This window comes from Zingiber officinale, chromosome 5A (genome assembly GCF_018446385.1).
Source record: "Zingiber officinale cultivar Zhangliang chromosome 5A, Zo_v1.1, whole genome shotgun sequence".
In the NCBI taxonomy this organism is placed as follows: domain Eukaryota; kingdom Viridiplantae; phylum Streptophyta; class Magnoliopsida; order Zingiberales; family Zingiberaceae; genus Zingiber; species Zingiber officinale.
This window is the reverse complement of record NC_055994.1, coordinates 123,301,640-123,445,818: the sequence shown is the minus strand read 5'-3', so window position 1 is coordinate 123,445,818 and position 144,179 is coordinate 123,301,640. Positions and strand designations below refer to the sequence as shown.

The window sequence follows — 144,179 nt, the reverse complement described above, 5'->3', positions numbered from 1 at the left end:
GTATGGATTGTTTTACTTGTGGATGACTTTTATTTGGATTTGCTTTTACTACATGCCTACCTAGATGGCAGAAGAGGTAAGTTGGTTTTATTGTCGGATTTGAGCTTTACGAGTGTAGTGGAGTAGGATATCGATTTTGAGCATTATGAGTGTAGTTGAGTAGGGTTGTTTTCGAGTCATCGTACTACTGTTCAGTTTGATTATTATTAAACTGCGTGGTTGTGTCAGCCAGAGGCTGAAATTTATATAAACTGCGTGGTTGTCTGTGTTGTTGTCTATTTATTATTGTTATTATTCCAGCCGCATGTGGCTGAGGTATATGGTGATTGTAGAAACTTTCAGATTGTTCGCCGTATAGGGGAGATGCTGTCGAAATTTCTTCGGACAGGGACTCCTCTGGGGCGTGACAATTTAGTGGTATCAGAGCTTAAGTTTTATGATCTTTGTTTTTGTATTTTAGATATTTGGGATAACCTGATACCAATTGATATGGTATCCGAGCGCCAAAGTTTGGCGATACTTATTTGATTTCTGTGTGTTGGATTTTCGAGATTTATCTGATACCAAGTTATTGGTATCAGAGCAGGGTGTGATACCTGCTTTTAGTATTCTAGATATATTATGCTAGCCCTAGTTTGCGAGTCAAACTGGGTAGTTATTTTGGTTGCACGGGTTTTCCATTATGTATATGTTATGGATTTCCGTTTCGGATTTATATGGATTTCCGGTGATTTTCATGTTCAGAATTTTGAGGTCAGAAGTTGGAGACTGAACAGCGATGGAACATCTCCAGACGACATATAGGTATGATGTTTAATTTTATAGTTAGTGACATGTATTAGTATTCTTTATTTAGTACCTGTCTGGTTGTTGTAACACATATTACATGTGATGGGTTAACCATTGAGCTTGGTTGACCTTAATAGAGATCAAGGATTATAGTCTCTGGTGATTTTTTTCATATCATACCATCAGTAGTTTTAGCTTCTGTTACTACTAGTAGGAGATGGAGGCACGTACCAGCCTCTGCTATTGTTAGCTGGGTAATGGATGATACCTATATATTCCTGTTGACTTAGCCAGTAGAGTTTTTATACTCAAATCTTTTGGATATTAGGGTACCCGATACGATGAAAATTGGTTATTGGAGAGTTATCATGTTTGATCATTGTTGAGAATGGTTTGAGGTTGAGGGATATTGTGAGATCGGATATTGTGATGTGTTGATTTCTAATGATTTATGAGAATAAATGTTATGTGGTTGTTTGATGATCTATTAGTAGTTAACTATTTTGATGATCTATTATTTGGGTTGTCGTTGATGGTGACATAGTGAGTGTCATGTATGATATTCACAGGTTTGATGATTATTGTTGGTGATTAGATTATAAATCGGGTGCTAGAGAGTTTACGGTTGAGTGTGCCTATGAGATTTTAATAAATCTGGTCAGTTAACAGGATGATAAAATTGATATTTGCTTCCTCTGATATTGGACTATGTGGATACATAATGATTTGATGTTTTGAATGCTAACTTGCTCTCATGGGGAGTAGAGATATATACATACGATATTATGTGGGTTGGCAATTTCTAGTTTGAGTTGATGTAATTAGTGTTGAATTGGCCCATGGACTGATTTAGTTATTTGACAATTTATTTGGGGGTCAAGTTGTTACTTGCTCTGGTGTTTATAAAGATGGATCCCTTCGGATAGTTCTGTATGGATTATGGATCAATGAACTGGTAGGATTTTTGTTGTGCTGCCTTTGGTTGTCATAGTTGATTTTTTTTTTTTTTGGGTCTGCTGAGTGGATACGTTGACCGTTGTGTTTGTTTATACAAGAAATTCATTTTTCTTCTCAAATATATATAATCTTATTAAAATTTCCATGAAGCAAAATGACTCTAAACAGTGTATGAGTCGGGGAAACTGAGCAGTATTCTAAAGATGTACTAAACCTATGTTTAGTATAAGATGGTTTCGAATTTGCATGGATTTCTTTCAAGTATTACAATTATAATGGATACATGTATGGAACATGATATCCAGTTGATTATGATTGGATTGGTTTGTGAATCCTGGCAAAATTTTTGATCATATAACTCCATATGAATGATTAGTAATGGTTTCAGATATTGAGGATATAAATTTTATTGAAGTGTTAAATGTAACCAATTTTTCATCAATGTCAAGGCTGGATGAAAATGGTTGAGTATTGTGTCGGATTTGGATAACATAGAAGGTAAAATAGGGAATGTCAGGTTGATTGGATTAAGTATGTTGATTTTCACATATCTATGAGGTGTGTACATATGATTATTATGTGTTGTAGGAGTTCTTGATAGACAGTTTAAATTGCACGTAGTGGGTGTATACTTGTCCAGTTATGATTGTTGTGGGTTTCTAATAGATTATACCCGAGTGGTTAGGCATACATGTCTGACTGTTTATTGGAGGTATTTCGTCGATTAAATCTATGTTGTGAAATGTGCACATGTGTTTGAGTGTTTTATTGGAGGTATCTTATCAATTTAATCTGAGTTGTGAAATGTGCAGATGTGTTCGGTGTAATATTCGAGGTATCTTGTGGATTATGTTGTTCTATGTGTACACTCGTGTCTATTATAATTTGTTGGAAGTATCACACTGATTTATACCTGTGATATGAGTGTGTTGGGTGTGTACTAATTAGAGGATCATGTTGATCATACCCTAGTTGTGTTGCATGTGAGTCAGGTGCATTATTGGTAGTCTTATGATGATTCTACCTATGTTGAGTGTTTATCATTATGTCTTTGGTTGTACACCTTGTCAACTACTTCTTCTACTAGTGACTGACCCACTATGACGTGGAGAGAGTTGACAAGGGATTTGGTATTCTTACTAGGTTGTTATAGCCTTGGCTGCCCACAATAATATGGGGTAGAGTGATCTCGTGCAGTCTCTAGTTGGATAGTCAGGTGTCTTGGTCACTTGTGGGATGTTTGTGGTGGAGCGTTGCTCCCACCTATTGTGGATTGCTTGTAGCGGAGTATTGCCCCTATGTATATATATTGTAGATACATATTACGGATTTGGTTGTGGTGGAGCGTTGCTCCCATATATTGAGGATTTCTTGTAGTAGAGCGTTGCTCCCACATATGTGGTATGTTCTGTGATGGAGCGTTGCTCTCACATTGGTGGATTTATTCTTTGGTGATTTATATTATTGGTGATTGGATTTCAGATTTATCGTCAGAAATCTTATGGTTAGGAATGTCTTTAGTACGGACATTGTGAGTTCTTGATTTTACCATTAGAGCTTGCGAAGTTTTAGATGTTTTCAGGGACTCGATGATTTCTGGTATTTCTAGGATGTTTGGATCGGTTTCCATTGTCTTTGTTGATGATGTTGCGGTCTATTTCGGATCTGGTCTATTTCGGATCTGGGGTGAATCACGTATACATCTTTGCATAGTTCTAGAGATATTTCGACGAGAACATCTATATATGTGAAGATCAGTAGTGCGTATTTGGATTGTCTTATGTGAGATATTTGGGACACACGGTCACCAATAGGAGTATACCGTGGTTTCACAGGAGATAGAGGTTGTTATCGTTGGGAGCAGCCGAAATCAGTGTAGGAGATCCGTAGTCCTTGAGACTGGCAGGATATTACAGACCTTTCGTCGAGGGTTTCACCAGCATAGCTATGTCACTGACACGCCTGACTAGGAAAGGCGTGAAGTTCACGTGGTCCGAGGATTGCGAGACCAGCTTTTAAGAGCTGAAGCGGAGATTTGTGTCTACTCCGATTTTGGTTTTACCTACTGGAGAGGATTAGAGCAGTAGCTTACCTGCTGGCACTACCACCGTCCTTGGCAAGCGTGCACTATATATTCCACGTATCTATGCTGAGGAGATACGTACCCGACCCGACGCATGTGCTGACAGATATCTTAGTTCCAGTTCAGCCTGACGTCACTTATGAGGAGATTTCGATACGAATTCTGGACCGGAAAGAGCGTCAGTTGCGAAACAAGACTATCCGGCTGGTTAAAGTCGAATGGCAGCATCATTCGGACGAGGAGGCTACTTGGGAGCTCGAGGATACTATCCGAGCTCGATACCCCCATCTTCCCACTTGAGGTATATAAGTTATGGTTCCGTTCAGCATTTATACTGTTTATCTGTTGTTAGTATTTGCTGATGGTAGATAACGAAATTTGGGGACCATATTTTTATAAGTGGGGGAGAATGTAAAATACCGAAAAAATGGAGAATAATAATATGGAAATTTTCCGAAAATTTTGGAAATTTTTCGGAGCTCGTATGGACGAGTTTATGGGGATAAAAATGGGGCCCGGGAAATCCTGTTTAGGCTACCCCACTGAACGAGGAAAAGTTTTATTTCTTTTCCTCTTTCCTTTTTCTTATTTTTCTTTCCCTCGCCGAACCCCTCACCCGACGGTTTCCATTTCTTCTCCTATTTCTTCCCCGATTCTTCACTATGTCGTTCCTTCACGACACCAGCGACGCCAACTCCACAGCCCTAGTGCCGGCCACTGCGCGTCCTAGCCATCTTCCCTGCGGTGTGCTCAAGGTCTTCTCTGCCTCTCCCTACTTAAGTCGAGATCGTGGCAACGAGAGGAGGTCAAGCTTGCCGGCGTCGCCCATCTCCGGTTCCCTCACCTGGAGAGTAAAACTGCGCTGATTTTTCCTCTGCCCTAGCCCTAGTTTCCACTGTCGCCAGTTGTCGGCCGAAGTTCATCCCCTTCCTCGCCTCATCTCGAGCATTTTTCTGTGATTTGCCTCTCGCACTGCTGCCTCCTCCACACCACCGACGGTGCCGACACCACAATCACTCTGCCCTAGTGCCGGTAGACGGTCGCCCCTCTGCTGCGATTTGGCAGCATTCCAGCCGAGCCCTAGTTCCTGATCTGGGGTTTCCAAGGGTGTTCGGTTGCTCCGGCTGCACTTGGGGTCTCCTTCGGGCAGATGTGAATCTGGATTGGGGGTGAAGCTTGCAAGGTATTGGATTTACAGGATTTGACTTCATGATATGTACTGGACTTGTAAACTATATGATGGATATTTGACCTATACAATAGGATTTGGGAATTATAGTGTTGGATTTGGAGGTTAGCGGCTCCACCTAGCTCCGGGCATCATTCTGGCAGCAACTTCTCCGGCTGTGAATCAACAGAGGAGGGCAAATTAGGTAAGTTTTAGAAGTGATTTCGATTGTACAATGGAGTTGGTTTGTTATTTGATGATGGTGTTATGTTTGGTGGTGGAAAATAATTTCTAAATATAAGTGTGGATTGGAGGAAATGGTTGTGTTAATTTGAGGTGCTAGATTTACTGAGAAACAGATTTAATAAAGGGATAAATCAGATTTAATTGATGATTAATTGTGTTGGTTTATAGGAGGAATTTATCCTTGCTGTAGTTACACATAAAATGGAAATTTGGAATAGTTATGGTTTCTGGTAAATATGGATTTTGGGTTTAGCTATTTTATTTACAAATAAAATTTGGTGAAACCGTACGATTTATTACAGGAGGTTGATTTAGTCCGAATTGTTGGCATTTGGAAAGTTTTTGATAGATAATGTTGCTGCTGGATTGTGGTAGTAAATAAACTTCATGGTTGCTTCATTGATCCTCTTTTATCAGGGCAGTGCGGAAGTTTCCAACAGGAGTAATGGTGTTCCTCTGAGGATTCCCAGCAGCTACGATCCCTAGCTGTGGATAAGCAGTGGCTGTGAATTGAGATAAGGTGTAGAGAAAGTAATTTCTTTTGTTACAGCATAAACCTAATTGGAGCTATGAAAAAGATAAGAAATGAATAATACATAAACTTAGTTAAGTTTAAGTTGGTTATATATATATGGATTAGGTTTGGAATTTGTCTACTGGTGGGATTAGCGTTTTACCCTATTTTAGGGTTAGAGGTTTTATTTAGCTATTTATGAGAATTGTAGCTAAATAAAATATATCTATATGTTTGATACAGGATTTTGACGCGAGACACATATCTTGACTACCAGTTTGGACATTTCTTATCGGAGGCGAGTACTTTTGACTTTATGTCTTTGATATGCATAGTAGTGAATTTAATAAATAGCTATAATTATGTTTATTATTTTGTTTCGGTTAGTCACTACTCGCTACCTGTTACATGCTTGGTTGATTGTTTGTTTTGCATCTCATGTTATTGCTTACCTGATTATACATGATTAGGGGTAGTGATATAACCATACTTCATGTTCAGGACCTAGGTGTGATACCTTATCTGATCTGTGTACCCTTGATATGATTTATTGACTATGGTGCACATCATATATGTATATAGATTGGTTCAGTATATTACCATGCTTAGTGTCATGCACCATTCGCATGATTGCATGCTGTGTGATAGATTGCTCCATTATTGTCGAGCACATCGCCAGTTTCATCACTGTTCGGTGCTCCGTTGTTGACGCTCATGGGTAGCGTGACGCAGCGTGGTAGCACGTTAGTTTGCTCGTTCGGTGCTCCGTTGGTCTGCTCATGGGTAGTGTGATTACAGCGTGGTAGCACGTCGAGACACCTCCCCATCATCGTGTACCGGGAGATGAGAGCATTGCGCTCCCCCATTTATGATTTGGGGTAGGAGTATGTGTGTACTCCGACAGCATCCCGTCCACTCGGTCACTCATCAGGAATAGTGATGCAGAGTGCACGGTTGTCACAACCCTACCCACTCGGTCCCACCATTAGTTGTGAGATAGCTGACTAGCGTTAGGGATGACCATGACTGCATTGGCATCATACACATTGATGCATTTATTTCTTGTTATTGTGTTTGCTGCATTTAATTGCTGCATATTGGTTGGATGCCCATGCTTGACATGCATACAGGATTTCTATACCTCTCAGACTGTTTATCCTTGTACCAGGTCCTAGTTAGTACAGTATTCTCCTGTTCATTTCAGATTGCATTTACCTTTATTACGTCAGGAGACTGTACGCATGATTAGTGCTATATGTTACTTCCTTACTATATATATCAGTTGTTACCCGCTAAGCGTTGGACTCACCCCCGCCTCCGTTATTATTTTCAGGTTGATGTTGTCAGGAGAGAGTTCCAGTTGCTAGTCCCCTGTAGACCACGAGGGCTTATTGATCTTTTGTTTTTTTTTTCTTCTTTACTAGACTATGTTTTGAACTTGTTATGTTTTGGATACTTTGGATCTTGTATGGATTGTTTTACTTGTGGATGACTTTTATTTGGATTTGCTTTTACTACATGCCTACCTAGATGGCAGAAGAGGTAAGTTGGTTTTATCGTCGGATTTGAGTTTTACGAGTGTAGTGGAGTAGGATATCGGTTTTGAGCTTTATGAGTGTAGTTGAGTAAGGTTATTTTCGAGTCATCGTACTACTGTTCAGTTTGATTATTATTAAACTGCGTGGTTGTGTCAGTCAGAGGCTGAAATTTTTATAAATTGCGTGGTTATCTGTGTTGTTGTCTATTTATTATTGTTATTATTCCATCCGCATGTGGCTGAGGTATATGGTGATTGTAGAAAGTTTCAGATTGTCCGCCGTACAAGGGAGATGCTGCCGAAATTTCTTCGGACAGAGACTCCTCCGGGGCGTGACATGTTCTCCTTCCTCGTCTGCTGCTGCCTCCACCGCCGCCACCGTTGCTAGCGTTGGGCAATATCAAAGTCAGTCAAATTTGTGAAAATATTTCTTCACTTGAAAAATGGTCAATCTATATAGTTAGCGTCACATAACACAGGGGCAGTATACAAGTACTACCAATCTACCATTAAGTATAAAAACTGTAATATGAAATCCAAATCAACTGAACAGGTTAAGAATGTTAGAAATACAAGCTTAACCTTTTTTATCCCAATCAAATTAAGCCTATCATCATTGCCAATTGCAAGGATAGCCTCCACAACCATGTTTGCAAAAAACTCCTTCTCACCACCAATTAACTTTGAAGAAAGTGTAGTAGCTGCACATTTAGCCAGCAAGGATTTCTTCTCTTCAAGACTTTTTCCCTCTATGCTTACGACAAGATCTTTAATTTTGTTGATGGCCTAGAAAATATGACATGTGATCTTTTTCCCTCTTTTTATGACATGTGATTTTTAGCAGTTTTTAAAATACATTTTTAGTATGATAGGAAAGGTGATCTTTAATTTTGTTGATGGCCTAGAAATATCTCAAACATTTCTTGTATGAACAATTAGTTTTTCTACACACTGCAGACTATTACAAAGAGCACTGTGATATATAATACAAGTAAATATTCAGCATCTTCATGTTAATCCCTAAAATTTTTACCTACTTTTTCAAAATGCCTTGCAGAAATTTAAGATGATCAAAAGGCCCTTAGAGTTTGAAAATTCTTGAGTCTCTGATCATTTTACACTTCAACCACAAACTACCAAGTCACCATTTTGTTGTTATTTAACAGTTTCATTGGTGAAAGAGTAAAATAACAAGACTTTTCATATCCTAGGCTATTTTGAAAATCCTAGAATTATAGCAAGCATTTTTAAAAAGCAATCAAACCTCGATGGTAAAATGAAATTTCCCTTAACATATATAGGGACTTACTGAATCTTTGAACAACCAGATCATTAGCAATGAACCTATAGGTTTAGTAACCTTGCACAAATATTTCAGAAAGGATTGAATAATGATGTCACAACAGTAATCTTTAATGACAAGAAGATAACAAAAGCATATATATATATATATATATATATATATATAAAGCAGAAAGCTTCTATAACTCACATTTCTTAAATGAACCAGCAAGACAAGTTAGTCTAGATTTTGTATCAGCCTCAGCCAAATGATTTGGTTTATCTTTAGCAATCATCCTAGCATCCCACACGCGTATCATACCATCCGAGGATGCAGAAGCAATCAGATTTGATTCATCAGAAGTCTCGGACTTGCTTCTATTTTTCAAAACAACAAGTCCTTTCACCCGAGTTGAATGTGCATTTTCAAAGCTATATGCGATTTCCCCACTTCTCATATCCCCAGAGCACTGAGACAGCGGTCCTCTCCACTAGTAAACAACACTCCATTCTGATATCATGTGGCATAAGAAAAAACTCATGGGCTATACTAATATGGAACATATCAAAACTTAATCTTAACATGTAAAAGACATTACACCAGTTTCCTCAAATTGAAGAACTATGCGTACTAGAAAATATATTGCAGTGCAAGAACTAATGAATCAACTTTTATATGGGTGTTATACTTATTAGCATCCTATTATCGAAGACCACATAATATGCTAATCTAGAGAACATTCACCAGAGCAATAATACATCAACCAGAAGTTCAACAAGCCTTCTAAGATTCGTCTTGCAACTTAGTAATCCATCAAAATTTCAAATCGCTAGTACTGTCTTGCAATCAGCAAGCTGCAAAATTTGGTTAACAACATCGAAGTACAAGCACATATTTTAAACAAGCCCACTTCCTGTTCAAGTGAAAATTCACTGGTGTGTTCAAAAATAGCTAATAGGGAAATTGAACCAAATTGCAATAATTCTGAACTATCAGTAGGGAAACTGAAAAGAGAAGATTGATATCTGATGTACTAACACTTGCTCTTGTTCGATAAATTTCAAAGGAGATATGCCTAAATATTACTCTAGCAAAGGACATGGAAAAGATTCCCCGACAAATATCCTAAAAAGAGGTGAAAATCTTGATCATTAGTATATCTAACTAAATAGTAGCAAAAGGGCGCCATTAAAGAAACAATAAGGGTATCTCGGCAGGAGCGATTCAAAGTACCCTCTTTTGCCCGTTCAATTTACGGATCATCTTCGCGTTCTCTGAATCATGCACTGTAATCCTTTCCTCTGACACCATGAAGAACCTTCCCCCGTATCCGCAACCATATCTCACGATCGAGGCTGCACGGTCGAGCCGGCACGAGAAGCTCTTTCGGCCTCTCACCAGATTGATCAACGCGAGGAAAGATTCCCTGCCGACCGTGATCGTAGCGCAGCCAGATGGGTGGACAGAGAGATTCATTACGCCATTTCGGTAGACGGGAATGATCTTTAGGTGAAAGAAAGGATCAGTGTTGAAGATGCACACGGTGCCATCGTCGGAGGCGGAGAGGAGGTTGTGGGGTAGGCCGGCAGGGAAGGAGGGAGAGAGGAAAGAGGGCAGCGGTGAGGTTCCTGCAAACTTAGAATTTAGAAATAAAAGGCACGATTTGATCGTCTTCATTGGATCGGTGGAACTTAGTATCACCTTTCCCCCTAGTCGTCTTCATCTTGCCTCCCTCCGCCGCTACTACTCTGAAACCCTAGAAAACAAGACCAACTCGTCACCTCTCCTTTCTCGAAATGCGAAGAAAGGTTCCTCTTCTTATCCAAAGGGAGGAGGTGGAGGAGATACGTCGTGAGTCAATCCTGATCGGGAGAGGAAGAGGCATCAATCTAAGAAGGGGAAGAGGAAGATGAAACTGAGAGAGATGGTTGGACAGCTTGCAGCGAGGAGGACGGCGCGATATAGGTTTAGGTTTGGAGGGAAGAGTGAAGTGTTGCAAATTTTGGCTAAGTATGGGTGGGAAAAATAAATTATTTTATTTTATCATAGACATCGAGTTTTAAAAACCGCTGTTAAAATCAGTGTCTATTAACGAAAAAAAGGCGCGCATAGACATCGGCTTAAAAAACCTATGTCTATGAGCGAAAATCTGCGCTTATAGACACCAATTTTTGGAAAAACCGGTGTAAAATACTCAAAGACATCGGTTTTTGCTTAAAACTGCTATTGTTCCACCGATGTCTATGAGGGTTTTTCTTGTAGTGCACATCGTTAACCGACAAGAGCCAGTGTTTCCTTATATATATGTTGCTGTGTTAATGTTGTTAATACAAAAGCACAGGTGCTCTCTACCCTTCGTTTCTATGGTTATTTCTTAAACGGCGAGGTCCTCTCTATACACCGGAGCTTCTTCTTTCATTTAATCAAATGGTATTGTGAACTTGTATAGTTCACACTCTTTGGCTCTACCCATCAATTATAGAGTAATAGCTCTTTTCACAATAAGAGTTATCTATACAGTAACAACATTTAATTAGGATAGTTAGCTAGGTAGCTGACCCTCTTAGTCCGTTCTTTTAACAATGGGAGCATAATCTTTTTGCTTCTTATGATCTGTGAGCCCGCCTCCCGCCATCCGCGCAATGGGCACTTTGTTGGCGCACTTTGCACTTCGCATTGTCACAAGGAGCTTTAATTTATGCTCCACGTGGTGGTGACGTGACATGCAGGGTGACGAGGCAGTGCCTATGTGGCACGTGACTGTGTAGAGAACAATGATTGGATTGGGCGAACAGACGGTGACCATCGGATCAAAAATGATGACAGATCTCAAGGAAGGCTTGATCTGAAGCGTCAGATTAAATGTTGTAATTTGACTGCTGAGATCAAGCTGAGCTGAAGAGTTATAACTCTTCAGATCAAGGGACGAGATCATATCAGAATCTGAAGAGTTATATCTCTTCAAATCTGATGATTGAGATTAAAAGTCATCTGGCTGAGATCAAAGGACCTTTAAAGGATTATACTCTTTCAAAATGAATGATCCAGATCAGTCCAAACCAAGGGTTACTTACGTCTTCACCCAATATAAATAGATTCCTATCCTTCTTGGAAATCATTCATTCGAAAATCATTTGCATTCAAACCATTCGCCCATCTCTTGCATAAGAAGAGTCCAAAAAGCCTACATGAAGGTTTGTCGGTCTCGAAATTTGAATTGCTACTATTTCGAGACGTCGTCGTTGTATCTTGGGAACGAATTGCTGCTATCCGTGAGCATCGTAGTGGAGCAATATCGTTTTACGAAGATAGTGTCGAATACTAGCCTCAACGACAACTCAGTTTGCTTCCTCCAGATAGTAATTGTTGGATATTGGGGCCTTAAATGGACCAAAACGATTTTGAGGAAGGAAGCCATCAATTGTTGAAAGTCGTAATTGACTTCAAAATTGAAATCTCCGATTCGCGTAGATAGATTTAGACTATTAATTTGCTCAAAACCGATTAAGGGTGAATGAGAAATTAATGTTTAAAGTCGGCCCAAAATAACATTTATTATTCATTAATAAAGTGCATGGGAGAATAGTCCCACATCGGAAATTCTTGATGTGTATTCTCTACTTATTAATGAAGATGTGTTAATGGAGTTAACACAAAAATAAAAGGACAGGTGCTCCCTTAGCCCAGGGTGAGTAGGTGCTCGCACCTGTGAGCCCACCACGTGCGCACGTGCGCAATGGGCGCTTTGTAGGTGCACTTTTACCAAAAGAAAGAAGTTTCGACAAAAAAATATTCAAGTCGAGATTCAAACCGTGGACCTTGGACCTGAACCGAGCCTTAACCAAATCCAGTTAGCCAACTGATCCAACGATCCTTTCTTATTAATGAAGGAGAAAAATTCCATTTAAGCAGTAGTTGGGAAATAAATTGAAATAAAAAGGGCGCGACGGAAGATTTGAACCTGCAACCCTTAACTTGGTCAAAATGCGGCCAACCAACTCTTCCGCAAATATTTCGTGAAAAGATAAGGTGCGAAATATTCTTAAGCAATTGTTGGTAATAAAAGTAACCCTAGGTTATAAAAAGGAGGTTAAGTGAAGAGAGGAAGGGGAATTTTGCTCGATCCCTCTTCTCCTCTCGCACGCAGCGACGACGTCGGCTTCTCTCGAGCAGAAACGAAGAAGAGGGCTAGGGCTTCACCTCTATCTCATCCTCCCGTGCGCCTTCTCCTCTCGAGCGACAGTGAAGAAGAAGCCCGTGAGCGCCTTGTCAAGGAGGATGCGCGAACACGAAGGGAAGAGGCCGAGATCGTGAGCTCCTCCGAAACCCTAGAGCTGCCTTTCTCCCGTCGGTTGTGAGTCCAAGGAACCGAGGTAAGTCGCTACTCACCTACAGTAGAGTAGTTTCGAATTCGGATTAGAGTTTTCCTTGTGTCTCTTGATTTTTTTTTTGGAGCATGCTGTGAGGTTGATTTCTTGTGAAGCCTGCTGCCGAGAATCTCAAGAAAAGAAATTAATTGGTTAGCTAGCCATATGTTTTGGCTTTTACAGATTTTGGGATTTATGCTGTGAAGTTTTGTTTAGCACGACATTCACTTCTTTTGAAATTTCTGTCGTGAGTTCAGAGGAAGAACAGGAAAGGATTTCGGTTGCCTCATATAAGTTTAAGCTGTGAACAAATTCTATATGGGTTCTGTTTTAAATTCCAGCAAGCCTTGTTGACCTTGTTGTGCAGGTCTAGATCTGTGCTAGAGGGGCACGGGCAGCCTTACTATTAGTTTCAGTTGTGTCTTCTGTTGCTTGGCAGAAGTTAAGTTTTGAACAAGTTTAAATTAGGTTTCTTTTTAGCGTCAACAGGATTGTTAGCTTGGGGTTATGTTTCCTTGCAACATTCATCCAAGCGTACAGATTTTCCTTTAATTGAAGCTTGAGAAGATTTTAGTTTTCATTTAGCTCTTAGAATCATGTGTAGCATTTTGGTTTGAACAGCTTTGTGCCGTCATGTATGTTTTAATGTAGATTTGTAAGCAATCGTTTTAGTTTCTAATGCAAGTTTTGTGCGCAATTATTTTGGTTTATGATGCAGTTTTCATATGCATTTATCTTAGTTAATGCAGATGTGTAAGCACTCATTTGTTTTAATGCAGATTTTTCTTATAAGCTGTAGAATGAATCAGATTTGTTAGGTTCATACTAATTATTGTAGTTTGCTGTAGTTCAAGTTCTCTATGCTAGTTCTAATACCTGTGAGCTATTCTCAAGTTTTACTATGCAAGAGATGAATTCTTCTTCAGTAGCTCATTGACTTTATGCATGAAATTGGTTATAGGAAATGAATGAAGTTCCTTTGTTGCCATGAAACTTAATTCAAATTGTTCAATTTTGAATAGTCGTGTAGTATAGGTTTTAATTCCAACAGATTTTAGATTTAGTTTAAGCTTGTATGATATGCAGACTTTCATAAGTGTTGCTTGCAGATTTTGATAAGTGTTGTATGCAGAACTCCAATCTTAGAACAGATTTTTATTAAGCTTAATATACAGAATTTTATTAGCATAGTAGGCAGATTTTTGGTTTAAGCATTTCAAAGTTTGAATTTGCTTAAACATTTCAGTTTCTTTTTTAGAAGTATTCTTTTAGAAGTATTAACAAGTATAAGAAAGATAAAGAAAAGAAAGAAAAAGGCCAAGGCCTTAAGTAGATCCCAAAGTCAAGACTTTAGGGATTTTGGCACACAAGGTGCTAAAGAAAATGCCGAGGCATTATATAGAAGTATTAAAAGATAACAAGTATTTTACTTTTATCAGTGGCACTGTGTTGGACTCTCTGTCCTTGGGCTGGGCTCTCATAGTCGTCCCTAGGTTTAGATAACCTAGTAGTAACGGCTCGGCCGACGGTCGACGGTCGACGACCATAGGGTCGCCAAATCGGCCGCCGAATGGGTCAGGTCGTTACAAAAGTAAAAGCACAGTTGCCGGGCCCAAGAGAAGTTGATTATTATTTTGAAGTATTATAAGTATAAGTTTTTGAACAAGTAAAACGAGTTTTACATAAACATAAAGTATTAAAGATTAAGTTTGGAACAAATGAAATAAGTTTCATATAGTTCTAAAAATCAGTAAGTTTAGTTCTTTATTCTACCATGTTTATCTAGTGGATGAGTAGTTTTCATGTTTACCTATTAGATGAGTAGTATGATTTGTTAGTTAGAGCCCTAGAGCCAATCATTTGATGATTGTATGGACTCATGTATATCATATTCTTGTATATCAATAAAGGCATTTGTTTGGTTATTATACTTATTTATATTAGTGCCAAATAGACTAAGTATAATAGCGTCCTTGAGTAGAAGGTTCATACCTATATCAATCGATTAGTTGAATCGATAGTGAGATGATATAGGGAACACTACTCTAAATCATTCCTAGTCGAGTATTAACATTCAGGGACAATGTTAATACAATAAGACTAGCATGTAGGTCAGCTCGATGACTTGATCTCACAAGTCATGGATATAGAGATATCAAGCTGACACATGGGTATGCATTAGAGAATGTATACTGAATGACCCGCCATGAGAAAGTATCATGGATCGTTATATGAGTGTCATATACTTTCTCATGTGACTATTAGTATGACTATTAGTCCTTAGACCTGAAGTCACCATGGATCCCTACATAAGGAGTTATGTACTTTGGTTTCGTCAAGCGTCACCCGTAACTGGGTGGACTATAAAGGCGATTACTGGGTATATAACGAATTATGTAGAGGGATGTGAGTGATGTAGATGGGATCTATCCCTCCCATATGACGGGAGCGACATCGGTATTCTTGATAGAGTGAGACCACTAAGTGCATGGCCATGCCCAAATGAGTCAACATTAGATGTTGAGCTCATTTGATCGAGTGAGTCTACTTGGAGTTCAAGATTTAGATTGATTAGAGGATGACACGGTCTATGCCTCATATTGATCAATCTAGATGTCTAGGATAGAAGGACACTTGTCATTATTTTGTGAGTAGTCACAATTGGTAGTCACAAGGTGATGTCGGATCTCGACATTCTTGTAACTTGGGTAGTAATGATGTGTTGCTAGATACCGCTCATTACTTATGCTCCTAAATGGGTTTAGGGCATTGCCAACGTTACAAGAACCTATAGGGTCATACACTTAGGACAATTAGGTGGAGATTAGGTTCATATGATGAACCAAGAGGATTAGATTCATTTGATGAATCAAATTGGATTAAGAGTAATCCTAATTTGGCTAACTTGAGTTCAACTCAAGTTGATTCATGTGTTAAATGAGTCAAATTATATTTTGACTCATTGAATCAATTTAATTTAATGAATTAGATTCATTATATTAAGTTGGCTCGAATCAAATGGTTGGATTAGATCCACCATGGTAGAGATGGAGTCAAGTTTGACTTGACTTGAGAAGGAAGACCAAAGGTCAATTTTGACTTGACCTTTTTGCCACCTCATTGGTGAGTTGGCATTAGGTGGACCAATAATGATGTTCCACATCATCATGGGTGCCACCTCATGGAAGTAACAAAGCCACTCTCTTAATGGTTTCATATTAATTGCAATTAATGCAATTAATGTGATTTTATGGTTTCATATTAATTGCAATTAATGCAATTAATGTGAATTTTGAAATGTGGTCGGCCACTTGGTTTTTGGGTGAAAAAAATTCATTTTTCATTCACTTGTGTGGATCTTCCTCCTTCTCCCTCTCAAGCTCTCCCTCTCCCTCTCCTCCCTTGGCCGAACCACATAGGTGCTAGCACACCTTGGTTTTTGGTCATCTCCATCTAGTGTGTCCGTGTGGATACTTCTAGAGGACCGACGCTTGACGGTCTTGAGATCCGGCATCATTTGGACGAGCGGGAACGCGAAGGGCATCGCATCAAGGGTAAACACTTTTTCCTCATAGATCTAAGTAGTAGATCAGTTTTTGAACTCGTACAAGAAATAGTTTTTCGAATTTTTATACGAATCTTTGCACGGATCTTCGGCTTTGGGTCCTTCGGGGTTTCCGCGACGCGAAAAAGCGGTTTTCGCGGCTCGAAGAACCCAATATGATTAGCTATTAGAATTACATGAGTAGATTCCTTAGCTTTTCTTCGCTATTAGTTTGACATGAGCAGTTATGTTTATGCTTTATTTCTTTTTAGAGCATATAGTTTCTAGTTCTTTTCGTATACATGCACATTCGTGATTTTGTGAGTTAGATAGCGCTTACTAAGTAAATTTTGCTTATAGACTGCACTTCCTCTTACTGCAGATAAAGGAAAAGAAAAGTTATAGCAAGGAAGGCGACAAGGTGACGCGGATGGTGTGTGATGCCAGGACTATGAAAGCCTTGGGACTTAGTTTAAGAATTTATTAAGATTGCCATTTATTAAGAATGTATTAGATGAGTCATTTAGTCTTCCACTGTTAGTTAATTGTATGTTTTTATTTTGTTTCCGCTATTTATTACTTGCATGATTTGATTTCATTAAACTGCGTGGTGATGTTATTCCTTTTGTGTGTTTGATATGTGTTCCAGCCGCCTGTGGCTGTGTATATTATGTTATGTATGTCAGTTTAAGGTCACCGGTATAGGGGAGACTCTGCTGAAATATTTCGGTAGGGTTTCCATGTGATTTTTAATCATACCGGTTAAGTAGAGTTTGTAGTTAAGTAACGGTCATCCTTAGAGAGTAGTAGTAGTAAGAAGGGTGGTCGTTACAGTTGGTATCAGAGCAGTTCCCATTCTCCAGCATCACACATCAGCACCATCCTTGCCGTCTTCAAGTAAGAAAGTATTTAATTTTCTTTTATGCTTTCTTTATTATTTGCAGTATAGAGTATCTGCTTATATGTGCTTAGGAAAGAAGAAACTTCATGTTTTAATTTTCTATGTTTGGATACATATGCTTAGAAAGAATAGAGACAATTTTAGTTTTGTTTCTCTTATCTTCATATATACATAAGTATGTTTAGAAAGGATAGAGAAGATATCAAGTCTTCCAAAGACCACTTATGGGTACGATGCGAGATAAATGATAGAGGACCGAGAAGTTAAGAGACTAAGGAACAAAGAGCATCATTAGTGGGAGTCATTTAGAACCAAAAGCATGAGGAAGTTACCTAGGAGCGTGAGGATAGTATGAGATAGAAATATTCAGAATTATTCTAAGTTCGAGGACGAACCTTTTTATAAGGTAGGGAGGATTGTAACACCCCAAATTTCATGATTTGGAGTCCTAAAAGACCTTATTAAAATCTATAAATGTTTTAGAAAAATTCTAGAGATTTTTAGAAATTTTTAGAGTATTTTTATGTAATTTTTGGAGGTCGTTTGGTATTTTTACCAAAAGAAAGAAGTTTCGACAAAAAAATGTTCAAGTCGAGATTCGAACCGTGGACCTTAGTGGGAGTCATTTAGAACCAAAAGCATGAGGAAGTTACCTAGGAGCGTGAGGATAGTATGAGATAGAAATATTCAGAATTATTCTAAGTTCGAGGACGAACCTTTTTATAAGGTAGGGAGGATTGTAACACCCCAAATTTCATGATTTGGAGTCCTAAAAGACCTTATTAAAATCTATAAATGTTTTAGAAAAATTCTAGAGATTTTTAGAAATTTTTAGAGTATTTTTATGTAATTTTTGGAGGTCGTTTGGTATTTTTACCAAAAGAAAGAAGTTTCGACAAAAAAATGTTCAAGTCGAGATTCGAACCGTGGACCTTAGACCTGAACCGAGCCTTAACCAAATCCAGTTTGCCAACTGATCCAACGATCCTTTCTTATTAATGAAGGAGAAAAATTCCATTTAAGCAGTAGTTGGGAAATAAATTGAAATAAAAAGGGCGCGACGGAAGATTTGAACCTGCAACCCTTAACTTGGTCAAAATGCAGCCAACCAACTCTTCTGCAAATATTTCGTGACAAGATAAGGTGCGAAATATTATTAAGCAATTGTTGGTAATAAAAGTAACCCTAGGTTATAAAAAGGAGGTTAAGTGAAGAGAGGAAGGGGAATTTTGCTCGATCCCTCTTCTCCTCTCGCACGCAGCGACGACGTCGGCTTCTCTCGGGCAGAAACGAAGAAGAGGGCTAGGGCTTCACCTCTATCTCCTCCTCCCGTGCGCCTTCTCCTCTCGAGCGACAGTGAAGAAGAAGCCCGTGAGCGCCTTGTCAAGGAGGACGCGCGGACACGAAGGGAAGAGGCCGAGATCGTGAGCTCCTCCGAAACCCTAGAGCTGCCTTTCTCCCGTCGGTTGTGAGTCCAAGGAACCGAGGTAAGTCACTACTCACCTGCAGTAGAGTAGTTCCGAATTCGGATTAGAGTTTTCCTTGTGTCTCTTGATTTTTTTTTTGGAGCATGCTGTGAGGTTGATTTCTTGTGAAGCCTGCTGCCGAGAATCTCAAGAAAAGAAATTAATTGGTTAGCTAGCCATATGTTTTGGCTTTTACAGATTTTGGGATTTATGCTGTGAAGTTTTGTTTAGCACGACATTCACTTCTTTTGAAATTTCTGCCGTGAGTTAAGAGGAAGAACAGGAAAGGATTTTGGCTGCCTCATATAAGTTTAAGCTGTGAACAAATTCTATATGGGTTCTGTTTTAAATTCCAGCAAGCCTTGTTGACCTTGCTGTGCAGGTCTAGATCTGTGCTAGAGGGGCACGAGCAATCTTACTGTTAGTTTCAGTTGTGTCTTCTATTGCTTGGCAGAAGTTAAGTTTTGAACAAGTTTAAATTAGGTTTCTTTTTAGCGTCAACAGGATTGTTAGCTTGGGGTTATGTTTCCTTGCAACATTCATCCAAGCGTACAGATTTTCCTTTAATTGAAGCTTGAGAAGATTTTAGTTTTCATTTAGCTCTTAGAATCATGTGTAGCATTTTGGTTTGAACAGCTTTGTGCCGTCATGTATGTTTTAATGTAGATTTGTAAGCAATCGTTTTAGTTTCTAATGCAAGTTTTGTGCGCAATTATTTTGGTTTATGATGCAGTTTTCATATGCAGTTATCTTAGTTAACGCAGATGTGTAAGCACTCATTTGTTTTAATGCAGATTTTTCTTATAAGCTGTAGAATGAATCAGATTTGTTAGGTTCATACTAATTATTGTAGTTTGCTGTAGTTCAAGTTCTCTATGCTAGTTCTAATACCTGTGAGCTATTCTCAAGTTTTACTATACAAGAGATGAATTCTTCTTCAGTAGCTCATTGACTTTATGCATGAAATTGGTTATAGGAAATGAATGAAGTTCCTTTGTTGCCATGAAACTTAATTCAAATTGTTCAATTTTGAATAGTCGTGTAGTATAGGTTTTAATTCCAACAGATTTTAGATTTAGTTTAAGCTTGTATGATATGCAGACTTTCATAAGTATTGCTTGCAGATTTTGATAAGTGTTGCATGCAGAACTCCAATCTTAGAACAGATTTTTATTAAGCTTAATATACATAATTTTATTAGCATAGTAGGCAGATTTTTGGTTTAAGCATTTCAAAGTTTGAATTTGCTTAAACATTTCAGTTTCTTTTTTTAGAAGTATTCTTTTAGAAGTATTAACAAGTATAAGAAAGATAAAGAAAAGAAAGAAAAAGGCCAAGGCCTTAAGTAGATCCCAAAGTCAAGGCTTTAGGGATTTTGGCACACAAGGTGCTAAAGAAAATGTCGAGGCATTATATAGAAGTATTAAAAGATAACAAGTATTTTACTTTTATCAGTGGCACTGTGTTGGACTCTCTGTCCTTGGGCTGGACTCTCATAGTCGTCCCTAAGTTTAGATAACCTAGTAGTAACGGCTCGGCCGACGACCATAGGGTCGCCAAATCGGCCGCCGAATGGGTCGGGTCGTTACAAAAGTAAAAGCACAGTTGCCGGGCCCAAGAGAAGTTGATTATTATTTTGAAGTATTATAAGTATAAGTTTTTGAACAAGTAAAACGAGTTTTACATAAACATAAAGTATTAAAGATTAAGTTTGGAACAAATGAAATAAGTTTCATATAGTTCTAAAAATCAATAAGTTTAGTTCTTTATTCTACCATGTTTATCTAGTGGATGAGTAGTTTTCATGTTTACCTATTAGATGAGTAGCATGATTAGCTATTAGAATTACATGAGTAGATTCCTTAGCTTTTCTTCGCTATTAGTTTGACATGAGCAGTTATGTTTATGCTTTATTTCTTTTTAGAGCATATAGTTTCTGGTTCTTTTCGTATTCATGCACATTTGTGATTTTGTGAGTTAGATAGCGCTTACTAAGCAAATTTTGCTTATAGACTGCACTTCCTCTTACTGCAGATAAAGGAAAAGAAAAGTTATTGCAAGGAAGGCGACAAGGTGACGCGGATGGTGTGTGATGCCAGGACTATGAAAGCCTTGGGACTTAGTTTAAGAATTTATTAAGATTGTCATTTATTAAGAATGTATTAGATGAGTCATTTAGTCTTCCGCTGTTAGTTAATTGTATGTTTTTATTTTGTTTCCGCTATTTATTACTTGCATGATTTGATTTCATTAAATTGTGTGGTGATGTTATTCCTTTTGTGTGTTTGATATGTGTTCCAGCCGCCTGTGGCTGTGTATATTATGTTATGTATGTCAGTTTAAGGTCACCGGTATAGGGGAGACTCTGCCGAAATTTTTCGGTAGAGTTTCCATGTGATTTTTAATCATACCGGTTAAGTAGAGTTAGTAGTTAAGTAACGGTCATCCTTAGAAAATAGTAGTAGTAAGAAGGGTGGTCGTTACAGTCGTACCTGACGTGGCAGCACCTATGCGGCATTCTCGTGGGCAAAGGGAGATAACTGGACAGTTGACTTAAGGAATGGATGGCTACCGTTGATCAACGTTGATCAAATAGGTATGATGGATCGCTTGTGATGCGATCTAGAGCGTTGGATCGCAAAGAGTAACGATCTGACGGCTTGGGATGAGACTTGATCTGAAGCATCGAATCAATGGATCCAGATCCGATGGCCGATGACAATAGGCGGGATCTGAGGGTCACAACTCCTCAGATCTGATGGATGAGATTGAAGTGGGCTTGGAGAAGGGTTATAACCCTTCAGAATGGATGATCTAGATCGATCCAGCCCAAAGTACACATCCACTCACCCAAAGGACACTCAACCTCTTCTTTCAGTATAAATAGAACCCTCCAGATGATGGAATATTGACTCAATCCTCTCTTCTCTTCCTCAAGCATTCATCTCATCTTGTACATTCAAGAGTCCAAGAAGTCTACTAGAAGGTTCGCTGGTCTCGGAAGTCGGAGTGCTACAATTCTGAGACGTTCGTCGTCGTTGTATCTTGGGAATGAATTGCAACAATCCGTTAAGCACCGTAGCAGAGCAATATCGTTTACGGAGATAGTGTCGAACACTAGCCTCGACGATCAGTTTGCATACTCCAGAAGCTACCCGGGCTAAACAGTCGTAAACGATATTTCGTGCAAACTGATATGGCTACCAACGACATTCCGACGGCCGTTCCGACCATCATTCCGACCGCCATTCCGACAACCATTCTGCACGGAGAAAAGCTGGAGAAATTCACCGGAACCGACTTCAAAAGATGGCAGCAGAAGATGCTGTTTTATCTAACAACGCTAAACCTTGTACAGTTTTTGCACGAAGACACGCCAGCCGCTACGGAAGGTAGTAAGGCTGCTAGCGATGCGTGGTCTCACGGAGATTTTCTGTACCGTAATTATATACTCAACGCCTTGGACAACACGTTATATAATGTATATTGTTCTCTGGAGACGGCAAAATCTTTGTGGGAATCCCTTGAGAAGAAATACAAGACCGAAATGCTGGATTGAAGAAATTCATCGTCGGTCGGTTTCTGGATTTCAAGATGGTGGACTCAAAAAGCGTCTCATCTCAAGTCCAAGATATACAATTAATACTGCATGATCTGGACGCCGAAGGCATGAAGCTGAACGAGACATTCGCAGTTGCTGCGGTAATTGAGAAGCTCCCTTCGTCATGGAAGGATTTCAAGAATTACCTAAAGCACAAGCAAAAGGAGATAGGGCTGCAAGACCTGATCCTGAGGCTACGAATAGAGGAGGATAATCGAAAGTTATCCGACTCCAGAGGAACCAAGCGGACTATAGACGAAATGTCCAACCTGGTCGAGCCGAACGCTAAAAAGCCGAAGCAGTTCAAAAAGAAGGCTCAAGCAAAGAAGTTCAAAGGCTCCTGCTACAACTGTGGAAAGGCAGGACACCTGTCCAAGGACTACAGACGCCCAAAGAAGCCAACCAAGGGGCCAAAGGATGCTGCGAATCATGTCGCAACCTCTCTTGATGACTTGGATCTCACTGCGGTTGTATTTGAAGCCAACTTGGTGGATACCAACCCGAAGCAGTGGTTCATTGATACTGGAGCAACTCATCATATCTGTTCCGATAAGGCGATGTTCTCCAAAGTATACTTCGATAAATGGCAGGAAGCTCTATATGGGTAATTCCACGACGTCGCCAATTGTTGGACTTAGAAAGATTGTTCTGAAAATGACGTCCGGAAAGGAGCTAACACTCATTGATGTACTCCATGTTCCCGACATCAGTAAGAACCTAGTTTCTGGTGCGGCATTGGTCAAGGCTGGATTTAGGCTAGTGTTCCAGTCAGACAACTTTGTACTTACGAAGAATGGTGTCTTCGTAGGAAAAGGGTACCTAGAAAAGGGTCTATTCAAAATGGTTGTAATGCCTGTACTCCGAAATTTTGATGGTAATAAAATAAATGCTTCCAGCTATGTTGTTGAGTGTTTTAATTTATGGCATGATCGACTCGGACATGTGCATAATAATACTCTCAAACGTCTCGTCAAATTAAATTTATTACCAAACGTCAATGTTGACGAAACACACAAATGTGAAGTGTGCGTGGAAGCGAAAATGACGAAACTACTTTTTCATTCGGTGGAAAGGACAACAACTCCTCTAGAGTTAATACATAGTGATCTATGTGACTTGAAATTTGTGCAAACTAGAGGAGATAAAAAATATTTTATTACTTTTATCGATGACTACACAAAGTTCTGTTATGTCTTTCTTTTAAGAAGTAAAGACGAAGCCCTAGAGGCGTTCAGAACCTATAAAACAGAAGTTGAAAACCAACTTGACAAATGAATTAAAATAATTCGAAGCGATAGAGGTGGAGAATATAATGCACCGTTTGATGAATTTGTACAAAATCTAGCATTATCCATTAAACAACGGCGCCTTACTCACCTCAATCAAACGGTGTTGCCGAACGTAAAAATCGGACACTAAAAGAAATGATGAATGCCTTGTTGATAAATTCAGGCTTACCTCAAAACTTGTGGGGGGAAGCAATATTATCGGCAAATCACATTCTCAATAGAATCCCTCTTAAGAAAAATGATAAAACTCCATATGAACTATGGAAAGGCCGCGAGCCATCGTACAAATACCTGAAAGTGTGGGGGTGCTTGGCAAAGGTCGAAGTACCTAAACCAAAGCAAGTAAAGATCGGACCTAAAACGTTCGATGTGGTATTTGTCGGATATGCCCATAATAGTAGTGCATATCGTTTCCTAGTTCACAAATCAGACATTCCTGATATACATATGGGAACAACCATAGAATCTCGGAATGCGATATTCTTTGAAAACGTATTCCCAAATAAAAAGGGAAACGTTGAAAGTGATAACAACGGAAGTTCAAACAAAAATGACGTTACCGAACTTAGCTGTTATAAGAGGACTATTGATGATCAAAGTGAAGAGTCACGTCGTAGTAAACGGGCTAGAGTTGAGAAATCGTTCGGGCCAGATTTCATGACTTTCATGTCAGAAATGGAACCAAGAACATTAAGTGAAGCTCTCTCTAGGCCCGATGCTCCAATGTGGAAAGAAGCTGTCAATAGTGAAATTGAGTTTATCATGAATAATCATACTTGGGAATTAGTAGACCTTCCTTCTGGTAATAAACCATTAGGTTGTAAGTGGATACTAAAACGTAAGTATAAAGCTGATGGATCAATTGACAAGTATAAGGCCAGACTTGTAGCCAAGGGGTACAAGCAAGAGGAAGACCTTAATTACTTCGATACATACTCACCGGTGACAAGGATTACGTCCATACGAGTGCTAATAGCCATTGCAGCACTGTATGACCTTGAAATACATCAAATGGATGTTAAGACTGCGTTATTAAATGGTGAGTTGGAAGAAGAAATTTATATGGAGCAACCCGAAGGGTTCATGGCTCCTGGAAATGAGAAAAAGGTGTGTCGACTTGTTAAGTCGTTGTACGGACTTAAGCAAGCGCCTAAACAATGGCACGAAAAATTTGACAAAGTAATGCTGTCAAACGAATTCAGAATAAATAAATGTGACAAATGCATTTATGTCAAAAACACACCTGAAGGTTATGTAATTGTCTGTCTATACGTAGACGACATACTAATAATGGGCAGTAATCATGATGTAATCATGACTACAAAGAAAATGTTGACCAGAAATTTTGATATGAAAGATATGGGTCAAGCAGATGTTATATTGGGAATTAAAATTTTTAGGACATCAGAAGGGATAGTTTTAACACAATCCCATTATGTAGAATCTGTATTGAAAAAATTCAATGCGTACGATCTCTCTACAGTGAAAACACCTATGGATCTAAGTCAACACTTAGCGAAAAACCATGGTGAGACCATATCGCAGTTGGAATATTCTGGAATAATAGGCAGTTTGATGTATCTCACAAACTGCACACGTCCGGATATTGCCTGTACGGTCAACAAACTGAGTCGTTTTACGAGTAATCCAAACGACACCCATTGGAAAGCATTGATGCGAGTTCTCAGATATTTGAAATATACTATGAACTATGGATTACATTATGGAAAATATCCCGCTGTGTTGGAAGGATATTGTGATGTTAATTGGATATCAGATACAAAAGACTCCAAATCCACTAGTGGATATATATTCACGATCGGTGGGGGAGCAGTATCTTGGAAATCCACTAAGCAGACTTGCATTGCTCGGTCAACTATGGAATCCGAGTTTATAGCACTAGACAAAGCAGCTGAGGAAGCTGAATGGCTGCGGAATTTCTTGGAAGATATTCCGAGCTGGATGAAACCTGTGCCTGCCGTACTAATCCACTGTGATAGTCAATCGGCGATTGGAAGGGCACAGAGTAATATGTATAATGGGAAGTCACGATATATACGTCGTAGACATAATACCATTAGGCAGTTGATCTCGAATGGAGTGATTGCAATCGACTATGTTAAGTCCAAAGATAATTTGGCAGATCCTCTAACGAAGGGGTTGAGTCGAGATCAAGTATACTGTTCATCAAGAGGAATGGGATTAAAAATCTACAACTGAAAACGACTGTAGCGGTAACCCAACCTTGTTGACTGGAGATCCCAAGATCTTGGTTCAATGGGACAACGAAGTTACAGAAGTTGTGGTCCAGCACATTAGATAGTTTATCTCTATCCCAATCATAGGATGAATTTGTGTTGTCCTACCTCATGTAGTGAGGTTAAGCTTATGCTTTTAGTGACTTCTATACCTGATAAGGTGGAGTATGGTAGGATACTCTTGATAAAAGTGTCACCTATGTGAGTGTGAAGACAGGCCGCTTCAATGAAACACTCATGAATCCAAGATGGTATCCATGGCCGAAACGGAACCAACCATGAGAACCTAAAGTAGGTGAGATAGATCTCTGTGTGGGTGTTATTGTCTAAGTATACACCAACTCTGAGCAGTTCAAGACATCACGTTCACTGCGCAGCCTAGTATACTCGATAGCATTTCACTAAGGAAGGTTCAAAGCCACAAGCTACCTCTCCCGATGCAGTGACTTATCGATTGGACTCTTATAAAGTGTCAGCATGCATACACGCATTGCATTAATTTCCATTCATGTGGGGGATTGTTGGATATTGGGGCCTTAAATGGACCAAAACGATTTTGAGGAAGGAAGCCATCAATTGTTGAAAGTCGTAATTGACTTCAAAATTGAAATCTATGATTCGCGTAGATAGATTTAGACTATTAATTTGCTCAAAACCGATTAAGGGTGAATGAGAAATTAATGTTTAAAGTCGGCCCAAAATAACATTTATTATTCATTAATAAAGTGCATGGGAGAATAGTCCCACATCGGAAATTCTCGATGTGTATTCTCTACTTATTAATGAAGATGTGTTAATGGAGTTAACACAAAAATAAAAGGATAGGTGCTCCTTTAGCCCAGGGCGAGCAGGTGCTCGCACCTGTGAGTCCGCCACCCACCACGTGCGCAATGAGCGCTTTGTAGGCGCACTTTGCACTTCGCATCGTCGCGAGGAGCTTAAATTTCATCGTCGCGAGGAGCATTGAGGAGCTTAAATTTATGCTCCAGGTGACATTGCAGTGCCTACGTGGCACTCGGGTGACGTGTCAGGCTCGTACCTGACGTGGCAGCACTTATGCGGCATCCTCGTGGGCAAAGGGAGATGACTGGACAGTTGACTTAGGGAATGGATGACTACCGTTGATTAACGTTGATCAAATAGGTATGATGGATCGCTTGTGATGTGATATAGAGCGTTGGATCGCAAAGAGTAACGATCTGACGGCTTGGGATGAGACTTGATCTGAAGCATCGAATCAATGGATTCAGATCCGATGGCCGATGACAATAGGCGGGATCTGAGGGTCATAACTCCTCAGATCTGATGGATGAGATTGAAGTGGGCTTGGAGAAGGGTTACAACCCTTCGGATGATCTAGATCGATCCAGCCCAAAGAACACATCTACTCACCCAAGGACACTCAACCTCTTCTTTTAGTATAAATAGAACCCTCCAGATGATGGAATATTGACTCAATCCTCTCTTCTCTTCCTAAGCATTCATCTCATCTTGTGCATTCAAGAGTCCAAGAAGTCTACTAGAAGGTTCGCTGGTCTCGGAAGTCGGAGTGCTACGATTCCGAGACGTTCGTCGTCGTTGTATCTTGGGAACGAATTGCAACAATCCGTTAAGCACCGTAGCAGAGCAATATCGTTTACGGAGATAGTGTCGAACACTAGCATCGACGATCAGTTTGCATACTCCAGAAGCTACCCGGGCTAAACAGTAATCTTCCGAAAGTCTCGACAGTCGACTAAAATTAACTATGTCAAATATCGAAGAATAAATCTAGAGGTTCGAGGACCTCACAGGATCTGCTTAAGGATTGTCTTCAACTCTTGTCCAGTCCGAAGAATTTTTTTATTACTTATTATGAAAAAGTTTTCACTATTTTTTTACATACGGTTCTCTTGTGATTTTTTTTAAAAAAAATTATTTAAGATTGTCTTTAACCTTATGTGTTAGTGCCGCTCAAAAAACCAATATGCATGTCGCTAGAGATGTGTAAGGGTTGTCCGATAGTTGTTTTTACACTATTTTTTTTTTATTCGGACATTTATTTGTGAAATTTGATGAGTTTTTTTATTTTGGAGGAAAAAAAATTGTAAAGTTGTTTATCAATTGTAATAAAAAAAAGCCATCCAATTAAACATCCAAAAAAGCAATAAACTAAGAATTCCAATATAAAGGAGTAGTAAATCAAATAGTAAATAGTAAATGGATTGGTTTGAAAATAAATGAGTTGTTAGTCGTAGAATATTATTTCCGTCAGACTTGAACCTCACAAAAATAACAAAGAAAAATTCATAGAATTTTATCTGTTTTCGTCGAAATAAAAATAAATAGATCTAAGGGCCTTGGTCCGAATTTTTTTTATTCACCTATCACAAACGGACAAGCGGAGTGGACGAGTCATCACCTAGCTATAAACTAAGAATTACTAACTTGTTAAAGTTCAAATTTGATTTACCCATCACTAGTTATAAACTTAGAAATTCCTTTAAAATTCTTGAAGGAGACTCAAGATCAAAATTTTGATTCAATTTATTCGATTTTTTAAATATCAATTATTCTGATTAAATATTTTGAATTTTAAAAATCAATTAAGCTATTTTTTAATTAAATAGTAAAAATAAAAAATATTAAGATTTTTAATTATATATATATACGCAATAGTTTATTTACAAAGAGTATACTAAAAAATGGAATCAAACTTAACTTTAAATATAATTGCAATTTATTAATTATCAAGCTTCCTAACTAGATCGGCTACAATTCAAAATCAATAAGCTAAAACCTAATGCACCAATGACTCATTATGCCTTCGCTTGACAAGCCAACCGTAGAGGAATCGGTGGATCAGAGAATTTCCCATCCACAATTTGTTGAAAGATCCATTTGTTGGCGGCGTCAGTATAGTGAACTCCATCCCAAATGATCCTCTTGGATGGATTCTGGCATGCCTTCCCTACCATTACCTCTTTTCCATTTCTTATCACTGTCGATCCGCATCCGATATTTTTATTGTAGTTGTACTTTCCTCCATGCCCACAACACGCTACAAGTGGCAACTCAAATCCTACAAAAATCATATTTATAAGAATTTAAGATTTAAATTTAGGGTTTAAATGTAATTCTTACATACCATACTGGTGCGCATGGCTTAGAAGCTCGCGCTTGATTGAGTAAATATCCACATAAGTGAAGACGCCGAGCGGGAGATCCTTCCTCAGTCGACTCAAAGTCTGATTTAGCTTTTGATTGAAAAGTTGGGCCACTTCATTGAAGGGGGCCCCACAACCAAAGCGATCCACCTCTGGCGCTTTAAGGGTGAGCCGATCCAAAACATAAGGGAGGCAGCCAAAAGGACCGGTGTTGTGAATCCAAAAGTATCTTCCTCCTTCCCAATAAATGCTCTACAAACACCCAAAATAAAAAAAAATTACAGAAAACAAAATACTCTTCTTAGCGTTAGCATTGATATCTTGAAAACGAACAAGCTACAAAAGATCAAGACAGTAAATCCACCTGAATGGCGAGAACAAACTTGTCTAAGATATCAGGAATAGCCGATTTAACTTCGTTAGTGGTCCAATTGCTGAAGTAACTCTCCGTGAGGTCGTTTTGGCCAATGTCAATCGTGTATAGAGCTTGAGAGAAGTACTCTTCCTTTGGCAGTTGATCCTTGAACAATCCTACACACAAAGTGTAATTTAATATCTGTATTATGAATTCATGTATTAGTCAAATTGATTCTAGATCTACAATGTAAGAGAAGTCATCAATTTCATAAAAAAAAAAAGTTAGTACAATATATGAATTGTTATGTATTAACCAATAAATAAAGAGTTTTTAATATTATTATGTACCTTGCTGGATGAGTTCTTGGGAGCGAGACTTAAATTGGGAGAACTCCCAAGTCTGGACATCCATGGAGATGGGGCTGAAGCCAGATTGGCTCAGTGTGGCATAAGGCTGCCTGATCGTTGACCCGGACGTGGCGAAGTTCGCACCGTGAGAGAAGTTGGTGCCGATAGAGTTGAGGTAGGCGCTGAGGAACGGGAGGCCCAGACTACTCGCTGCAATAATATTATGATTTTGCGAGTGAGTGGAAGACTATCAATTGCCGTAATTGAGATTGAGATAAATGAATGAATGTACCGATGAAATCGATGAGGAGGCGGCCGTCAGAATACCGGCCGACCGGCTTGCCGAAGAAGGACTCGCCATAGGGCGACGGGGTCGCCCCAAAGGCGGCTGACAGCCCGCCAGTGTCAGAATTAGAGTCGCCAAAATTGAAGATGGCCGGGAAGTAGCAGGAATCAGATGAGGCAGCTACGACGAGAAGAGCTTGGGCGAGGAGAAGCCATTGGAGGCCGCAGCTAGAATCCATGGAGAAGAAGGAAAAGAGAAGTGAGATAATTGGAATGGAATTGTTGTGGTATAAATAGAGGAAAGCTTGCAACATGTATATAGAAAAATGTTGATAAGATTGACTTTTTCATAAATTATCTTTGGAATAATTTGATTATTTTTTTCTCTTAATTTTATCTTATGTACATCCGATTGTAAGTTTCTTATCTTTAGTTAGATAATTAAAGATAAAGATAGCTCATTTTTATTAGATAAGATTATTAATAAATTGGTTCGAGTTTTTAATGTTTTCTATTCTTTATTGTTTTCTAAAATATAACTAAAATATGTTTGATATGTTCAGTAGTGAGAAATCAAGGCAACCGACTTATTGGAGAGCTGATTTGAACTTTTATGTTATGGCCAAAGTGATTCTAAAATAAACTTGTTTGGTTTGCAACCCTTAGAATCGTGCAGGTATCAGTAACGATGAGTGAGTTAGATATATATGGAACTAAGAGGTGTTCTTGTGTTGAATTTGATTATGAAGCTAATCATGTGACATCCTCATAAAATAGTTGACAAATCTAGTCAATTATTTAATTAATTAAATATTACTGTACAAGTAATTGTTAGTTATGATTAATTAATATTATTAAATATTTATCATATTGAAGGCTTCTTTTTGTTGTGACCGAGAAGTTATTTACTTGGTTAGGCTCGAGAATGTTTAAGATAGATAGGATATGCACGTAGATCGTAGCAACTTGTTCATTTAAGCTTTAATTGATATAAGTCTTTTATAAAATTCTTAAATCTTCCATAGACAATGTATTAAGTGTTTTAGAAATTATATACAAATTACGAGTAGATGAGCAAGATATATCATAAATTGCCGCATTTTAGAAGAGGACTCATGATTTCTCTAATGGAGTTTAATTGGTTTCAAACTTGTCCTTCAATTTTAAATATTATATACGAATATCGTTTTCTAGTGTATTTAAGATTGTTTAGGGAACATGTCTAAGTGGTTGTCGACGGATCTGCTTAAGGATTGTCTTGAACTCTAGTAGTCCAGTCTAAAGAATTTTTTTATTACTTATTATAAAAAAGTTTTCTCTATTAAATTTAGTACGGTACTTTTGTAATTTTTTAATTTTTTATATTTAATTTACTCATTTCACATCAAAAATCCAATCTACCTCAATTTCTTAGATCGTCCCTAGTGGTTATAGATTTAATTTTATGGGTGCGTTTGGTTTAAGGTTATTTTTAATAATCTTAGTTCTCCATTCAAGGTTATCAACAAAAATCCTATTTGGTTTAGGTAATCGATGATTCCCGAGTAATGTTCCATGTCCGACACGTCAGCAAAAGAGACATACAACTAGGAATCGGAAAACCTCGGAAAATTGAGGGTTTTCTTGATTCCAGGGCTTAACGATTTTTTTTACCCAAAATATCCTTGGATAAAAGAAAAATGTGACAAAAAAGAAAAACGTAAAGAAAAAAATGAAAAATATAAAAAATAAAAAAACTTAAAAAATAAAAAACCATAAAAATAATAAAAAATTATTAAAAAAACTTTAAAAAATAAAAAAATATTTAAAATAGAAAAAACATTAAAAAAAAATATAAAAAATGAGAAAAAAACATAGGAAAAAATAAAAAAATTTAAAAAAATGTTAAAAAACATAAAAATTTAAAAAAGGGAAAAAAATATAAAAACACATTAAAAATTTTTAAAAAACAAAAAAAACCTAAAAAACGAAAAAATGAAAAAATAAAAATAAAAAAGTAAAAAAAACTTTAAAAAATATAAAAAATGAAAAAACATAAAAAAAAATAAAAAATAAAGAAAAACATGAAAATATAGTAAAATATATTAGAGTTTAAATAATAATAATAATAATAATAATAATAATAATAATAATAATATGTATAGTTGATTTTGTAACTGAGGGTAATATAGTAAAATATTAAATTAGGTTATTCATTAAAACTTTTGAACAAATAAATTTTTGTTGCATTAATTATATTGAATCAAATAATATTTGGTAACATTATTTTTCTTGTAATTCTTTGTTGTAATACACGTAATACAAGTGATAGAGATGGGAAAGGATTGTAATTTGACATCTATTTAAATTTGATGAGTTTTTTTTTTATTTTGGAGTAAAAAATTATAAAATGATTTGTCAATTATAATAAAAAGATCATCACCCTATGTTTTTTTTTTTTAAATATCAGATATGGTCTCGAGTCCAATTAATCCAGTGAATAGCCTTTTCTTAATCGTCCATCTGATAAATTTAGAAATGCAACCACTTTTGACATGATATCCTAATTATCCCAATAATTCAAGTACTATCGGTGTAAGTTAATTTGATTGAAATTTCTTTAAAAAGTGCAAAAGAGTGTCAAAGTTAAGCTCTTTAATCATTTTTGAAAGTATTTTGGGAGTTAGTGAAAACTAATTTACATTTATCTAGAACTTGTCTTTATTAGAAATAAGCAAAATTTTAATTCAGCCTAGTAGAATAACCTGACATAATCAGACTAATTCAAAAAATTTGATTCAATTTATTTGATTTTTTTCAATTATTCTGCTTAAATTAGTTATGATTATAAATTTTAAAAATCAATTAAACTATTTTTAATTAAATAATAAAAATAAGAATATTAAGTTTTTTTAATTTTTTTATTAAACCCATTAAATTTTTATTAAAAAACTATAATATTTTTATTTTTTAAAAAATTAGTTAATTTGGTTACCCACTAAATTAATTAATTTTTTATCGATTGTATTTATTTGATTTTAATAGTAAAAATTGATTAGTTGGGTTGAAATTTCAAATTCGTGCTTAGAGTTAATTATCAAAGATTTACCATACAAATAATATTTATTGAGATAATTATGATCTGATGAGGATTATGTATACTTTAAACTATCACAAGATAACAAATATAGATATATGCAATAAGGAATCAAACTTCACTTCTAATAAAAATAAATATAATTAGGAATTTATTAATTATCAAACTTACTAACAACACCGACTAAAATTTAAAATCAATAAGCTAAAACCTAATGCATCAACAATTCATTATGCCTTCACTTTTGAAGCCAACTGTAGAGGAAGCGGTGGACCCGAGAATTTTCTATCAACAATTTGTTGAATATATGCAATAACTTATTTCAAAAAAATGTTTATACTAAAAGGTTACAGTAAAAAAAAAATCAAACTTCACTTCTAATAAAAATAAATATAATTTACAATTTATTAATTATCAAGCTTCCTGACAAGATAGACTAAACTTTAAAATCAATAAGCTAAAACCTAATGCATCAGCGGTTCATTATGTCTTCGCTTTGCAAGCCAACCGTAGAGGAACCGGTGGATCCGAGAATTTTTCATCCATAATTTCTTGAAAGATCCATTTGTTAGCGGCGTCAGTGTAGTGAACTCCATCCCAAATGATCCTCTTCGATGGATTTTGACATGCCTTCCCAATCATTACCTCTTTTCTATTTTTTGTTACTATCGATCCACATCCGATATTTATATTATAATTGTACTTTCCGCCATGCCCACAACAGGCTATGAGTGGCAATTCAAATCCTACAAAAATCATATTTACAAGAGTTTAAGATTTAGAATTTTGGATTTAAATGTAATTCTTACATACCATACTGGTGCACATGGCTTAGGAGCTTGCGCTTGACCGAGTAAATATCTACATAAGTAAAGGCATCGAGCGGAAGATCCTTCCTCAGTCGACTCAAAGTTTGATTTAACTTTGGTTGAAAAGCTAGGCCACATGGTTGAAGGAGGCCCCACAGGCAAAGCGGTCCACTTTCGACTCTTTAAGTGTAAGCCGATCCAAAACATAGGGAGACAGCCAAAAGACCCAGTGTTGTGAATCCAAAAGTACCTTCCTCCCTCCCAGTAAATGCTCTGCAAACACACAAAAACAAATACAGACAAAACAAAATACTCTTCTTAGCATTAGAATTGACATTTTGAAAACGAACGAACTACAAAAGATCGAGAAATTAAATCCACCTGAATGACAAGAATAAACTTGTCCAAGATATCAGGAATGGCCGATTGACTTCGTCAGTGGCCCAGTTTCTGAAATAACCCTCCGTGTGGTCATTTTGGCCGATGTCAATCATGTATAGGGCTTGAGAGAAGTACTATTCCTTCAGTAGTTGATCCTTGAACAATCCTACACGCAAAAGGTAATTTAATATTTGTATTATGAATTTGTATATTAGCCAGTTGATTCTAGATCTGCAATGCAAGAGAAGCATCAATTTCATAAAAAAAAGTTAAGTACAATATATGAATTGTACTATGGAGTTAATGATTAAGTGATTAAGTTTTGTATTAACCAATAAATAAAGAGTTTTTAGTATTGTTGTGTACCTTGCTGGATGAGTGCTTGGGAGTGAGACTTGAACTGGGAGAACTCCCAAGTCTGGGCTGAAGTCGGACTGGCTCAATGTGGCGTAAGGTTGTCTGATCGTGCACCCAGCTGTGGCGTGCAATAATATTATGGCTTTGCGGGTGAGATGGTGGAAGACTATCAATTGCTGTAATTGAGATTGAGATAAATGAATGAACGTACCGATGAAATCGATGAGGAGACGACCGTCGTAGTACCGGCTGACCGGCTTACCAAAGAAGGACTCGCTGTAGGGTGGCGAGGTCGCCCCAAAGGCGGTTGATAACCCACCAGTGCCAGAGTTAGAGTGACCATTTACTATTTCTTGAAGCTCGATCTCCCTCCAGATGAACCATATAGCCAAGAGAAATCATAAACCAGAATAAAAGAGCTTGCCCCACTCATGAGTAAATATTTCATAGTAGCCTCATTAGACCGTACATCTCTCTTGGTATATCCAGACAATAGGTAGGAACATAAACTAAAATATTCTGAAACTACAAAGATAGTTATTAAATCGTTAGCACCATATAAAAACATTCCTCCTAGAGTAGCTGTTAATACGAATAACATAAACTCTATTATAGCCATTTCTATACATTCAATGTACTCTACGGATAGAGGAATACATAGAGTTGGAGGCATCAGCTAAAAGCCATGAAGAAGAGGAAGAGATGTGAGATAATTGAAAAGAGATGTGAGATATTTGAAATAGAATTGTTGTGGTATAAATAGAGGGATATATACCGCGTGTATATACAGGCCCGGCCCAGAGGCCGGGCCATCCTGGGCGATTGCCCAGGGCCCCAGTTTAGGAGGGGCCCACAAGCCAGTGTTTATATATTATATATATTAATTATTTTAAGAATTAGGTTTTGTAAAGTAAAATTGTACCTTTTCTTCCGCCGCCGCACAACTGCACAAGCAGAAAAGCTAAGCCTTGCAATTTCTGCCAAGTGCAGACGCTTTTCATACTGTTGCACCTTTTCTTCCGCCGCCACACAAGCCGCACAACTGCACAAGCAGACAAGCTCGAGCCTCAAGCTTTTGCAATTTCTGTCGAGTGCCGACGCTCTTCCTACTGTTGCACCTTTTCATCCGCCGTCGCACAACTGCACAAGCAGACAAGCTCGAGCCTCAAGCTTTTGCAATTTCTGCCGAGTGCCGACGCACTCTTTTTTCATATTCTCTTTTTTCTCTTAGATTTTTTTACAATTACTTCACTGATTCACTCTCTTTTCATTTTTGTTTGCTCTCCTTTCTAATATTTCTACCAGCAACTCCAACTCGGCGACGGTGTCACAACAAGGCTGCGCCTTTGCCTCTTCTCTACACGGCTACACCAGCATGGCAGCACCTCCTGCACACTGCACCTGAATGTTTTGAACCTCTACGGCCTACGTTGCGGAGGTTCGCGAGTTACGGCGATTGCGGGTTGTCATCTACTCCTTTTTTTTATCCAGGTGCATTTATTCTAGTTAATTTAAATTATAATTTTATTCAGTTTATTTAAATTATACTTTTACAATTATTGTAATTTTATGCATTTATTTTAATTAATTTAAATTATAGTTTTATTTAGTTTATTTAAATTATACTTTTACAATTATTGTAATTTTGTGTATTATAATATGCTGCCTAGAAAATATATTTCTAGAAATGAAAAAAGAAAAAAAATAGAACAATTAAATGAATCAAAAAGAGATGCTCTTAATAAATTTTATATTAAAAGATCAAGTTCTAATGAAAATATAGAAAATTTAAATAGGAATAATATAGATGAACTTAAAGAAATACATGATGTTAACGAGGAGTCTAATGAAATTCATGACGTTAATGATGAGTCTAATGAAATTTATGAAGTTAATGATAAATCTAATAAAATTCATGATGTTAATGAAATAAAAATTAAGGACCTCTTTTGATCATTTCGCCCCGGACCTCCTGATTGTTAGGACCGGGGCTGTGTATATAGATATTGATCATTGACTTTTTGATAATTTTATCTTTGGACTTTGTTTTCTCTTAATTTTATCTTGTGTAAAACATTTATAGTGATTATAATTTTATATAAGAATATATGAAGACTGATGTATTTCATAATATATAAATTTGGAAACATACAAATTATTAAAATTTAAAAGTTATATTCTAGAAAAAAAATATTCTATTTGTTTTTAGAAAAAAAATATGATAAGATAAATCTTTTGCTTGGATGTTTTAAATATTATTATATTCTTTTATTCTTAATATTTTCTTTAAAGAATCGAAGGCATTGATTTAATCTCTGTCCTCCTGGTATTTATTTACTATTTGCATTATTCTTTTATAAGGATAAGCAATCGTTTTAAAATCAAATCGAACCGAGCTTTAGACAAATCAAATTGACCAAGCTTTAGAATCAAAATCTAACAAATCAAATTGACCGAGCTTTATTAAATATTTATCATATTAAAGGCCTCTTTTTGTCGCGACCGAGAAGCTATTTACTCGGTTAGGCATGAGAATGTTTAAGATAAATAGGACATGCATTTTGTTCGAGATCACAACAACTTGTTCGTTTGAGCTTTAATTAATATAAGTCTTTTATAAAATTCTTAAATCTTCCATAAACATAATGTATTAAGTATTTTAGAAATTATATACAAATTACGAGTAGATGAGCAAGTCATATCGTAAATTGTCTGTGTAGGTTAGGTGAATAACAATTTGAGTTCACTACACAAACTCCACTTGAAGCATTTTAAAAGAAGACTCATGATTTCTCGAATGGAGTTTAATTAGTCTCAAACTTGTCCTTCAATTTTAAGTATTCTCCACTAAGAATATCACACCAATTTCTCTATCTAAAATACATAATTTAAGGTAACAAATGTACTTTATTAAATTTAGATATCCAAGGAATAGAATTCATTCCTGTTCTCTCTCTTCTATAATGTTTAAGGAATATAATTCATTCCTTAAATCTAAAAATGTAATTTTATAAATATATAATTTAGAAAATAGATAGAATAATCGATAGAAAGATTTTTACCTTATCTAAAATTTAAAGTAAAATTTTTAAATAAAATATCTGGTATTTATACTCTAAGCCAACATACTATAGTGATTCAAAGTTTAAAAAAATCACATTAATATCTATATAGATAGGTAAGGATCGTTACTATTTTTTTATTCGGACATCTATTTGTGAAATTTGATGAGTTCTTTATTTTGGAAGAAAAAATTAGAAAGTTATTTGTCAATTATAATAAAAAAGACATCACCCTATGTTTTTTTTTTAAAAAAATAAAATCAGATTTATCAATCTTCTATAATGTTTTTTTATTTATTATTAGAATAATTCAAAATTTTTGATTCAATTTATTTTTAATATCAATTATTTTGATTAAATCTGTTCTATGATTTTAAATTTAAAAATCAATTAAACTATTTTTTAATTAAATAATAAAAATAAAAATATTAAGATTTTTCAATTTTTTATTAAACTGATTAAGTTTTTATTAAAAAAACTATAATATTTATTTTTTTAAAAATCAGTTAATTTGATTACCGACTAAATTAATTAATTTTTTTATCGATTTTATTTATTTGATTTTAATAGCAAATATCGATTAGACAATTAAGATCAAGCGAGATTATGTATGCTTTAAACCATCGCAAGATCTATATCTAGATATATACGTGCAATAACTTATTTCTGAATAATGTTTATACTAAAGTTACAGGAATCAAACTTCACTTTTAATAAAAATAAATATAATTGATAATTTATTAATTATCAAGCTCTCTAACAATCGACTAAAATTCAAAATCAATAAGCTAAAACCTAATACTTAAGCAGCTCATTATGCCTTCGCTTTGCAAGCCAACCGTAGAGGAACAGGTGGATCCGAGAATTTTCCATCCATAATTTGTTGAAAGATCCATTTGTTGGCAGCGTCAGTGTAGTGAACTCCGTCCCAAATGATCCTCTTTGATGGATTCTGACATGCCTTTCCAACCATCACCTCTTTTCCATTTTTTGTCACTGTCGATCCGCATCCGATATTTATATTGTAGTTGTACTTTCCTCCTTGCCCACAACATGCTACGAGTGGCAACTCAAATCCTACAAAAATCATATTTATAAGAGTTTAAAATTTAGAATTTATGGTTTAAATGTAATTCTTACATACCATGCTGGTGCGCATGGCTTAAGAGTTCGCGCTTGACCGAGTAAATATCTACATAGGTGAAGACGCCGAGCGGGAGATCCTTCCTCAATTGACTCAAAGTCTGATTTAGCTTTCGGTTGAAGAGCTGGGCCACATGATTGAAGGGAGTCCCACAGCCAAATCGGTCCACCTCTGGCGCTTTAAGGGTGAGCCGGTCCAAAACATAAGGGAGGCAACCAAAAGGCCCAGTGTTGTGGATCCAAAAGTACCTCCCTCCCTCCCAGTAAATACTCTACAAACACCCAAATAAAGACAGACAAAACAAAACACTCCCTAGCATTAGAATTGATATCTTGAAAACAAACTAACTACAAAAGATCGAGAAATTAAATCAACCTGAATGGCAAGAACAAACTTGTCCAAGATATCAGGAATGGCCGATTTGACTTCGTCAGTGGTCCAATTTCTGAAGTAACCCTCCGTGAGATCATTTTGGCCGATGTCGATCGTATATAGAGCTTGAGAGAAGTACTCTTCCTTCGGCAGTTGATCCTTGAACAATCCTACACACAAACAGTAATTTAATATTTGTATTATGATTTCATGTATTAGTGCTAGATCTGCAATGCAAGAGAAGGCATCAATTTCATTAAAAAAAAGGTTAAATACAATATATGGTGGTAAAAGGTAAATACGTTCGCCCCCAGCGCCTCCGCCAACCCGTCCCAGGGTAAACACAGAGGAGGTAAATCATGGACGGCTACTAACCTTTGGAATAATGACTAACACATAAGAGAGGTTAAATACAATATATGAACTATATTATGGAGTTAATGAACAAGTGATTAAGTTATGCATTAACTAATAAATAAAGAGTTTTTAGTATTGTTGTGTACCTTGCTGGATGAGTGCTTGGGAGCGAGACTTGAACTAGGAGAATTCCCAAGTCTGGACGTCCATGGAGATGGGGCTGAAGCCGGACTCGGTTAGTGTGGCATAAGGCTGCCTGATCGTCGACCCGACCATAGCGAAATTCGCACCATGAGAGAAGTTGGTGCCAATAGAGTTGAGATAGGCACTGAGGAACGGGAGACCTAGGCTGCTCGCTGCAATAATATTATGGTTTTGCAGGTGAGATGGTGGAAGACTATCAATTGTCGTAATTTAGATTGATATAAATGAACAAACATACCGACGAAATCGATAAGGAGGCGACCATCACAGTACCGGCCAGCCGGCTCACCAAGAAGGACTCGCCGTGGGGCGGCGGGGTGGCCCCAAAGGCGGCTGACAACCCACCAGTGTCAGAGTTACAGTCACCGAAATTGAAGATGGCTGGGAAGTGGCAAGAATCAGAGGAGGCGGCTACAACGAGAAGGGCTTGGGCGAGGAGGAGCCATTGGAGGCAGCAGTTAGAAGCCATGCAGAAGAGGAAGAGATGTAAGGTAATTGAAAAGAGATGTGAGATAATTGAAATAGAATTGTTGTGGTATAAATAGAGCGATATATACAGCGTGTGTATATAGATAGATGTTGATCAGATTGACTTTTTGATAATTTTATCTTTGGACTTATTATTATTTTTCTCTTAATTTTATCTTGAGTAAATCATTTATAGTGATTATAATTTTATATAAGAATATATGAAGACTGATGTATTTCATAATATATAAATTTGGAAACATACAAATTATTAAAATTAAAAATTATACTGTCAGTATAATAAAAATATTATATTTGTTTTTAGAAAAAAATATGATAAGATAAATCTTTTGCTCGGATGTTTTAAATATTATTATATTCTTTTATTCTTAATATTATTTTTAAAGAATCGAAGGCATTGATTTAATCTCTGTCCCTCTGGTATTTATTTACTATTTGCATTATTCTTTTATAAGGATAAGCAATCGTTTTAAAATCAAACCGAACCGAGCTTTAGACAAATCAAATTGACCAAATTTTATTATCAAAATCTAACAAACCAAACCGAATAAAATCGATTAACTCAGTTGATTATAGAATTAAATAATCATGATTGATAACATCATTAATTGATTGATATTAAGTATTTGAATGTTGATGGATATTATTTCAATTTAATTAGTTAAACTGATTTATAAATTTTAAAATCAAATCAAATAAATAAAAAATAATATTAAAAAGCAAAAAGTTTAAATTAAACAAATTAAAATTTTAAATTAGATCAGTTGATTGGTTAATCCTATTCTTGACTAGTTTGATGGTTGAATTTTTAGATTGGTGTGTTCCGTTCAATTATCAAAGATTTACTATACAAATAATATTTTTGAGGCAATTAAGATCGGTGAGCTAATGTATACTTTAAACCATCACAATATTGGAAACATATTATATGTATTTCGGGTATCACAAATTGTATAGCATCAAAAATAACTATTCCTGATATTACTCATCCGCTAGAAGAGTTTATAATAAATAAAGATCCCGAGTCTAATCTTCTATACCAAGTTATATCATGAGACCAATAATAGTATTCAAGATCTCCTCCTTGACATCTTGTCCTATTACTTTTTTGATAAAGTTGGTTGATTAAAATAAAATCCTCTCCTCTAGTCCTTTAGGAGCCATATTGTTTTTTCAAAAAATAATGTTTTTCTTGCATTTTTCAAAAAACATGAGTTGTGTTCTCATTTCCTTACCTATATATATATATATATATAATTATTGAACTTATTGAAATTGAACTAATCTTTCTCATTGATGTATTATTTAATCGATATTCAAATCACGATGCAATTTCTTATTCCTGAATGGGCCCTTGCGATTCTTTTAGGTTCATGTTCTACTCGGGGAAAATATCTATCTGAATTTTATTTGCACATATAGGACAAATAATCACAATACTATTTTTTTTAATTCGTTTCATGTCTTTTCCCAACTCGACTATTTTATAATCTCAATACTTTATTTTTGTTTTTCCAAGTGAATCATAAATCCTCCTAATTGATGATATAGATCTCAAAATGCAAATATAAATAAATTGATCTAATTACACTTCATGCTCCGAATGATTGGTGCTTCCCTCAATACAATATTTCTTAGGCGAAACAGAAGATATCTCGATTGGGGAAGAAAATGGGTAAATTTCATATGACTCAATATGTCTGACAAGTTGCACTATAACTCAACCCAAATTGCATCTTCCTCTCTAGGATTCCGAACAAGTACTTTTGGAACACCAACAGACACTAATTTAAAGACAAAATTGAGTACTATATTACACGTTAAAATGTAAACGTAACAATGATTTTATCATCTTTATCTCTTTTTCTCTTTATTGTATTTTATACATAGATTGAAAGGTTTATAGAGTAAGATAGAATGAATAAAGAGAAAATTTAACTAACGCATCAATCGTTGGAATGATAAACAAGTATTTATGTATTTGTTTCTTGAAAGTAAGAGTAATCCTCCAATTGCATATTGGTACTTATTGGGTATAAAATAGATCCGCTTCTCTTTGCTCTTATGAACAGAATTTTTACCTTATTTTTAATGGAAATAACAGAATTAATATTGACCTTTTCTTATACAGAATCTACTGAAAAGTTAGGTACATAGTAGAGGTGGTACATGGAGACTAGGGGGGCCACGACCTCCCCCCTGGCCGCCGCCGCAAGTCCACGCGTAAATCCTCCCTTAGAGTTATTCTTTGGCTATTTTTTCATGCTTTCATCATTATCACTTTCAATGAATCCTTCGGCCATCTATAGCCAAAGCAGAGTGATACATCTAACTGAGCACTCCTTCGGGAAAATGTTGAAGCACAAGAAGCATGATTTGAGGGGGTGAGGCAAATCATTATAGCGCAGCAAGAAATTCTCATGATAGTTTCGAGCTTCGAATTGTTAGCCAACTCAACGTGAAGATTATCATGCAACATAGTCCATTCCAACATACAATTCTTCTTGGACAAGAGACCAAATAGTGTCATGATGGGCAGGGTCAATCCTTGGCACACTCTCACTAGTTCTTGAGAAATAACATGCAATTCTGGAGGGCAGGGATCTGAAGACCTTTTTGCAGAACAGTGACCAAGCAACTGTTGGAAGTAGAGGTTATAGACTATTATAGGGAAAGCCCACAGTCTAAGTTTCTTGTTATTAGTTTTATACCCAAAATTTTAAAATAATATAGCCACCTTGAGACGAGCTATTGGCCCTTGTTCGTGTCAGAGCTACACACGAACTTGTTCGTCGTTGTCATCTCATCGACCACCATACAACTTGGGATGGTGATTTCTAGGAAGTTTTGAGCTTGATTCCAATCATAAATAGAGAATTCCGAAGCTATTTAAGAGTGAACATATTTTTATCATAATTATTTTTATTATTTAATATAGTGCCCCCCTAAATTAAAAATCTTGGATCTACCCCTGGTACATAGTATAATCTTTGTTGGTACCCCAAGGTAATTTTGATGTAATCAAACATGTTAAGTTAGATCATGTTGTGTTTAACCTTGTGTATAAGTGTGCAGAAACTTAAGAGCACAAGGAGTCAAGCAAAAGACGCAGCTAGCGAGAAGGACAACACGGGAGAGAGCCGACGGGCTCGGTGCATCTGAGGGACGAGGTACCGCGGAAGAGTACGCGGGCAGACAAGAAGGAGGTGCTCGACATTTTCGAGGGACGAGAAGCCAGAGCGGAAGGTTGCTCAAGAAGACTGAAAGTTGAGTTCAGGTGAGCCCTATTTCGGATGGTCGAAATCACCCAAGTGAGTGGAAAAATCCGGACCGAAGCAAGCGAAGCCGAAGCTGGAGGCCCGGAGAGAAAGTAAACAAAATGTTGACTTTCCCCCTTCAGGTTGCCTGGAACCCAAGTTTTAGCCATTTCGAAGTGGTCTTTGACCGTTACATCGGGGATAAGTTTTTATCCCACTCCAGGTGCTTGGAACCCTTCCAGGCACCCTGACCAAGTCTATAAATACAACCTTGGTCCCATAAGCTATCAACAACAAACATTCTTGCAACAACACTTGTACACATCTCAGTTTTTGTTTAGCTTCTTATTTTCTGTGCTTTCACTACTGTAAAGAGGCTTCTCCACCTAAAGAAAAAACTAGTGCTACTCTGTTCCTTGGATTAACAACCTCCCCGGTTATAACCAAGTAAAACCTCTGAGCCTCTGCTTTTCGATTTATTTATTATTTAATGCAAGTGTTCTTTAATAAAGTTATTTGTCCGAGAAAGGTTCTTTTGTTTGATTTTGTGCAGGGGCTATTCAACCCCGACCACCAACGGTCCTATAATCTTTTCCAATTCCAATGCGATAAAATAAAGTGGCATAGTGTCTAGTTTTTTTTTTTTTGATAAAAAGGTATTTCCATGGATTTGCCTTGATATCGTGCCCATACTATCGTACTAAATGATCCTGGTAGATTTCTTTTGGTCCATATAATGCATACAACCCTAGTTGTTGGTTGGGACAGTTTGATGACTTTATACGAATTAACGATTTTGATCCCTCTAACCCCACTCTTGATCCAATGGGAAATAAGGTATGTTCGTTATACCCTTCATGACTCGTTTAGGAATAACCAATTCATGGGGGTGGTTGGAGTATTTCAGGGGGAATTATTATGAATCCAGGTATTTAGAGTTATGAAGGTGTGGCAGGGTCACATATTATGTTTTTTGGTTTGTGCTTCTTGGCAGTTATCTGACATTGGGTGTATTGGGACCTAGAAATATTCTGCGATGAACGTACGGGCAAATCCTCTTTGGATTTGCCTAAGATCTTTATAATTCATTTATTTCTCTTAGGATTGGCTTGCTTTGGTTTTGGCACATTTCATGTAATACGTTTGCATGGTCCTAGAATATGGGTGTCCGATCCTTATGAACTAATTGAAAAAGTACAACCTGTAAGTCCTGCATGGGGTGCGGAAGGATTTGAAGCTTTTGTTCTCGAAGGAATTGACTCTCATCATATTGTAGCAAGTACATTGGGCATATTGATAGGTTTATTCTATCTTAGTGTCCATCCACATCAACGTCTATACAAAGGATTATGTATGGGCAATATTGAAACTGTACTTTCCAGTAGTATCATTGCTATTTTTTTCTTTTGCAGCTTTCATTGTTGTTGGAATTATGTGGTATGGTTCAGCAACAACTTCAATCGAATTATTTGGTCCCACTCATTATCAGTGGGATCAAGGATACTTTCAACAAGAAATATACCGAAGAGTTAGCACCGGACTAGATGAAAATCTAAGTTGATCGGAAGCTTGGTCTAAAATTCTTGAAAAATTAGTTTTTTATGATTACATTGGTAATAATCCGACAAAAGGGGGATTATTTAGAGCAGGGTCAATGGATAACAGGGGTGGAATAGCTGTTGGATGGTTAGGGCACCCTGCCTTTAGAGATAAATAAGGGCACGAGCTTTTTGTACGTCATATGCCTACTTTCTTTGAATCATTTCTAGTGGTTTGGTGGATGGAGACGAATTGTGAGAGCCTATGTTCCTTTTAGGAGAGTAGAATCAAAGTATAATGTTGAACAAATAGGTGTAACTATTGAGTTCTATGGTGGTGAACTCAATGGAATCAGTTATAGTGATCCTTTTACTGTTAAAAAATATGGTAGATATGCCCAATTAGGTGAAAATTTTGAATTAGATCGGGCTACTTTGAAATCTGATGGCGTTTTTCATAGCAGTTTAAGGGGTTAGTTCACTTTTGGTCATGCTACATTTGCTTTGTTCTTCTTTTTCAGACACATTTGGTATGGTGCTAGAACTTTGTTCAGAGATGTTTTTGCTAGTATTGATCCAAATTTGGATGCTCAAGTGGAATTTATAGCATTCCAAAAAAATAGGAGATCCAAATAGGGTTGTAAACGAGCCGAGCTGAGCTGAGATTTGGGGTGTTCAAACTTGTTTGATAAGGTAACAGTGCCAAGCGAGCCAAGTTTAAAATGAACCAAGCCTTTAAAATGATTGTATAGGCCTGGCTTGGTTTGTTTTTTATGAGCTTGAGCTTGTTTGAAGCTTGGTTTGAGCTTGGTTCGTTTATCTTTTGTTGATCTCTCAATTCAAGCTTGACATGAGCTTGGTTCGAGCTCGGTTCGAGCTCGGTTTGTTTAGATATTATCGAGCTCTCAATTCAAGCTTGTTTGAAACTTTTGGTTGTTTGATTGGTTATTGAGCTTGATAATTCTAACTTATTTGTTTATTTTATTTTATTTTATTATATATTTAACATATTGATAAGAGTTTTATTAATGAATATGGTTCGTGAACATTGTTCATGAACGTTGTCCACGATCATTGTTCACGAACGTTAACAAGCTGAACACATATGTGTTCAAGCTTATTTGTTTAATTGATCTTGTGTATATTTAATGAACATAAACAAGCTATTACCAAGCCGAACACTAAGTTTGTTCACGAATACTTGGTTACGTTCATATACACCCCTAGATGCAACTATGAGGAGACAAGTAGTCTGATACAAGATTGCTCTGGTATCTTTTGCCTCTTTTTTATTTTTATTTTATTTGACATAGGGCTATAGTGCTTAAGAAATCTTGACTGAATCACTATATTTTCTTTTCCTTTTATTTATATTTATATTTTATACTATATGGTAAATGATGCCAAATGAATATGTGTGAAAGCTATAATTGTAAACAACAATCGAATCTATGTAAGCATTGGTTTGCACATTCCTTTTAGTCTCTACTTTATGGATAATTTTTTCGCTATCTTTTTTCGAGAACCGCCTAAGGTTCCAACTAAAAAAGTAGAATAATTTTTCATTATGGAAGATTCATTACTTCAACTAGTCCTTCGAGGACTCATTACTTCAACTAGTTCCCGTGTTCTTCGGATGGATCTCTTAGTTATTGAGAGGGTTGCCCAAAAGCGGTATATAAGGCGTTCCTAGTAAAACTTACTAGTAAACTAGATATAAAGATGGCGATTAGGGTTTCTATTTCCATTTTTAGACAATTTCAAGATCACAATATAATGGATCTATAATAAGATCGTTTATTTACAACTACAATGAAATGACATAGTCAACATATCTCAACCAATGATTAAATAAATAGGATTTGTGCCTACACAAGCCATTGAGGATAGTTCTATATCTGGGCCAAGACGAACTACTGTAGGGAATTTATTGAAACCACTGAATTCTGAACATGGTAAAATAGCTCTGGGCTGGGGGACTACACTACTAATTGGGGTCACTATGACCCTATTTGTGGTATTTCTATCTATTATTTTGGAAATTTATAATTCTTCCATTTTACTGGATGAAATTACAATGAGTTAACTTTAATAATAACTATGAAGTATTAGTTTAAAAAAATTACTTTATTTAAACTTAAAACTTTGATTTATAGACTATTCTGGTTTTTTGACCGTGGAATTTATTTGTTTCGATATCTCTAGAATATGAGTGTATGACTTGTTATAATTGATCCTATTAATAATACAGAGAATAGTTATGTCATCTCTATCAAGATGAGTCTATTTCGTCGGATAATTATTCTAGTATCTAGAACATGAAATCCGTGTAATATAGAATAGATCAAGAAAAGAAATATGAAAACTATGATCCATAAGTAATATTCAGACCTCGAAACTGAACTCCAAAAAGTTTAAATAAATATTTCCTAAATCAAACGGTTTTTCTTCTTTCAGACTTACTTTTTTTTTTTTACCGAAGGACAACTCCTTTTCTAGATATAGATTTTGTTGAATCATAACATACGTTCATTGAATAAGTGATTATGAAAGTGTTCTTACTCAGAAAACCCTTGAGTTTATCTTGGCTTTATTAAATCATCATGGTTCTAGTATGAATATGAGTTTCAATTGATTCATGGGATCTCAACAAGTGAATTCCTATACCAAATATATATATAATATTTAAAAAAGATAAATAAATAGTTAAATAAGAGTTAATACACATTATAAAAAAACAAGAAATCAAATTAAAATAAATAGGAAAGAGAAGATTCAACAGGCTTGTAATAATCAACATCAAAAAAGATGGATGAGCCAACTTGATATTTTTAGGCCTTATCCTACAAAAAATACAAAGAATAGATTTCTATTTTTTTTTTTACTTTGTATCTTTGGGTCAAAGTAAATCAAGCGGCTAAGCTAAGAAGTTTTGAACTTTCTGTTACATATTTGTTAAAATCAACATTTGTATATTTCTACTTGAGTTGTATGAGATGAAATTTTCATATATGGTTCTCCAAGGGGAGTTTCTTGGTTTTGGGTTATCTATCTCAATAAAGTATATGATTGGTTTGAGAAACATCTAGAGATTCAGGCGATTGTTGATGATATAACTAGTAAATAAGTTCCTCCTCATGTCAACATATTTTATTGTTTAGGGGGGATCACACTTACTTGTTTTTTTAGTACAAGTAGGTATAGGTTTTGCTATGACTTTTTACTACTGTACGATTGTTACAGATGCTTTTTTCTCTGTTCAATACATAATGACTGAGGCCAACTTTGGTTGGTTAATCTGATCAGTTCATCACTACTAAGATAGTATGATAGTTCTAATGATGATTCTTTACGTATTTCGTGTGTACCTTATATGTGGATTTAAAAAACCCCGCGAATTAACTTGCATTACAGGTGTGGTTTTTCCTGTATTGACCGCATCTTTTGGTGTAACTGGTTATTCCTTACCTCAGGACAAAATTGATTATTGAGCAGTCAAAATTGTGGCGGGTGTACCTGAAGCTATTCCTGGAATAGGATCGCCTTTGGTAGAGTTATTATGTGGAAGTTCTAGTGTAGTAGTGTCGGCTAATCTAAGTTAACGTGTTTTTATAGTTTACACACTTTTGTATTGTCTCTTCTTACTGCCATATTTATGTTGATGCATTTTCCAATTCTACGTAAGCAAGGAGTTTCTGGTCCTTTATAGAATCATAGATATTTGTATTTTATCATATCATACTGGCGAGGAACGATAGACAATAATATTTGATCATTGCTAGAAATATGGATTATTGAAAAAGTAAGACATGTTATTTGGATATTTTTCTTCAACTTAAAAATATTGTATTCCTTATTTGATATAAATAGTTGAAGTAGATTTTGTTGGGACCTTGATGCCGCACTAGAGGGGGTGAATAATTGATCACCTACTTCGATTGCTTCCCACAACTTGGTAGTACACAACGAAAATACAAACAATACAAACAATACTAACAAAAAGAAAGCTAACCTACAAGACAATGAACAAGAAGAAAACACATAAATCTAACACGTTTATATAACGTGGTTCTGAGATAACTTACTCCTACTCCATAACTTGTTTGTAAAGTGGATGATTCCAATCCGTCGGTAGATAACTCCTTTAAAAAATTTGGCAAGCTCAAATCTCCTTCTCGGTGGAGAAACTCACCACAACATTGATTCAAAAACTCTTAGATTACAAGAAGAGCTTGGAGAACTTAAGAAACTTCTAATAGATTTTAACTAAGTCTATTTCGTCAATCATGGCCGGCTACCCCGAGCTCTATTAAATAGAGCTCAGGAGAAAACACAAGTTGTGTTTCCTGCCACCAGTCGACTGGTAAAGTCACTAGTCGACTGACCTCTATAAAAAATTTGACCGTTAAACACTAACGGCTTGATACCAGTTGACTGCCATACTTACCAATTGACTGGTCTTCATGGGCTAAGTGAACAGAAATATTCTGTTCTCTACCAGTCAACTGGTACTTCTGCCAATTGAATGCACAAGTCGACTAGTACTTCTTCTAGTCTATTGGTAACTCTGCAACCACAAATTTTATATCTTTCTTAGTTGCTGATTCTCAACCATCAGTCGATTGAGACACATACTCGACTGGTAAACCCTAACTTAGGGTTTAACGTGAAGGGCGCTGGAATTTCGTTCTATTTAAATTTCTCTGTATAAAAATTGTACAAGTACAAAACTTTTCCTAGCAACCTGCATGTTCGATCAATCATGTGTTTGATCAATCAAGCAAGTTCTTGAATGATCAAAGTGTTGGTTGCTACTCGGAATACCGTTCTAGTTCCCCTGTATAAAAATTTGTACAAGCATAGAACTATCCTAGCTACCCATGTGCTCTACTGAAGTTAAATTTGGATTGCAGATGATGCTTAACATTATTAATCCAAATTGTCCTTCAGTAGTTAAACTTGGATTGGAAACGATACTTAATATTTTTACTCCAAGTTTGACTGATGTGTTCTTCATAAGTTAAACCATATTACAAAAGTTAATTAAATATCTATTTCAAAGATCGGCTTTCAGGTTAAACATGGCGAGACACTAAGCCTTCTTGGGTATGGGATCATCCACCACTTCCTAGACATAGCCTTTCAAAGAAATCATATATTTAACTTATTACAGTAAAATAGGTTTAACTACAGAGACCTCAATAGAAGCACAATATTGAAACATGAAATCGAAAAATAAAATCGATAACAAAATGATAACCTAAAACCGATAACCTCTTGTGTTTGATTTTTCAAGATCTATACAAAAGGATGAACTAGTTATGATACGGAAACAAATAACTAGTTATACCTTTTTGTAGCTTATAGATCTATTGATCTTCTGTTGTATTCCTCTCCTTCTCTTGGACGTTGTGTGGGTGATGATCTACCAAGATGAAATCCACCCAAGCCTCTTCCTTTGCTTCCAAGTTTTGGCTACCAACTAACCTCCAGGGATGCTCGAAAAGAGAGCTTCCTTCTCTTCTTCTTCTCCTTCAAGCAATCGGCCACCAAGAGAAAACCAAGCTCGATGTCGTCAGCTTCCAAGAAAGAAAACGAAAAGAGAAGAGAGAAGGAAGAGGGCCGACCACCAAGGGAATATAAGAGAGGAGTTTCGACCATAATAGAGAGGATGTAAGGCTTAGGTTGTTGTCAATGAGGCACCCTCTCCCTATCCTTTATAATCCTTGGTGAATCCAAAAAAGGAAAGTTTTAAAAAAAAAAATTAAAACTTCCTTTTATTCCTTTACATGGCTGGCCACATCATGTCCAAATAAGGAAAGATTTTAAACAAAAATTAAAATCTCTCTTTTAAAATCCCTTTTGTGGATAGCTATAAAAGACATGTTTTATAAAATTAAAATCTTATCTTTTAAATCCTTTTGTGGATATCTATAAAAGAAAAATTTTAAAATAAAACTCTTTTTAAATCATGATTACAAAAAGGGAAGTTTTATTAAAAACTTAAAATCTTTCTTTTAAATATTATAGATAACTACAAATAAGGAAAGATTTCAAATCTCTCTTTTAAACCTTTGTAGTAAGCTATAAAAGGAAAGATTTTAAAAAATTTAAAGCCCTCTTTTAAAACCATGTGGATAGCATCAAAATTTTATTTTAAATAAAATTTTTCTTTTCTCTTCTTATATGGCCGACCCCTTGCTTGGGCACCAAGCAAGGCTTGGCCAACCCTAGCTTGAGCTCCAAGCTTGGCTTGGCCGACCCCTTGCTTGGGCTCCAAGCAAGGGTATGGTCGACCCTTAAGCTTGGTTAAGAAGCTGGGCTTTGGGTAGATATAAGACTTTGTAAATAAGAGGATACAACAGGGAGTGAGAGGAGAAATTGATTTTGGTTTCTCGATGAGCTTGAGCTTCCCATGTTCGCCCCGAACACTTAACTCAAGTTCAACAATAATATCTCATACCACTAAAGTGTTATTATTGCACTACCGCACTAATCTCATATTATAATATGGACTCCTTCTTATCATGAGTGCGCTAATCTCTCTGTGTTTAAGATATCGAATGTCCATTAATTAAATGAGTTATTGACAACTCAATTAATATCTAGCTCCAAGAGTAGTACCACTCAACCTTATTGTTATATCGGACTAAGTCCACCTGCAGGGTTTACATGACAATTCTTATGAGCTCCTCAAGGGGACATCATCAATCTAGATCTCTAGGATACAGTTTCATTCTATAATCAACAACACACCATATAAATAATATCATTTCCCAACGTATCGAGCCTATTGATTTAATGAACTAAATCTCACCCATTGATAAATTAAAGAAATAAATATTAAGTATACGTGCTTGTTATTATATCATGATCAAGAGTACGCACATTCATAATAACTGAGGCCTTGTCCTATTATGTAGTCAGTATAAAAAGAAACAACCTCAAATGGTCCTGCTCAATACACACATAGTATACTAGTGTAATTTTATAATCAAGATAAACTAATACCAAATTATACTACAACCATTCCAATGGTTTGTCCCATTCCATCTTGGTTGTGAGCTACTATTTATGATTTATAAGGAACTGATAACATGATCTTCTACGTGACACCGCACACCATGTTATCTACAATATAAATTAAATGGACAACTATATTTATTATATAAACACAGACATTTGACCAATGTGATTCTTATTTCTGAATAAATATTTATACAAAAAGCTAGACTTTTAGTATACATTCCAACACAAAGCACACCTTGATCGAAGTACAAGATCGCTGGTCTCTTGTGTTGGTATTCCAAAAAATGAAAAAAAGAAAACTAACTAATTATGCAGCGGAATAAAGGAACTAGTTGTACCTTTTCGTTGTAGCTAAAGACCTCTTGATCTTCTACCGTATTCCTCTCCTCTTCTTGGACGTCGTGTGGGTGACGATCTACCAAGACAACACCACCCTCATTCGTTTCTCGGTTTCCAAACTGCCGGCTACAAAAGGAGGCTCTAGAATGGAGCACCTTCTAATCTTCTTCCTTCTCTTCTTCCTCTTCTTCAACTTCTTCCTCTTCTCCAAGCCACCGGCCACCAAGTGATCTACCAAGGAGGGGCGCCGGCCCTCAAGGATGAGGGGAGGGGCGCCGACCCTAGCTTGGGAAGAATGGCGCCGACCCTAGGTGGAGATGAAGGTGGCGCCGACAAGGAGGAAGAGGGGAGGTGGTCACAAGGGGAAGGATGTGTGCCGCCGGCCCTAGGTGGAGAAGGGGCTTGAGGAAGATTAGGAAAATTAGAAAGTTAATTTTTAGGAGCCACCACCTACTCTTTTTTATAGGCTTGTCATCGGTTACAAAGAAAGAAAAAATAATAGAATTTTGTTTAGAAAAAATATTCCTTTTATTTTTTCTTTATCACCAAATTCTGTTGAGAAAAAAAATCTCCCTTTTTCATAACCGAATTATGTTTAGAAAAAATCTCCTTTTTCATAACCGAATTCTGTTTAGAAAAAATCTCTCTTTTCATAACCGAATTAAACCAAACCAAGTTAAACCAAACCAAGTTAAGTTAAACCAAATCAAGTTAAGATAAACCAAATCGGATGGGTGGATGTGAGGCTTTATATAGAGGCTACAACAAGGAACTAGAGGAGGAATTGGTTTAGGCCTCCTGATGGGCTTGAGCTTCCTGTGTTCGGCCTGAACACCCAACTCAAGTCTATCAATAATAACTCATACCACTAAAGGGTTATTATTGAACTACCGCACCAATCCCATATTACAATATGGGATCCTTCTTATCATGAGTGTGTTAAACTTCCTGTGTTTAAGATATCATATGCTAGTTAATTAAATGAGTTACTGACAACTCAATTAATTAACATCTAATTCCAAGAGTAGTACCACTCAACTTCATTATCATGCCGGACTAAGTCCACCTGCAGGGTTTACATGATAATCCTTATGAGCTCCTCAAGGGGACATCATCAACCTAAATAATTAGGACACAGATTCCTTCTATAATCAATAACACACCATATAAATAGTATTATTTTCCAAATCATCAGACCTATTGATTTAATGGATAAATCTCACTCATTGATAAGTTAAAGAAATAAATACTAAGTATACGTACTTGTTATTATATAGGGATTAAGAGGATGCACATCCATAATAATAGAGGTTCTGTTCTTTTATGTAATCAGTATAAATTGAACAACCTCAAATGGTTCTGCTCAATGTACACATAGTGTACTAGTGTAATTTTATAGTTAGGACAGACTAATACCAAATTACACTACAACCGTTCCAATGGTTTATCCCAATTCATCTTGGTTGTGAGCTACTATTTATAATTTATAAGGAACTGATAACATGATCTTCTGTGTGGCACCACACACCATGTTATCTACAATATAAATTAAATGGACAATTGCATTAACATATATATAAATATAAAATGCAGACATTTAACCAAAGTGATTCTCATTTCAAAATATTTCAAAACAGATGTTCATACAAAAGCTAGGCTTATAGTATACATCCCAACAATCTCCCACTTATATTAAAAGACTATGCTGCCATAAATGCTTCCATACATGTGATTCCTATCCCCTCAATATGCCTATCAAAAGCTCTTGCCGGAAAGACCTTAGTGAAAGGATCTGTCAGGTTATCTACCGATGTAATCTTGGCAACAATAACCTTTTCTCGTTTTATGATGTCTCGTATCAGGTGGTACTTGCGCTCAATGTGTTTACTTACCTTATGGTCTCATGGTTCCTTCAAGTTTACTACTGCACCATTGTTGTCATAATAAATTGTGATAACTTTGGGCAAAACACGAATCACATCTAAGTTTATCAAGAAGTTTCTGAGTCATACAACTTCTTTGGCTGTCTCAGAGGCTGCCACATACTCAGCTTCTATGGTGGAGTCTGAAACGCATTTCTGCTTAACACTCCTCCATGGTATGGCTCAACCTCCTAAAGTAAACACATACCCCGAGGTTGATTTACTATTGTCCCTATTTGATTGGAAGTCCGAATCCGTATAATCCACAGGGAGCAAATTATCTGCCTGGTAAACCAGCATATAATCTCTAGTCCTTCTCAGGTACTTTAATATATGCTTTATGACACTCCAATGTTCTGGTCCTGAGTTACTTTAATATATGCTAATCATGCCAACGACAAAACTGATATCCGTTCTCGTACATAGCATCGTATACATTAGGCTTCCTACAGCCGAAGCATAAGGAACTGTCTTCATCTCCTCTATCTCCTTTGATGTATTAGGACACATCCTTTTAGATAAAGGTACTCCATGCTGAAAAGGTAGAAAACCTTTCTTGGAGTTTTGCATGCTAAAACGAGCTAAGATGGTATCGATGTATGAAGCTTGGGATAAGCATAACATCCTTTTCTTACGATCCCTTATTACTTTGATCCCAAGAATATGTCCACATTCTCCCAAGTCCTTCATATCAAATTACTTGGGCAACCATACCCTTACATCTGACAACACTTTGACATTATTGTCAATGAGCAAAATATCATCTATGTATAGTACAAGAAATACCACCACGTTTCCGTCACTTTTCTTGTATACACAAGACTCATCCGGACACTGAATGAATCCATAAGACTGGATCAATTCATCAAACCGGATGTTCCAAGATCTTGAAGCTTGTTTCAGTCCGTAAATGGACCGATTGAGCTTACATACAAGACACTCTTTGCCTTTCGCAATGAATCTCTCTGGTTGTTTCATATAATGTTTTCTTCAAGACTTCCATTAAGGAAAGCTGTCTTGACATCCATTTGTCAAACCTCATAATCTATATGAGCAACAATAGATAAAATAATCCAGATAGACTTAAGCATGGCTACCGGCGAAAAAGTTTCCTCATAATCGATTCCCTCTTTCTGAGTATACCCCTTCGCAACAAGCCTCGCTTTAAAGGTTTCCACTTTCCCATCTATTCCTCTTTTCCTTTTATAGACCCATTTACATCCAATGGCTTTTACACCATTTGGTGGTTCTACAAGCTCCCAGATCTGATTAGAATGCATAGATTCTATTTTAGAGTTCATCACACTTTGCCAAGATGCTGCATCTTTATCTTGGATTGCTTCATCATATGTCCAAGGATCAGCTTCATGTTCACCAGGGATCAAGTCCGAAGACTCTCCCAAAAACATGAATCTTTTAGGTTGCCTAACAATCCTCCCACTACGATGAGATACTAATTGTAATTGTGCATTATTTGTGACACGTGTTGTAGTTACTTGTGGTATCTCATCTTGTACTATTGGTACTAAAGTAGAAGTGTCCTCTCTCATTTCCTCAAGAACAATTTTACTCATGGGTTTGTGGTTTATTACATAGTCCTCTTCTAAAATCGGGTATTGGTGCTAACAATGACCTTCTGATCTTTAGGACTATAAAACAAAACACCTTTTGTTCCTCTAGGATATCCCACGAACAAGTTGTTAGGATTGAAATGTAGTTAGAGTGGGGGGGGGGGTGAATAGCTCGTAGCGCTCATCGTAGCTTGACTCTTGATGATGATATGCAGCAGAATGTACAAGAAACAAAAATACAACGCTAACACAAGGATTTACTTGGTATCCACCTCAAGAAGAGGTGACTAATCCAAGGATCCACACACACGAGCACTCTCCACTATGAAAACACTCCTTCTCGGTCACAGCCGGAGGTGGAGAAGCCTCGTACAAACTCACACAACAACAAGAAGAAAAAGAAGAAGCAAATACAAGTAAATCTTACAAGCTTTTACACAATGAACCCTAGCTAGCTTCTCCTTTATGTCTGGAATGCCTCTTGACCTTGGAAGTGCAAGAACGGCTTGCTCTAAGAAGCTTCAAGAACTGGCAGTGAGCTCTGGAGAAATTGCTGTAAGGATCGGAGAAGAATCGGGCGAAGTTCTACTGAAGAAGACGCTCGCAACGACTTTATTCAGCGCCAACGGTCGAATTCCAATCCATTGGGGAGTCTTTGGATCGATCAATTGATCGATCCAAAGCACCTCTGTGCTCTCTGGAACTCGCTTGAATCGATTTCCCGATCGATTCACTAACCCTCATGCAATTCCAGTCTCTCAATAGATCACTTGATCGATTGGAGGCTCCCAATCGATCGGGTGATCGATTGGGAGGAGTTCGGTGCGACGCTGATTCCTTCCCAATCGATTCACCGATCGATTGGGAGGAAGTAATTGTAACGAGACTCACCCAATCGATCAACCGATCGATTGGGCATGAGTCAATCGATCGGTTGATCGATTGGACTCACTTGTGACTTGCCAAATCAAGTCCAAAGTCCCTAAAACCAATATCTGGTCAATAATTACTTGTTGGGACATCATACCTAGCATCCGATCACCCTCAACTTGCTAGGACTTCTTCACCAAGTGCTCGGTCAATCTCTTTGACCCACTTGGACTTTTTCTCATCGTGCCAAATGTCCGGTCAACCTCTTTGACCCACTTGGACTTACCGATACTAGGTGTCCGGTCATCCTTGACCCACTAGGATTTTCACGTGCCTGGATTCACTCACCAGGACTTCAACCTAGCTTCACTCACTAGGATTTTCTTACTGCCTAACTTCACCCATTAGGTCTTTTACCTGGCTTCACTCACCAGGATTTCTCTTCTGTGTAGCTTCACTCACCAGGACTTCCACCTATCTTCACTCACTAGGATTTTCATACTACCTAGCTTCACTCACTAGGTCTTTTACCTGTCTTCATTCACCAGGATTTCTCTTCTGCCTAGCTTCACTCATTAGGTCTTTCACCTGGCTTCACTCAGCAGGATTTTCCTTTTTGCCTACCTTCACTCACTAGGACTTCCCAGTCAAGTATCCGGTCAAACTTGACCTACTTGACTCTTCTTACTCAATCTGGTCAACCTTGACCAGAGGAGAATTGTACCAACAATTTCCCCAAATGAACGATTGCACTTGCAATCTCCATGTATTGTCTGTATTGTCAAATATCGAAACCCAAACACTAAGACTCAAGCTTGAGCCTTCTCAAGCTTAGTCAACCAGGTCAACCTTGACCCAGGGAATATTGCACCAACAATCTCCCCCTTTTTGATGTTTGACAATACCTTTAAGTTAGACTAATCCCATTACCTCAAACTTCGTTTCATGCCAAGGCATGAATGAGGGTTTCCTTCATTCTCCCCCTTTCCTAGAGGGCAAACTCCCTCTTTAGGTAATGAAGGCCTAACCCTACATTCTCCCCCCTATTGTCACACATCAAAAAGAACTCTTCCCCTGAAGAGTTACTCACCGTTGTTCACAATTTTACTCGTTATTCACAACACCATAATGAAAGTCACATACCCTTCATTATCTTCAACACTCACCCTTGAGCGTTAACCAATCCAACAATGAAGGTCTCATACCCTTCACTGTATTAAATGCTCACCCTGGAGCAGTACTCCACGTTATGATGCTCATCCTAGAGCATCCATAACCCCTCAATGAAGATATCCACTCTTCATTGCTTTTCAATGCTCAACTTTGAGCAATTGTCTTTCTAAATGAAGGTTTAACCGCATTCACAGGTTTAGGAAAATAATTTTTATGTCCTTACTGAGTGACTCCCCCTAAAGACATGCTTCAAACTTCTGTCATTGCACCAACAATGACTTGGAATCCCTAAATCTTTAGGAAACCCACATTTAGAAGTTTTGAGGTTCAAAAATTCAATAATGAAACTAAACCTCAACCTAAACTCCTACTTAGCCTTCCTTAACCAATCCATCATTGTTTTCATCATGAAAACTTCCCCTAAATGTATACAAATGAGTTTCAAGGGGTTAGGAATGATTTTAGACCTCTGATAAGTAACTCCTAAACTCTCATAAGAGAAACTCGCCACCATGATCAGACCGTAGTGTCTTGATACTTTTACCATGACACTTCTCCACATCAGCGTTGTACTCTTTGAAAATATCAAAGCACTCAGACTTGCGGCGCATCAAGTAAATGTATCCATATCTCAAATAGTCATCTATAAAAGAGACAAAATATTCGAAACCACCTCTTGCCTGGATAGTCATAGGCCCACACAAATTAGAATGAACCAATTTCAACACTTTTTTGGTTCTATACCCCTTTGCCTTAAAAGGCCTCTTGGTCATTTTTCCTTCCAAGCAAAACCCGCAGGTCGGAATGTTTTCCACTACCAATGAACCCAAAGGTCCATCGGCTATTAACCTTTGAATCCTACTTAAGTTAATATGACCCAACCTTAGATGCCAAAGATATGTTTGGTTAATTTCTGAAGGTTGCTTTCTCTTATTAGAATTAGAAGATGTGTTATTAATTTCTATTTGTTGCATCGTAGAAGTTATTGGATTAAGAGTATACAAATTGCCGACCAACGTACCAAAATAGATAACCACCCTATTTTTCTTGACAACCACTTTGTCATCAAAAGAAATAGAATATCCATCCATAAATAATTTAGAAACTGAAATCAAGTTCTTTCTAAAACATGGTACGTAAAGATAATTTTTCAAAATCAAAGTTTTATTCCTATCAAAAGATAAATAAACATCTCCCATTGCAACAACCGCCACTTTCGTAGCATTGCCCATGTAGACGGTGATCTCTCCTTCGTGTAGTCGTTGGGTTTCCTAGAACCCCAACAATGAATTGCAGATATGATCAGGTACCGGTAGATAACACCGCTAAACATGTTTCAACAACTAATGAATAAGATACACCTTTATTGTTTTCTTGCCTGGCAACCCGATTCTGGTGTCAGAAGAGTTCCTTGAGATTGAGCATCATGTCATAGGCAGTGGGTAGGGCCTGATGCTAATGTTGTAGCACATTTGACATAGAAGCCAAAATGTAATACCGCATCATCTCATCTGCCATGACCAATTTCCTATGTCTCTCTATCGCCTCTTCACTAGAATTCTTATCAGGCACACTAGGACAGACCTTAAGAAGTACGAACTTGTATTCTTCACCAGTTAAGACAATGTCCAAGTTTCGTTTCCAATCAATATAATTTGGACTAGTAAGTTTATTTTCTTTTAAAATAACAACAAGAGGATTGAAAGCCATTTTAAAATCATGAGAATCACAAAATAAAATACTTGGTCAAGACTTTAGAATTTAAAATAATATTAATTCCTCTAACAATATAATTTAAATTCACCAACATCTCAAAACACCGTGAATTTCGTATGTCACGATAAAGTGGACATATACTAATTCAAACATTTGTAAGAGGAGGTTTTACCCATTAATTTTATTATCTTGTCAACATAACTTTATGACAAATAAAATTAATAGTTGGTTTATCTTCGGTCACATAAATAATAGCAGTGACTCTGATGGGGAGTATACTATTAAATGCACCTAAGTATATACCATTACTTGATACTTAGTCAATTAATTAGGATTGTGTCCCTTTAGATGGAGAAGATCACACATACCTAATTAATTTCCTATAACCATCCATAAAGAAAGTTTGATCTAGTGATCCGCAAACAAACTCATCCGATATGGAGGAAGGCACTTAAAGCCAACGTGTAAGTTTGAATGCATCACATACAAATCAGTAATAGAGACCGTGGAATTTATTTAAATAATCTCTCTCCTACTTAGTTATTTAAATTGAGGAATTTTAATCATGCACGCACATCACAGCACACACATCACAACACACACATCACAGCCAATGTTTTAAAAAGCGCGAAGCGCGACGAAGCGCCGAGTCCAAGCTTCAAGCTTTATAAGCTTAAGTGAGCTTACGACAATTTTAAGTGTAAAAGAGCGTTTTTATTTTTAAATAAAATTTAATTATTTTAAGCAAATAAATAGATCAAATAATAATTAAACATGATAAATTTAAGGTTTATGCATAAATTTCTCACATGTTTAGAAAGGCAAAAGTCACAGAGTTTATAATATCCATTAGTTTTCAGTTTTCACAATAAAAGAACATAAAAAACTAGATATTATCTAATTCCTTGTCTGATTCTAATTCGATCTCCTCATCTTCATTCATCTCATCTTCCGTATTATCCGATACAAACTCGTTTTCATCGGGCTCCCCTATAATATTAGCATTAATGTCTCTTGTTGGCTGTAAAGTGTCAATCTCCACCTCAACTTCATCATCACAACCCTCAACTATCCAAGATTGTGCCTTGCTACCATCACGTGAAAGTAAAGTCTCTAATTTATCCTTGCCCTTCTTCTTGTTCATCAATCTTGCAAAAATTTGTCCTAATCGGATAGAAACCGCCCCTGCCGCCGTCGCCGCTGCCACCGCCCCACCGCCGATTTGTTTGCAAAATTTGAAGTCGATGACAAGTTGTAATACTTTCCGATCACTTTTTCTAGGTTTTCTCGATAGCAGGCAGATAGGGAGTTTATGGCAGATTATGGCTTTTCTCTCAAGAGTTGAGAGACGTTCTGTCTCTTCGTTTTCTCTAAATTTTTTTCCTTATGTTCTTTAAAAATTTACAAATCAATTAAAATTATAAATAAAAAATCACGCTTAAGCGCGCTTAATGATGCTTAATTTGGTCAAACATACTTTGACCGCTTTTTTCCCCACTTTCACCTAAAGCGAAGCTTTTCTTCCTCGCTTCGCGCTTAAGCGGCGCTTAATGACGCTTTTTAGAACACGGATCACAACACATAAAAGTATCATATAAGGCAATAAACATGAAAATAAAATTTCCAACTATTATGGCCTTATCCAACGTTGTCCTCCAATATGCCGCTAATGGATCGCTGCCCTCCAATGTGTCACCGATGGATTAAGTCGTCGCGTCTATCTCGCTTCCTTCTCCGTCGCGCCTCTGGTCCTCAAAATAGCACCACGCATAGCAAGGATACAAGCTGCAACAAAAATAAAATTTTACATTTATCGATCCTATATTCCACAAAGGAATTTATATGTAATCTAGATCGAATAGAATGTAAAACAACAACAATAATAATACGACAATCGACCGTATTTAATTATTATAATCATGCACACAAAACAATCTCGACATGCCCGAGGGTTCAAATCACACACAAGCACACAAAAGTCATAATAGTTGGATCTATGATGCCTGCAACCATGGAGTTAATCTATCTAGCACATCCTACTATTATCCGGCCTAAACTTATGTATGAGCAGTGCATAATTTAACCAAAAATCAATCACACAGAGGCAGAAAACTCGCTCTGATACCACTTGAAGGGCGCTGGAATTCCGTTCTGTTTAAATTTCCCTGTACAAAAATTGTACAAGTACAAAACTTTTCCTAGCAACCCGCATGTTCGATCAGCCATGTGTTTGATCAATTAAGCAAGTTCTTGAATGATTAAAGCACACCTTGATCGAAGTATAAGATCATGGCCTCTTGTGTTGGTATTCCAAAAACTGACACAAAGAAAGCTAACTAATTACGCAGCGGAATAAAGGAACTAGTTGTACCTTTTCTTTGTAGCTAAAGACCTCTTGATCTTCTACCATATTTCTCTCCTCTTCTTAGACCTCGTGTGGGCGACGATCTACCAAGACAACACCACCCTCCTTCTCTTCTCGATTTCCAAACCGTCGACTACAAAAGGAGGCTCTAGGATGGGGCACCTTCTAATTTTCTTCCTGTTGGAACTCCGAGGTGTTTTGATGTGATCAAACAAGTTAAGTTAGGTCCTGTTTGTTTTAACCCTTGTGTCTAAGTGTGCAGGAACTTAGGAGCACAGGAAGTAGAGCGGAAGACGCGGCTAGTGAGAAGGACGGCACGGGGAGAGAGCCGATGGGCTCGGTGCGTCCGAGGGACGCAGTGCCATGGAAGAGTACACCGGTGGATGAGAAGAACGTGCGCGACGTTCGAGGGACGAGAATCTGGGGAGGAAGGCTGCTCGAGGAGAAGGCCGGAACTTGGGTTCAGGTGAGCCCTATTCTGGATGGTCGAGATCACCCAAGCTAGTGGAGCCAGAGCGAAATACCCAGACCGAGACGAGCTGAATCGGAGCAGAGGTCCCGGACCAAGAAAAGTCAACCCTATTGACTTTCTTGGTCCGGGCTCCCGGAACCATTCCAAGCGCTCGGACCCGACTTTTTGACCAGATCAAGTTTTGACTCAATCTGAACGTTAGGGGATAAAGTTTATCTCTCCCAGGGCGCTCAGAACCCTTCGGGGTGCCCCGAACAGTGCTATAAATAGAGCACTGATTTCTATTGTTTAGAACAACAACTTGTAATCCAGTTCTTTCATTTCTGCTTTTTCTTTTGTGTTGTCAATGCTGTAAGAGGCTACTTCGCCCAAAGGAGATCATAAGATAGTGCGCCATATTTTCCTTGGATTAACAATCCTCTGATTACAAACCAAGTAAATCCTTTGTGTCTAATTTCATTTAATTAGTCTCTTTTTGTTTTGATTACAAGTTTTAGTATTAGTTGAAAATCTGAGAAAGGTTGGTTTATTTTTTCAAGGCAATTCACCTCTCCCCTCTTGCCGGCCTCCAAAGGGACCAACAAGTGGTATAAGAGCAAGGATGCTTCAGGAGGACTAACCACCAATCGAAGCAATGAGATGGCCAGACCAAGCATCGTTCCACCAAAATTCGGGACTTCGCACACTGGAAGCGTCGCATGGAGGTATTTTTGAAAATCAATTTCAAAATTCATTTAATAATAAAATACGATTTTGTAGCTCCTATGAATCAGAATGGAGAACAAAAAGAAGAAAGTCTTTGGACGAAAAAGGAGCAGAATGATTCGGTAGTGAGCAACCGAGCAGAGTATCACTTGCTGAGCGTACTGCTGCCTCAAGAAGTCAACCGCATCGGAAGCTACTCGTCGGCCAAAGAACTCTGGGAGAAGTTCCTAGAACTCCACGAAGGCACATCCGAAGCCAAGCTCGCCAGGAGAGACATCCTTCGGAACAAACTGACAAACATCCATCTGGAAAAAGGTGAGAATGTAGCCGATCTACACGCGAAGGTAAAGGAATTAATTACCGGTCTCGAGAACCTCGGTGAAACGATAACCAATCGGGACACCATACGCTACGCACTCAGCGCGTTTCCTAGAACTCCAGAATGGACCTCAGTCATCGATGCTTACTATATTTCAAAGGATCTGGAGGTAAGTACCTTAGAGGAATTATTTTCTACTCTTGAATTACATGAAACCAGATGTGCAGGGACAACAAAAGACTCAAGCCAGATTATGGCGCTGAATGCAACCAAGAAGGATGAACTCGAGTCAGACTCAGAAGAAAACCAAGAAGTATATATGGTAAGGAATTTTAAAAAATTCTTCCAATCTAATAAATTTAAAGAAATGCAGAATAAGAAAAATCCAAGAAATAGAAGAAGGGTTCGTTGCTACCAGTGTCAAAAGGAAGGACACTTAAAAGAAGATTGCCCAGAATTAAAGATGACAAAGTCAAGATACACAAGAAGCACAAGATTCTAAAAGCCACTTGGGACGACACTTCATCATCTGAATCCGAAGTACAAGAATATGCCGGACTAGCACTGATGGCGAGCTATGAAGGCAAAGTATATCAGAACCCAACATCAATGAAGGGGGAGCGACTTCAAACGAATGCAGCAAAACAGGGGGAGAGTCAAGCTTCAAGTCTGATATGGTAAGTGAGGTATGCCTCTTACCTCCTGATATGCTTTATTTTGGTATTAAGACTATGGTAAAATCCATGTACAAATTAGAAAATAAAAATACTAAATTAAAAAATGAAAATTTAGAACAATTTTAAGCAAAAACCGATGTCTTTGAGTATTTTACACCATTTTTTTGAAAAACCGGTGTCTATGAGCGCAGATTTTCGCTCATAGACATCGGTTTTTTAGGCGATGTCTATGAGCGCCTTTTTTTCGTTAATAGACACCGATTTTAACAACGGTTTTTAAAATCCGGTGTCTATGAACCAAAATTCTGGTGAACTTTCTTAGCGCGCTTTCTTTTGGGCTTCTCCTCGCCCACCATAAAAAACCCTAATCCTCCGACATCCTCCTTTTAGGAGTTACCAACTTTGCGCCTCTATCTTCCTTCTATGGCTAAGGTCGGTGCTCAAGCTCTTCCTTTCGTCGCCTCTCACCATATCGGCTCATCCCCACGTCTCTCTCTCTCTCTCATTCGTAACTATCCAGGCATCCTACTATCTGTGACATTCTTCGCCTTTGATTCACAAGTGCTTCGATCTCAAAATCCCGCGGCTTGACTCGGTTTCCCCTATCCAGAGGTTCGCCGCTCACTTCGTCCTTCACGCTTGGCTTAACTACAGGTAATCGACCCTTGTCTTACAAAGATTTGATCTTTTTGTCTTCCGTCTGTGGTTTTGGGAGTGGCACAAATGTGCTTTGTTTGTTTTGTTTTGGGCGATGATGAGGGAGAAATAGTCCATCCAAGTTGAAGACTACGCAAAAGGATCTCAGTAACTCAAATTCAGTTGCAGATAAAGGGGGAAGACAATCTAAAAGGTTAAGGACATTGTTCTGGAGTCTCCATTGATGAGTCTGCAACTTTGACCATGTGACTTTTGTCAAAACTGAAGGTTGCAGTGTTGTTTGTCATCCACATACACCAACCCAGACGACCTCAAGTGGGAGTTTCAAAAGCATTTCTTTATTCCTTCCTTACCCTTTTTGCAAGAGGAAGGTGATTTCAGGCCACGGGATTGTTTCTTATCTTGTATAGTATTTCTAGAATTTGGATGCGAATTATGCTTTTGTGTCTCAGCACGGAAACAATTTTAAAAATTTTCTAGAGCTTTCTTCTGTAATGGCCTCCAGTTTAGGTTTAGTAATTCCATTCAAGGAGCATACTAAAATCCACTTTATTCTGTTATTGTAGTTTCATATTTTGTGTAAAAGGTTGTGTTTCTGTCTTTAGCTCCTTGTTGTCAAAATTTATTTTCCTATCAAGTTAAATTCTTAGTTAACTTCAGATATGTCACATGGTATATTTTCCACTGTACTTAGTCAAATCTTGTAATTGATCTTTAATTGTACTAAATCTGCCTCTTCACATTTCCTCTGTTTTTCACTTAAATGGAACATTTCCTTGTCCAACTTTTCAAATTGTCTGCCATAAACCTGTCAATGTGTCATTGGCATAACTAAATCCAATGTAATACTGGATAAAGTATACGGTTCTTGTTAGACTCACTAAAAAATATTAGAGTTTCATCTTCTTGATCTCTTGATTGTAAGTATTAATTGATTGATGCATGCAATGTGTTTGATAAATTTCCTCAAACATTATCCTGAGTTGATTTTATCATTTTTGTTTGCTAGATTGAGGAGTTGTTATTTCCTGTTGCTAAGTTGGTTTTATGTATTCCTTCAACTATCAAATTTCTTTTATGTTTATGCTAATTCTTTCCACTAATATGACATGTTTTCTGACTTATAAATTTACCTCTTTTTGTTGTTGTTGTTTCTACAGGATTTGTGTGTTGGGCTTCTTAGACGCGCTACATATATAACTTAAAGGCTTTGATCATTAAGTGAGTATTTTCTTTTGACCTTCTTGTTAAATCGATTCATGACCATGTTAATTATGATTTGTGAATTTCTGAATCCATCTGAATAGTTCCTAATACGGTTTAGGATTTAGGATAGATCGGATCCGGAAAGACTTTGCCAATTGAGTGACAAGCTCGTTGATTATTGGAGCTATTACTAGGGTGATATAGTAATTCTAATAATTAATTAGTCAGTTGTTTTGATCTTTCCAGCAAGAGATCTGAATGAAGTTTCCAGCATATGAAGAAAAAAATCTTTTGGGGTTCAAGCTTGCATGCCCGATTACGAGTTTTACAATGTCGTTACTTTCTTTGATTTTTGGAATCCATTAGCTGGACCTCTTCATTCCTGTTTCAGTAGATCCTAAACATTCTTGGTCTAGGGAAGAATTTTAACTAGAAATAAGTTTAGTCTCACTTGACTCCCATAAAGATTTAGATGCATATTTCTACCCCTGAAAAGTTTTGCAGATCCTGTAAAAATTCATTGGCTTAATTCAATCACAATTTGAAATTGTTCCTACATTCCAGTTGTTGCTAAACTATTTGCCAAGAATTTCTCTTTGTTGTTATTATGTACAAACAAAATTAGAGGTAGACAGAAACTCTTCACCTCTACAATCAAAATGATGGAAATTGGAAAGAACAACAACTATCTTTCCCATATAATTCTCTAATCTGAATGGACTATCTTATCTTGTTGACTGTTATGGGTGCTAAAGGGAATATATATCTCCCTATTACTAGCTTGGCATATGATAAAGAATTATTTTTGCGACTCTTTTACAACATTATGAGGTCAACAAGAATTTAAACAATATTTGTTTTCCAATATAATCTCACCACACAAAACAGAATTAAGAAATTACTTTGATCACAGATTACATTCAAGCCAAATGTTATACAGGCTTGATTTTGTTTTATTGTTTAGAATACTGTGGAAACAAAAACAATATTGCATCATTTAATAATCTTCAAATGGAACTCTAACTGAATTCTGGTTTGGTGGCATTTGCAGGTCCATGATGCTTCCTTCCAACATGTTGATAACCATGCTAATTGAAGGTCTATTTTCTGGCTTTATCTGTATGCACTATCATCATCTTTTTAGCAATTTCTTTAGTCTTAGGATTAGCATCAGTCTCAGGACTAACAAGACTGGTATCAGGAGTGACCATATCATAGTACTTATCAAAATTATCATAAACCCAGTCTGGTGTTAGACTGGGTTTATGACAATTTTATGTGCATATGCAATTTGTATCATCTTCAGGAACTGGCAAATGGTCAAAACAAGTTTAATAATAAGGAGCACACATATAGCTTGATATCTGAATTGCTTCCCTTGCTGAAACATATCTATCAGAACCAATTAAATGAACTGGAAGTATAGCAAGGGGATCAAGGTAAGCTTCAAAACAATTGCCTAGTTTCTTCCTCCAGTTAGATATCCTCTTGATCAATCTATCATCCAGAAGGTGGATTTTCTGGTGTACTTCTTCGAGTATATGAGCCTCACAATGAGCTTGTTAACTGGTATGTCTTCACATCTGTAACACCTATGAGAATTTCGTAATTTGCTATGTTTCTGAAATCATGGACATAATAATTGAATAATCACTACAAGAAAAACCCTCATAGACATCGGTGGAACAACAACAGTTTTAAGCAAAAACCGATGTCTTTGAGTATTTTACACCGGTTTTTCCAAAAACCGATGTCTATGAGCGCAGATTTTCGCTCATAGACATCGGTTTTTTAACCGATGTCTATGAGCACCTTTTTTTGTTAATAGACACCGGTTTTAACAGCGGTTTTTAAAACTCGGTGTTAATGAACCAAAAAAAAATAATTTAATTTTTCCAACCAAAATTTACAACACTTCGTTCCCTCAAAACCTAAACTAATATCACGCCGCTTCTCTCAGCCTAAACCTAAACCTAAACCTCCCGACCATTTGTCTCAGCCTCATCTCCCTCTTCCCCTTCCTGGATCTCTTCCCCTTCTTGGATCGATGCCCCCCTCAATCGGATCAAAACCACCTGCTTCTTCTCCACGCTCGCCGGCACGATCTGGCCGGGCCAGTCCGGCGGCTCCGGCCTCACCGGCCTCACCGGCCTCACCGGCACCCACGGGGGCTCTGTTGAAGGCTCTTGCTTGCTCAACGACGGCGGCGAGCTCGTGTTGAGGCAAAAGGAAGCAGAGAACAGGGATGCGTCTCCTCCATTTCCTTTTGCCGTTGAAGCTCGAGAATCGATTCCTCCAACCTCTGAGCAAACTCCTCCACATTATCCTCCTCCGCCCGACCATCATTGACGCCGCCAGAAGGGAAGCACTCGGTCCTGACGCCGAAGGCGCGGTGGCGTAAAAAGCCATGTCCAAGCGGCTGCCTTCCTCTGCCTCCCCCAACCTCCATCGACCGAACACAATTTGTGCAGTGTACTGATGCAGTGACAAGCTAGCTATAGCAAGAATAGATCAGATGGAGCCGAGGAAATATAGAGATAGGGTTTGGTTTTCTTATTTAAATTAATTAAATTTGCATTGCATGCTTTCTTCACGCAAGCTACTAAGGGAAGGGCTGCCCTGGCCCTGGCCGTGTAGAAGTGGCCTGTGAGATCAGTGGGGAGAAGAGATAGGATTGGGCACTTGGCATGGCTTTAATGTGCTAGAGAAACCAAAAGCCAACAAGCATCGAACAGTAGTAACTCCTCCAAACCCACCGCCCCTCTTAATTTCTCTCTCCTCACACCATTTTAGCTCTCTCCCTCCCTCTTATAATCTTGATCGATCACTCTTCCTTCAAGACTGCTACAAGCTCTCATACGCGCGTAATAGATAGCCAGTATTATCAATTGGGGCTGGCTGGCTGCAGGGTGTGATATGAGTAGTGGAAGCAGTATCAGCGAAGGAGCAGGATCAGGAGGAGGAAGCGGAGCTGGCAGTGGAGGAGGAGGAGCAGGAGGAGGAGGGCCTTGCGGGGCCTGCAAGTTTCTGCGGCGTAAGTGCGTGACAGGATGCATCTTCGCTCCCTATTTTGACTCAGAGCAGGGCGCGGCGCACTTCGCGGCGGTTCACAAGGTTTTCGGTGCCAGCAACGTCTCCAAGTTGCTTCTCCACATCCCCGCTGACAAGCGTCTTGACGCCGTCGTCACCATCTGCTACGAGGCACAGGCTCACCTCCGTGATCCCGTTTACAGCTGCATCGCTCACATCTTCGCCCTCCAACAACAGGTATGTAATATACTATATACATATATGATATTATTGATCATTAATTTTTTAGCTCCATCAATCGATCTCGATCGATTGTATTCTGTCCTAGCTAGCGAGATGATTGATTCTTAATCAATATTTCATTTAATCATAACGCGACAGATCGACACATATCGTGGAGGCGGATCACGTCCCAGCGACCTGAACACCCATCTCCTCTCGACGTCTCCTCCGCCTCTGTGCTTTCAATGAAGTCAAACCTTACCTTTTCGTGACTGAAAACGTAGGCCTCCTCTCACCCTACCCGCCCATGGAAAGTGTTCATCAAGAACAATACTAAAACCGGACACTATCGCACGGTCTGGCACCAAGGAGATCTAGTGAACAATTTGGGCACTATCGCACGGTCTGGTACCAAGGAGTTCATGGAGGCACTCCAAGCCGGCGTGGATGTGAGCATGATTGGTCAATTTGGTGTCGGTTTCTACTCCGATCTCGTGAGGTATCTCGCTTCGGGTTGCAAGCCCAAGGAGAAATGGAGGTATATACTCTTCATCTGGCTTTTCTGCTATGCCTGCCAGTCCTTCCTGGGATCGTTGGTGGATAAATATGGATTGCCTCTGATCATGCATTTGGTGTACAGAAGTTTATACAGGATCTCTATTGATGTGATTTTGTTTCTCCTTTCCAATTATTATGTTTTTTTTTAAGTTTTCTTTGAATGATTAGTATATGGAATTCTGTAGGAACTAAATACATATCCTGTTAATTATCTAAGTTGAGGAAGACTTGGCTGGTTGTATTAGTTACTGTCCTAGTATCCTTGTGAAGTACAGGAACAAAGAAGATTTTTTTTTTCCTTCGTATTAATATTGTAAATTAATCTTGTCCATTTATTGTACCCTGAATAAACTGCTTTATTTCCTTATTTAAGGCTCCTTGTTTATGAATTTGTTTTTTTTTTTCCATTCATTTCCTTACATAGAGGTCAATGTTGAGAAAAGATCCATGGAGCTGGCCTCTAGGAATCAATAGTTTATCGATGTTGTTTCTTATGAAAATTAATTTCCTTGTACTTATTGAATTGTTTCATTTTTTCTATTCCGTATGGAAGGGATGCCTCTTTGTTTATCTTTGAAGTTTAAAGAGACGTTTCACTGTCGTTGGTCATATTGTTATAATGACTTGTATGTTTTTTTTGCTGAAACAGAATTGGTACTGAACATGAAAAGTTTGGTTTTGAAGTTGATACTTTGCGCCCAATGAATTATGAGCAGATCGCAGACTTGCTAAATGGTTTGGCAGAGAGGTTTGATTGGGATAAAGTCATGGAAGAGAATTACATTATTGGTCTCAAACAGGTGATAAAATGTTTCTCTTTTAAGTGTTTAAGATTGCATAGTATGGCTTTGGGTTACTTCTATGATCAGGTTCGGCTCTATATATTTATCATGTATGGCTTTGGGTTCCTTCCTCCTCGTGTTATAACATTTGAGCAACAACATCAACGTTTTAGTGAGTCATGATCCTGTGTATCTTGGGCATGTTCAATTATGCAGCAATTTTATTATTACATGTATTTATGCACATAACTGTTTTTTTGCTTTACGTTTCATCTCACTTATTTTAACAACTAAATTGTGTACAACTTTGTTGGACCAGCATGTATCTTCTGCGTCAGAAGTTTCATGATTTAAATCTATTCCTCATATGCTAGTCTTCCTAATCATTTGTGTTTTGGTGAACTTCTTGATGCTAATTATGAAGCCATTTCTGTTGGACTAACTACAATTTAACAACTTTCATTATGCACTTAGTATGTGTATGATATGAGTTACTTATGAAGTATACAATAGTCTTTTGTAGAGTATTTTGTTCTTCTTGAAAAACTTTAAGATACTGTAAAGTGCAATTGAATGTCTTTTCTGCACAATGCAGCAAGTTTTCTATAGTAAATCCAACATATATGAAAAGCTGATTAACTTATTTTAACCTTCCCGATCAACTTATTTCAATTAGACATAATAGGGTTTAGTCTATAATGTTTCTAAACTATTGAAAAGTTATAACTGTTTTCAAAATTTTTATGCCTTGTGACTTTCTAGGATACTATCTAGCTACTATTCCTTTGATGTTGAATTCTGAATGCTATATTCTCAACACACTTCATTTTGGCGAAGTTGAATTTGTAGACAAGCCTAGTACCTGGATTGATTTTGTTTCTTCTGCTTAATACAAAGTTAAATCCGATTGGATGATTATCTACCCCATGAGCTTAAGTTGTCAGTAAATCACTTGATTTATTCTATTTTATGCAATATAATAAGTCAATCCCCCCCCTAATTTATATCGTTTAACTTGTGTGCCTGCAAACAATTGTGAATTTTCCTCCTTTATAGAGAATTATATATCTGCTTGCAAGAAAAGAACGATGTTAAGCTTGAGAAAGTTCTAAAGGAAGCAGCTATGGAAAATAAAACAATAATATTAACAACTTTGAATGCTGCCTGGGCTTCTCCTGGTTCTATTATAGATTTGTTTTTTCAAAGTTTTCGGACAGGAGATGGAACACGCAGACTCCTGGACCATTTGGTAATCATTGCCTTGGACAAGAAAGCGTACATAAGGTGCATATCCTTTCATACTCACTGTTTTGCTCTTTATACTGAGGGAATGGATTTCTCAGATGAGAAGATTTACATGACTGCTGGATATTTGTCAATGATGTGGAGAAGGATAGAATTTCTGCGTGTTATTCTCGAAATGGGATACAACTTTATTTTCTCGGTAAAATTCTCCTTCCTATGATTGGCCTTTGTAATATTCTGTTTGTTAAAGTACTGATGTGTGAAAGTGACCATACCTTCTGGATCTTCTTGTTCTCTAACTATCTATTTCTATGTAGACTATCTTGCCTTTTTTTGTCCATAGCCAAGTTTGCAGGCAATTCTCTATTGTTAAACTTTGTTCCTTGTTTCTTGTTTGTGCAACATATTTTGTTACCCCTTCTTTCATCTGCTGCAAACGCATATAAGATAGAATCATATATATCTACAAATTTATGCATGGAATGCATGCCTAGGATAATAGTTTGCTCGAGTGTATGAAAGTTTATCCAATGGGATAGGCATTAAGTTGTCCATATAAGCATCAGTATGTGACAGACTCATTGTTATCCATGCTCTTACTGCCTAATATTCTTTATATAGCTTTGCATATAATTCTGTTAGCAGGAACTACTAACATCTTGTACTACTGATACTCTGCATGCTGTATCCTTTTTAGTCTTGGTTTACTAATATATTATTTATGTGTTTTTACGGTTTACAAATCTCAAGTACTCCAGAGTTGAAATTGATGAAGTGCGGTTTGAATGGGCTGAATGCATGCTAGACTACATTTGAAGTGTGGTTCTACCTTGATGTGTTAAAAGAATGTTCTATCTTGATTTTGATATCTATTAGCTAGCTTTTGATGTAAAAAGAATGTTTGGGTATTTTATGCATATTGTTGTAAGAAGATTATTTATATAATTTGTGAATATTTGTGTATTTTATGGATATTATTGAATGAAGAATATTTGTATAATTTGTGAATATTTGTATTTTTTTTTTATTGTCGATTTTTCATTGTTTCGGAAATCAAATTTGTGCTGTTAAAAAATATACATATTACATCGATTTTCCACCGCTGCAAAACCGGTGTTATTAACTAATATTACATCGGTCATTTACCACTGTCAAAACTGGTGTTATTAACATACAATATTACATCGGTTTTACACCGTTGATGAAACGGTGTCGTTAAGTGATACTACACCGATTAATAACCGATTCGAAGACCGGTGTCGTTAAGTGATACTACACCGGTTTTAACCCGATGTCTAAAATGGCAGACTTTTAACATCGGCTTCATAGACATCGGTCGAAAATGGAATAGACACCGGTGGAAAATCGATGTCTATGAAGGTTTTTGTTGTAGTGAATGTGTCCTGACCCTGCTTCTTAAATGGTCATTTGTAAACTTATGCCTCTATTTTGCTTTAGCAAGTTCTAATTTTTAGGTCATATTCTGTTCTTTGTTATCGTCTCATCATGCATTAAAATGTTCACTTGATTGATATTGTTTTCTTTTCTTGTTTCCCCCTTGGAACCAGTAATTATTGCAGGACTTCACTAGTGGATTTTCACAGAAGTTGCTCAAATTGCTCTTACAGACTTTGCTTAGATTGTTGCGGAAAGATAGTAAAGGGATCTGCTTCTCAAACACCTACAATTGATTCCTCCAAGGCTGGTAGGAGACAGAGGGCAAAGAAGTATGTCATCAGAGAAATTGTTGGGAAAAGACGGAGACGTTCCACAGGTGAGCGACCAGATAACTCATCTTTATCCACCGTTGAATCTGATAGCAAGGCTAAGAATCATGGAAGCAACATTCCTTGCCCACCCAAGGAATCTAGAGGTTGTGGAAATAGTCTTCTTAAGTTAAGTTGCAGCATACCATTTGTTTGGTCTAAAACGGACTTCTCTGCTCTCTTTCAACTATGATTTTTAGTCTTGGTTTACTAATATATTGTTTATGTGTTTTTACAGTTTACAAATCTCAAGTATTCCAGAGTTGAAATTGATGAAGTACGGTTCGAGTGGGTTGAATGCATGCTAGATTACATTTGAAGTGCGGTTCTACCTTGATGTGTTGTTAAAAGAATGTTCTACCTTGATTCTGATATCTATTAGCTTTTGATGTAAAAAGAATGTTGGTGTATTTTATGGATACTGTTGTAAGAAGATTATTTATATAATTTGTGAATATTTGTGTATTTTATGGATACTGTTTAATGAAGAATATTTGTGTAATTTATGAATATTTGTGTATTTTTTTTTGTTACTGTATTCATTGTTTTGGAAATCAATGTGCTGTTAAAAAATACCGATTTTACATCGATTTTCCACCGCTGCAAAACCGGTGTTATTAACTATTATTACATCGGTCGTATACCGCTGTCAAAACTGGTGTTATTAACATATAATATTACATCGATTTTACACCGTTGATGAAACAGTGTCGTTAAGTCATACTACACCGGTTAATAACCGATTCGAACACCGGTGTCGTTAAGTGATACTACACCGGTTTTAACCCGATGTCTAAATTGGTAGACCTTTTACATCGGCTTCATAGACATCGGTCGAAAATGAAATAGACACCGGTGGAAAACCAATGTCTGTGAGAGTTTTTGTTGTAATGCGTAAGGCTGCCTGATCATGGACCCAGCTGTGGCGAAGTTCGCACCATGAGAGAAGTTGGTGCCGACAGAGTTGAGGTAGGCGCTAAGGAACGGGAGGCACAGGCTACAAGCTGCAATAATATTATGGTTTTGCAGGTGAGATGGTGGAAGACTATCATGTTGCTGTAATTGAGATTGAGACATATGAATAAAAGTACCAATGAAATCGACGAGGAGGAGGCCGTCGTAGTATTGGCCGACTGGCTTGACAAAGTAGGACTCGTCGTAGGGTGACGGGGCCGCCCGAAAGGCGGCCGATAACCCACCAGTGTCAAAGTTGGAGTCGCCAAAGTTGAAAATGGCTGGGAAATGACAGGAATCAGAGGAGGCAGCTACGACAAGAACAGCTTCGACGAGTAGGAGCCATTGGAGGCCACAGCTAGAAGCCATGGAGAAGTTGAGATAATTGGAATGGAATTGTTGTAGTATAAATAGAGGAAAGCTTCTATATAGATAGATAGATGTTGATAAAATTGACTTTTTCATAATTTATCTTGGAAATAACTTGATTATTTTTTTCCCCTTAATTTTGTCTTATGTACATCATTTATAACGATCGTAAGTTTCTTATATTTAGTTAGTTAATTAAAGATAAAATAGCTCATTTTTATTAGATAATATTATTAATGATGGGTTCAAGTTTTTAAAGTTTTCTATTCTTTATTTTTTTTAAAAAAAAATGTGACTAAAATGTGTTTGATATGTTCAGTACTGAGGAGTTAAGACAGCAACTTATTGGAGAGTTGATCTGAACTTTATGTTATGGCCAAAGTGACTCTAAAAGAAACTTGTCTGCAACCCTTAGAATCATGCAGATATCAGTAACGATGAGTGAGTTAGATATATATGGAACTAAGAGGTGTTCTTGTGTCGAATTTGATTACGAAGCTAATCATGTCGCCGACATCCTCATAAAATAGTCGACAAATCTATTGTCAATTATTTAATTACTATGATTAGATATTTATCATTATGGAAGTAATTGTTAGTTGTGATTAATTAATATTATTAAATATTTATCATGTCAAAGGCCTCTTTTTGTCACGACCGAGAAGCTATTTACTTGGTTAGACTTGAGAATGTTTAAGATAGATAGGACATGCACTTTGTTTGAGATAACAACAACTTGTTCGTTTGAGCTTTAATTGATATAAGTCTTCTTATAAAATTATTAAATCTTCCATGAACATAATGTATTAAGTATTTTAGAAATTATATACAAATTAAGAGTAGATGAGCAAGACATATCGTAAATTGTCGTATAGGTTAGTGAAGAACAATTTGAGTTCACTACACAAACCCCACTTGAAGTATTTTAGAAGAAGACTCATGACTTCTCGAATGGAGTTTAATTAGTTTCAAACTTGTCCTTCAATTTTAAGTATTCTCCACTACGAATATCATTTCTAATATATTTAAGATTGCTTAGGGAACAGTTTGTCAGGATGGATCTGCTTCAGGATTATCTTGAACTCTAGTTCAGTCTGAAGAATATTTTTTTACTTATTATAAAAAAGTTTTCTCTATCAAATTTATTGCATATCGGTTCTTTTGTAATTTTTAAAATTTTTATATTCAATTTACTCATTTCACATCTAAAACTCAATCTATCTCATTTTATTAGATTTGTAGATTCTTTAATTTATTTTGAATATTCACATCAATTTTTCTATCTAAAATACATAATTTAGTATATCAAATTTATTTTATTAAATTTAGATATCCATTTTTAATACATTATATATCAACTTTCTTATTTTTTCTCTCTTTTTTATAATATTTAAATTTTCTCTCCTTTTTATAATATTTAAGGAATAGAATTCATTCCCTAAATTTTAAAAAATAATTTTATAAATATATAATTAGTTTCAAACTTTTCCTTCAATTTTAAGTATTCTCTATTACTAATATCATTTCTAATATATTTAAGATTGCTTAGGGAACAGTTTGTCAGGATGGATCTGCTTCAGGATTATCTTGAACTCTAGTTCAGTCTAAAGAATATTTTTTTACTTATTATAAAAAAAGTTTTCTCTATCAAATTTATTGCATATCGGTTCTTTTGTAATTTTTAAAATTTTTATATTCAATTTACTCATTTCACATCTAAAACTCAATCTATCTCATTTTATTAGATCGGTCTGTTGTAGATTCTTTAATTTATTTTGAATATTCACATCAATTTTTCTATCTAAAATACATAATTTAGTATATCAAATTTATTTTGTTAAATTTAGATATCCATTTTTAATACATTATATATCAACTTTCTTATTTTTTCTCTCTTTTTTATAATATTTAAATTTTCTCTCCTTTTTATAATATTTAAGGAATAGAATTCATTCCCTAAATTTTAAAAAATAATTTTATAAATATATAATTAGTTTCAAACTTTTCCTTCAATTTTAAGTATTCTCCACTACGAATATCATTTCTAATATATTTAAGATTGCTTAGGGAACAGTTTGTCAGGATGGATCTGCTTCAGGATTATCTTGAACTCTAGTTCAGTCTAAAGAATATTTTTTTACTTATTATAAAAAAGTTTTCTCTATCAAATTTATTGCATATCGGTTCTTTTGTAATTTTTAAAATTTTTATATTCAATTTACTCATTTCACATCTAAAACTCAATCTATCTCATTTTATTAGATCGGTCTGTTGTAGATTCTTTAGTTTATTTTGAATATTCACATCAATTTTTCTATCTAAAATACATAATTTAGTATATCAAATTTATTTTGTTAAATTTAGATATTCATTTTTAATACATTATATATCAACTTTCTTATTTTTTCTCTCTTTTTTATAATATTTAAATTTTCTCTCCTTTTTATAATATTTAAGGAATAGAATTCATTCCCTAAATTTTAAAAAATAATTTTATAAATATATAATTTTAAAAATAGGTAGAATATCTATAAAAATTTGTTTAGCTATAATATTTAAATATTTTTCTAGCTATCTTATATAAAAATTAAGGTAATTTTTTTTTCAATAAAGTAGCTAATATGAATTCTCGTGTGAATTCACGATACAGTGATTCAAAGTTTGAAAAAATCACATTAATAATGAAAATATTTCTCTTGTAATTATTTATTTCTTAATATACATAATTGAGTATGCATGTAATACACGTGTCTATAGAGATCGGTAAGGATCGTTACTATTTTTTTAATTCGGGAATCTATTTGTGAAATTTGAAGAGTTCTTTATTTTGGAGGAAAAAATTAAAAAATGATTTGTCAATTATAATAAAAAAGCCATCACCCTGTGTTTTTTTAAAATAAAATCAGATATGGTCTAGATGAGTAGCCTTTTCCTAATCGTCATAAATTAGCATATCTCATCACCAAGTTATAAAATAAGAATTACTTACTTGCTAAAGTTCAAATTTAATTTACCCATGGTTTAAATTTCTTTAGAAAGTGCAGTGTCAAAGTTTACCATTTATTTTCATAGTGTCAAAATTTATCATTTTCAATTATGATAAGCAGTTCATTAATTATTTTAACTAATTTACATTTATTTAGCACTTGTCTTTATTAGAAATAAGACTATTTAGCAAAATTTTAATTCAGAATAATTCAAAAAATTTGATTCAATTTATTTTTAATATCAATTATTTTGATTAAATCTATTCTATGATTTTAAATTTTAAAATCAATTAAACTATTTTTAATTAAATAATAAAAATAAAAATAAAAATATTAAGACTTTAAATTTTTTATTAAACTGATTAAGTTTTTATTAAAAACTATAATATTTTTATTTTTTTAAAATCAGTTAATTTGATTTCCGATTAAATCTATTAATTTTTTTATTTTTATCGATTTTATTTATTTGATTTTAATAGTAAAAATCAATTAGACAATTCAGGCGAGATTATGTATGCTTTAAACCATCACAAGATCTATATCTAGATATATATGTGCAATAATTTATTTCTGAATAATGTTTATACTAAAGTTATAGGAATCAAACTTCACTTTTAATAAAAATAAATATAATTGACAATTTATTAATTATCAAGCTCTCTAACAAGATCAACTAAAATTCAAAATCAATAAGCTAAAATCTAATGCGTAAGTAGCTCATTATGCCTTCGCTTTGCAAGGCAACCGTAGAGGAACAGGTGGATCCGAGAATGTACCTAATGCGTAAGCAGCTCATGATGCCTTCACTTTAACCATCACAAGTTCTGAAGAATGTTTATACTAAAGTTACAGGAATCAAACTTCACTTCTAATAAAAATAAATGTAATTGATAATTTATTAATTATCAAGCTCCCTAACAAAATCGACTAAAATTCAAAATCAATAAGTTAAAACCTAATGCATAAGTGGTTCATTATGCCTTCACTTTGCAAGCCAACCGTAAAGGAATAGGTGGATCTGAGAATTTTCCATCCATAATTTGTTGAAAGATCCATTTGTTGGCAGTGTCAGTGTAGTGAACTCCATCCCAAATGATCCTCTTTGATGGATTCTGACATGCCTTTCCAACCATCACCTCTTTTCCATTTTTTGTCACTGTCGATCCGCATCCGATATTTATATTGTAGTTGTACTTTCCTCCATGCCCACAACATGCTACGAGTGGCAACTCAAATCCTACAAAAATCATATTTATAAGAGTTTAAAATTTAGAATTTATGGTTTAAATGTAATTCTTACATACCATGCTGGTGCGCATGGCTTAAGAGTTCGCGCTTGACCGAGTAAATATCTACATAGGTGAAGACGCCGAGCGGGAGATCCTTCCTCAATTGACTCAAAGTCTGATTTAGCTTTCGGTTGAAGAGCTGGGCCACATGATTGAAGGGAGTCCCACAGCCAAATCGGTCCACCTCTGGCGCTTTAAGGGTGAGCCGGTCCAAAACATAAGGGAGGCAGCCAAAAGGCCCAGTGTTGTGAATCCAAAAGTACCTCCCTCCCTCCCAGTAAATGCTCTATAATCACCCAAAAAAAAAGAGACAAAACAAAACACTCCTTAGCATTAGAATTGATATCTTGAAAACGAACGAATTACAAAAGATCTAAAAATTAAATCCACCTGAATGGCGAGAACAAACTTATCCAAGATATCAGGAATGGCCGATTTGACTTCGTCGGTGGTCCAGTTTCTGAAATAACCCTCTGTGAGATCATTTTGGCCGATGTCGATTGTGTATAGGGCTTGGGAGAAGTACTCTTCCTTCGGCAATTGATCCTTGAACAATCCTACACAAAAATGGTAATTTAGTTTCTGTTTTATGAATTCAAGTATTAATGAGTTGATTCTAGATATGCAATGCAAGAGAATGCGTGAATTTCATAAAATGAAGGTTAAATACAATATATGAATTGTATTATGGAGTTAAATGAACAAGTGATTAAGTTTTGTATTAACCAATAAATAAAGAGTTTTTAGTATTGTTGTGTACCTTGCTGGATAAGTGCTTGGGAGCGAGACTTGAACTGGGAGAACTCCCAAGTCTGGACATCCATGGAGATGGGGCTGAAGCCGGACTCGGTCAGTGTGGCGTAAGGCTGCCTGATCGTCGACCCGGCCGTGGCGAAGTTCGCACCGTGAGAGAAGTTGGTGCCGATAGAGTTGAGGTAGGCGCTTAGGAACGGGAGGCCTAGGCTACTCGCTGCAATAATATTAAGATTTTGCAGGTGAGATGGTAGAAGACTATCAATTGCCATAATTGAGATTGATATAAACGATTGAACGTACCAATAAAATCGATAAGGAGGCGGCCATCGCAGTACCGGCTTGCAGGCTTGCCAAAGAAGGACTCGCCGTGGGGCGGCGGGGCTGCCCCAAAGGCGGCCGACAACCCACCAGTGTCAGAGTTAGAGTCGCCGAAATTGAAGATGGCCGGGAAGTGGCAAGAATCAGAGGAGGCAGCTACAACGAGAAGGGCTTGGACGAAGAGAAGCCATTGGAGGCAGTAGCAACTAGAAGCCATGAAGAAGAGGAAGAGATTAGAGATAATTGAAATAGAATTGTTGCGGTATAAATAGAGAGATACAACGTGTATATAGATAGATGTTGATCTAGCAGATTGACTTTTTGATAGTTTTATCTGTGTACTTAGATTATTTTTTTCTCTTAATTTTATCTTGTGTAAATCGTGATTATAATTTTATATAAGAATATATGAAGACTGATGTATTCCATAATATATAAATTTGGAAACATACAAATTATTAAATTATTTAAATTAAAAAGTTATACCGTTAGCATAATAAAAATATTATATTTGTTTTTAGAAAAAAAAGATAAGATAAATCTTTTGCCCGGATGTTTTAAATATTATTATATTCTTTTATTCTTAATATCATTTTTAAAGAATCGAAGGCATTGATTTAATCTCTGTCCCTCTGGTATTTATTTACTATTTGCATTATTCTTTTATAAGGATAAGCAATCGTTTTAAAATTAAACCGAACCAAACCGAGAACAAATCAAATTGACCGAGCTTTATTATCAAAATCTAACCAACCAAACCGAATAAAATTGATTACTCAGTTGATTATAGAATTAAATAATCACGATTGATAACATCATTAATTATTGATATTAAGTATTTGAATGTTGATGGATATTATTTCAATTTAATTAGTTAAACTGATTTATAAATTTTAAAATCAAATCAAATAAATAAAAAATAATATTAAAAAACAAAAATTTAAATTAAACAAATTAAAATTTAAAATTAGATCAGTCGATTGGTTAATCCTATTCTTGAGTAGTTCGATGGTTGAATTTTTAGATTGGTGTGTTCAGTTCAATTATCAAAGATTTACTATATAAATAATATGTTTGAGGCAATTAAGATCGGCGAGCTTATGTATACTTTAAACCATCACAATATTGCAAACATATAATATGTACTTCGGGTATCACAAATTGTATAGCATCAAAAATAATTATTCCTGATATTACCCATCCACTGGAAGAGTTTATAAATAAATAAAGATCCCTAGTCTGATCTTCTATACCAAGTTATACCATGAGACCAATAATAGTATTCAAGATCTCCTCCTTGACCTCTTGTCTTACAAAGAGTAATCTTTTTTGATAAAGTTGGTTGATTAAAATTAAATCCTCTCCTTTAGTCCTTTAGGAGCCATACACGTACGTACTTTTGGATGCATACTGTTCAAACTCAAAATGAAATGACCATTGAGTAGGACCATTGAATATCCCGTGTTCATACTTTAGAGTGTATTGAGTAGGACCATTGAGGCGATTTCTTTTTATACTGACTAAAAGAACAAGACCTCGATTACTATGGAAGTGTGTGCTCTTATTCCTAATATAATGATAAGCACATATATTTAATATTTATTTCTTTGACTTATCAAAGGGTGATATTTAGTTTGATAAATCAAAAGGCCCGATAAGTTGGGAAATGATATTACTTATAGTGTGTGTTGTTGATTATAGAAGGAAATTGTATCCTAGTAATCTAGGTTGATAATGTCCCCAAGAGGAGCTCATAAGGATTGTCATGTTAAACCCTGCAGGTGGACTTAATCCGACATGACGATAAGGTTGAGTGGTACTACTCTTGGACTAAGACATTAATTAAAATAAGTTGTCAGTAACTCAATTAATTAGTGGGCATCCGATATCTTAAACACAGGGAGATTAACACACTCATGATAAGAAGGAGCTCATAATGTAATTTGGGATTGGTGCGGTAGTGCAATAATAACTCTCTAGTGGAATGAGTTATTATTGATGAACTTGAGTTGTGTGTTCAGGGTGAACACGGGATACTCGAGCTCGTCGGGAGGTCAAAACTAATTTCTCCTCTAGGTCCCTGTCGTAGCCTCATTAATGCCTCATATCCACTCATGAAAACCCCATCTTGGTGTCCAAGAAGGGGCCGACCCATGGCTTGGTGACCAAGCCAAAGGGGCTGGCCATGTTCTCCTTAAGGTGGCCGGCCATATGCTTCATAAAGGGGCCGGCCACATAATTCAAATTAAGAGGGGTGTTTTGATTCAAAATCTTCTCTTTGTAGACATGTACAAGTTTTTAAAAGAGAGATTTTAAAATTATAAAACTTTCCTTATTTGAATTAGGCCACATGGTTTAAAAGAAAGTTTTTAAAAGTTTTAAAACTTTCCTTTTTAACCATCCTCATGATTTTTAAAAAGAGAGTTATAAATTTTGAAACTTTCCTTTTTTGTAACAATGTTAAAAAAGGAAATTTTAGAAGAGATATTTTAAATTTTAACACTTGGTTTTAATTTTTAGAACTTTCCTTTTTTAAACATCCATGTTAGAAAATTAGAAGAGAGCTTGTACAATTTTATAAGAGTTTTCTTTCTTTGCTTATAAAATTTTTTACAAAATATTTCTTTCTTCTTTTAAGGGTCGGCCACCCTTGCTTGGTGCCCAAGCAAGGGGGTCGGCCATTCAATCAATTTAAAGGTGAAAAGGAAAATAAAAGGAGGAAAGGAAATCAAGGGGAAGATTTTAAGTTTTGTAAAAAAACACTTTCCTTATTTGCCTTGGGCAAGTATTATAAAAGAAGGGGAGGAGAGGTCTCATGAGGTATCAATTCTTATTTTATTGCTTGTGCTCTCTCTTGTGGCCGACCCTCTCCCTTTTTCCTTTCCCCTTGCTCTCTTTTTCCTTGGTGGTGGTGGTGGCCGAATATTAGATAAGGAGGAGCTTTTGGGTGGTGTTCATCTTTGAGGATCGTCGCCCACAAGACGTCCAAGAGGAGGCGAGGAATACAGCAGAAGATCTTGAGGCTATTAGCATACAAAGAAAAGGTATAACTAGTAATTGTTTTCCGCATCATGCTAGTTTTTCTTTGTATGAATTCCAAACACAAGAGACATATGATTCTAGAGTTTCGAATTTGTGATTCGAGTTTGTGTTTTTTTTTTTTCGAATTTGTGATTCGATTGTTCTTTTTGGTTAAACCTAGAGTTATATAAGGAAATTAAATATTAGCTTTCCTTAAAAGGCTTTGTCTAGGCGGTGGTGGATGATCCCATACCCAAGAAGGACTAGTGCCTCGCCATGCAGTCCTGGAAGTCAATTTTGGAAATTAATATTTAATTAAATTTATAACATAGGTGGATTTGGATCAATAATGTTAAGCATCGTTTGTGATCCAAATCTAAACCATTAAGAACAGATAAGTTAAATTTGGAATCAATAATATTAAGTTCCGTTTGTGATTCCTAATTTAATTTATAAAGAACATAATAGGTTGTTTAGGAAAGATTCGACACTTGTACAAAATTTTTGTACAGGGGAATTGATACAATCTTCCTAGGACCAACCAACAGACTTGTTATAATTGATCATATTAATAATACAGAGAATAGTTATGTCATCTCTATCAAGATGAGTCTAATTCGTCGGATAATTATTCTAGTATCTGGAACACGAAATTTGTGTAATATAGAATATATCAAGAAAAAAAGAAATACAAAAACTATGATCCATAACTAATATTCAGAGCTCCAAACCAGACTCCAAAAATTTCAAATAAATATTTCCTAAATCAAATGATTTTTCTTCTTTCAGACTTACTTTTTTTTTTACCAAAGGACAACTCCTTTTCTAGATCTACATTTTGTTGAATCATAACATACGTTCATTGAATAAGTGATTATGAAAGTGTTTTTACTCAGAGAACCCTTGAGTTTAGTTTGGCTTTATTAAATGATCATGGTTCTACTATTAATAAGGAGTTTCAATTGATTCATGGGATCTCAACAAGTGAATTCCTATACTAAATATATATATATATATAATATTTAAAAAAAGATAAATAAATAGTTAAATAAGAGTTAATACACATCATAAAAAAAAACAAGAAATCAAATTAAAATAAATAGGAAAGAGAAGATTCAAGAGGCATGTAATAATCAACATCAAAAAAGATGAATGAGCCAACTTGATATTTTTAGGCCTTATCCTACAAAAAAATACAAAGAATAGATTTCCATTGTTTTTACTTTGTATCTTTGGGTTGGAGTAAATCAAGCGGCTAAGCTAAGAAGTTTTAAACTTTCTATTACATATCTATTGAAATCAGCATTTGTATGTTTCTGCTTGAGTTGTATGAGATAAAATGCTCATATATGGTTCTCCAAGGGGAGTTTCTTGGTTTGGGGTTATCTATCTCAATAAAGTATAAGATTGGTTTGAGGAACATCTCGAGATTCAGACGATTGCAGATGATATAACTAGTAAATAAGCTCCTCCTCATGTCAACATATTTTATTGTTTAGGGGGGATCACACTTACTTATTTTTTTAGTACAAGTAGGTATAGGTTTTGCTATGACTTTTACTACTGTTCGATTGTTACAAAGGCTTTTTCATCTGTTCAATACATAATGACCGAGGCCAACTTTGGTTGGTTAATCCGATCAGTTCATCGCTGCTCAGCTAGTATGATAGTTCTAATGATGATTCTCTACAGATTTCGTGTGTACCTTATATGTGGATTTAAAAAACCCCGCGAATTAACTTGCATTACAAGTGTGATTTTGACTGCATCTTTTGGTGTAACTGGTTATTCCTTACCTCAGGACCAAATTGGTTATTGGGCAGTCACAATTGTGATGGGTGTACCTGAAGCTATTCCTGGAATAGGATCACCTTTGGTAGAGTTATTACATGGAAGTTCTAGTGTAGTAGTGTCAGCCAATCTAATTTAACGTGTTTTTATAGTTTATACACTTTTGTATGGCCTCTTCTTACTACATATTTATGTTAATGCATTTTCCAGTTCTACGTAAGCAAGGAATTTCTGGTCCTTTATAGAATTATAGATATTTGTATTTTATCATATCATATTGGCGAGGAACGATAGACAATAATATTTCATCATTGCTAGAAATATGGATTATTGAAAAAGTAAGATATGTTATTTGGATATTTTTCTTTAACTTAAAAATATTGTATTCCTTATTTGATATAAATAGTTGAAGTATATTTTGTTGGGACGTTGATGCCCCGCTAGATAGGGTGAATAATTGATCACCTACTTCGATCGCTTCCTACAACTTGTTAGTACATAGTGAAAATACAAACAATACTAACAAAAAGAAAGCAAACCTACAAGACAATGAACAAGAAGAAAACATATAAACCTAACACGTTTATATAACGTGGTTCGGAGATAACTTACTCCTACTCCATAACTTGTTTATAAAGTGGGTGATTCCAATCCATTGGTAGATAACTCTCTGAAAAAATTTGGCTAGCTCAAATCTCCTTCTCAGTGGAGAAACCTCACTACAACCTTGATCCAAAAACTCTTAAATCACAAGAAGAGTTTAGAGCACTTAAGAAACTTCTAATAGACTTTAACTAAGTATATTTCATCAATCATGGTCAGCTACCCTGAGCTCTATTAAATAGAGCTCAGGAGAAAATACAAGTTATGTTTCCTGCCACCAGTCGGCTGGTAAAGTCACCAGTCGACTGACCTCTATAAAAAAAATTAACCGTTACACACTAACGGCTCAATGCTAGTTGATTGCCATACTTACCAATTGGCTAGTCTTCATGGGATAAGTGAACAAAAATATTCTGTTCACTATCAGTCGACTGGTACTTTTGCCAATTGACTTCACCAGTCGACTAGTACTTCTGCTAGTCGACTGGTAACTCTGCAACCACAAATTTTACATCTTTCTTAGTTGCTGATTCTCAACCATCAATCGATTGGTAAACCCTAACTTAGGGTTTAATGCCCATGTACAATCAGTCATGCGCTCGTCCTTGCCCATACAACTCTCGACCTTACCTTCAAGCCTCCTCCATCAGCCTTGCGTTCCTCAGATGTCTCCCCATCCTTCACGCATTGTCTTTAGGAGCTTGCATCGGCATTGTCCTTGTTGTCGAGTCTTCCCATGACCTTGCCTTCTAGCCTCCTCCATCGGCCTTGCATCCCTCGGATGTTTCTCCATCCTTCATGCCTTGCCTTCAATAGCTTCCTTCGGCCTCGGTCTTTATCCTTGCCAAGCCATACTTGGACTTACACTGCCAAGAACTCCACTTGGACTTTCACATGTGCCAAGATTACACTTGGACTTTTCTTATTGTACCTGCAGCCTGTATACTCATAACATATATAAAATATAATAATAAACCTAACTTAAACCTTTGTCCAAACATCAAAACCTAAGGTCACATACATTGCTCCAATAGATTTTTGAGTACAGGGTGGATTATGGGAGTGTATGACTAGAACTATTGATTAGGCCATGCAGATATATTATTTTATCTGTCATGTTGGAATGAATTCATAGCCAAATCTGTCTCTGCATCCAACCATCATGTAAGCCCCTTATGTACTTATATAGTAGATGATAGGTTGGTTCGCTTAAGGAGAGCCGTTTCCATGATCATACCTGAATGATGTTATGCATGAATAGGCTCTGTAAGATCCCATAGATTAAAATAAGTGATGTGGCATGATTCAATGTTATGTTTATTACACTTCCTTATTTATAGTATAGAAATGCATTCATTTCCTCTACATTGATCCCGATCCATAATACTATCAGAGTCAAATAAGGGATCTAAGGAAGAACAGAGGCTAGACTTTATTAGTAACAAGTAAATACTTAGAATGTAAAAAAATTGAGATGTTGTGGGGGTAAACACAAATAAAAAGACATAAGACAGTCTAAAAAGCACTTGATCATGATCAAATTTATAAGCCTACTTGGATATTGAGCATTTACCTGTAAGAACTAAATTAATTGCAATGAATAGGTCTACCTCTATAAAAAAAAATGGAATCTGGTAAATACTTTCTTACACGGAGTCATTATATATGATATGTGAGGATATGTATGAGATATGGATATATTTATACCAATCCTTTCATTCTTTCTTGAGCAAGATGATGAAAAATTATCATGTCCGCTTCCTTTGGAGGATGTATCCATAAGAATTCACCTATCCTAATAACAAAGAAACCAGATTTGAGCGATCTTGTATTAAGTGCTAAATTAGCTAAAGGGATGAGACATAATTACAATAGAGAACTCAACCCAACGATTTTTTATATATTTTTCCAATAGTAATCCTAGGTAGTATTATATGTAATGTAGGCTTAGCGGTTCTAGAACCGTCAATGATTAGTGAACCAGCGGATCCTGTAAGTATCCCGTAACAGTTTTGATGTGATCAACCAAGTCAAGTTACATCCTGTTGTATTTTAACCCTTGTGTCTAAGTGTGTAGGAACTTAGGAGCACAGGAAGTCGAGCGAAAGGCGCAGCTAGTGAGAAGGATGACACAGGAGAGAGTTGACGGGTTCAATGCGTCCGAGGGAGGAGGTGCTGCCGAAGAGTACGCTGGCGGACGAAAAGGAAGCACGCGATGTTTCTAAGGAACGAGAAGCTGGAGAGGAAGGTTTCTCGAGAATGGTCGGAAGATGAGTTTGGGTGAGCCCTATTCTAGATGGTCAAAATCATCCAAGCAAGTAGAACTAGAGCGAAAGACCCATACCCAAGCGAGTGGAATCAGAGCGGAAGACCCGGACCAAAAAGTCAATAGAATGTTGACTTTTGTGTCTAGGTGCCCAGAACCCTTCCGGGTGACCAACCCAGAAATTTTATTAATTCGTGACATGGTGCGATCTGTTGCGACAAGGATAAAATTCTATCCATATCCAGGCGCCTGAAACCCTTCTAGGTGGCTCAATCAGGGCTATAAATACAACCTTGATCCTAAATGCTAAAAACAACACTTGTAATCGATTCTAATTCAGTTTAGCTTTGTAGTTGTGAGATTTGACTATTGTAAGAGGTTTCTCCTCTCAGAGGAGATTTTAGTGAGCTTTGATTTCCTTGGATTAGTAATTCACTAATTGCAAACCAAGTAACTCTTTTTGTGTCTCTTCTTTCTTTAATTAGTTTGTATTACTTTTTATGCAAGTGTTAATAAAGTTGTAAAGTTCGAGGAATGTTCATTTTTATTTGCAGGGCTATTTACCCCTTCTAGCCAGTAGCCAAGGGACCTACAAGTGGTATCAAAGCAAGGACGCTTCAGGAGGACTAACTGCCAATCGAAGCAAAAGAGATGGTCGGACCAAGCATCTACCCGTAAATATTTGAGGGGGAGTTCTCATTCTGAAAATGAAAAATGGAGGTAATTTTTGAACTAATTTTAATATAATACTTTCTATGAAATTTGGTTTTGATGTCCCTAAAACTAAAGATGGAAAAGAACTCAAGGAGCATCTTTGGACTCAGAAGCAGCAATAAATTCATAGCAAATGGTAAGGCCAAGTTCCACAGTGTTCTTCCTGATCAAGGACTCGACAAAATCGACAACTACCAATGCGCAAAAGAACTTTGGGAAAAGTTCTTGGAGCTCTACGAACAATCAACTAAAGAAAATTTTGATTATGCTATGGATACTGGCTCGTCTTCAAAAGCATCCGGATTCAAGAAGATTACCGAAACAACGCTAATTGTCGAGTACCTACCCGAAGATGATGAAGCACCTCAAAAATGAGCATCAAGAGTATTGATAAAGGGGAGACACTGCAGAAGAAAGTAGCAATGAGAGGGGAGCGCCTACCGACGAATATATGGTAAGTCAAGTAAGTAAGCTTCCTCTAGAACAATTATTTAAAACTGTCCAAATGCTAAGTAAATCATTACATAAAAAAAGAACAAAGTATATAAAGTCAAGGAAAGAGCATGCATGCCTAAAAGAAGAATTTGAAAAACTAATAGATGAAAATATAAAATTAAAAGATAAAATTGAAATGCTAGAAAAAAATGATTCATGCTCAAATTTTCTACATGCTAATGATAGAAATTTTAAATATGATCAAGGACTTAATTGATATTTTAGATTTCAGAAGGACCAAGTTAGAAGAATATCAAAAAAACATATTTTAAATTTTTTTTTGATTAACCTAGTTGGAAGGAACCTATTTTGGGTTCCAAAATCATACTTAAATTGAAAAAATCATTATGCATGTGCTACTTTTATTTTGATTTCATATTCTTACTTAGAATTATCAAATAAATAGTTTTGCATAATTTCTGCTAAAAAATTAATTAAAATTAATTTTTTCTAAAAAAATAGAATTTCAGTATTCATCTACAATTTTTTTTTTAAATTTTTTTATTTAAAAATATCTTGCAGTGCTATTTATTGCAAAATTTATTTTTTTGAGGAATTTTATCATTTTCTATACCTAAGAAAATTTTCTTGAAATTTTTTGACCGTTGATGAAATTTCTATGAATTATTTATCCAAATACAAATTTCTAACATTAATTTTTTAAAATTCAATTTTTGAAACTTTTTTTTTTGTAAAGTTACTAGCTATTATGCATTCTCAGAAAATATTTTAATATTTTTCAAGGTTAATAACTATTTTTAACTTCTTGAATTTATGCTGAAATAAATTTATTTCTGCTTAAAATAATTTTTAATCTTTTGTGAAAAAATTTAAATTTACTTTAAATATGTTTGTTCAACTGTTATAAAATCTTCAGATTTTTTTTTAAGTCTAAAAACTTTTTTTAAATTGAAACAAAAATGCCTTTATCTAAAATTTAAAAGTTCATTCTTTTGGATATCAGTTAGTTTTTTTTAACCGTTAGACTCTATTTCATGTTATTTTCTTGGACTATCCCATTTTAATGTGATCAAAGGGAGAGAATTAGTGAAGTCTACGGGAGGTAGATTTCTTTTTGTATATTTTGTACTTGTAATTCATTTTTTTGTTTGATTTATCCTAACTTAACTTGGGTAGCTCACATCAAAAAGGGGGAGATTGTAAGTATCCCGTGATAGTTTTGATGTGATCAACCAAGTGTCTAAGTGTACAGGAACTTAGGAGCACAGGAAGTTGAGCAAAAGACGCAGCTAGCGAGAAGGACAGCACGGGAGAGAGTCGACGAGCTCGGTGTGTCCGAGGAACGAGGTGCTGTGGAAGAGTACACTGGCGGACGAGAAGGAAGTACGCCGCGTTACCGAGGAAGGAGAAGTCGAAGTAGAAGGTTGCTCGAGAAGGCCGGAAGATGGGTTTGGATGAGCCCTATTGTAACGCCCGAAAATTCTCAAAAGTATTTTAGAGATATTCTATGATTTTTCTGGAATTTTAGAATATTTTTATGGAATTTTTAGAGTGGCGGAAGTAGCAAAAATAAATAGAAACGTAAAATAGCTTAAGCGGGAATCGAACCCGACACCTATTAGGTCCTACGACTTATAGTGGACTCTAGTAACCAAGTGAACCCAGCAGGGCCATGCTGAAAGGAAAGGGAAACAATTTTATTTAAGTTAGAGTTGGGTGAATTAATTACTTAATATAAATAGGGAATTTAAGTGAGGAATTGTTATTTTCTTAAACGAGAAAACTTTTTCCTCAAACCCTCACACATCCGCCGACCCCTCTCCCTCACCCTCTCGGCGCCCAAGTCCAAGGAACCTAGGGTTCCGTCCAAGGGCCATAGGAGCACCTTTCCGGCGACAACTCCGGCACGAGGACGTTTCTCTCCGCGAGAAGAACGCGTGGACGCAAGAGAATCGTCGAGAAGATCGTCTCCATCGGAAATCTAGCGATCAGATCATAAGGAAATCTAGCGCAGGATGTAAGAAACCTCTCACCTGCAGTATAAGTAGCTCTCGTGTGAATTTCTGCTTTGTTTAGTAGCATACGAATTTTGACACATAGGTTGTGCAATAGTGCGCACTAGGTGTTCGATAATATGTGCAGCACAGGAAAAGAATGCAACTTAGGCATTTTAATAGCTTAGTAAATGCAATAGAAGCATTTATTCAGGATGTATAGTTTTACTATAGTCATATGGGACTACGGTCCAATGGGTGGGCTCCCACAGTCGCCTCTAGGTTCAGATAACCTAGCTCTGGGTTCAGATAACCTAGAAATAGCAATATAAGAAGAACTCAGCTATAATCAGTATTTTATTTTAGCAGTGGCACTGTACTGGATTAGATATCCATTGGGTTGGGCTCCCATAGTAGTCCCTAGGTTCAGATAACCTAGTAACCCTACTAAATTCGGGACTTGCAAACCCGGGTCTAGTTAGGGATGCGCGCATAGCACGTACAGATGCCGGGCCCATCAGCAACATGATTATTATTTTAATCTATTTATGAAAATAGTTTTCAAAACTTCACAAATAGTTATGTGGATTCAGTACAGTTTTAGCATTAGTTTAGAATTAGCTCAGCTCAGTTTTTGTATCAGTTCAGTTTTCTATTGATACAATATGATAGCTTATGCTGGCACTTGTTGCCATGACTAGTTTGTTTGTATGTCATGCTATGCTTTTACATGTTCAATATTCATATGTTTCAAATAGCATCTTTTAAAAACATAAATTGCATCGTATGCATGTTTTAGTGAGGTAGATGGTTTCTTACTAAGCTCTCAAGCTTACAGATACTCTTGTCCTTATACTGTAGATAAAGGTAAAGGAAAGATGGACTAGCGGAGGCTGGAGGACAATGCAACGACGATGTGTGTGTGAAAAAGGAGTTTGGAATGAAGATCTTAAGGGTTTTAGCAAGTCTAACTATTAGAACCTTGTCATTTTTAGTTTTCGCATTTCAGTTTGCTCAAAAATCATGAACTAGTGAAATATGCATCACGCCATGTTTAGAATGCTAGATAATTGATGTTAGAATGCATTTCAGTTAGTTTAGAGTTGGTATATGAGATTTCTGCTCGAACCAGGGCTGAAATCAGGTTTTGATACGAAATCAGAAACCCCGATCGATCAGCCGATCGATTGGGGGCCCTCAATCGATCAGTGGATCGATTGGGAGCCTGGTTTCGCGAACAGTAAGCTTCTGGATCGATCAGCCGATCGATTCAGTCGCATTCTGTCGCAAACAGTAAGCTTCTGGATCGATCAGCTGATCGATCTAGTCGCATTCTATCGCGAATAGTAGGTTCAGGGATCGATCGATAGGGAAATCGCTCCCGCGAACAGAGAGCTCTGGAATCGATAATTGGATCGATTGGCCAGTTTGGATCGATCAGCCGATCGTTCCAGAATATTACCCATCGATCAGCCGATCGATTGGGGGCTCTCAATCGATCAGTGGATCGATTGGGAGCCTGGTTCCGCGAACAGTAAGCTTCTGGATCGATCAGCCGATCGATTCAGTCGCATTCTGTCGCAAACAGTAAGCTTCTGGATCGATCAGCCGATCGATCCAGTCGCATTCTGTCGCGAACAGTAGGTTCAGGGATCGATCGATCGGGAAATCGCTCCCGCGAACAGAGAGCTCTGGAATCGATAATTGGATCGATTGGCCAGCTTGGATCGATCAGCCGATCGTTCCAGAATATTACCCCGAGCACAGTAGCAATCTGAATCGATCCATGGATCGATTCAACAGCTTGCAATCGATTGAGTCCAAGCTGGATCGATTGGGAAGCAAGGTTTCGACCAGGAATCCTTGTAATTCAGTTCCTTGACCATAGGGGATGTAGGATATGCCATGTATACATTAGATTACATCCCTCGGCATATGTAGGACCAAGAATTTGTATTAGCTTGACCAAGTTTTAAATTGGTACAGTTTTCCGCACCTAGACTTAGTAATGGTCATGGATATAGCTTAGCACAGCATAATGTGACGGTCCGGCCTTACAGCCTAGCCAGTAGAAGGCGGGTCGTTACAGAGTGGTATCAGAGCAAAAGGTTTCATACTTCCTACACACACATCAGTATTGAACCTGCAGCTTTCAAGTAAGAATACCTCTCACTTTGTTATGCTTATTGCTTTCATGTTTGTAGATAACTAAAGTATGCTTATCTGTGATAGTAACTAACATGATAGTATTAGCTATGTAAACATGATGCTTTAGTTATGTATGTCCTTTGTTCCTTTAGAGATGGCATGAGGACGCCCAACTAGAAGGGCCCCAGCTACTGAGCCCCAGCATGAGGCAGGCAGTTCAGTGCCTCCCCCAGACCTTACGGTAGTAGTGGCTCAGTTACAGAAGCAGCTAGCAGAACAGCAACAGGAGATAGCCACCTTGAAGGCTAATCAGTAGAATACTCCCACTGTCACCCCGGAACCGAACATAGCAACCCCAGTAGTTATAGAGCTTCCCCCAGTCCAGCCTACAGCACCGGTAGCCCCGGCAGCAGAGGCAAAGAGAGAAGCCTATCTGATCCAGTGGCAGAGAGTCAAGCCCGAGAACTTCTCAGGCACCAGTGAACCATGGGATGCTCAAGCCTTGTTCAAAACACTGGAGAGTACAATGGAGCTTCTGGACTGGCCAGAATATGAGAAGGTGAAATGTACCTCCTTCTGCTTGACAGGAGATGCACGTATGTGGTGGGAGAGAATTAGAGCGAAGCGCCCAGTGAACCAGATGACATGGGCTGACTTCGAGAAAGAATTCTTCGAGGAGTTCTTTCACATGCGGGTCACAAACCGCCACTACGATGAGTTCACTGAGTTTCGTCAGGGCAACCTATCAATGGAGGAAGCCGTGAAGAAATTTAATAGACTGGCTCGTCTATGCCCCGAGCTAGTCAGCACAAAAAAAGAATGAGTCCGGTTGATGCTCAAGATGATGAGGCCGGAAATAGCAATGAACGTGGCTGGCGGCATTCATAGGCCGCAAACCACCGAAGAACTAGTCAACAGTGCTCTGACCACCAAGCACTACCAGAACAATATCAAACAGCAGAAGCAAGTCCTCTCAGAGTCCAAAGGGCAAGGAGGCTTAGGTACTCAGAAACAACAGGGCCACAGCTCTAACTGGAAAGGGAACTCCAGCAACAAGCGCAAACCAGGGAGTTACCCGAAAGGAGGACCAGTTAGTAAACAGCCTAGTTATCCCAAATGTGCTACTTGTGGGAAATTCCACCCTGGAGTTTGTCGCAAGGGTACACGACGATGCTTTGAATGTGGACAGGAAGGGCATATGGCTAAGCAATGCCCGAACAAGACAAGTCTTCCTCAACCACAGCCGATTCAGTACGGAGGCCAGTCAGCTCAGTTACATCAGATGCAGGCCGTTTTAGATGGTCCACACATCAGCCAAGGTAGACTAGAAGCCCCTCCAGCTACGACCAATGCGAGGATCTATTCCTTAACCAGAGAGGACGTAGCGAATGCCTCGATAGTTGTTACAGGTCAGATCAGTATTTTACAGCAAAGTACAACTGTCTTATTCGATATTGGGGCAACCCATTCTTATGTATCTAGGGCATTTTTCGAAAAGTTAGCAATACCTCCAGAGGTACTCCGTGGTCAGTTTCTGACGACATTACCTTCAGGAGAAATTATGGCATCCACGCATTGGCTCAGAGCAGTGCTAGTCATTATAGCAGACAGAGAACTCTTTTGTGATATGATAGTGCTAAATATGACTAATTACGATGTTATTTTTCGGATGGACTTCCTGATCAGATACGGTGCCTCTATAGAGTGCCGTAAACAGAAAGTCGTATTTCAACCCGAAGCAGAAGTGCAGTTTGAATACGTTGGAGAACCCAAGAGAAAGGCCAAGAAATTTCTCTCAGCTCTAAAAGCACAGAAGTTAATGGATACATGATGTACAGGATTTTTAGCGCATGTAGTCAATATCAGTCAGGACAAGGACCAACAGCTAGCAGAGGTCCGAGTCGTATGTGACTACCCAGCAGTCTTCCCTGAAGAGTTACCAGGCCTAACACCAGATAGAGAGATTGAATTTGAGATAGAACTCATTCCCGGTATGAATCCTATCTCCAAAGCACCTTACCGCATGACTCCAGCAGAACTGAAGGAACTTCAGGAGCAACTACAGGAGCTGCTTGACAAAGGTTTCATACGCCCTAGTCACTCACCATGGGGAGCACCTGTATTGTTCGTGAAGAAGAAGGACGGGAGCATGCGCCTGTGCATAGACTACCGGGCACTGAACCAAGTTACCATCAAGAACAGGTATCCTCTTCCCAGAATAGATGACCTGTTCGACCAGCAGCAGTGTTCTCTAAAATAGACCTCAGATCAGGTTATCATCAGGTGAAAGTTAAAGAAGGGGATATACCCAATACAGCATTCAGGACTAGATACGGACATTATGAGTTCGTAGTCATGCCCTTTGGCGTGACAAATGCTCCAGCTACTTTCATGGACCTCATGAACAGAGTATTCAGGGACTACCTAGATAGATTTGTTATTGTATTTATCGATGACATTCTTATTTATTCAGGAACTCAGGAAGAACATGCAGAGCACCTGAGAATAGTATTGCAGACCCTTCAGCAGAACCAGCTGTACGCTAAGTTCACGAAATGTGAATTTTGGTTAGATCAGGTGTCCTTCCTGGGTCACATCATCTCAAAGGATGGTATCAGGGTAGACCCTAGTAAAATAGAAGCTGTGAGCAACTGGAAAAGACCCAAGAACGCTAGTGAGATCAGAAGCTTTTTGGGACTAGCAGGTTATTACAGAAAGTTTGTAGAGGATTTCTCCAGGATAACCTTCCCACTGACATCTCTCACCAGGAAGAACAGAAAATTTCAGTGGACAGAGAACTGCTAGAACAGCTTCAACGAGCTAAAGAGGAGATTGACCAGTGTACATATTTTGACTCTACTTGAAAACACAGACAGCTTTGATATTTATAGTGACGCCTCTAAATTGGGACTAGGAGCAGTACTGATGCAAAATGACAAGGTGATCGCCTATGCCTCCAGACAACTCAAGGACTATGAGAGGAATTATCCTACTCATGATCTTGAGCTTGCAGCAGTCGTGTTCGCTCTCAAAATTTGGAGACATTACTTGTATGGAGCTCAGTGCAGAGTGTATACAGATCACCAGAGTCTGAAGTACTTTTTCACTCAGAAGAATCTGAATATGCGACAGCGTAGATGACTTGAGCTGGTCAAGGATTATGACATAGACATCCTCTACCACCCAGGAAAAGCCAATAAGGTGGCAGACGCACTTAGCAGAAAGTCCGATGCTACCTTACTATCCCTAGCAGCCATGTCACCGCCCCTACGGAAAGAGATCACAGATTTTGGTCTCGAACTTATAGTGAGACAGCTCTCTACTATGACATTAGCACCTAACCTGCTTGGTGACATTTAGATAGCTCAAGAGCAGGATCCTGAAATTTAGAAAATCAAGCAAGGGTTAGCAGAATCAGGAAGTAGAGAATTCAGAGTGTCCGATAGTGGGGTATTGCACTTCGGTGACAGACTCTGTGTTCCAGATCAGGAGGAACTAAAGAGAAAGATTTTAGATGAGGCTCACAGGACTCCCTATGCGATGCATCCTGGTTCCACCAAAATGTACCAGGACCTAAGGAAACGTTTTTAGTGGCCTGGGATGAAGAGAGACATCGCTAGATACGTTAGCACCTGTCAAACTTGCCAGAGAGTCAAGGCGGAACACCAGAGACCAGGAGGAGTTCTGCAGCCTATCCAGATCCCAGAATGGAAGTGGGAAGATATTTCCATGGATTTCATAGTGGGATTACCCAGAACCACGAATGGTTTTGACGCCATCTGGGTAATAGTCGACAGATTGACTAAATCAGCCCACTTCTTAGCTATCAGGATATCCTACTCCATGAAGCAGCTAGCTCAGTTGTATCTCAAGGAGATCGTCAGACTGCATGGAGTTCCACGGACTATCATCTCGGACAGAGACAGTAGGTTCACGTCACACTTCTGGGAGTGTGTACAGTCAGCATTGGGCACTAAGTTAAAATTTAGCATAGTCTTCCATCCTCAGACAGATGGTCAGACGGAGCGAGTAAATCAGGTACTCGAAGATATGCTCCGAGCATGTGCCCTAGACTTCAAGGGAAGTTGGTGCAAATATCTGAGTTTAGCAGAATTTGCATACAACAATAGCTATCAGGTCACTATCGGTATGGCACCCTACGAGGCTCTCTATGGGCGGAGGTGTAGATCTCCAATCTGCTGGTATGAGAGTGGTGAGCAGAAGGAACTAGAACTCCAGACAGATCTAGTAGCAGATACCACAGCAGCTATACAGCAGATCCACCAGAGAATAGAGACAGCTCAGAGCCGCCAGAAAAGCAGACCCTTAGAGTTTTCAGTTGGGGATTCAGTGTTCCTCAGAGTAGCTCCCATGAATGGAGTAATGCGTTTTGGGAAGAAGGGCAAATTGAGACCCAGATATGTGGGACCATACCTTATCACTAGAAGAGTTGGCAAGGTAGCATATGAGCTAGAGCTACCACAGGAGATGTCAGCCATCCATAATGTATTTCATGTCTCTATGCTGAAGAAGTATATCCCAGATGCCACCCAGGTGATTGAGCCACAGTCGGTACCAGTCCGCGAAGACCTCAGCTATGATAGTCGGCCTATTCAGATAATAGACCGAGCAGTTAAGAAATTGCGGAATAGAGAGGTACCATTAGTAAAAGTTATTTGGCAAAATCACACATCAGAAGAGGCAACTTGGGAGACAGAAGCTAGTATGAGGCAGAAGTACCCAGAATTATTCTAAGTTTTAGGACTAACTTTTTATAAGGTATGGGGGATTGTAATGCCCGAAAATTCTCAAAAGTATTTTAGAAATATTCTATGATTTTTCTGGAATTTTTAGAGTAGCGGAAGTAGCAAAAATAAATAGAAACGTAAAATAGCTTAAGCGAGAATCGAACCCGAGACCTATTGGGTCCTACGACTTATAGTGGACTCTAGTAACCAAGTGAACCCAGCAGGGCCGTGCTGAAAGGAAAGGAAAACAATTTTATTTAAGTTAGAGTTGGGTGAATTAATTACTTAATATAAATAGGGAATTTAAGTGAGGAATTGTTATTTTCTTAAACGAGAAAACTTTTCCCTCAAACCCTCACACATCCGCAGACCCCTCTCCCTCACCCTCGCCCAAGTCCAAGGAACCTAGGGTTCCGTCCAAGGGCCATAGGAGCACCTTTCCGGCGACAACTCCGGCACGAGGACGTTTCTCTCCGCGAGAAGAACGTGTGGACGCAAGAGAATCGTCGAGAAGATCGTCTCCATCGGAAATCTAGCGATCAGATCGTAAGGAAATCTAGTGCAGGATGTAAGAAACCCCTCACCTGCAGTATAAGTAGCTCTCGTGTGAATTTCTGCTTTGTTTAGTAGCATACAAATTTTGACACATAGGTTGTGCAATAGTGCGCACTAGGTGTTCGATAATATGTGCAGCACAGGAAAAGAATGCAACTTAGGCATTTTAATAGCTTAGTAAATGCAATAGAAGCATTTATTCAGTATGTATAGTTTTACTATAGTCATATGGGACTACGGTCCAATGGGTGGGCTCCCATAGTCGCCTCTAGGTTCAGATAACCTATCTCTGGGTTCAGATAACCTAGCTCTGGGTTCAGATAACCTAGAAATAGCAATATAAGAAGAACTCAGCTATAATCAGTATTTTATTTTAGCAGTGGCACTGTACTGGATTAGATATTCATTGGGTTGGGCTCCCATAGTCGTCCCTAGGTTCAGATAACCTAGTAACCCTACTAAATTCGGGACTTGCAAACCCGGGTCTAGTTAGGGATGCGCGCATAGCACGTACAGATGCCGGACCCATCAGCAGCATGATTATTATTTTAATCTATTTATGAAAATAGTTTTCAAAACTTCACAAATAGTTATGTGGATTCAGTACAACTTTAGCATTAGTTTAGAATTAGCTCAGCTCAGTTTTTGTATCAGTTCAGTTTTCTATTGATACAATATGATAGCTTATGCTGGCACTTGTTGCCATGACTAGTTTGTTTGTATGCCATGCTATGCTTTTACATGTTCAATATTCATATGTTTCAAATAACATCTTTTAAAAACATAAATTGCATCGTATGCATGTTTTAGTGAGGTAGATGGTTTCTTACTAAGCTCTCAAGCTTACAGATACTCTTTTCCTTATACTGCAGATAAAGGTAAAGGAAAGATGGACTAGCGGAGGCTAGAGGACAATGCAACGACGATGTGTGTGTGAAAAAGAAGTTTGGAATGAAGATCTTAAGGGTTTTAGCAAGTCTAACTATTAGAACCTTGTCATTTTTAGTTTTCGCATTTCAGTTTGCTCAAAAATCATGAACTAGTGAAATATGCATCACGCCATGTTTAGAATGCTAGATAATTGATGTTAGAATGCATTTCAGTTAGTTTAGAGTTGGTATATGAGATTTCTGCTCGAACCAAGGCTGAAATCAGGTTCTGATACGAAATCAGAAACCCCGATCGATCAACCGATCGATTGGGGGCCCTCAATCGATCAGTGGATCGATTGGGAGCCTGGTTCCGCGAACAGTAAGCTTCTGGATCGATCAGCTGATCGATTCAGTCGCATTCTGTCGCAAACAGTAAGCTTCTGGATCGATCAGCCGATCGATCCAGTCGCATTTTGTCACGAACAGTAGGTTCAGGGATCGATCATTCGATCAATCGGGAAATCGCTCCCGCGAACAGAGAGCTCTGGAATCGATCATTGGATCGATTGGCCAGTTTGGATCGATCAGCCGATCGTTCCAGAATATTACTCCGAGCACAGTAGCAATCTGAATCGATCCATGGATCGATTCAACACCTTGTAATCGATTGAGTCCAAGCTGGATCGATTGGGAAGCAAGGTTTCGACCAAGAATCCTTGTAATTCAGTTCCTTGACCATAGGGGATGTAGGATATGCCATGTATACCTTAGATTACATCCCTCGGCATATGTAGGACCAAGAATTTGTATTAGCTTGACCAAGTTTTAAATTGGTACAGTTTTCCGCACCTAGACTTAGTAATGGTCATGGATATATCTTAGCACAGCATAATGTGACGGTCTGGCCTTACAGCCTAGCCAGTAGAAGGCGGGTCGTTACACCTATTCAAGATGGCTAAAATCACCCAAGCAAGCGAAACTAGAGCAGAAGACCCAGACCTAAGCGAGCGAAACCGAAGCGGAAGACCGAGTGCTACTGTTGTCAAAATCGAGAATTTAGATAAAATCGTTAGAGCAGTCATAAAATTGGATCATAAAATCGAATCGTAAAATCGTAAGATTTTACATCATACTTTAAATCAATTTTAAAAAAAACCTGACATATTCTTTTTAATTGATCATTAAATAATTTAATCTAAATTATAACATATATGTATATAGAACATTTTAATTCATATAATCATAAACAACTCATATTTAAACTTTTAAACAACCAAATACTTAACATGAAAATACAACATAAACATAAATTCAAGTCTAAACTTAAATCTAAAGATAAATAAAACACAAAATAACAAATTAATATAAAGACAAATGCAAATCTAAAATTGTTCCAAAATGATATCATTTTGTCCAAAACAGTTTCCTTTTATTTACGACACAAAATTGATAAAATTATCTCAAAAATCATGTTTTTACAAGTTTAAATGTGATTTTACGATTTTGATCCGATTTTACGATTTTGCTCTGATTTTACTTTAATACACAATTTCACTCGATTTTCATAAGTAAACTCACGATTTTGTACGATTTTATGAGTTCACTCGCGATTTTAATAACATTGTCGAGCGCCACTAACCCTTCTGAGTGCTCGGACCAGAAATTTATCAACTCGCAACGTGGCGCAATTTATTGTGACGAGGATAAAATTTCCTGGAACCCTTCCAGAAAAATCCATTTTTTCTTTTTCTTTTGATTTTTAATTTTTATTAGAAAAAAGATTAAATAATTACAATGGATTTTTAAAAAATAAAAATTTATTCTTAGATAAATCAATTTCAAAATGCTTCCTAACAAGATTAACTAAAATTCAAAATCAATAATCTAAAACCTAATGCATCAACGACTCATTATGCCTTCGCTTTACAAGGCACCCGTAGAGGAACCGATGGATCCGAGAATTTTCCATCCACAATTTGTTGAAAGATCCATTTGTTGGCGGCGTAAGTATAGTGAACTCCGTCCCAAATAATCCTCTTTGATGGATTTTGGCATGCCTTCCCAACCATTACCTCTTTTACATTTCTTGTCATTGTCGATCCGCATCCGATATTTTTATTGTAGTTGTACTTTCCGCCATGCTCACAACACGCTACAAATGACAACTCAAATCCTACAAAAATCATATTTATAAGAATTTAGGGTTTAAATGTTCTTACATACCATGCTGGTGCGCATGGCTTAGGAGCTCGCGCTTACCGAGAAAATATCCACATAGGTGAAGACATTGAGCGGGAGATCCTTCCTCAGTCGACTCAATGTTTGATTTAGCTTTCGGTTGAAAAGTTAGGTCACTTCGTTGAAGGGGGCCCCACAACCAAAGCGATCCACCTCTGGTGCTTTAAGGGTGAGTCGGTCCAAAACATAAGGGAGGCAACCAAAAGGTCCGTTGTTGTGAATCCAAAAGTATCTTCCTCCTTCCCAATAAATGCTTTGCAAACACCCAAAATAAAAAAAATACAGAAAACAAAATACTTTTCTTAGCATTAGCATTGATATCTTTAAAACGAACGAACTACAAACGATCGAGAAATTAAATCCTCCTGAATGGCGAGAACAAACTTGTCCAAGATATTAGGAATGACCGATTTGACTTCGTCGATAGTCTAGTTTATGAAGTAACCCTCCGTAAGATCATTTTGGCCGATGTCAATCGTGTATAGGGCTTGAGAGAAGTACTCTTCCTTCGACAGTTGATCCTTGAACAATCCTACACACAAATAATAAGTTAATGTTTGTATTATGAACTCATGTATTAGCCAGTTGATTCTAGATCTGCAATGCAAGAGAAACCATCAATTTCATAAAAAAAAAAAGTTAAGTACAATATATAATTGTATTATGAAGTTAATGAACAAGTGATTAAGTTATGTATTAATCAATAAATAAAGAGTTTTTAGTATTGTTGTGTACCTTGCTGGATAAGTGCTTGGGAGCGAGACTTGAACTGGGAGAACTCCCAAGTCTGGACGTCCATGGAAATGGGGCTAAAGCCGGACTGGCTTAGTGTGGCATAAGGCTGCTTGATCGTCGACCCGACCGTGGCGAAGTTTGCACCGTGAGAGAAGTTGGTGCCGAAGAATTGAGATAGGCGCTCAGGAACAGGAGGCCCAGGCTACTTGCTACAATAATATTATGGTTTTACAGGTGAGATGATGGAAGACTATCAATTGCCGTAATTGAAATTAAAATAAATGAATGTATGCAACGAAGAAGTCGACAATGAGGCAGCCATCACAGTACCGACCAGCCGGCTTGCCAAAGAAGGACTCCCCGTGGGGCGATGGGGCCACCCCAAAGGCGGTCGATAACCCACCCGTATCAGAGTTGGAGTCACCTAAGTTGAAGATGGCCGGAAAGTGACAGGAATCAGAAGAGGCAGCTACAACGAGAATGGTTGGGGCGAGGAGGAGCCATTAGAGGTCGCAACTAGAAGCCATGGAGAAGAAGAGAAGCGAGATAATTGAAATAGAATTGTTGTGGTATAAATAGAGGGAAGGATATAGATAGATGTTAGAAGATTGACTTTTTCATAATTTTATCTTTGGAAATAGCTTGATTATTGTTTTCCCTCTTAATTTTATCTCATGTAAATGATTTATAGCGATCATAGATTTCTTTATCTTTAGTTTGGTAATTAAAGATAAAGATAGCTCATTTTTATTAGATAAGATTATTAATAGATGGGTTCTCTTTTAATGTTTTCTATTCTTATTTTTTTTTTAAAAAAAAATCTTTTTATTACATATGCATGAATAATTCAATTTTCCTGGTATTTATTTATTTATTTGCATTATTCTTTCAAAGAGTAAGCATGAAAAAGGCTTAAACTGATTTTTTTAGACAAATCACATTGACCGAATTTTATCATAAAAATTAAGCAAACCAAATAAGATAATATCATCAACTAATGAAATTATCAAATTAATATTAAGTATCTGAATATATATATATATATATATATATATATATATATATATATATATATATATATATAATGTTATTTCAATTTAATTAGTTTAATTGATTTATGAATTTTAAAATCAAACCGAATAAATAAAAAATTAATATTAAAAAAAAATTAAATTAAATTTTATCTTGGATGAATAATATTTGTGTTTATTGTAATAGAAGATTGCATTCAACGTTTATGACAATTAGTAAGTTATATAAAGGAAAATAAATTATGAAATTAGTTTATTATTGACTATCAAATTAATTAAGAGGTGGAACGGATTTTTAATCTTTGTGTTTTTATTTTATATTTTATATTTTATATTTTTTAATAATTTAGATATTCAACTTGAATCAAATTCTAAAGATGACCAATACAATCACATATGACAGAGAGACAATAATGATGATGACAATGATTCCATAAAATATATGACAGAAGACAATCCTTAAACTTCTCCAAATAAATTAATGATTTAAATAAGTAGTAATCCATTTGTCTTACCATATCATCCAATAAATTAGATAAATGGTATGAAGTAAAGTTAAATTAATAAATCAAATATGAAAATCTACCGTACTAATAAATATTTTATAATGATTTTTACTCACTACAATTTCTATCGTTATTGTTTGAATAAAATAACATTTTGATTTGCAAGGTGGAGTTGTGATTTAGTAAATAGAAGAAACTATAAGACATTGTTAACAAACATTAAAGATATAATTAAATATAAAAGAAATCATACTAGGTAATTTATAAAATTTTAAATTGTTACTAAACTATGATGTTTATTGTATTTAATTTATTTTAAATTTCTGAATAATATGAATACATTATATTATGTAAAAGTCATCTAATTGATTGGACTATGTTAATAAAAGTTCTTCAAATACCTTAATATTGTCCAAAATATCATAGGAATCTTCTAAAATATTTTTAAAGGATTTCTCTAATATTAGATTATGAAGAAGTTTATTTGGATTTTTTTTATATTTTGAGGGTAAGCTCTAAGAGAATTAAGGTATTTTTTTGTTTAGAAAATTTACTTTTTTATTTGTCTATTAAAATTTAATGCAACATATTCTTTCATTAATTATAACTTCATTTGGTAATCAATGTGTAATAGGTTCTTATCTGTCTATGTCTTCCATCTACCTTTTAGAGGTCGGTTATATGTTGACATCAGAATTTATCTTCCTTCCTATACCCTGAGAATTTATGAGGACATCTGGGAGCATAATTACTTTTTTTTATATACTATAATTGTCCGTCTAAACCTCTAATGCTTTGAATATATAGCCAATAAATTTATCTCTTTGAATATATAGTTAAAAAAATTTAATAGATCAAATAAGTATGAATTTAACAAATCGTATACGTTCAATACAGATAAAATTATATTGGTGAAAATATTTTTTAATATCATATAACTAATTTAAAAAATACGTTAACATTCGTACTTTCATGGAATATGGGGAGCATCTATTTTTACAAGTAGTTCACTACCAAACACACACAAAAATACTATATTTTTAGAGCATCCTTATCAAGTTTTTTTATCTAAAATATATAATTAGGATAAAAAAATTACTTTATTAAATTTAAATATTTATTTTTTTTACTACACCACATATTAGTTTCCTTATTTTTTTTTCTTTCATCTATAATATTTAGGGAATGAAATCTATTCTATAAATTTAGAGAAGTACTATTTATAAATGTTAAATTTAGTAAATAAATAGATTAGTTGATGTAAAGATTTTTTAGTTATTCTATCCAAAATTTAAAGTAAAATTTTTAGATAGGATAACTGAAGCAGACATGGGATCTGTCTTGTATATATGTTATTTTTAAATTTAGAAGTGCATCAAAAACAATCATATTGTAGTCTTTAAGTTTATGTTAACATCAGATAAATTCTTTAAATCTAATTGCTACGTATATTTATAACTAAATTAAATATTTGTTTTGTTGTTGATTAAATTAAAAGTAAAATATTTTTTATAAATGATATCTAAATTAAATTGGAAAATATGATACTATTTTGATTTTTATGAATAAGATGTTAATGTGCATGACTTTATGTTAAAAAACTAATCAAATACGAATAATTTAACTTTATCAATTAAATAAATACAATTTAAATTTTTTAGAAGAGGAACTTCGTTTATATGACACGAAATTCATTGATATTGAAGTTGTCCGAGTTTTCATAATAATAATAAAAAAATTCAACTATAAGAGATTAGAATTATTTTTATTTATTATTAAAATATAAAAAATTAATTATTTAATAAAATATCAAATGTCTAAGTTATTATAAATGCACTAATTTTAAATATTTATTTTAAAAAAATTTTGATTTCTTTCTTTTTATCGCAAATGCACCTATTTTTTAGTACTTCTGAATTTTGAATGAACACTTTTAAAGATACATCGATCTAAAATTTATCTTTAATTTATTTTTTTTCTGAATATTTATTTTCTTATTTGCATTATGTAAGTTCAGATTTTTCAATTAGGGGAATCGATGATCCGAGAATAAATTCACTTAAAAGCTTTGTGCATTACATCAACGATAACATCCGTTGTTTAGTGCCTAAAAGTAAGCACGAGAGTAGGGAGAGAACAAGAACTAGATATCGAGAAGTAATGGATGATGCAAAGGGAACAGCAGAGAACATAGACAAGCCGCGAAATCGAAACTCTTAGTAGTACAAAGCATTGGCTGAGGACTTTTCGAGTGGTCGATAAATCTCATCAATGTGACCGCAACTCTTGTACTAAGGGACCGAGCTTTTGAGCCCCAAGAAACAAAGCATCCGCCAGAACAATAAGTCCAAGCTGAAACATTGAATGAGAGAATAAGGAAATCAAAGAACTTGCACAGATTGCTAGCTCATTGGATCCTAACGAGATATTGAAGTGATACTGAGAATTTGACATTATTACCAGACGTCCGGTGAAGATCAACCGATAACTCCAACCTTCCTTGGAAGCCATAACGCGTTGTTGGTCGGTCCAACTGAAAGCATACAGCAAAAAAGCAAGAATATCGGTAGTACTGAAATTTTATTACATGAAGCAAGATTTTTCACACCATGTTGTTTACAGATGCTAACATAGAGAAGGCATCACGGCGAGGAAAACAAAAAAAAAAACTTGGTAGTGTACGAAATTACCCAAGGAATTCAGAAACTCCACCTATTCCAGCAAGTTTGAAAGGTTGGGGACCTTCCCGAGGAAAATCCTTGAATGATGGAGATTAAATGTTCATGGCGAAACTTCAGCAACACATATTAAAATAAAATGTGCTTTACGAATGAGTCGTATGTATGTGCAATATCTCAGCAAGTTAAACACGAAAAATACAACCTTACCGTCATATGCTAGCATATACCACAAATGTGCATGGCTTACTGGGCAAGCATAGTTTCAGCTTTCAAGTTCGCACATATACGAAGTGCATCTATGTTATCCACATGCATGGTGCAAATACATTCGTCGTTACCTCTTCTTCGGAAGCTTCCAAACCTCCTTGCACCCAGAACAGGTTTCTGAAACCTGCATTGTATAATTGTTCGCAAGCAGCGAGAGATCTGCAATTGAAACAGATACAGAAGAGAATTACATTTTTGAGAAAATAATGTCCTGGATGTGGCATCCATCATCTAATGACTGTCGAAAGGATAAGTTCTATATCATATAAAATAAAGAGATAAAATCAAACAAAAAATGGACCAGATCACTGCAACCTCTGATTCAATCATTATTGATACAACTTTCAGATGGTTGAACTTGGAAGTTGTATGGGAAACAAAAAGAAAGAATCGAGAATCAAAAGTGGCAAATAAGACAGCATAGATGGTTGGATAATATGTAGAGAATGATGCTTAGCTGGTTAAAAGCAACCATCTTAACAAATTAAAGAACAATAGTTCTACCCAACATCTGCTTGGCCTAGTGCTAAGCGAGCTAAATCTTGCTGTAAAAGGAGAATTTATCTCCCACCCGATATGGCGTGGGGAGCATTTTATGGTGGAGAATCTACAGCCTACTCAACTTCATAACCCATTTTATTTTCTATTCTGTGACTAAATTAACCCAAATTTCTGCTACTTACACACCTGTTCATCCTCTTGCAAAAAAAAATTAATATAATAAAAAACACAAATTTCATTAATCACACATCAATGCAGCATTTCCACATTTTACATTCACATTGCCTATAACATGATGGATAGTGTACCGGTATTATTGAAGATGTGAGAAGCAACTGAACCTCAATAAACATTTATCTAATATTCAATTTTAAGATCCATAAGTGAGGAAAATCGGCATTGCCAACTGAAATCTTATTTACCTTAGTCATATGAGATTATTACCTTAGTCCTTTCTGACATACTACAACAATGTCTGTATCTTTTGGAAACTTCTCCTCAACTTTGTTGACAAAATCCCTGAGGATATATTGGACTGGGTGTCAAGGATGGAATGTTGGTACAAAGGTACACTCATAAGGAACATACTTATCATATGCTAACATTGGATTGCCACTCCACCAACCCCCTGCAATAAAAACAACACCAAAAGATGACAACAAGTAAGCATCTCTTCCAGTTTAGAGATCCCATTCAATATACTATAGAACCCTTTCACCAGTGAGTTCTTTTGTTTATACACCATCTTTGCTACAATTAGATGTCTTAATTATGACCTCAGAAAAAGTTATGCAGAGACACAATATGATTGTCTCAATAAATTATTTATAGTCATAGTAATGTTCATAGAAAACATCATTTGAAAGGGGAAAGGAATCACTGGAAATAATATATCTTCATTTTTTTATAGTATCATTATCTCAGTATATGCCAGAGTTAAAAACTAAATATGTGATAATTCCCACAAAAACTTCAAGCACAAAACTTCAGAAGACAGTATTCAAGAAGAAGCTTATAGAATTAGCAGAGAGGTTTTCCCTAAAAAAACACATATAATCTGAATAGTAGACCTTCAACGTTTCATTTTTTTCCTTTATCAAGGTAAGTTACACATTTGATATCCCGGTTAACTGACAAGTTAAAATTTCCTTCCAATAAATTGAGGAAGGAAAAAGAAATGAATAAGGTTGCCACTTCAGGACAATTAACTGAAGTGACAAATGTTAATCTTATATGATAGATAAGGTAAGCAATCTAATAAGTTGCAGCATTGCACAGTGTGCTTAAGAAAGCGGATAGAAAACAACTTGAAGATGAATCTAATTTTTGTCTTATATGACTGCAATTCTCTAAAGTAAGCTTCTTATTATTACCCATGGCAAAGTTTGTGATTTTCCTAGAAAGAGCTCCAACATCTGATCCTTTGTCTATGTCAAATATTGGTACCCAAGTGGAACCTCTGACCCATGCCTGCAGGTAAGGTATGATATTGTCAGACTAAGGAAGAAAACCAATTTTTTCAGGAAATATAGAAAAAAGCTCTTGACGTAAAGACACCTTCTCATGCTCAGTTGAGGGGCGAACATCAAGAAGGGCTTTGTTTGAAAGTTGAATTGCATAACCAGCTTCTCTAGGCGTAAGAACCTTAACTTTCTGTTCCCTAATCTTCAAAAAGAGGACAATTTATAAACATGCAACTTGAAATTCCATATTTAATGCTGAATTTAGCATCCCCATGTACTCCTATCATATGAAAAACTGTATTTGTCCCAACTACTCAGTATCAACTACATAAATCTTATCCTTCCATTGAGCTTGTTCTATGCATTGCTATATCACTAGTAATATGTATGAAAAGATAACAAAAACATCATATTAAGAATCTAGTGTTCGTCTTGATAACGAAACAATCTGCTACATTGTTCTTCAAATGTTAAGTTCAGCACTTCCTCTGTCTACCTTTAATTGTCAGAAATATAGGAATGCAACTTAAAATTTTCAATATCCATAAGATCATTTAGCAAAAATTTCCTAGAAATTAAGTTTTGAAAAGCAATAATGACAAAGAATGCAAAATTATCCCCACATTTCTACTAGTCATCTATCTATCCATAACAGATGGCAAAGACGAAACATCAAAGTGAAATTATCTAGGGCACCAGCCTAAAAGAGTGCACAGGCCGTACAAATGGCCGATTCCTTGCTACAAATGAGATGGCATGAATGCCAGCAAGATACCAGAGATTCCCATCTTCTTCGAGCTGCAGCCATCTCTTTGGCCTGCCGCGTCTCCTCCTCTTCTCCACCAACAGCCGCATCCATCCTCACATCAGCCCTCAACCTCTGCATCGACATCAAACCAAAGCCAGACACCATAAATAGTAAATAAATAAATGAACAAGATTCACTTTTGGGGAAAGTAAAGATAGAGTAAAAAACAGTCAAGAGACAACATTGGATCGGGAAGAACATCTTCCACCGCTTTCGACAAAGAATGGCTTTGTGGCCTGCGGCAGCGGAGCTCTTCCCAGGAAGTCAGCTCGACGGCGATGAGGAATTCTATATGCGGCGAGTGTAGTCGTGAAGGTGCTCCCAAGAGCTTCCATCTCAGAGGGTTCGGCAGCTGCTAGAGAAGGGGACGACGCCGAAATGGTGGAGAGACGACGAGGCCCATGACAGTGATGGCTTATCTTAGACAAAATTTCAATTTGCCTTAAAACTAATCCAATATTTCATTTCACCTCCCATTTAAACTATCATATCACCCCTGTAAGTTTTTAAAATCATTTTGATAAGTAAAAAACATAAAGGGCAAAAAACGACCCTTGTTTTTTAAGGAATCGTAGAGGCGCATTTATTATCAAAATGAGTCACCATCCCTTGATTAATTTACCTTTCTATCCTGATTATACAATTTGTTCGGGTTTCATTAGTTTGCAAACTGGTTGGCTGGGGTGGGTGAGAAAAAAATCTTCGACATTTATTTGTGCTTTTTGAAAAAATTTAAACATTTTGAACTTTGCTCCTTTGAACTCCCTAGCTTGTTCGCCCTTCACTGTCATCGATCAACTCTACCATACCGCCTCGCCTGCTAGTTGCCGTTCATTTTGCAGCGTGTTTCTATCTTCTAACTGTATGTTATTGTCTCATCTTATATTTAGAGTTGAAATTTTAGTGCTAGTTTAGTCCCATTTGAATTTTCAAACATCTTCCTCCTCCATCTAAGTATCATTATTGTAGCATATATAGTAATTATAGCTGCTACAACAGGGGGTGGGCAGTCAATATGTCAAACCGATCAACCCACTCATATCGATCCAAATCGAATAAAAAAAGACCTCGTTAGATATAGGATCGGATGTAAGATCCTGATATTGCATTATCAGATCTAATAGGGTCGGATAGGTTCAAATTCGAATTTGATCTCTTTCCATATTTCACAAACAGCGGCTAGTTCATGGCTCCATTTGGAAGTTTCACGGATAATTTCATTACCTTCACGAGCAAGATCATGCCCCTCATTACGAGCTTGTACACACGCTTCTAAAGCCACCCAATTAGCTACTGCACCAGGTGCATTTCCCCAAGGGTGTCTCAAAGTTCCAATAACCGAATCAACCTGATTCATGATCAACCCTACTTGTAGCAATTACTGTTGATAAGTTGCTACACGTTGTAGCAGCTACTGTCGATTAGCTGTTACGTGTAATGAGTAATGTCTATTATCATTTTAAAATATTTTATTTTTTGTATTTATATTTATATTTTATATTTCATTGGATATAGGGTTGGATATCTAAATAACTGATAATCCGTCGGATATCTAATATATAAAAACCGTCGGATATAGAGCCGGATGTAGGGTCCTGATATTGCATTATCTGATCTAGTAGGCCTAGATAGTTTTTTACCCCAATAACTGAATCAACCCAATCGACGATCACCCCTAGTTACAATGCTCTTGGTTCTAGTCTAAGCAAGTTATAGCAATTACGAAATCATAGTTGTTACAATGTTATGGTCTAAGCACATTGTAGCAATTATAACTTCGTAGTTGTTATAACATTTTGGTCTAGCCATATTGTAGCAGCTATAAAATCATTTTATAATTGCTACAACGTTTTAGATTGTAGTTTAAATATGTTGTAACAACTATGATTTTATAGTTGCTATTACAACATGTTGGTCGGAACTAGTTGAAATATTATTTTATCATTCAAAACTAACATTGTAATATATTACTATGATATTAAGTATCTGTTTTATAGAATTAAATGGTGTCTAGTGCTTCAACCTCCCACCGAACCTCTACTTCTCGTGCATATCATAAGAAAATATAATGAAAAAAATAATATTAACTAGTTTAAGTCCTTCATATCATCACTACAACTAAATGACCAATGGATAAAGTTGATAAGTAGAAAATCATTTGCTTGGGACCTAAACACCATATAATGCAAACATCAGAGATCTTGTATAAAATATATTTGACAATTGAGACTATCATACTAAGTGTTTCATCTTTTAAAATTAGAAGATTGATTCATAAGAAAAAAGTTACACTGATTCTAGGACTTCTAGATCATGATAATGAAGTTCCTATGCATTTGGATACCACCTCCACCCCACTCTACTTTCAACATTTCATGGATTACGATTGTTTAAATAATAAAAAAGTAAAGATCAAGCCAATCAACACCAACAAAACCATCTCTTGAATCTAATATTTTGTTTAGTCAACTTATTATTTTGTATTTTTTTATTTGTATGTTATTTACTATTACTAGCAATATATCTAGACTACCATACAATCACTACTTGATTATTTAGACTATTTTAAAAATTTCGAAGCGACCGTAAGAACTCCAGGTGACCGAAAGCCAACTGATAAGTCATTCAAGACCATTGTCTCTAGGTGACCGGAGAGCCTTCAGTTGATTGGAAGGGGTTGAGTTATCCAGAATCGCTATCAAGCTGTTGTCGAAGTGGATAAAGTCTGAGAACATGTCAACATCATCTAGGCAACCAGAGAGGGTCTGGTCGACCAAAGAAGTCACATCAATACAACAATTAGATCGAGGTGAAGGCTATAAGTAAGACTAAAGTCCGAAGAACAATCACAACACATATTCTTGAATTCACTTTGTATTTTCAGTTCTTTTATTACTCTTCTTCTTAATCATCGTAAGAGGATTCTCCACCTCTAGGTCATTTCTAAGGAGAAGATAGTGGAGCTTTCATTGTTCTTGGACTAACAACCCGAGAGTTGTAACAAGGTAATTTCTCGTGCCCTCTTTCTTTTATGTGCTATTCTCTTTACTTTATATGTGTGTATGCTTGCTAACTTGTTATCAAAAGAAATAGTTATTTTTAATCTGCAAGTCGCTATTCATCCCTCCCATCTAGCAATCCGAATCACTTTTACCACACCAACACACAGTATCATAGCCAAACCACTCAAAAGGACTAACTATTGACTAAATAACTAGATCGAGAGTAATAGCCGAATCAAATATCCATTCACCAAAGTTCGAGAGTGAATTCACAATATGGAAAAAGAAAATAGATGTATTTTTTAAAACCTATTTTGAGATTATGTTATGTATTAAATATGATTTTGAAGTACCCAGGAGAAAGATCGAGAAGACCTCGAGGAACACAAATGGACCAAAAAACAATGAGAAGAGTTCATGGCTAATGGTAAGGCCAAATTTCATTTGCTAACTATTTTACCATTGCAGGGACGTAACCAGATCAACACCTACCATTCTGCCGAAGACCTCTAGGAAAAATTCTTAAAGCTCCATGAAGACACTTCAGAGGTAAAATTAGTAAGGTATGATCTCCTAAGAAGTCAACTCAACAACCTTCGACTATAAAAAGGGGAAAAAGTAGCACTACAATATGCTAAGGTAAAGGAGATTCTCACCGGCCTCAACAATCTCAAAGAATCTATCTCGAATTGAGACGCACTTAGAAATGTGCTAAATACATTTCCAAGAACTTAAGAGTGGATATCAATAGTTGACTCCTACTGCATTTCCAAGAATTTCGAGGTAAGCAGTATAGAAGATTTCTTTTCTGCCATGGAATTATGCAAATCTAGATGAGTATGTATCAAAGAAATAGAGAAAACGAACCACAACTTAGCTCTAAAAGCAAAGCAGAATGAGTTAGATTTGGGTCGTCAATGGAAGGAGATGAACAAGCATACTATATAAGAAAAATGAGAAAAATATTTTATGACTAACAATTTTGAGAGGAAACAAACAACCAAATTGCTAAAGAAGAAACAAAAACAAAAAGTCAAATGCTTCAACTAGGATAAGGAGGGTCACATCAAACACAATTACCCTAAGAATAAGACCAATGAAACTGGTAAATATAAAGCAAGGCCCAAAGAAATAATTCTAAAAGCAACATGGAGTAATACCTCATCCTTAGAGGATTCAGAAACTGAACATATAGTTGATCTTGCACTAATAAAAACTCACTAAGAAAAAGACTCAAATAGCTCATCATCAAGTGAATAGAGCAACAATATAGAGGAAGCTTCGACCTACCAATCATGTCGTTAGTGAGGTACTTAATTTATCTTTAGAACAATTGTATGATACAATAAAAATATTATTTAGATCATTATGTAAAATTAGAAATAAATGCATGGAGTTGAAACAAATCAAAACTGAATTAGAAAATAAATTAGCTATTTTTTGTTTAATTGAAGAATTTGAAAAAGTTAAGAATAAAAATGCAAAATTAAGGGAACAAATAGAAACTCAAAAATTAGCATTAGAAAAATTTTCCATTACTTCAAATAATCTAAATATGTTGTTAAAGAACCAAAGAACAAAATTTAGCCAATAAGAATTAGGGTATAGAATACCTAAATATAATTTTAAATTTCATAAGGGTCAAATTAAAAAATATCAAAAATTTATATTTTGTAAAAATATTTGATAAATTCAATAAGCATGAATTTATTTTAGGTGTCTAAATCTATTCTGACCACTTAGAAGATTCTAGAATAGTCAAAAAAAAGTTTTTTAACAAATGGTACACTCGATATATATGCACTAAATAAAAAATTTTATTTTCTGAACATTCTACTTGAAATTTTATGCAAAATATTTTTTGTGTGAACAAAGTATGATTTTTATAAGTAGGTAAAATTTCTTATTTTTGAACGTATAGAAATGCTTTAAAATTATTTTTTAAAAAAATATGTTTATTGAAATTTAAAAAATTAAAGAAAAAATATTTTCGATTAAAATTTATTTTTTGTGATAAAAATTATTGAGTTTTATACTTGATAAATATCTCATAATTTTATTTAAATTTGTAATATTTTTACTGAATTTCTAAATAATGGTATTTTTTTAAAATTATTTTCAAACGGGGGGGGGGGGGGGGGGGGATAAAAATTAGGCATAAACGAGGGGGAGTTAGAATTATTTGCATTATGCTTATTTTATTTTACCCTAATTTAAGCATAGTTTGACCAACATAAAAAGAGAGATAATGTTAAAATTCATAGTGATGTTTTGATATATTATCAAATAAGTTTAAGTTAGATCATTGTTGAATTTTAATATACGTGTCTAATGCTCTATTTACTTCAAAGCATAGATGAAGCACGAAAAGGGAAAACTTTCCTCAGGTGAAGGGAAGAGAAAGGTGAAGGAAAACAAATAAAAGAAGAAAACTACAAACAATCAAAGTGAAAGGAATCCTTTCGATGGGAGATGCTGCCCCATCAATATCGTCACGGGAGGTGATACCTCTATTATCAGGATGAGCCCATCGGCCAACAAGTCCTACTCTCCCATCTCCTATCACTATGACTGACACCCTCCTTGAGGCATCCCGACTCTACTCCTCTTCCTCTTCTTCTACATCACGAATTTCACCCTCGGCTTCACCGCCCTGGCTCACTGGAACCCTACCGCCCCCTTGTCTTTTCCTTTATTTTTGACCACAGTCCTCTAATTTCTTCTCCTCTTCCTCCTCATCTTCCCCACCCTTGAAGGATCTCATTTGAATCTCATCGTCATGATGAGCGAGGAGGAAGAGAGTAGTTGGTTTGTGCACCAAGAAGAGCAACTACCATTGTCAAAGGAGCTCATGTCATTGTCCCAGATCTTTATCACCCCGACCTCCCCCTCACCTTCAACATTCCCTATTCGGCCCCAAATCAACTGCCCGCACCCCCCCCCCCCCCCCAATCTCCCCCCTTCGATCACTACTCCACTGACTTCAACTCCATCTCTCCGACTCTGCCGCTGACGTGCCCGCTCTCACCCTCCCCCTCGTCTGAATGTCGCATCTCCATGTCTTCACAATGGAACCACTGTTCTTTGTGTGCGTGGGGATTAATAGTGAGTGATTGATTATGAGGTTGTAGAGGTGCAGTGAGAAAGAGAGAGGGAGGGGGAGGTAGAGGGGAAGGAGAAGAGGGGTGGCATAAGATCGACTACGGGGATGGGAAAACTTGCTCAGGTGGAGTGGTTCATTGAGAAGTCCAACGAAGGAGATGCCGAGGTTGCACACGGTGGTGTGGATGAGATTGTCTCGCTCTCGCCCTTTTACTTCCGGGCTTACGTCCATTGTGCTTCCATCTGACTTCAAGGGGATAAAAGGGATAAAATTAATCAAATGACAGATTTGAAATATGTCCGTCATTTATTTGTTAGATAGGTAAACATGAGAAAGTATCTTGACTCTCACGCAATCCATCCTTTTTCTAATCGTGCTTCTAAGCAAACAAACTGTAAGTATAAGGGACTTGGGAGAACACGTGTACATAATGACGAAGGACCATCGAAGATGACAAAAATTGGAAGAAGACGAAAGTGAGCAAGAAGAATGACATGAGAAAAGAGATGACAAACTCGGTGCAGTTGAGGTATGAGGAGTTACGGAAGAATACTTCGACGGAGTGAGAAGGACGTACAAGAGCGAACTGGAAGGGCTTAGTGCATTTGAGAGACAAGAACCTGGAAGGAAAACTACGCAAGCCGACCAAGACAAAGTCTGGACAAATATATGTCTAGGCGACTGGGATTCATTCAAGCGATTGGAGAGGGTGAAGTCGGCAAATGGTCAAGTCTAACGTTGACCATTTCCAAGTGACCGTAAGAATGCAGGTGACCCAAAGCCTGTAGGTGCAGCGGAGGCCGGCAAGAGGGGGTGAATTGCTTCTGAAAATAAAAAATATTCTCCTCAAGACTTTCAACTCAAAATAATAAGCAACAGTAAAATAAACAAAGAAACATACTCAGTGATTTACTTGGTTACAACCAAGACGGTTGTTAATCCAAGATAGAAAAAAAGCGCTCTGAAAAGATCTCCTTCTCTGAAGGTGGAGAAGCCTTTTACACAATGGAAAGCTCAGACAAGTTGTCAGGAATGACTACAGAGTTGAAAAAATAATTGATGAATAATTCCTAACTCCAGGGACCTTTATATAGCCTCTGGAAATTCTATCTCGGATGTCCAAGGCGCCTCCAATAGAGGTCCAAGGTGCCTCCAAGGGAGTGAACGGATAGAACTCTATCCACAGCGCAAATGGTCATTTTGACCAGATGAAGGTGCCTTCATTAAGCCTTGAAGGCGCCTTCAAGGTGAAGGCGCCTTCAAGCCATGATGAAGGCGCCTTGAGCTGCCTTTCCAGCTCGTTTTCTTCTTTGCTTCAACTTCTGAAGTTCCGTCCTTTAGGGTGATTCCGACCAACCGAAATAGGGCTCACCCGAACCCAGTTTCCGGCCTTCTCCTCGAGCAGTCTTCTGACTCAGCTTAACGTCCCTCGAACGCCGCGCACGTTCTTCTCGCCCACCGGTGTACTCTTCCGCAGCGCTTTCGTCCTTCGGACGCACCGAACCCGTCGGTTCCCTTCCCGTACTATCCTTCTCGCTAGCTGCGTCTTCCGCTCGACTTCTTGCGCTCCTAAACTCCTGCACACTCAGACACAGGGATCAAAGACAAAGCAGGACCTAACCAACTTAGTTGATCATGTCAAAACAACCACGGGATCTAACAATCTCCCCCTTTTTGATGTGCATCAACCCAAGTTCAGGTTAAGATAAAAATAGACAAACAGTAATTTTAAAGAAATTACTAAACTAATATTTTTAAGCATAAATTTGCAATTAAAATAAATTGTAACTATTTAATTAAGAGTTTAAACAGAATATTTCAAAAATATTTTTAAAACTCAGAGTTTTGAAAAAAAATTCTCTCTCCCCCTAAACTTGTACATAAACTTGTATATTTTTCTCCCCCTTTGATCACAACAAAAACGGGGTAATAATAAGAGAATATAATATTTATTTGAAAAATATTTAGCAAATTCTTAAGTTAAAAATATTTCTGAGCAAAATGAATTTTTTGAATTTTGAAAAAAAAATCTAAGTAAAATGACCTTAAAAACATTCTAAGTAAAAATTTTAAAGATTTTCAAAGACAATATTTGAAAAACTTTCAAAGCATTATTTAATTCTTGTTTAATATTTTTTCAGAAAGTTAATTAAATATTTTATTTCAATATTTCAGCTTCCAGGTCGTAGCGAGACACTAGGCCTTCTTGGTTATTGGAGCAACAATCACTTCCTTAGACAAAGCCTCATGGAGAAATTTTAACGTTTAATTTTCTTGCTGGAAGCTTTAATAATAAAAGAAACTTAGTCTAATAAAGCTTTTGGAACCCAATAGAGCTTCCTTTCTACTGGATTAATCAGAAACTTAGGGGGTATATAATTCTTGGGTATTTTCCTAAGTTGACCTTGATGATGTTTAACATACCAGTTTAATTTTTCATAAATCCTAAGTTTTGACTTTTAAAAAACATTTGTTTTAAAACATGCATCAGTTTTCAAATTTTCAATTTCTAATTTTAAATTATCATTTTTTGATTTTAATTTATCTAAAATTCTATTTAAGTCAGCATTCTCTTTTTCTAATTTGAATAAATCTTTATAAAGAGACTTAATAAATTGAAAGGACTGAGTCGGGGTTAGATTATGTACCTTACTTACCTGACTTGGTGATGTTCCCCCTTCACTGCAGCTTTCTTCCTCTGATGTTCCTCCCCCTTCATCTATGCTCATCTCTGAGCTTGACTCTTCTTCCAGATGATGGTTAGCCATTAGCGATAATCCCGAGAAGGCTTCGACATCTGATTCAGAAGAAGACGAATCTGACCAAGTGGTCTTCAGGTTCTTCTGTTTGGAGGAAGATTGTCGCTTTTCCTTTACTCTTCACCTTTTCTTCAATTTTGGGCAGTTATCTTTGATCTGCCCTTCTTCATTGCAGTTGTAACAACGAACCATTCTTCTCTTTCGCTCATGCCTCTTTGTCTGCGATCTAAATTTATTAGAATTAAAAAACTTATTGAAATGTTTTACCAGTAGTGACGCTTCTGATTGGTCGATCGAGGCTTTGGAGTCAGAATCATTTGTTCTTGCCTTTAAGGCAATGTTCTGACTTGTTTTCTCCACTTCATTGGGCTATGCAATCCGAGATTTGTGAAGTTCAAAAGTTGAAAATAAATTTTCTAAAGTACTTACCTTGAAGTCCTTAGAGATGTAGTATGCATCTACTAAGGACGCCCATTCTGAAATTCTGGGAAAGACGTTGAGCGCGTACCGAATCAAGTCCTGGTTCGTTACTTCTTCTCCAAGGTTGCTTAGTTGAGTTATTAGCTCCTTAATCCTTGCTTGGAGTTGCGCTACCTTATCGCCTTGGTTCATCCGGATGTTCGAAAGTTGAGTACGGAGGATATCGCGTCTTGCAAGCTTCGCTTTGGATGTACCTTCGTGAAGCTCCAGGAATTTTTCCCAAAGGTCTTTCGTGGAGTGGTAGCTTCCGATCCGACTTACCTCTTGTGGTGGCAGCACGCTAAGCAGGTGGAACTCTGTCTTTCCATTGGCGACAAAATCGGCTTGCTCCTTCTTGCTCCACTGATGCTCTTCTTTGTCTTTCGGAACTTTAAAACCATATTTCATAGTTAGTAAAATATCAAAGTCAGTTTTAAAAAATACCTCCATCTGGCGTTTCCACGTCGCGAAGTCTCCGTCGAACTTCGGGGGATGAATGCTTGTTCCGGCCATCTTCTTGATCTTCATGTTTCAGTCGGCAGTTAGTTCTTCTGAGGCGGTTTAGCTCTGATACCAATTGTAGGTGCAGCGGAGGCCGGCAAGAGGGGGGGTGGATTGCTTCTGAAAATAAAAAATACCCTCCTCAAGACTTTCAACTCAAAATAATAAGCAAAAGTAAAATAAACAAAGAAACAGACTGAGTGATTTACTTGGTTACAACCAAGACGGTTGTTAATCTAAGGCCGAAGAAAAGTGCTCTGAAAAGATCTCCTTCTCTGAAGGTGGAGAAGTCTTTTACACAGTGGAAAGCTCAGACAAGTTGCTAGGAATGACTACAGAGTTGAAAGAACAATTGATGAATAATTCCTAGCTCCAGGGGCCTTTATATAGCCTCTAGAAATTCTATCTCGGAGGTCCAAGGCGCCTCCAATAGAGGTCCAAGGCGCCTCCAAGGGAGTGAGCGGATAGTGTTGGAACCCCAAGGTTGCTTTGGTGTGATCAACAAGTTAAGTTAGGTCTTGTGTGTTTCTAACCTTGTGTCTAAGTGTGCAGGAGCTTAGGAGCACAGGTACTCGAGCGGAAGACACAGCTAGCGAGAAGGACGGCACGCGGTGCGTCCGAGGGATGAGGTGCTGCGGAAGAGTACCCCGGTAGACGAGAAGGAAGCGTGCGGTGGTTCTGAGGGACGAAAGCTGAAGCGGAAGATTGCTCGGGGAGCAAGAGACGCAGCTAGCGAGAAGGTTGGCAAAGGGTGCGACCGAGGGACGAAAACTATGGATGAGTACGTTGGTGAACGAGAAGGAAACACGCAATGATTCCGAGGGACGAGAAGCCTGAGTGGAAGGCTGCTTGAGAAGATCGAAAGTTGGGTTCAGGTGAGCCCTTTTTCGGATGGCAGAGATCACACAAGCAAGCAGATCTGGAGTAGAAGACCTGGACCGAGCCGAACCGAATCAAAGTAGTGGTCCCAGATGAAAAAGTCAACACGAGTTGACTTTACTGGTCTGGGGCGCCCGAAACAGTCTGGGGCGCCCGGACCAGCCCGGGGCGCCCGAAACCCCTCCCGGTGCCCGGACCAGCATCTTTAACCAGAACGCATCTAATACATTCTGAACGTTGGGGGATAAAGTTTTATCCCCCCAGGGCGCCCGGAACCCTTCCAGGCGCCCCGACCAAGGCTATAAATAGAGCCTTGGTCCGGAAGCTCTCTAATGAACTCATTACTTGTAATTCCTACGCTTGTGTGCTTTAGAGTTAAGCTTCTGTTTCTGTGCTTCAACGTTGTAAGAGGCTTCTCCGCCTGAAGGAGTATTCTAGTACGCTTAACCTTCCTTGGATTAATAACCACATCGATTGTAACCAAGTAAATCTTGTGCCTCGTCTTTTTAATGTTTTATTTATCTGCTTTGTTTATTTTACAAGTGTTAGCTTAAAGAGTTCGAGGAAGGGTTGTTCGTTTGTTTTGATTTTGCAGGATATCCAACAACCCCCCTTCCATCTGGCCCAACGGTCTGACAAGTGGTATCAGAGCCGAGATGCCTCAGAAGGACTAACCGCCGTCTGGAGCAACAAAACGATGGCCGGAGCTAGCGACTACCCACCAGCATTCGAGGGGGAGTTTGCCGTTTGGAAACAAAAAATGGAGGTATATCTAAACTCTGATTCTGGTATTTTTTTCAATAATGAAATTTGGTTATGAAGAACCGAAGAACGTGAATGGAGAAGAAATCAATTTGCACCTCTGGACCAACAAACAACGTAACGAATCGATGGCAAACGGACGGGCAGAATTTCACATTCTAACCGTAATACCAAATGAAGATATCAATAGAGTCGGAGAGTACAAAAGCGCAAAAGAACTTTGGGAAAAGTTCTTGAAGATTCATGAAGAATCAGAAGAAGCCGAATCCGAGACTAAAGAAATTGGCGAAATAGCAATCATAGCAGAAGACCCACCTAAAGATGAAGAAAGCTCAACCGAGACAAACATCGAGAAAGGGGGAGAGTCTTTAGAAGAAAGCAATTCAACAGTGGGAGAATCAACAGCTGACAAGGTAAGTCAGGTATGGTCTCCACCTTCTGAACATTTAGTTAAATCAATCAAAATGTCACCGAAAGAATTTTTTGAATTAAAAATTGAATCATCGAAAGAGTTTTTCGGATCAGAAAATTAATTGTCGAACTCTTCTTGCAAATTAGAAATATTATCGAAAGAATTTTTCAAATTACAAAAAGTTATGACGAAAGATTCTTGCGAATTACAAATTACTTTGTCAAAAGAATTTTGCAAATCAGAAATATTGTCAAAAGATTCTTGCAAGTTATAAAATATTTTGTCGAATGAATCTTGCAAATTAGAGAAATTGTCAAACGAATATTTACCAATTATTTTGTCAATACAATTTCTTGCATTTGTTGCTTTAAAGCTGAAAGAAATAGCCTGTCAATTAAAGTATCTCGACAAACTATTAACAGAAATTAACAAGATACAATTCTTCGCATGTTCAAATTTTCTTACTTCAAATTTGAGAAATTGTAATAAGTTAAAATAAAAATTTAAAACTTTCTGATAAAAGCATAAAATAAATAAATAAAATTAAAAATAAATGCATAGAAATTTTTTTAATTATTTCTACATGTTCCAAAAAAAAATTTTATGCAAAAAGTTTTCAACTGAGAAAACTCTTAATTTTCATGACGAAAACTTAGAAATTTTCCAAAAGTTATTTTTAACTTAGAAATTTTCACTACAACAAAAACCCTCATAGACATCTGTGGAACAACAACGGTTTTCAGCAAAAACCGATGTCTTTGAGTATTTTACACCGGTTTTTCCAAAAACCGATGTCTATGAGCGCAGATTTTAGCTCATAGACATCGGTTTTTTAGGCGATGTCTATGAGCGCCCTTTTTTTCGTTAATAGACACCGATTTTAACAGCGGTTTTTAAAATCCGGTGTTAATGAACCAAAATAAAATATTTTAACTTTTCCACCAGCCAAAATTTGCAACACTGTGAAGTTCCCTCCAAAGCTAAATCTATATCGCGCCCCTTCCTCCGCATGACCATCTCTCTCGCCTAAACCTAAACCTAAACCTCCGACCATCCGACCATCTCTCTCAGCCTAAACCTAAATCTCCGACCATCTCTCTCAACCTCATCTCCCTCTTCCCCCTTCCTAGATCGACGCCCCTTCCTCTCCCGATCAGGATCAAGACACGACGCCCTTGCTTCTCCGTCCAACCACACCGCATCTCCTCCAACTCCTCCATTTGGTTGAGAAGAGGAGGCCTTCTTCGCATTCCAGTAGTTTTTCCTTTATCCATCTCCAGTCCAGCATTCACTGTCACCGCTCGAGTCCTTCTTCACATTCCGGTGATTTTTCCTTTATACATCATCGCTACTAAATTTCTTCCTCATCTTTGACAGTTTCATCTTCTTGATCTCTTGTTTGCAAGTATTAATTGATTGATGCATGCAATGTGTTTGATGAATTTCCTCAAACACAACCTTGAGTTGATTTTATCATTTTTGTTTGATAGATTGAGGAGTTGTTAGTTCCTGTTGCTAAGTTGGTTTTATGTAATCCTTGAACTATCAAGTTTCTTTTATGTCTATGCTAATTCTTTTCACTAATATGTCATGGTTTCTGGTTTAGAAATTTATTGGTATAATGATGAAGTAGTTGGTTTCTGGTTTATGAAATTTATTTGTATAATGATGGATTAAGAATTTTGGCTCATTGTTGTAATTGTCTTGATATTTTTGATTGATTTTAGATTCATTAGTACAACAAAATGGACAAGGCATGGATGGCAAAGGATAGATTATCACATGAGTTTGAACTTGGACTAGAATCTTTCTTGCAATTTGCGCTGCAACATGCTACTAATCCTACTAGTATACCTTGTCCTTGTACGAAATGTGGCAATCTATGGAACAATAATATTAACAGCATAAGGGCACATGTGTACTGTAATGGTATAGACTTAACATACAAAAAATGAATATGGCATGGGGAAGAATCTGTATTAGGAGATTTAAAGAAAGAGAATAATGCAGCTGGAGAAAGTGAAAACTATTTTGCTGATAAACCTATAGATATGGTACATGCTGCATATGAAAGTTCAGAGAATCCAGATCAATTTATAAAATTACTTGAGGATGCTGAGAAACCCTTGTATGTTGGGTGTACTAAATTTACAAAGTTATCTGCAATTGTGCAATTATATAACTTGAAAGCGAAATACTGCTGGAGTGATAATAGTTTTACTGAACTACTTGTCTTGTTTGGAGAAATGCTTCCCGTTGACAATGAATTGCCTTTATCTTTATATGATGCGAAGAAAAGCTTATGTGCAATGAGGATGACTTATAAGAAAATACATGCTTGTCCTAATGATTGTGTCTTATACTGGAAGGAGTATGAGGATTTTACCGATTGTCCTACTTGTGGGTTGTCAAGGTGAAAGTTGGCCAAGAATTCTAGGATAATTGAAGGAGTCCCTGCAAAAATTTTATGGTACTTTCCTCCTATTCCTAGATTTTAAAGAATGTTTCGGAGCAAGGAAATATCTAAGGAGTTAATTTGGCATGCTAATAAAAGAGTATGTGATGCCTATATGCGACATCCAGCTGATGCACCTTGTTGGAGACTTGTGGATCATAATTGGCCAAATTTTGCTTCTGAGACAAGAAATCTAAGGTTGGCCATAGCAGCTGATGGGATCAATCCTCATAGTTTGATGAGTTCTACATATAGTTGTTGGCCAGTTATAATGATCACCTATAACCTTCCTCCATGGTTGTGTATGAAGAGAAAATATATGATGCTCACGTTGTTGATTTCTGGTCCTAAACAGCCGGGAAATGACATTGATGTGTACTTGGCGCCTTTGATTGGCGATTTAAAAGAATTATGGGAAGTTGGTTTTGAAGCATATGATGCACACCGAGAAGAAAGATTCTTGCTTAGAGTTGTCCTATTGTGGACAATTAATGATTTTCCAGCATATGGAAACCTGGCAGGATGCACTGTAAAAGGATATCAAGCATGCCCTATCTGTGGTGAGAAAACTTGTGCAAAAAGGTTGAAGCTGTTAGGGTGTATACTAAAAGCCTAGCTTTTGGTATAAACATTTATCTAGTAATAAGAATCACATTGGTCAAATGTCTACATTTATGATAAATATAGTTGTTCAATTAATTTATATTGTAGATAACATGGTGTGTGGTGTCACACACAGAGGATCATGTTATCAGTACCTTATAAATTATAAACAATAGCTCACGACTAAGATGGAAAGGAACAAACCATTGGAAGGTCGTAGTGTAATTAGGTGTTAGTTTATCTTAACTATATAATTACACTAGTACACTTAGAGTGTATTGAGTAGGACCATATGAGGTCGTTCTTTTTATACTGACTTTATAAAGGAACAAAGACCTCAGTTATTATGGAAGTGTGTGCTCTTAATCCTAATATAATAACAAGCACATATATTTGATATTTATTTCTTTAATTTATCAATGGGTGAGATTTAGTTCGATGAATCAATAAGCCCGATAAGTTGGGAAATGATATCACTTATAGTGTGTGTTGTTGATTATAGAAGGAAACTGTGTCCTAGTGATACTAGGTTGATAATGTCCTCAAGAGGAGCTCATAAGGATTGTCATGTTAAACCCTGCAGGTGGACTTAGTCCGACATGATAATAAGGTTGAGTGGTACTACTCTTGGACTAAGAAATTAATTAAATGAGTTGTCGAACTCACTTAATTAGTGGGCATTCGATATCTTAAACACGTGGAGACTAACACACTCATAATAAGAAGGAGCCCAAAATATAATTTGGGATTGTGCGGTAGTTCAATAATAATTCTCTAGTGGAATGAATTATTATTGATAAAATTAAGTTGTGTGTCGGGCAACACGGGATGCTTAATTTTATCGGAGACCAAAACCAATTCCTCCTCTCGGTCCCTATCGTAGCCTCTTATTTATAGAGTTCTATACCCACCTATACCCACCTTCTATACCCATTAATAGGGGCTGGCCAAGCTAGCTTGGAACAAGCTAGGGCCGACCTAGGTATAATGTCGGCCCTAGCTTGAACCCAAGCTAGTGGGGCCCCAAATTAAATTTAAAAGGGATTTTAATTTTAGTTTTTATTATGTGGAAGAAATAATTTATTAAAGAGAATTAAAATTAAAATATCTCTCTTGTAAAAGATCTACAAAAGATTAAAGAAAGAGATTAGATCTCATTCCTTATTTGTAGAGTCGAGAGTTATTTTATTTTCTCTTTAAAATTATCCACATGTTGATAAAATTAAAATTATAGAAATTTCCTTTTATCAACCATGAAGAGATTTTAAAGAGAAATTTTATTTTTAAAATTTCCGAAACAAATTAGGAAGTTTTAATTGTTGATTAAAACTTGTCCAATTTGCTCTCCAATGATGTGGCCGGCCATCAAGTTTAATTTGGAAAATTTGTTTTATTTTTATAAATTAAATCATGTCAAGGAAATTGAGGAAATTTTATTGTAATTAAATTTCCTAATTTGCCTAGGCCAAGGAATATAAAAGAAGGGGTGAGGGTGCCTTCATGAGACACAACCTCTATTGTTTTCTCTCCCTCTTTTCCTTGGTGTTGTGGCCGGCCATCATCTCTTCTCTTCTTCCTCTATGTGGTGGCCGAAACTCTCTATTGCTTGGAGGTCTTGTGGAGGCCGGATACTACTTGGAGAAGAAGAAGAAGAAGGAGAGGAAGCTTGCATCTCTTAGAGCTTGGTTGGTGTTTTTCTTCTTCCTTGGTGGAGCTTTCTTGTTTTGGCCGAACCTAGCTAGGAGGAGAAGAAGGTGCTTGGTGGTTTCTCATCTCGGAAGATCGTTGCCCACACAACATCCGAGGTTAGAAGAGGAATACGGTAGAAGATCAAGAGGTTTTTCTACAAGGTATAACTAGTAATTTTTCTTTCCGCATCATACTAGTTATTTATGGAAATAATACCAAATACAAGAGGCTTACGATTCTAGAATTTCGAATATGTTTTTCGATGTTGTGTTCTTTTGTTTTTTCTTTTCCTTGTGATTTGATTGTTCTTTTCGGTTAACCTAAAGTTATTTTAGGAAATTAAATATTAGCTTTCTATAAAAGGTTTTGTCTAGTCGGTGGTGGTTGCTCCCATATCCAAGAAGGCCGTGTGCCTCGCCACGTCAGTACTGGGAACCAATTATGGAAATTAATATTTAATGGAATTAATAACTTAAGGTGATTTGGGTCGAACGTGTTAAGTTCCGCAGGAGATCCAAGTCAAAACCTAAAAGAACAAATAGATTAAGTTTTGGATCAAACGTGTTAAGTTCCGCAGGCGATCCAAAATTTAATTTAAAAGAACACATGGTAGCTAGGAAAAGGTTCAGACCTTTGTACAAAATTTTTGTACAGTGGAACATCTAGGTTTTCCGAGTAGCAACCAACAGAAGCATAGTAAAAAAATGTCATTTACAGGTCATAGATGGTTTCTTCGTAGAGATCATCCTTATTGAAGGCAGAAGAAGGCATTTGATGGGACACAAGACTTTACTATGGCCCCAAAACCACTAAGTGGTGATGAAGTTTTAAAAAAAGTAGAAGGAATTACATGCCGATGGGGAAAAATTAGAGCAAATCTTCAATCAAAGGAAAATGATGGTAAGTCTTGCTAGAAAAAAAAATCGATATTCTTTGAACTTGAGTATTGGAAAGATCTGCATGTTCGACATTTTCTTGATGTGATGCACATAGAGAAAAACGTTTGTGAAAGTTTGATTGGTACATTACTTGATATGCTAGGAAAGACAAAAGATGGAATTGCAGCAAGAAACGACCTAGTGGATATGAAAATTAGGGGAGAATTATCACAAGGTTTTGTTTCTTATTCAATGTGTTATGTAACAAAGTAATAGATGCCTCAAAGTTAGATAATGTACAAATACAAATTGTGATGACGTTGTGTCTGTTTGAAAAGTATTTTCCACCTTCATTTTTTGATATAATGGTTCACTTAACAGTTCATCTCGTGTGTGAGGTCAAGTTGTGTGGACCAGTTTGGTATAGATGGATGTTTCCATTTGAAAGATATATGAAAACATTGAAGGGTTATGTGCGGAATAGAAATCGACCAGAAGGATGCATGGCTGAATGTTATATTGCTGAAGAAGCTGTAGAGTTTTGCTCAGAATTTCTATCTAATATGAACACGATAGGGATTCCATCAAAGCATCATGAAACAATACTCACTAAGTCCTTGTCAGGTGCCAAGGTACACTTCTGTTGTCACGATGAGTGGGAACAAGCACATCGTTATGTATTGGAAAATGAAGCTGAGGTTGATCCTTACATTGTGTAAGCCCTCTAGTTCAGTAATAATCTCCTGAAATTGTTTAAAAAAATATATGATTAATCTCTTCAAAAATTTTTGATTAGGGAACATATGACACACTTGAAGCAAAAATTTCCTATTAAAGGTGCAAAGTGGTTACAAGATAAGCACCACAGAAGTTTTATTTCTTGGTTCCATGAACATGTAAGTACCATAAATATTAGCATGTTTATTATTTAACACAAGAACTTTAAGAATTTTAATAATTAAACCCCCTTATGATGAATTGTAGGTTACAAATACAACATCATCTTCCTCCAATCAATTATCAGAAAAAGTGAAGCTGTTGGCAAATGGACCTAGCAAGCAAGTGCTAAAATACTCTAGTTATATGATCGATGGGGTCACTTATTACACGAAAGAACGTGATAATGTTACAGTTGTTCAAAACTCAAGTGTAAGCTTGCTTGCACAAACAATGCAAGTTGCAAGTTCAAAGGATAAGAATCCAATTATAACAGACATGATGTATTATGGTGTGATACAAGAAATATGGGAGCTCAATTACCATGATTTTCGAGTTCCAATGTTTAACTGTGATTGGGTAGAGAATAACACTGGTATTAGAGTAGATGATAATGGTTTCACCATGGTAAATCTTAAGAGAATGGGATTCAAATCCGACCCATTTATCTTGGGCACTCAAGCGAAGCAAGTATTTTATGTAGAAGACCCTCAAGATCCCACATGGTCTATTGTACTTTCAACTACAAATAGAGAGTATTTTGAATACATCACTGATGATAAGTTGGGAGATCCTTCAATCCATTACCAATGCTTCACAAAAGGGATGCCATCAATGGATATTGACGAAACTGATGACAATGAACCATCCTGTATTCGTGGAGATTGTGATGAGATTTGGGTTGACAATGAGAATTTTTAGTTTGGTAACTTTATTTATGGTTTATATATGTGACGATTTACTTTATTTTGGTAACTTTGGTTCATTGTTTGGTAGTAGTTTTTTTTAAAAAAATATACGAATGTTTACTTTGTTGTGATTTTGAATGATATGCTCTGCTCTATTTCAAATTCTCACTGTTATGATTAGGTTTTCGACACAATGAACACTAGAAAAAAGGCCCATTTAGCACGTGATGATGATAAGTATTCACACACAAATGCAAAAGACAAAGAACAAGATCAAAAAGAGGGTGCTGAGGATAGCCAGGACATAGGATCAGACGGGACGACCCAAACAATAAGATCAAAAAGAGGTCGTACACAAATGAATAAGCTTGTTGTTCAAATGGTTCAGGGAGTCAAACAAAGTGTCAAATTTAATGAGTATGGACAGCCAGTTGGCCAAAAGGCTTCTGAATTGCAAAGTTTTATTGGTGTGCTTGCTCGGGAAAAAGTTAATATTAATTACCACTCTTGGAAGCAAGTGTCGAATGAAGTTAAGAACATGATATGGGAATCAGTCAATGTAAGTAACATGATAAAGGCGCCTTTTTATTGTAACGACTTGACCCATTTGACGGCCCATTTGGCGGCCCATTTAGCGACCCTCGGGTCGTCGACCGTCGACCGTCGGTCGTGCCGTTACTCACTAGGACTTTCCACCCCTGGCTAGTGGATTTTTGCCTCCCCCAGGATTCAAACTCTAGACCTCCAAGCTTAAGTACTAGAGATGATCTCACTTGGTTACCAAGATTCATAAACTCTAGTACTTAAGCTTGGAGGTCTAGAGTTCGAATCCTGGGGGAGGCAAAAATCCACTGGCCAGGGGTGGAAAGTCCTAGTGAGTAACGGCACGGCCGACGGTTGACGGTCGACGACCCGAGGGTCGCCAAATGGGCCGCCAAATGGGTCGAGTCATTACAATAAAAACAAAATGTTTGCGGAATAGTTGGCTACCAGGATTCATAAATTCTAATACTTAAGCCTAGAGGTTTAGAGTTCGAATCCTGGGGGAGGCAAAAATCCACTAGCCAGGGGTGGAAAGTCCTAGTGAGCAACGACATGACCAAAGGGTCGTCGGTCGACGACATGAGAGGTCGCCAAATGGGCCGACAACATAAGGGCCGCCAGTTGGGCCACCACAAGGGCCGCCCAAGAGGCCAAAGGGCCAGGTCGTTACAATAAATCTCACTTGGTTACCAGGATTCATAAACTCTAGTACTTAAACTTGGAGGTCTAGAGTTCGAATCCTGGGGGAGGCAAAAATCCACTGATCAGGGGTGGAAAGTGCTAGTGAGTAATGGCACAGCCGACGGTCGACGGTCGACGACCCGAGGGTCGCCAAATGGGCCGCCAAATGGGTCGGGTCGTTACACCAATAACCAAAAAGGCCTAGTGCCTCGCCACGACCTGGAAACTAAAATATTGAAATTAAATGTTTAATTAACTTTCTGGTAAAGTATTAAAATTAGAACTAAATAATGCTTTAAAAAGTTATTCAAATATTTTTAAAAAAATTACTTAGAAAAATTTTCTTTTTGCATAAATTTTTTTCCAAAAATCAGTTTTGCCTAAAAGTTTTTTATGAAAATTAAAAATTTCTGCTTAAATTACTTAGAAAAATTTTCAAATTTTTTTTTAAGTTGCCTAAGTCAGAATATTTTTTTTTACTTAATACCTTATTTAGAAAACTTTCTAAAAGTTTCACTTAGAAATTTTTTCACTTAAAAACTATTTATGTGAAAATGATTGCAAAAACTTTAAAATTTTACAAAAAATTTTAACTTAGAAATTTTTTTACATAGAAATGTTTTCTAGAAAATCACCTTCAAAATTTTCTAAGTTATAACCCTTAGATTTTTTCTTGGAACCCCAATTTTTTATGTGATCAAAGGGGAAGAAGAAAAAGTATAAGTCTAGGGGGAGGTAGACAAAATTAATTTTTCTATCTTTTTGCACTTAATTACAAAATTAGTTAGTTTATTTTTTATGTCTGTTTACCCTAACTTAACTTGGGTTGCTCACATCAAAAAGGGGGAGATTGTTGGTACCCCAAGGTTGTTTTGGTGTGATCAACAAGTTAAGTTAAGTCCTGTGTGTGTTTTAAACTAGTGTCTAAGTGTGCAGGAGTTTAGGAGTACAGGTAGTCGAGCGGAAGACGCAGCTAACGAGAAGGACGGCACGCGGTGCGTCCGAGGGATGAGGCGTTGCCGAAGAGTACACCGGCGGACGAGAAGGAAGCGTGCGGTGGTTCCGAGGGACGAGAAGCCGTAGCGGAAGACTGCTCGAGGAGCAAGAGACGCAGCTAGAGAGAAGGTCGACACGGGGTGTGACCGAGGGACAAAGACTGCGGATGAGTACACTGGCGGATGAGAAGGAAGCACGCGATGATTCCGAGGGACGAGAAGCCGGAGTGTCACGCCCCGGAGGAGTCCCTGTCCGAAGAAATTTAGGCAGCATCTCCCCTGTACGGCGGACAATCTGAAACTTTCTATAATCACGATATACCTCAGCCACATGCGGCTGGAATAATAACAATAATACAACAATCACCACGCAGTTAATATCAATTTCAGCCTCTGGCTGACACAACCACGCAGTTTGATAGTAAACAAATAGAACAGTAATACGATGACTCAAAAATAACCCTACTCAACTATACTCGTAAAACATAAATCCGACAAACTCACCTCTTCTGCCGTCCAGGCAGGCATGAAGTAAAACATATCTAAATCATACAAAAATCCATCAACGATAAAAATCCATACAAGATCCATAACTAAAACATTACAAGACCAAAACATAGTCTGATAGAGAAAACTAAAACAACAACTCGTGATCAGCAGAGGACTAGCACTACGTGCAATGGGGACTAGCGACTGGAACTACTCCGGACAACCTCAACCTGAAAAATATCAACGGAGGAGGGTGTGAGTCCAACACTCAGCAGGTACAACGTAACTGATATGTATAATAAAGTAAATAACAGACAACACTAATCATGCGTATAGTCTCCTGAATACGAGAAGAATAAATGCAACTGAAATAATAACAGGAGAAACTGTACTAACCAGGACCAAGGTATAAAGATAACTGGGTCGTCAGACCGAGAGTGTCATAATCCTGTATGCATGTCAATCATATGCATCCATATAAATCCAGCAAGTAAATGCAGCAAACACAAGCAATAAATGCATCATGCATATGATGCCAATGACATGGTCACCCCTGACGCCAGTCAACCATCTCACACACAATGGTGAGTCCGAGTGGGTAGAGCTGTGACAACCGTGCACTCTGACATCACTGCCCCTGATGAGTGACCGAGTGGACGGGATGCTGTCGGAGTACACACATACTCCTACCCCGAAATAATAAATGGGGGAGCGCAATGCTCTCATCTCCCGGTACACGATGACGGGAAGGAATCTCTGCCGGCTACCACGCTGACTCACACTACCCATGAGCGGACCAACTGAGCCAAACAAAGTCCAACTGCCTGCCGGCTACAACACTGCTACACTAAACCAACAGAGCCAAACAGAGCGGAACTGTCTGCCGGCTACCACGCTGAGTCACCAGACCAACGGAGCCAAACAGCAGAACTGCCACACACCTGTCTGATATACCACTAACCCATGAGTGGTGGTGTGTACAGATACATGTAATTGGCGATGTGCTCAACAATAATGGAGCAGACAATCGCACAGCATGCAATCATGCAAGATGATGCATGACACTAAACATGGCAATATCATGAATAGCATAGCAAGATCCATACATAAATAAAAGGTGTACCACAAGTCAATGTGTAACGCCCCGGCCCGGGCGGGCCCCACCCGGACCGAACCAGGAACGACACCAGAATTACCTATCGGTTTGATGACTAGCTCCACAGACCACCGAAGGTCCTTTCAGCGTGCTTTGTCCTCACTCGCACACACCCTGGGAAACTTCCCAGGAGGTCACCCATCCTAAGATTTCTCCAAGCCAAGCACGCTTAACTTTGGAGTTCTTAAGTTTGGGATTCCGAAAAGGAAGGTGCACCTTGGTGATATGGATAGTACCATCTAACCTTTTAAGTCATACTTAACCAGAATCTCAGAACCGGGGTATTACAATCACCCCCACTTAAAGACACAACGTCCTCGTTGTGTAACCACAAATCACACCACAAACAAATCCCAGAATCTCCCTCGTTGGGTGGTGCCCTGGGTGCTCCTACCACAGGCGCACTCACGGTCGCAAGGTCGCTCTGATACCATCTGTAACGCCCCGGCCCGGGCGGGCCCCACCCGGACCGAACCAGGAACGACACCAGAATTACCTATCGGTTTGATGACTAGCTCCACAGACCACCGAAGGTCCTTTCAGCGTGCTTTGTCCTCACTCGCACACACCCTGGGAAACTTCCCAGGAGGTCACCCATCCTAAGATTTCTCCAAGCCAAGCACGCTTAACTTTGGAGTTCTTAAGTTTGGGATTCCGAAAAGGAAGGTGCACCTTGGTGATATGGATAGTACCATCTAACCTTTTAAGTCATACTTAACCAGAATCTCAGAACCGGGGTATTACACAATGTATCAGATGAAAAGTACACAAACAGATAGGGTATCAAATAAACCCTAGGTCCTGAACATAATGTATCATATGGTTGGGTCACTACCTATAAAGCAGGTATGATCAGGTAAATAATAACATGCAGTGCATAACGAGTAAACAAGCAAACATGTAATAGATCATGTAGTGACCAACCGAAACAAATGGAAAACAGAATCATGCTATATGTTAAACACATTATTATGCATTTCAAAAGACATAAGTCAAAGTACCCGCCTCCAATAGATCGAGCTAATCAACCTCTATGTCGATGTGCTCATCCTGAATCCTAGTCCTGTAGTAAATCGTACAGTTTAGCTAAGTTAATTTTAAACAAATAGCTAAACAAATTCCTAATCCATAGACCATCTAGGGTTAATTTCCTTATCAATATACACAACCTCAATCTACTCATAATCATCCATCTAAACAATCGAATCAAGACCATGATCTGTAGCATGTATCAAATGCTCTACTGCTTACCTTACTTCTCAGTCGCTTCTGTAAATCCACAGACAAGGAAAATTGCTGCTGGAAACAAATCAAGCAAGCCCAAATCAGTAATTTTCCTTCCAAACCATGTTCCCAAACCATAACCATTACCTCTAACTCTCCTTCAGTCGTCTGTGATGGCAACGGACCCGATTCACAACGGAAAGACCAGAATCCAGCAACTTCAGGCCGTCCACTGCCAATTGGAAAACAAATTCCAAATCCAACTAAATAGAAAACCTTATAGTAGTATACCTCAGTCCATATCACTGTTGACGTTAACAAAAATCCTTACCTAACTTCCTCTTCACTGGTCGGAGGTGATCAATGATCCGATGACAATGCTAGTGCACAGGTGCGCCGGCAGTGGATCGGCAGTGGCACGACAGCGGCGCTAGGGCACAGGGGAGGTCAGCACTAGTAGATGTCGGCGGTGTTTGAGTGGAGGGGAAAGGCTAGTTGCGGTCGGCACGACAAAATCACAGGTCAGCAGGGCTAGGGCTTAGGGTGGTCGGCGATGGCGCCGACACTAGGGCAGAGAAGGCGCAGCTCTGCTCGACGACCGAAGGAAGGGCTCGCGCATCGCCGGCGCTGTCAAGTGGAGAAGGTGTGGCTGAGACACAACGGCTAGGGCACAACGGCGGCAAATCGAAAGAGGGACCGAGATCTGGTGGCCGACGGAGGTGAATCGGCCGAGAAGAAAATGGCATCGGCACTGTTGGGCAGTTGGCGATCGGAGATCGGCGCGGCGGAGAGTGAATGGAGGAAGGCAGGGGCGCGAGAGGGAAGAAGAAGAAGGAAGAAGAACTGCTGCGGTTAGGGCACGGGCACGCGAGTGAGGGCGTCGGGTGCACACGGGGAGAAAAGGAAGCAGAGGAAATAAAGGAAAAAACAAAATGAAAAGAAAAATAAATTTAAGAAATAAACATTTCCTCGCTTAAATAGGTAGTCTAAACAGGCTTTCCCGGGGCCCCGTTTTTATCCCCGTGAACTCGACCATACGGTCTTCGAAAAATTTCCGAAAAATTTCCAAAAATTTCGGAAAATTTCCTTATTAATATTCGCCTATTTCCGGTATTTTACTTACTCCCCCACTAATTAAAAATTTGGTCCCCAAATTTCGTTATCTACCATTAGCAAGTACTAATAACAGGTAAAGAGTATAAATGCTGAGCGGTATACTAAATCACATACCTCAAGTGAAAAGATGGGGAAAACGAGCTTGGATCGTATCCTCGAGCTCCAAAGTAGCCTCCTCGTCTGAATGATGTTGTCATCCGACTTTAACCAGCCGGATAGTCTTGTTCCGCAACTGACGCTCTTTCCGGTCCAAAATCCGTACCGGAATCTCCTCATAGGTGACGTCAGGTTGAACTGGAACTGATATATCTGCCAGCACATGCGTCGGGTCGGGCACATTTCTCCGTAGCATAGATACGTAGAATACATCGTGGACACCTGCCAGGGACGGTGGTAGTGCTAACCGGTAAGCTACCGCTCCGATCCTCTCCAAGATCTCGAAAGGGCCAATGTACCGCGGAGCCAGCTTACCTCTGAGGCAAAATCTATTCACCCCTTTCTGGTAAGGCGTGTCAGCGGCATAACAATACATGAGAAACCCTCGACAAAACGTCGGTAATATCCGGCCAATCCCAGGAAACTGCGGATCTCCTGAACTGACTTCGGCTACTCCCAACTGGTGACAGCCTCGATCTTCTGAGGATCAACTGAAATAACTCTGCTAGAGACCACGTGTCCCAGAAAACTGACTGAGGATAGCCAGAACGCACACTTGCTGAACTTCGCGTACAGCTGATGTCGTCGAAGAATCTCCAAAACTGTGCGAAGATGCTGTGCGTGCTCCTCCTCGGAACGAGAGTAGACCAATATATCATCGATGAAGACGATAACAAACCGATCCAGATACTCTAGAAAGATGCGGTTCATCAAGTCCATAAAGACCGCTGGAGCATTGGTAAACCCAAATGGCATTACCAAAAACTCATAATGACCGTATCTGGTACGGAAAGCTGTCTTCTAAATATCTGAGTCTCTGACTCGCAGCTGATGATATCCGGATCGCAGATCAATCTTAGAATATACAGAGGTACCTCTGACTTGATCAAACAAATCCTCGATCCGTGGCAATGGATATTTATTTCTGACGGTCACTGCATTCAGCTATCTGTAGTCAATACATAACCTCATGGTGCCGTCTTTTTTTCTTGACAAATAACACCGGAGAACCCCATGGAGAAACACTAGGGCGAATAAATCCCCTATCCAAAAGCTCCTGGAGTTGAACCTTCAGCTCGTTCAACTCTTTTGGTGTCATACGATAAGGAGCTTTCGATGCCGGTGCGGTCCTCGGAATTAGCTCAATAGCGAACTCGACTTGCCTTCTGGGAGGCAAACCTGGCAGCTCCTCTGGAAATACATCTAGGTACTCTCGGACTACAGGAACGTCGGAGAGCTGCGAACTACTGCTGTCCTCAGTACTAAGCAAAGATAATAGAAAACCTTGACAGTCATGTGACAGCAGCTTCTGAGCTTGAATCGCCGAAATGATCGATATGCCGTCATCTCTGATGCCAGTGAAATCCCACGAGGGTTGGTTCGGAGGTCGGAAGGTGACCACCCTCGTCTGGAAATCAACGGTAGCATGATATACTGACAGCCAATCCCTGCCAAGAATGATATCAAACTCGACCATCTCCAATACTAGAAGATCTACCATAAGTATCATGTTGCCAAAGTCTAACGGACAACCTCTGACCTCCTGGGTGACGTCTAAAGTATCATCGGACAGTAGGGAGACGATCAATCACTGCAGTCTAAAAGTAGGTAATCTACCAATCTCCCGCATAAAGGTACGAGATATAAAAGAATGCGAGCTACCAGTATCAATCAATATATCAGCGGAAAATGCATAAATGGAAATCATACCGCGGAAAATGGATCCGTCGGCTCGCTGCGCATCCTCTCTGGTAATCACATGTATACGACCAGTCTCTGGCGGAGGAGGAGGTAATGCTGCCAGCGGCTGCTGCGGCTGGGCAGAAGCCTGCCACTGAGTCTGGTACTAGCCTAAAGGCTGAGGCTGCATCTGATACTGCCCCTGCGTCGGATAATAAAGTCCCATAACAGAACTCTGGGGTGCTATGGAAGCACTAGAGTACTCCTGTCCAAGCATGTCAAATGCCGCTGCTGCAGGTGAAGCACTCCGCTGCTGGCCATGCGAAGGTTGGGCTCTTCGCCCTCCTCGATAAGTTCCGGACTGACTGGACTGTCCTCTATGATCAGACCCTCTGGAAGTCATATGCTGAGTCGTTTGCGGACAATCTTGGCTCTGGTGCCCAGGCAGTTTGCAATGAAAGCAAACTGACTATCCCAGAGAGCAGACTGAGGTGATATGATCTCTTGACCCACATCTGAAACAGCGAATGTCGCTGGCGGGTTGTTTCCGGTTTTGCTGGGGGGACCGGAAACGTCCTGAAGAAGACTGCCCTGATTTCTGAGGTTTACGTGATACCCCAGATGTACCCTGATCTGACTGACTACGCCTGCTCTGCTGTGGTGTAGCCCGAGGCTGCTGGATCTGCCCAGATGTTTGACCCGGCTGTTTCCTTTTTTCTGTCTGGAAACGCTCTCTGCTGTGCTGACTCAATCAATAGGGCTCTGTCTAAAGTCTCCAGATAGGAAGTGGTACCAAGACCGGCAAGTCTTACTTGCAAATGTCCATCCAACCCCTGAATGAACTGCTGCATACGCGAACTGTCCTTAGCAACAAGCTCTGGACAAAATCTGGCCAATCTGTCAAACTCTGCATTATACTCAGTCACTGTCCGATTGTTCTGTCGCAGACTCAGGAAATCCTGCCGGCGAGCCATCTGATAAGCTCGTGGAAAGAAATGGCTCTCAAAAGCCTCTCTGAATCTGGCCCAAGTGATGTTCTGCTCACCGACGATGGAACGCTGGGTAAGCCACCAAGTGTCGGCCGCGTCCCGTAAGTGAAAAGCAACCAGCTCTGCTTTCTCCCACTCGGAGCAAGCCATATAGAAGAAGGTCCGCTCCATAGTCTCAATCCAAGACAAGGCCACACTCAGATCTCGGTCTCCTAGGAAGAGTGTGAACCGACTCTTCATCGACTCTGCCAACACTGGAATCCTGGCTCGTGCCGCGACAAAGTCAGTGAGGTGTGTCGGAATGGCTGTTGGAACTGGCAGAACCACTGGAGCTGATGCTATAGGTGGTACCGCTGAATAAACTGGAGTAGGAGCTCCCGGTGCTGCTGTATAAACTGGAGCATAAGCCGTCGGTGGTACTGTCGGGTGAACATAAGTGGCCGCAGCTGGATGTATGGTAGGCAATGGTACCGGATGTGGAGCAGCCGGTATCCCTAATGCAGGTGCTGCTGGGTACACCGTATGTACTGGGAGCACAGGTGCCGCTGGTGTCGGGTACACTGTAGGCCCAGGTGGCGGTGGTGCCGAGTACGCCATAGGCTGGGCTGGAGCTGGTGTCGGGTATGCCAATGGTACCACTGGAGGTACCGGAAATACAGTAGGAGTGGATACTGTCGGTGCAGCTAAGGTAGGTACCTCTAAGGGAGCCATCGGGGTCTAAGAGCCCGACGCGCCCGCAGTATACTGAGTCTGTCCCTGACTGACAAGCTCATCAACAGAAGGCATCTCTGGCATATCCAGAGATCCCGCGATCCTCGTACGTGGTCGTCCAGCACCACGTCTCGCAGCAATACGCGTAGATCGCCTCATATCTGTTAAATTATATTACGGATATTACTACCAGTATAACCAATTATCGAAATAACATCATACCTAATTGCTGTCTGGAGATGTTCCGTCGCTGTCCAGTCCCCATTTTGACCTCAAAATTCCGAACGAGAAAATCACCGGAAATCCATATTAATCCGAAACGAAAGTCCAAAACATATACGTAATGGAAAATCTGTGCAACCAAAATAACTACCCAATTTGACTCGTAAACTTGGGCTAGCACAATATATCCAGAATACTAAAAACAGGTATCACACCCTGCTCTGATACCAATAAATTGGTATCAGATAAATCTCGAAAATCCAACACACGGAAACCCAACAAGTATCGCCAAACTTTGGCGCTCTGATACCATATAAATTGGTATAAGGTTATCCCAAATATCCAAAATATGAAAACAACGATCGTAAAACTTAAGCTCTGATACCAAATAAATTGTCACGCCCCGGAGGAGTCCCTGTCTGAAAAAATTTCGGCAGCATCTCCCCTGTACGGCGGACAATCTGAAAGTTTCTACAATCACGATATACCTCAGCCACATGCGGTTGGAATAATAACAATAATAGAACAATCACCACGCAGTTAATATCAATTTCAGCCTCTGGCTGACACAACCACGCAGTTTAATAGTAAACAAATAGAACAGTAATACGATGACTCGAAAACAATCCTACTCAACTACACTCGTAAAACATAAATTCGACAAACTCACCTCTTCTACCGTCCAGGCAGGCATGAAGTAAAACATATCTAAATCATACAAAAATCCATCAACGATAAAAATCCATACAAGATCCATAACTAAAACATTACAAGACCAAAACATAGTCTGATAGAGAAAACTAAAACAACAACTCGTGATCAGCAGAGGACTAGCACTACGTGCAATGGGGACTAGCGACTGGAACTACTCCGGACAACCTCAACCTGAAAAATATCAACGGAGGAGGGTGTGAGTCCAACACTCAGCAGGTACAACTGATATGCATAATAAAGTAAATAACAGACAACACTAATCATGCGTACAGTCTCCTGAATATGAGAAGAATAAATGCAACTGAAACAAAAACAGGAGAAACTGTACTAACCAGGACCAAGATATAAAGATAACTGGGTCGTCAGACCGAGAGTGTCATAATCCTGTATGCATGTCAATCATATGCATCCATATAAATGCAGCAAGTAAATGCAGCAAACACAAGCAATAAATGCATCATGCATATGATGCCAATGACATGGTCACCCTTGACGCCAGTCAGCCATCTCACACACAATGGTGAGTCCGAGTGGGTAGAGCTGTGACAACCATGCACTTTGACATCACTGCCCCTGATGAGTGACCGAGTGGACGGGATGCTGTCGGAGGACACACATACTCTTACCCCTAAATAATAAATGGGGGAGCGCAATACTCTCATCTCCCGGTACACGATGACGGGAAGGAATCTCTGCTGGCTACCACGCTGAGTCACACTACACATGAGCGGACCAACGGAGCCAAACAAAGTCCAACTGCCTGCCGGCTACAACACTGCTACACTAAACCAACGGAGCCAAACAGAGCGGAACTGTCTGCCGGCTACCACGCTGAGTCACCAGACCAACGGAGCCAAACAGCAGAACTGCCACATACCTGTCTGATATACCACTAACCCATGAGTGGTGGTGTGTATAGATACATGTAACTGGCGATGTGCTCAACAATAATGGAGCAGATAATCGCACAACATGCAATCATGCAAGATGATGCATGACACTAAACATGGCAATATTATGAATAACATAGCAAGATCCATACATAAATAAAAGGTATACCACAAGTCAATGTATCAGATGAAAAGTACATAAACAGATAGGGTATCAAATAAACCCTAGGTCCTGAACATAATGTATCATATGGTTGGGTCACTACCTATAAAGCAGGCATGATCAGGTAAATAATAACATGCAGTGCATAACGAGTAAACAAGCAAACATGTAATAGATCATGTAGTGACCAACCGAAACAAATGGAAAACACAATCATGCTATATGTTAAACACATTATTATGCATATCAAAAGACATAAGTCAAAGTACCCGCCTCCAATAGATCGAGCTAATCAACCTCTATGTCGATGTGCTCATCCTGAATCCTAGTCCTGTAGTAAATCGTACAGTTTAGCTAAGTTAATTTTAAACAAATAGCTAAACAAATTCCTAATCCATAGACCATCTAGCGTTAATTTCCTTATCAATATACACAACCTCAATCTACTCATAATCATCCATCTAAACAATCGAATCAAGACCATGATCTGTAGCATGTATCAAATGCTCTACTACTTACCTTACTTCTCAGTCGCTTCTGTAAATCCACAGACAAGGAAAATTGCTGCTGGAAACAAATCAAGCAAGCCCAAATCAGTAATTTCCCTTCCAAACCATGTTCCCAAACCATAACCATTACCTCTAACTCTCCTTCAGTCGTCTGTGATGGCAACGGACCTGATTCACAATGGAAAGATCGGAATCCAGCAACTTCAGACCGTCCACTGCCAATTGGAAAACAAATTCCAAATCCAACTAAATAGAAAACCTTATAGTAGTATACCTCAATCCATATCACTGTTGACGTTAACAAAAATCCTTACCTAACTTCCTCTTCACTGGTCGGAGGTGATCAATGATCCGATGACAATGCTAGTGCACAGGTGCGCCGGCGGTGGATCGGCAGTGGCACGACAGCGGCGCTAGGGCACAGGGGAGGTCGGCACCAGTAGATGTCGGCGGTGCTTGAGTGGAGGGGAAAGGCTGGTTGCGGTCAGCACGACAAAATCACAGGTCGGCAGGGCTAGGGCTCAGGGTGGTCGGCGGTGGCGCCGGCACTAGGGCAGAGAAGGCGCAGCTCTGCTCGACGACCGAAGGAAGGGCTCGCGCGTCGCCGACGCTGTCAGGTGGAGAAGGCGTGGCCGAGACACAACGGCTAGGGCACAACGGTGGTAAATTGAAAGAGGGACCGAGATCTGGTGGCCGGTGGAGGTGAATCGGCCGAGAAGAAAACGGCGTCGGCACTGTCGGGCGGTTGGCGATCGGAGATCGGCGCGGCGGAGAGTGAATGGAGGAAGGCAACGGCGCGAGAGGGAAGAAGAAGAAGGAAGAAGAACTGCTGCGGTTAGGGCACGGGCACGCGGGTGAGGGCGTCGGGCGCGTGCGGGGAGAAAAGGAAGCAGAGGAAATAAAGAAAAAAAACAAAATGAAAAGAAAAATAAATTTAAGAAATAAACATTTCCTCGCTTAAATGGGTAGTCTAAACAGGCTTTCCCGGGGCCCCGTTTTTATCCCCGTGAACTCGTCCATACGGTCTCCGAAAAATTCCCGAAAAATTTCCAAAAATTCTAGAAAATTTTCTTATTAATATTCGCCTATTTCCGGTATTTTACACGGAGCGGAAGCCTGCTCGAGAAGACCGGAAGTTGGGTTCGGGTGAGCCCTATTCCGGATGGCAGAGATCACCCAAGCGAGCGGAAGACTCGGTCTGAGGCGAACGGAGCCGGAGCAGAAGACCCGGGCTGAAAAAGTCAACAGGGTTGACTTTTCCAGCCAGGGCGCCCGGAGTTGTTCGGGGCGCTCAGAACCCTTCCGAGCGCCCGGAGTTGACTTTTTGACCGAATCGAGTTTTGACTCGATTTGAACATTGCGGGATAAAATTTATCCCCCCCCCTAGGGTGCCCAAAACCCTTAGGGTGCCCCGACCAAGGCTATAAATATAGCCTTGGTCCAGAAGCTTTTCAATAATCCCAAGCAACTCATTCTCCAATACTTGTATGCTTTATTAGTAGTTGAACTTCTGTTTTCTGCGCTTCAGCGTTGTAAGAGGTTTCTCCGTCTGAAAGAGTTTTTAGTGCGACATCTTCCTTAGATTAACAACCACCCCAGTTGTAACCAAGTCAAATCTTGTGAGCCTCGTCTTTCTGTTTGTTTTGTTAATTATTTATGCAAGTGTTCTGTTAAAAGTTCGAGAAAGGTTTTGCATTTAATTTTGTAGGCTATTCAACCCCCCCTTCTAGTCGGCCGCCACGGTCCTACATTAACAACCTGAGAGTACTAAGTAATTTCTCATGCCCTCTTTCTTTTATGTGCTATTCTCTTTACTTAATATGTGTGTGTCCTTGCTAACTTGTTAGCAAGAGAATATATATTTTTAATCTGTAGGTCGCTATTCACCCTTCCCCTCTAGTGATTTGAACCACTTTCATCGCATCAACGCATACAAGAACTTTATCCTTCTAAGAATATGTCAATGGAAGTGGATAACCTGACATGTAGAAAAATTAAAGACGATGATTGAAGAACTACCTTCATCAAAAATAAAAGTTAATTTAATTTTATCAAATTTAGAAGAACATTTGCTATTAACTGATTTTCTATAAGATGTTGTAGAGCAAATTGCACAGAACTTTGTCACTATGTCTTTTCCTGAGTAAGCAGAGGATGTTCAGAGCATGTGACAGACAATGTTCAAGATCAAGCTGCAAAGAATGTTCAGGAGCAAGTCGAATGTCAATGTTGCAAAGTAAAAGATGATCAACTTGATAAGGTATATACTCTGGTTGTTGAATTGAGCAATAGCATTCAAGAGAAGGAGACAAAAATAAGAGAAGTTGTTGATTTACTGAAGAGGAGTCTCAGTAATGTTGAAATTAGCATTGTTGAGAATGGCAAGACTATAGGTGAAAAGGATAGAATATTAGCTGTAAAAGACAGAATCATAGCTGAACATGAAAATAAAATAGCATAGCTCCAAAGTTTGCTATAAAACAAGGTATCAAAAGAGTCATGAGTGATCCCTACCCAGATAAAGAGGTCATAGAGCCTAATTCGCCAACAAATACAAGGATAGAGGGGTAGGATAGAAAAAGTATTTGGCCACTATTCACTTATAAATTTGAACAAACCCCCAAAAGAAAGATAACTAATAATAAACAAATGACTACAACACCTATACCTGTAAAAGGGACAACTAAGGGGAAAGAGAAAAGGAAGGAGATTGTTCAATATGAAGATCTAGAAGTCCTTGTTCCATCAAACAAATATGTCATAGTCTCATCAAATCAACAACGCTATGCTAACTTTAACAGTGAAAAAATCCAAAGTCTTAAAGGTACGATTGACTATAGTTAATTTTTTCTTATTGTATTTTTCTCAATGACATGTTTATCTATGTATTTGTTTAGCAACCAAAAATATATTTTAAGAAGAATAAATATGTTGT

The 144,179-nt window shown here is 37.5% G+C and overlaps 4 protein-coding genes, 1 long non-coding RNA gene and 4 pseudogenes across 7 annotated transcripts; 3 read left to right on the top strand and 6 right to left on the bottom strand.

The window, feature by feature from the left end:
• Positions 1-4,748: 4,748 nt before the first annotated feature.
• On the bottom strand, positions 4,749-11,511 carry LOC121979961 (annotated as a pseudogene).
• A 17,234-nt stretch (positions 11,512-28,745) lies between these two features.
• On the bottom strand, positions 28,746-30,392 carry LOC121983192 (GDSL esterase/lipase At3g26430-like). The gene is made up of 5 exons (XM_042536147.1): positions 30,146-30,392; positions 29,854-30,063; positions 29,513-29,679; positions 29,130-29,400; positions 28,746-29,063 (listed from the first exon to the last, which is right to left on the bottom strand). The coding sequence occupies exons 1-5, from the start codon at positions 30,375-30,377 to the stop codon at positions 28,801-28,803; spliced, it is 1,143 nt and encodes a 380-aa protein (XP_042392081.1). The 5' UTR covers positions 30,378-30,392; the 3' UTR covers positions 28,746-28,800.
• An 8,245-nt stretch (positions 30,393-38,637) lies between these two features.
• On the bottom strand, positions 38,638-40,369 carry LOC121979960 (annotated as a pseudogene).
• A 3,941-nt stretch (positions 40,370-44,310) lies between these two features.
• Positions 44,311-45,820, top strand: LOC121979958 (annotated as a pseudogene).
• Positions 45,821-66,160: 20,340 nt separating this feature from the next.
• Positions 66,161-67,622, top strand: LOC121981561. Its single transcript, XR_006111859.1, has 3 exons — positions 66,161-66,220; positions 67,257-67,324; positions 67,512-67,622. It is a non-coding gene; the product is annotated as an uncharacterized LOC121981561 (long non-coding RNA).
• Positions 67,623-69,121: 1,499 nt separating this feature from the next.
• On the top strand, positions 69,122-72,808 carry LOC121979957 (LOB domain-containing protein 18-like; the record flags this gene model as incomplete). The annotated part of the gene is made up of 2 exons (XM_042531927.1): positions 69,122-69,485; positions 72,801-72,808. Coding segments are annotated over exons 1-2 (372 nt in total), but the record flags the coding sequence as incomplete, so codon positions are not given.
• Positions 72,809-79,092: 6,284 nt separating this feature from the next.
• LOC121979956 (GDSL esterase/lipase At3g26430-like) lies at positions 79,093-80,698 on the bottom strand. Its single transcript, XM_042531926.1, has 5 exons — positions 80,464-80,698; positions 80,168-80,377; positions 79,798-79,964; positions 79,423-79,693; positions 79,093-79,355 (listed from the first exon to the last, which is right to left on the bottom strand). Exons 1-5 carry the CDS (start codon positions 80,696-80,698, stop codon positions 79,093-79,095), a joined length of 1,146 nt encoding a protein of 381 aa, XP_042387860.1.
• A 20,861-nt stretch (positions 80,699-101,559) lies between these two features.
• LOC121979955 lies at positions 101,560-104,905 on the bottom strand (annotated as a pseudogene).
• A 1,293-nt stretch (positions 104,906-106,198) lies between these two features.
• Positions 106,199-110,284, bottom strand: LOC121981560 (rhodanese-like domain-containing protein 11, chloroplastic). Of its 3 annotated transcripts, XM_042534149.1 has the most exons (10): positions 110,062-110,283; positions 109,847-109,951; positions 109,166-109,273; positions 108,982-109,078; positions 108,197-108,236; positions 108,053-108,127; positions 107,179-107,266; positions 106,850-106,917; positions 106,620-106,692; positions 106,199-106,511 (listed from the first exon to the last, which is right to left on the bottom strand). In XM_042534149.1, exons 1-10 carry the CDS (start codon positions 110,212-110,214, stop codon positions 106,428-106,430), a joined length of 891 nt encoding a protein of 296 aa, XP_042390083.1. In that variant the 5' UTR covers positions 110,215-110,283; the 3' UTR covers positions 106,199-106,427. The 3 variants fall into 3 exon arrangements, with proteins under 3 accessions (XP_042390083.1, XP_042390082.1, XP_042390084.1); XM_042534148.1 differs by lacking the exon at positions 106,850-106,917 and having other exon boundaries at positions 110,062-110,284; XM_042534150.1 differs by lacking the exon at positions 106,850-106,917 and having other exon boundaries at positions 109,166-109,268; positions 110,062-110,206.
• Positions 110,285-144,179: the final 33,895 nt, after the last annotated feature.

Bases quoted from the DNA above. Each gene is read 5' to 3' on its own strand.
- LOC121981560 (XM_042534148.1), bottom strand. From the start codon at position 110,214: ATGGAAGCTCTTGGGAGCACCTTCACGACTACACTCGCCGCATATAGA. The intron at 109,079-109,165 runs GTGTCTTTACGT...CCTTACCTGCAG, and splicing joins CCTCAACTGAGCATGAGAAG to GCATGGGTCAGAGGTTCCAC. The intron at 106,512-106,619 runs GTAATAATGTCA...TCAATGTTTCAG, and splicing joins TGATCTTCACCGGACGTCTG to CTTGGACTTATTGTTCTGGC.
- LOC121983192 (XM_042536147.1), bottom strand. From the start codon at position 30,377: ATGGATTCTAGCTGCGGCCTCCAATGGCTTCTCCTCGCCCAAGCTCTT. The intron at 30,064-30,145 runs GTACATTCATTC...ATATTATTGCAG, and splicing joins CCTCCTCATCGATTTCATCG to CGAGTAGTCTGGGCCTCCCG. The intron at 29,680-29,853 runs GTACATAATAAT...CTTTGTGTGTAG, and splicing joins CCAAGAACTCATCCAGCAAG to GATTGTTCAAGGATCAACTG.
- LOC121979956 (XM_042531926.1), bottom strand. From the start codon at position 80,698: ATGGCTTCTAGTTGCTACTGCCTCCAATGGCTTCTCTTCGTCCAAGCC. The intron at 79,965-80,167 runs GTACACAACAAT...ATTTTTGTGTAG, and splicing joins CCAAGCACTTATCCAGCAAG to GATTGTTCAAGGATCAATTG. The intron at 79,694-79,797 runs GTGGATTTAATT...GGGTGATTATAG, and splicing joins AGTTTGTTCTCGCCATTCAG to AGCATTTACTGGGAGGGAGG.